Source organism: Danio rerio, chromosome 8 (genome assembly GCF_049306965.1).
Source record: "Danio rerio strain Tuebingen ecotype United States chromosome 8, GRCz12tu, whole genome shotgun sequence".
In the NCBI taxonomy this organism is placed as follows: domain Eukaryota; kingdom Metazoa; phylum Chordata; class Actinopteri; order Cypriniformes; family Danionidae; genus Danio; species Danio rerio.
The window spans coordinates 1,213,734-1,357,912 of record NC_133183.1 but is presented as its reverse complement, the minus strand read 5'-3'; the positions used below and the strand labels follow the sequence as shown (position 1 = coordinate 1,357,912).

Genomic DNA, 144,179 nt, shown 5'->3' with positions numbered 1-144,179 from the left:
TGTTTAACACAGCGGATGCCCTTCCAGCTGCAACCCAGTACTCTTAATCCCACATGCACAATACGGCCAATTTAGCTTACCCACTTCCCCTATAGCGCATGTGTTTGGACTGTGGAGGAAACCAGAGGAAACTCACGCGAACACAGGGAGAACATGCAAACTCCACACAAAAACGCTGATCCAGCCGAGGCTCGAACCAGCGACCTTCTTGCTGTGAGGCGATTGTGCTGCTCTTGAAATGTATGAATTATTAATATATTAATATTAAAATAATGAAATTCACAGGAGGGTAATAACTTCTTCACTTGTGTTTCAGTGCAAAAGTCTTGTTTCTAGTCCAAATATCTAAACATTCTTAAACCAAGACACATTTTCTGGATGCATGAAAAGATTGAATATATTAATTTTCAGAAATAGTCAAAATTAAGTGAGTTTCCTTAAAACAAGGCAGATTATGTGCTTGTTTTAAAGGAAAAACTCACTTAATTTATTTGTTTCTGCTATACTTTGTTACTTTGTCAAGAAAATGCTTCTCGATTTAAGATCTTTTAAATACTTATAGCTAGAAATGAGACAAGAAAAGCATTTTTGCAGTGTCATGCCATGTATTTATGTCATGATTTCCAATGCAAATGTCCAAAAAAAGAGACGTTTGCATGATATTTTACAGCAAATGTGCATTCAAATAAAATCTTTCAAGCCATTCCATAGGGTTTGCATTGCAGATTCTTAGATGTGAATCCACACGCTTATTAAAATCAAGTTATCATCACCTATCTTCTCAACCTTAGGCATTGATGAAAATTGAAGTCATTACTAAAATGCCATTTCCATGCATCTGATTCGCCCGTAGCTCTTCTATTTTGGCTTTACTTATGATTCCTGTTGAAAAAATAAATGCTGTGGGTCTCACCGACGGCCTTCATGAACTCCACGAAGCCCTCTTGACTCTCCAGCTGATATTTCCCAGTGAACGACATGATGAGAGCTGAATACAGAGTGACCCTGAGGGTCCGACAGACGCTTTAATACACTCACAATCACTGATTAATAATTATTAACCACCGCACCGCAGGCTCCTGATTGGTGGATGCAGCCGAAATCTCATCAGGTGAAGTGTCATCTGGGGTGAAGCATGTGATCAGATAATGGCCCTAACCTTTGACCTCTGCACTAATGATATGACATCATCATCATCACACACACTGATGGACCTTTGATTTCTGAGGAGCTGCAATGGTCGATAGATATAATAAAAGTCTCGCTGGGGAGCACAAACACTGGAGGATCTTCAGGGTTTCTCAGCCTTTCTGCTCATCAAACAAGCAAATTCAGCACCGCCTGCAGGATTATACAAAACCATATACACTCACCGGCCACTTTATTAGGTACACCTTACTACAGGGGTGTCCAAACCCATTTCCAACCCCAATTTAACACACCTGAACCAGTTTATCAAGCTGTTTGGGTATTCTAGAAACTTCCAGACAGGTATGTTGAAGGAAGTCTGAGCTAAACTATGCAGGTCACTGGCCCTCCAGGACTGAGGTACCTCTGCCTTACAAGTACCGGGTTGGACTCCTTTTTGCCCTCAGAACTGCCTTAATCCTTGGTGGCAGAGATTCAGCAAGCTACTGGAAATATTCCTCAGAGATTTTGCTCCATGTTGTCATGATAGCATCACACAGTTGCTGCAGATGTGTCGGCGGCACATCCATGATGCCAATCTCCCATTCCACCATATCCCAAAGCTGCTCTATTGGATTGAGCTCTGGTGACTGTGGAGGCCATTTGAGTACAGTGAACTCATCGTCATGTTCAAGACACCAGTCTGAGATGATTGAGCTTTATGACATGCTGCGTTATCCTGCTGGAAGTAGCCATCAGAAGATGGAGACACTGTGCTCATAAAGGGATGGACATGGTCAGCAGCAATACTCAGGTAGGCTGTGGCGTTGATGCTCAATTGGTACTAATGGAGCCAAAGAAAATCTCCCCCACACCATTACACCACCACCACCAGCCTGAACCGCTGATACAAGGCAGGATGATCCATGCTTTCATGTTGTTGAGGCCAAATTCTGACCCGACCATCTGAATGTGTGAGCAGAAATGTAGACTCATCAGAGCAGGCAGCGTTTCTCCAATCTTCTATTGTCCAGTTTTGGTGAGTCTGTGTGAATTGTAGCCTCAGTTTCCTGTTCTTAGCTGACAGGAGCGGCACCCGGTGTGCTCTTCTGCTGCTGTAGCCCATCCGCCTCAAGGTTGAACGTGTTGTGTGTTCAGAGATGCTCTTCTGCAGAGCTCGGTTGTAACGAGTGCTTATTTGAGTTACTGTTGCCTTTCTATCAGCTGGAACCAGTCTGGCCATTCTCCTCTGACCTCTGGCCTCATCAACAAGGCATTTGCGCCCACAGAACTGCCGCTCACTGCAGATTTCCTCTTTGTCGGAGCATTCTCTGTAAACCCTAGAGATGGTTGTGCGTGAAAATCCCTGCAGATCAGCAGTTTCTGAAATACTCAGAGCAGCCCGTCTGGCAGCAACAACCATGCCACGATCAAAGTCACTTAAATCCCCTTTCTTCTCCATTCTGATGCTCACTTTAAGCTGCAGCAGATCGTCTTGACCATGTCTACATGCATAAATGCATTGAGCTTCTGCCATGTGATTGGCTGATTTGGAATTTGTGTTGGACAGGTGTACCTAATAAAGTGGCCGGTGGGTGTATACCGTGTGTATGCATATACATTTTCATATATAATTAAAGATTAGTCCTCCAAAAACTTTTTAAAACAAACATGCAAAACTTTATTAATCTGGGTTCGCCACAGCGGAATGAACCGCCAACTTATCCAGCACAGGTTTTACCCAGTGTATGCCCTTCCACCCATCTCTGGAAAACATCCTTACTTGCTCATTCACACACATACACTACGGACATTTTAGCCTACCCAATTCACCTATACCGCTTGTGTTTGGACTCGAACCAGCGACCTTTTTCATGTGAGGCGACAGTACTACCTACTGTGCCACTTCGTGGCCCAGGATAAAGGTTATGTCAGGACGTAAATAGCACACACATTCAATCATATTTATAGCCAAGCTCTGATTTGAATGTCATGCACTTCAAACAGCCGGGATGAATCATCCTGCATGAGGTTTTGCTGTGCTGATTGATTTATATCTACTTGCTTATATCTGCACGCTGTCTTCAAATTATGAATCAGTCATGAGATGATGTAAATACATCCGTTTTCTGTGTGTCATTTTCATGAGCCGCATCATCTGAGCATGTCCAAGCAGAAAAGAGGCCTTCAGAGAGCCACAGAAGCCTCGGAAAAAGCGACATGTGTGACTAATCATGTAAGACCAGTGGAAAAAACCACACATCTGAGAAATACTATAATACTTAAGTATCTACATCTTAATGAAGGCTCCAGCTTATACTGTAGTATTAACTACCATGATAAGCTGTGTTTACTACAGTAAACTGTGGTGTATATACACCCTATAGTTGGAAAAAACTTCATTCATTTGTTTATATTACTATAGTTGTCGTGTTACCATAGCAACAGTAGAATCACCGCAACAGATCGATTACTATAGTTGTCGTGTTACCATAGCAACTGTAGAATCACCACAACAGATCCATAACTCTAGTTGTCGTGTTACCATAGCAACTGTAGAATCACCACAATAGATCCATTACTACAGTTGATGTGTTACCATAGCAACTGTAGAGTCAATTCAATTCAATTCAATTCAATTCAGCTTTATTTGTATAGCGCTTTTACAATGTAGATTGTGTCAAAGCAGCTTCACATAAATGGTCATAGTAACTGGATCAGTGTGGTTCAGGTTTTAGTGTTTAAGTTCAGTTCAGTTCAGTTTAGCTCAGTTCAGTGTGATTTAATCATTACTGAGAGTTCAAACACTGAAGAGCAAATTCATCGATGCGTAGCTCTACCAATCCTGAACCATGCGAGGCAGTGGCGACAGCGGAGAGAGAAAAAAAACTTCACCTGATGGGAGTGAAGAAAAAAAACCTTGAGAGAACCAGACTCAGTTGGGCGCGACCATTTTAATTTCTCCGCTGGCCAAAAGTCTTGTGCAGAACTTCATTCGCCGTGGTTTATGCTGGAAGATGGCCTCAATGAAGACTCGTCTGTCCCTGGAGCGTCGCTGGAATCAGACTCATGTTCTCCACTCCCCACGACCATCAGCGCAGCAGCAGCTCAGGATATGGCCTGGTCCCGGATATGGAATCCTTGGGATCATCACGTCGCTGGTCTTGGATCCAATCAGTGACTCCGCCTAATCTGAGGACCTCGGGATGAGTATCCCCAGGTGAAAATAGAGAATAAAGAGAATAATTAGCGTAGCTGCTGTTCATAGTGTATATAAGCAAGATGCAGAAGCCAGTGTGGAACCTGCTAGGTGATGCACTGAGTGTATGCTTTACTAAACAGATAGGTCTTTAATCTAGTTTTTGTGAGTCACCACAACACATTATTTACTGTAGTTGTCGTGTTACCATAGCAACTGTAGAATCACCACAATAGATCCATTACTATAGTAGTTATGCTACCATAGCAACTGTAGAATCACCACAACAAATTATTTACTATAGTTGTTGTGTTACTATAGCAACTGTAGACTTGCCACAACACATCATTTACTATAGTTGTCGTGTTACCATAGCAACTGTAGAATCACCACAATAGATCAATTACTATAGTTGACGTGTTACCATAGCAACTGTAGAATCACCACAACAGATTATTTACTATAGTTGTTGTGTTGCCATGGCAACTGTAGAATCACCACAGTAGATTAATTCAAGTAGTCTGGTAAATTGCTGTAGTGAATACTGTAATAAATACAATGGTATTCTTCAGTTTTTAGTAAAAGTAAACGGTGGTTTATGGTAGTATAATATACCATATTGTTGTAAATAACTACATTTATTTCTTTATATTATTGCTATGCTATTGTTATCAACATCTTTTAATTCAAGTACTTTACTATAGTGTGTTTCAAAAACACTGTGGTGGTTTTTGAACCCTACTATGGAGAAGGGGAATGTGTCGTAACAGTGCAAAGCATTCAGGATGTTCCCTCTGATCTCTATTGATTTATTGTATCATATATACACTCAAAAAAAAATTGTTAAATGAACATGATTTAATCGTGGCACCCTTTATGCATCTAATCCAATCAAGAAAACCAGAACTGCTTTGAACATGTTGTATGAACACAAAGCACATTTGTAGATAAAACATGGTTTCAATATGTCAGTCTAACTTCTTTGCAACTAACTGACTCAAAATGTTTGTATTGTGTTATTCTAATTAAAATGATTCTAATTTACTCAATGTAACACTAAAGCTTTACTTTAACAAAATTATGTCTTGTTAAATCAGCAATATTGTTGTTTAAATTCATTCATTCATTTTCTTGTCGGCTTAGTCCCTTTATTAATCCGGGGTCACCACAGCGGAGTGAACAGCTAACTTATCCAGCAAGTTTTTTTATGCAGCGGATGCCCTTCCAGCCGCAACCCATCTGGGAAACATTCACACACACACTCATACACTACGGACAATTTAGCTTACCCAATTCACCTGTACCGCATGTGTTTGGAATGTGTGGGAAACCGGAGCACCCGGAGGAAACCCACGCGAAGGCAGGGAGAACATGCAAACTCCACACAGAAACGCCAACTGAGCCAAGGTTCAAACCAGCAACCCAGTGACCTTCTTGCTGTGAGGCGAACGTGCTACCCACTGCGCCACTCTGTTGTTTAAATTACATTTTTAAAATTACAATACTATGAAGCAAGATTTAAAATTAAGTAATTCAACACAAAAAGGACAGAAAACATGTTTTATATATATATATATATATATATATATATATATATATATATATATATATATATATTTCTTTTATTATAGCCTTTAGCAGGCACCAATCACATTTAAACAAATTTCTTCTTTAATATTCTGATACAAAATGTTATATAATATCCAAAATTGTAATATGTAATATAAAATGTATAAGAAACATTTAGCCAACAACATAACATGCATAACATTCAAGCTCTTGGGAAAACCAATTCCCAAAACTGTGCCGAAAACACGCGGTGATACTTCTTCTTGTTGTTTTCGTATGGTGTCATCCAAACGCACTACCGCCACCTACTGATATGCGCGAAGTGACTCTCCAGAGTGAGAGTTGTCGACTTGAAGCGTCTCAGTCTCATTGAATCAACATGTTCTGATCAAATTCATTTGATTATTTCTTGATTCAGTTTCAAATAACATGAATTAATCATTTAACATACGTAAACTTGATTTGTTCTTTTCAATCTGACAAATTTTTATTTTGTAAATCCAATACATGCCAAGTTGATTTTTTTGAGTGCACACTCATCAGCAATAAACTGTGAGTGCTCACACTACACATACTGAGAGAACATCATGTCGTATCACGTATCATGATGACAGTGGATCATCATAGTTAATACTACATTATATGCTGCAGCATTCAATAACAAAGAGTTGTAGATACTATAATATAAACACTACAGTATAGTAGCCTTTACTATAGTATAGTTCTAAACCACTATAGTACTCGCTGTAAAATTAGCCCCTGTGATAGTAAAGCATCAGCATTAGTGCTGGACTCTGCACCGCGTCTGTCAGACGGCATTGATTATCAGTGTTTTATCAGAACAGAGCAGCAGATAACCGCAGCAGCGCACAATAAAACTATACAACACACACTGAGCTTATCTACACACTGCGACACTGCAGCTTTCCAGTGTTTGCTTTGTTTTACAAAATAAGTGCTGTTGGTGATTTGAAGTGATGATAACAATGCTGCTCAGAGTGCAGCGTGACATCCAGACACAGTGACCCTTGACCTGGTGACATCAGGAAATCTGCCGTCTGCAGGAATACAGCGTTCTGAAGGAAAAGACAGAATAGTGTGATGTGTGCTTAGCAGTTAATGCATTACGTTTATTTTACACATCGCAAAAGATGCTTTTCTTACCCATCATACACCCGGCTCAATATGGAGCAAGACGTGTTTGGCGTGATTTGTTGCTATTTTCAGACCAGCGCAACTGTAATTTTTACGTTTTGCGTCACGTTGTTTAAATAGTAAATCTATTTGCACCACTTTGTGGACTCTTGGGTGCTGGTCTACAAAGGAGGTCTGTTAAAGGGCCATGAACCCCCCGTTTCAGCAGGGTGTTTTCACACCTCATTCATTCATTTTCTTGTCAGCTTAGTCCCTTTGTTAATCTGGGGTCGCCACAGCAGAATGAACCGCCAACGTCCAGCCCTTTTCAACCGCAACCCATCTCTGGGAAACATCCACACAAAAAATTCACACACACACTCATACACTACGGACAATTTAGCCTTCCCAATTCACCTGTACTGCATGTGTTTGGACTGTGGAGGGAAACCGGAGCACCCGGAGGAAACCCACGCGAAGGCAGGGAGAACATGCAAACTCCACACAGAATCGCCAACTAATCCAGTCGAGGCTCGAATTAGCGACTTCTTGCTGTGAGGCGACAGCACTACCTACTGCGCCATTTTCTCCGGCGTTTTCACACCTCTAGTTTGGAAAAAGTCAGGAAAGTGGGTGTGTCTAGTTCTGTTTGGGTGGGAGTGTCGGGGGAGGGAAAAGGGGAAGGATTTGAATTAAAATGGGAGTTCCCATTTGAGCAAAAACAAACACACACCAGGGGACAAAGACAGTGTGTTTAATGACGGTGGAATGTTTGATACCGCATGTCGTACAAGAGAAAAAAAGCCTCTGCATTTCTCGGTAACTCAGATGCACTCTGTAGGTCAGAAATCCGTGTGTGTGTCGACAATCCTGTCACAAAATGTGGCGAAAATTAAACACGATGGTCAGCAGTAGTTTGCTTACAGTGTTCATGATGTGTTAACACACAGAGAGCAGCATTTACAGCAGATCTTTCTGTGTGTGTGTATATATATATATATATATATATATATATATATATATATATATATATATATATATATATATATATATATAACAAAATAATTTTCCCCTTTGAAAACAATATATTAAATTTTTTGAAAGATTAATATATTTTGGAGCAGTAACTATTTATTCATTCATTCTTTCATTTTTTTTCGGCTTTCCTTTATTAATCTGGGCTCACCATGGCGGGATGAATCGCCAACTTATCCAGCAAATGTTTTTTGCAGCTAGGGGGTGTTGTTGTTGTTGTCGTCGTCGCCGTCGTCGTCGTCACTGTCGCGCACGTACTGAAGAGCGGTGTTGTAGCACGCGTTCTGTAAAGCGGGCGGTGGGGGGTGAGGAGCGCGCATACTCAAGGGCAGTGGGGGGGATCGGGGTGTCGCGGGGGCACTTTTGATCATTTTGGAAGGGCACTTTCTATCCAAGACTAAAAAGGGCATGTGCACTGCACAGGTTGAGCCCTATGTGTGCACGTGCCTGACCCCTAGTAAACATGTCAGGCTAAATTATTAAAATGAATCATTGACTTCTGCTGTCTTCATTATTTCAAAAAACACTGATTATTTTACAATTTAAGATGGCATCTTTGGATGGAAATACTGTTGTCCTAAAAAAAATAATAATAATGTAAAGAAGAAAGTTTTACACACACCTTGTTTCAAAACCCTGAATTTTCCAAACTGCAGTACCTTGAAAACGGTTATCATCCCATGCCTTGTGTATGATAGGGCCCTTAGACTTTACGCCTAGATCATTCAAGTAAAGCCCCAAGTGGTTTGCTTGTCTAGAAAATGCTTCTTGATTTATAGATATTTGGACTAGAAATGAGACAATAAGATTAAAAAGAGCATTTTTGCAGTTTATATATATGTATATATATATATATATATATATATATATATATATATATATATATATATATATATATATATATATATATATATATATATATATATACAGTTCAGATTAACTTAAAGGTTTTGTAGTTGTGATGTGTGTGTGTGTGTGTGTGTGTGTGTGTGTGTGTGTGTGTGTGTGTGTGCGTGTGCGTGTGTGTGTGTGTGTGTGTGTGTGTGTGTGTGTGTAAATCTATACACTGCAACAAAAATACACTTTTTTTCTTAAAGTTTTTGTCTTGTTTTCAACTACACTGAAAAAAAATTATTCAGAGATGATTTCTTGGATTTACTCAATTTGTTTACGTATAGTGGTTGTAAACAATTTATTTGTGATGAGTTTAAACAAACAAATTAAGTTGAACATTATTAAACTTAATTTATTTGTTTAAATTGAACACAATTAATTTGTTTGCAACAGTTCCTGCATGCAACACTTTTTTCAGTGCATCTAAAAATTTAATAAATCAAGAAGCATTTAAACAAGTAAAAAATGTATCATTTTCAGAAATAAGTCAAAATTAATAAGATAAATCTAAAAGTAAATCTGCTGTGGTCAATATTATTAGCCCCCTTAACATTTTTTTGGATTGTCCACAGAACAAACTCCAATTATTATGAGATTATGTGGCATTTAGGAAAGTAGGTTGTTCTCTCTCTACACACACATCAGCATAGTTGAGTACACCCTCTTTTGGAAATGAATATTTTTATCCATTTCTCAGTGAATATAGATGATTTTTTTGGTGCATTTAATTGAAACAGTTTTATGAACAGTGATATCCATTAAAATAAGAGTTCAGTCACTAAACATCTTTAGGAATACTAAAATAAAATGTAGTTCATCAGTTCCCCTATATAGCGCATGTGGAGTAAACCCTCGCCAACACGGGAAGAGCATGCACAGAAACACTAACTGACCCAGCTGGGACTCGAACCAGCGACCTTCTTGCTGGGAGGCCACAGTGCGACACCACTGAGCCACCGTGCCGCTCCAATATCAATAATAATAGTCATTTTAACAAATAAAATAGTAAAATAATGATGTTTTCAGTTTAATCTTATAAGAATAATTGAATGTCAGAAATAAAGGTACATGAGTTGTCACTGATGTTGTGCCTTTTCAAAAAGTACAAATTTGTACATTAACGGCCCATATTAATACCTCAAGTGTACACATTAATGTCTAAAAAAGTACAAAAGTGTTCCTCTTAAAAATTGTAGGTATTGATATATACTTTTAAGGTACCAATATACCCTTTAAATACAAATGTGTACCTTTTAAAAAGCTACCACCCCAGTGACAGCTCACGCACCTTTATTCCTGAGAGTGTTTAAACACACATCAGCATAATTGAGTGCACCCTCTTTGGAAACTGGATATTTTTGTCCATTTCTCAGTGAATATAGATGATATATTTTGGTGCACTTAAATGAAGTGAAGTTTATTTATAAACTCATTTCGACAGGAGCACGCGCTTATGATTGATAGCACCTGGTCCACATTAGCTAACACTGATCTACCAATCAGACGGCTCCTTAACCACTATAAATAATTAGAGTATCTTACTTCAGCCATCTTCATCTTGAAGAATCCCCCCTTCCACCCCTACTCCTCCCATTTCCTTGTCAGGGCAGCATGGAGGCCTAGTGGTTAGCATCATTGCCACGCAGCAAGAATGTCACCGGTTCTGACACTTTCTGGCCAGGTCGGCATTTCTGTGTGGAGTTTGCATGTTCTTCTCGTGTTTGCGTGGGTTTTCACCGGGCTCTCCGGTTTCCTCCCACAGACCAAAAACATGTAACATACACTCTCAGAAAAAAAGGTACAAAATTGTACCTTTTAGGGTACAAATGGCCCGTCACTGGGGTGGTACCCTAAAGGGTACAATTTTGTACCTCTGTTTAGAGGTACAAAATTGTACCTTCTACATTTGTACCATTTAAGGGACAATTTTGTACCCCCAAGGAAGGTACGAAAATGTACCTTCTTATATTATATAGCATTTTCAGGGTACTGACCCAGGCATTTTGATCCTTTGGTGACTACATGCACAAATAAATAAATTATTTTGGTTCGCAATGTCCATTTTTATTTAGAAATGTAATAATATTTTATTACAATTCACAACTGAATGTGTCAAGCAATAAAATTACACAGCAAGTATAAAGCAGACATGTAAAACAGTAAAAAAAAACTATTTAGATAACAAATAAAAATTGTTCACTCACTGTACAGTATATAATCTACCCTTAATACAAAGACCACAAGAATACTGTTTAAGATTTATAAACACATTACACAGGCTACATCAAGTACTGCACTTTATAAAGTCCATAGTATTTGTCTTTAGTCAGAATACTCAGTCATAATAAATAATTTGCCATCAACATTTTCTCTGTATTCCAGAATGAAGGCAATGTTTCTTCTATAAATTGCATCAACAGTGCAGAAAACCAAAAACATTAGTAGCCTCTTCTTCAACATCAGTAGATTCTTCCTCAACTTCCTCAAGAAGAGTTGTAATTTGTTGTAACAATATGTTTATACTTTTGGTAAACATGACATGTAAGGCACTCATAACTGGAAAATGTTCTTTGATAGTCATTAGGACCACAAGTTATTTAAAAATTTGCTTTATGCATGAATGAGAGCAGTGTGCTGGATTAACTTGATGGTTGTGATTATTATCCAAGAGCATTTAGAGAAACAAAAAACAAGGTTGATCCCTCTGGTAGCTGGAGTGGGTCGAGGCTTGTCACCGTCCACCGTTCATTCAAAACATTCCACTGCAGAAACATCAAGGTGTTCTTCTAATGAGATAGATAAAAATGTATATTCGTCCACACCATTAACCCGGCCAATCACAATGCCATCAACTCTGAAGACTGCCGTGACTTGTTTTGTTGTCCAGTTGGTGGTGTCCTCCTGTACTTGAACTGTTGGATGTGGTGAAGATGATTCACTGTAAATAACAAAGCAATAATTTCATTAATATCATTGATGAAGAGAAAGTCAACATGCATAGAATGTGAAATAATTAATATTCACTGATTTTTAAAAAAAAGTATAACAGATAAAATGATTAATATAAAGTTCACTCATTAACTTTTTTGGCTTAGTCCCTTTATTAATCTGGGGTCGCCACAGTGAAATGAACTGCCCACTTATCCAGCATTTTACGCAGCAGATGCCCTTCCAGCCACAACCCAGTAATACAAACATTCATACACACTCATTCATACACACATTTATACACTACAGACAAATTAGCTTACCCAATTCACCTATAGCACATGTCTTTGGTCTTGTGGGGAAACCGTAGGACTTGGAAGGAACCCACACGAACACGGGAAGAACAAGCAAACTCCACACAGAAATGCTAACTGACCCAGCCGAGGCTCGAACCAGCGACCTTTTTGCTGTAAGGTGACTACCCACTTTGCAATCCTAATATAAAGAATATCAAGAATTATAAAATGCATTTATCACAGCATATACTAAACAGAAAACAACTTACGCACCTGAGTACAGCAAAATGTTGAAGTTTCTCGCTGAACAAGGCTGGCAACATGATAAGTGCTGCTGTAAAATCAATTCCTGGAACATAAGATGTGGCATACAAACAAATATGAAGGAATCCATACAAAGCTAGAATTTAATAATATTAATCAAGTAGAGAAAATTTAGAAAGAGTACCTTAGAGTCAGGTCCATAGCATTCTTCAGTTGATCTCTCATCTTTCGATGAATACCTAGAAAATAATTTTAAACATATATGTGTACATTTATTGTTGTTTGTAAGTAAAAACCTACAAATTTAAAATAGTATGTAAGCCATTAAAACCATGGTATACAGATAATGAGAAATACTTGCATCTTGTACTGAGCCATGCTTTCATATGAAATGCCTTCACTGGTCTGATGCTGTCAGGTTGCATTCTGTTGTTCCAACTGTCCTGAAGGTCAAATGGAAACTTTAAAAACTTCTGGAAAGCAATAAGAGAAAATAATAACTATATGTTTATTTTTAGATATTTATAAAATAGCTAAAATACTGTAAGGTATTACATTAAATATTACATTAAAGAACGAAGCATTACTTAAAACGTCGATTCATACAATGTGGTACTTCATAATTATACATTAACATAAGCATAAACAAGAGTGAAGCACCAACAATTCTGGACATGAGAGTTTGTGGACACTCCTCAACGTTAATGTAGACACTAAAACGAAGATGTGTACAGGAATACACACACCACGTTTGTAATTAGCCACGGTTACATAATCGCTCGCTTTGCTCACGGGCCGATTCCGGCTCGGATGCGGCAGCCTCGGCTCGCTTACTGCTGCCCGATTGAAGCAGTCCGAATAGAGCAGTGAGTCCATAGGCATCCGGTCCGAGTACAGCAAATGGAGCCGGGCCGAGGGGTAAGTCTCCGGCAGGCGAGAAACTAGCCGGAACTGGCCCGAGTGTTTTGCTATCTGGGTTGCGATTATAATCCGCAGTGGCAACACTTATTAATAAAGCAGTAACGTAAGATATGAGGCGCGAATACGTAGGCGATAAAGTGTGTTTTTACACCGAGAAAACTAATAGCATATAGTTAACTTACTCACCTTCTATAACGTTATGTCCCGCGGTGACTTCAATATCATATTGTATTAACTTCTTTAATAAGCTGCAGACCTCTTAGCCAACTCCATCCTGCAGCCAAACGTACACCAAGCAGTCCGGAGAATTTTTCGCGGTCTTTAAGCGGGGGAAAGCCGAGGCACGAGAGTCAGACAAAAGCAGTAGAACATGGCGTCACATGTAAAAATGAAACTGAAAATATGTCATAAATATATATTTACCTGAAAAGTGTGGACTCCAAAATAGACTTTTCTTTGAAAATCGTGCGAAGTTCTGTGTAAACAGCCAGCATGAGCAAACTCGACCGCCTCAGTAAACACTGCCAACAAGCCGCATTCTTAAAGAGACAGCAACATCTTCACCTGAATGAAGATACTGTCACTCTGCATGATCCTTATTCTAAATCCCATTTAGGGTCTTAAACAGTAAGCAAAGTTTTTAATTATTAAAATTACATTCAATTCTACATTAAATTGTAAATATTTTTTGAGAAAAAATTACATTTGAATACATTAAAAAATAATTATTAAAGTATTTTATTCAATCAATTTATTAATTTTATATTTTTAAATTATGTATTTTAGTATTAATGTTTAGTATTAATTAATTAAAAATTAGTGTTATATGGTGTCTTGATCTTATAAGCTGAGGGTACAATTTTGTTCCTATAGGGAAACAAAATATATAATTGTACCTTTAAAGGTGCCAAAATGGTCCTTTACAGTACAATTATGTACCCAAATGTGCTATAAAAGGTACAAAAGTGTACCTTTCAAACCTAAATCTGGACGTTTGTACCTTTTTGGCCCATTTGAGTACAAAATTGTGCCCTAAGGACCAATTTGGGACCTTTAAAGGTACAATTATATATTTTGTTCCCTCTAGGAGCAAAATTGTACCCTCATTGTACCTTTTTTTCTGAGAGTGTAAGCAAATTGATGTATCTAAATTGACAGCATAGACACTTCATAGCATCAATCTACTAACATTATCAAGCAGGGGAGTTCTTGACACCTACCTGAACTCGGACTCCCCTCTCGCCCTGCAACGGGAGGGAGCCCCGGGCTCGAGGATCTCACGAGTTCAGCCAAAACAAGCTTGCCAAACAAGCTTTATAATCAATCATCAGCTAAGGGTGAACTCTTGAAACAGTTAAATCCATTATGCATTAGGTGCATTTAAATGAACAGTTCCAGATCCATTAAAATAAGAGTTGAGTCACCAAACATCTTTAGGAATACTAAAATAATGCAATTAAATTCAAACTGTTATTTCAAAAAAATAAAATAAAATAATCCAAACTACAAAATTTCAACTAAATGTTTTATATTTTTTCTTGTTTTTCTATTAAATTTGTATTTAATATTTTCCACAAAATTGATTTGTGTGTGTGTGTAATCTTTTGTTAGATTAGTTGATCAGTTTTGTCTTTGGTACTGACTAATCTAATTTATCGGCATACATATATATTACTGTAAAACATCCTGTAGAATATATTTCTGTAGAAGAGAGATATGTGATGAGTGAACTCATTTATGCTGAGCACTGTATATAGACCTTTTTCTTGGAACACAAAATTACCCATGATGCTTTGCGTGTATGCGCAAGGAGAATGCGAAGAACTTCCGGTCGGCAGCTGATGCGTGTAAACAGTCAGATTTGGACAGCTTTGAAACGATAGTTTTACTCTATTTTACCTGCTTTTATCCTCTTTGAGCTAACACTGTTGTCCATCAGCAGCATCTCCTGGACTGATCATTTACAGAAATGTGATCTAATAGGATGGAAAACAGCTGCTGTGAGGCGTTTTCCCCTCGCTGTCAGACGGCATCTTCTGCAGTTTAAATGAAGCCTCGTCATCGCTAAAGTCAACATTTTCTCTTTATTTCAAATATATAACCAGCCCAAACTAATGTAGTTCAGCAAAATGTTTGACACACACACGCAGCCTGTACTGTGCCACTGACACACTGATTTAATAACTGTGACAAAGTGAGAATATAGGCTGGTGTCATTTCAAAATGACAGAAAAACACAAACCGTGGTGAAAACAACACACGAAATAAAACACAAACAGCTCGAGATCAGAATAAACAGCAGATCAGCAACAGAGGATCAATAACAGACATAATGTCAATAACATTTTATTGCTCATATTTGTAAATTGCACGACTTTCATACCTGTTAAGTTTCATGCCAGTACTCTGGTTTGCTCTCTCTCTCTCTCTCTCTCTCTCTCTCTCTCTCTCTCTCTCTCTCTCTCTCTCTCTCTCTCTCTCTGTGTGTGTGTGTGTGTGTGTGTGTGTGTGTGTGTGTGTGTGTGTGTGTGTGTGTGATTGTGTGTGTGTGTTAAAGAGCCGCTGAGCTAACAGCTGACAGGCCGGGAACACACACACACACTGTTATTTCTGACGGCAGACACGTGAACTATATACTGTATTTCTGACGGGCTTGAACCACATGTGACAGATTATAACGGCTTTAACAGACACATTTCTAAGTTGTGTCACAAAAACACTCTGTTATCCATTAAAAACGTCATTGAAACCCATTTTCGGAGAGCAAATTACCAGTTGTACACTCTGTGAACGGAAGTTTTCAGCATTCTACCGGAAGACGCTGGTCGCGATGGCGCCCTCCATGCAGCAGCCATGAAAAAGCTCTATATTTAGCACTCATGAACGCCGATGATTTATACAAAGCATTCGGAGCTCATTTGCATAGAGGCGGCGCTGTGCTGAATCTGCTGGTCTGATTGGTTGGCTCTCAGCTGCTTCATCATTGGCTCTTTGCTAATAATCAGATGTGGAGAGTGTGAAACTGCACAATCACATTACAGCACTGATGTGTGAAATACTTGCGTTACTCAATCGCCGTCTGATGATTTATTGTTATCTGAGATGCTGTAAAACCACACGGTTATCTCTCCGTGAACTCCTGAAGAGGTTCATCTGGGCCTCCACGCTCCGCAGGATGTCCTAAAGGAGGCCTAAAATACAGCCAGAAACACACACAGATTCAGTTGAAGTCAGAATTATTCGCCCTGCTGTTTCCTTTTTAAATATTTCCTAAATGATGTTGAACAGATTCAGGAGTTGTTCACAGTATTTCTTCTAATATTTGTTCTTCTGGAGAAAGTCTTATTTGTTTTATTTCGGCTAGAATAAAAGCAGTTCTTAATTGTATTAAACCCATTTTAAGGTCAATGTTATTATATTTGTCTTGCATTGTAAAGTTAGAGTAATCAAATCAAAGCACTTTTATTGTCACATCATCAGCAGCATGTTAGTTGTAGAAGTTCCGATGCTGCGGAACCGTCTGCCTGAGGGTAGCAGAGAGAAAAGTCTGTGGCTGCAGTCGCTGATGATTCTCTTGGCTTTTCTCATGCACCGCCTAGTGTAGATGTCCTGGAGGGAGGGAAGCTCACCTCATACTACGCATTTAGCTGTCCGCACAATCCAGTGTAGGCCTTTGCGATTGCTGCTAGTGCTGTTCCCATACCAGGTGGTGATGCAGCCAGACGGGATGCTCTCCACAGTGCAGGTGTAGAACGAGCGGAGGATGTGGGGGCTCATTCCAAACCTCCTGAGACGCCTGAGGAAGAAGAGACGTGGTTGTGCCTTCCTCAGCACTGCGTCTGTGTGAGCCGTCCATGTCAGATCCTCAGCGATGTGGACTCCAAGAAACTTGAAATTAGGCAAGTCATTGTATAACAGTGGTTTGTTCTGGAGACAATCCAACACTAATATTGCTGAAGGGGGCTAATAATATTGACCTTAAAATGGCTTTAAAACAATTAAGAACTGCTTTTATTCTAGCCGAAATAAAACAAATCAGACTTTCTCCAGAAGAACAAATATTAGAGGAAATACTGTGAACAACTCCTGAATCTGTTCAACATCATTTGGGAAATATTAGATGAAACAATTCACAAGAGGATAAATCATTTTGAGTTCAACTGTATGTACAGTATAGCTTTAGTAATGAAAATAGAGAGATACATAAAGTTTTAGTCTTGTTTCTAGAGCAAATATCTAAAAATTCTTAAATCAATAAGCATTTATTTAAGTAAAAATAAATTATACACACACATATATATATATATATATATATATATATATATATATATATATATATATATATATATATATATATATATATATATATATATATATATATATATATATATAATTTTTTTTTTTAATAATAAGTAAAATATGTTTCCCAGAGATGAGTTGCGGCTGGAAGGGCATCCGCTGCTTAAAAACTTGCTGGATAAGTTGGCAGTTCATTCCACTGTGGCGACCATGTATTAATAAAGGGACTAAGCCGACAAGAAAATGAATGATTGAAAAGTAAAATATGTGAGGTTTTTCATTTTTTAAGTGCCTAAGCAAAATAATCTTATCACAAATTGAAAAACAAGATTATTTTGCTTACCCTATTGGCGGATTACTAAACTTGTTTTAAGGAAGAACTCACTTCATTTAGACTAAATATTTCTGAAAACAAGACTATATTTTGGTGGCTCAGTGGTGTCGCATTGTGGCCTCACAGCAAGAAGGTCACTGGTTTGAGTCTCAGCTGGGTCAGTTGGCGTTTCTGTGTGGAGTTTGCATGTTCTCCCTTTGGAGAGAAACAGAGTAATAAACATGTTAACACACACGGCACTAGTAATGCAATACACACACTGCAAAAAATGCTTTTCTTACTTACATTTTTTGTCTTGTTTCTAGTCCAAATATCTAAAAGAAGCATTTCTAGACAAGCAAAACATTTTGTCTTGTTTTAAGAAATAATCTGCCAGAATGAAGTGAGTTTTTCCTTTATTCAAGCTGAATAATCTGCCAATGGAGTAAGCAAAATATTCTGATTTAAGCTTGATTAAAGGAAAAACTCTCTTCATTTTGGCAGATTATTTCTTAAAACAAGACAATATGTTTAGCCTGTCCAGAAATGCTTCTTGATTTAAGAATTTGTAGATATTTGGACTAGAAACAAGACAAAAATCTAGGTAAGAAAAGCATTTTTTGCAGTGTATTATTTATCAGCAGTAAATGCAACATTCACAGCAAAAAACGTGTTTCTAGTCCAAATGTCTACTAATTCTTAAATCAAGATGCATTTTCTAGACGAGCAAAACATATAATCTTCAGCCATTTTCCTTTGGCTTAGTCTTTTTATTCATTAGGGGTCGCCACAGCAGAATGAACCGCCAACTATTCCAGCATGTGTTACTAACTAAATTGGCAGTAGTAGATGTGTGCGAGTATGTATGGGTGTTTCTCGGTGCTGGGTTGTGGCTGGAAGGGCATTCGCTGTCTAAAACATGCTGTAATAGTTGGTGGTTCATTCTGCTGTGGCGACCCCTGATAAATAAACAGACTAAAGCCAAAGGAAAATGAAGGAAGATTATATATTTTTCTTGTCTAGAAAATGCTTCCTGATTTAAGAATTAGTAGATATTTGGACTAGAAACACGTTTTTTGCAGTGTAATGTTGCATTGACTGCTGATAAATAATGTGTATTGCATAAAACAGGGTTATTAGAGACTTTAAAGCATTGAACAGCTGCTGATAAAATGACACCAACAACTGTTAATAAACCTGCCAGAGCCATATACATCAACCTAAAGCAAAAATCACAAAGCAAAAATAAAGAGTACGGCAGAATAATTAATTCAGTAATTCACCAATGTTAGACAAAATGCCCTTAAAAGCCCCTCTTTCTGTTCAAGTCTACCTTAAAAATAAATAAATAAAAAATCTTAAATAAACTGCAATAAAGCCAGCGGGAAATGCAGCTATCATCACATTTTATACATTTCAGTGGCAGTTTGTCCTGAAGTCTGTACCTTAGTGAACACTGTGTACCTTGATGACCTTAGACCTCGCAGCCCATAATTATGCATGATGACATTGTTTATTTACTATCAGTTAGAGCAGATGTGCAACATGTGTGAGATTAACTTTAGCATACTCTTTCTTTCTTTTTACATTTTCATTGAGTGATTTTCACACTGCAAAAAAGGCTTTTCTTGCATATTCAGTGTATATATATATATATACACACACACACACACAAACTCAACTCATCGGCCACTTTATTAGGTACACCTTTACTAATACTAGGTTGGAGACCCTTTTGCCTTCAGATCTGCCTTAATCCTTGGTGTCGTAGATTCAACAAGCTACTGGAAATATTCCTCAGAGTTTTTGCTCCATGTTGTCATGATAGCATCAAACAGTTGCTGCAGATTTGTCGGCTGCACATCCATGATGCCAATCTCCCGTTCCACCACATCCCAAAGCTGCTCTATTGGATTGAGCTCTGGTGACTGTGGAGGCCATTTGAGTACAGTGAACTCATCGTCATGTTCAGCAGTCTGAGATGATTGAGCTTTATGACATGCTGCGTTATCCTGCTGGAAGTAGCCATCAGAAGATGGAGACACTGTGCTCATAAAGGGATGGACATGGTCAGCAGCAATACTCAGGTAGGCTGTGGCGTTGATGCTCAATTGGTACTAATGGACCCAAAGAAAATCTCCCCCACACCATTACACCACCACCACCAGCCTGAACCGCTGATACAAGGCAGGATGATCCATGCTTTCATGTTGTTGAGGCCAAATTGTGAGCCGAGCATCCGAATGTGTCAGCAGAAATGGAGACTCATCAGAGCAGCAACGTTTCTCCAATCTTCTATTGTCCAGTTTTGGTGAGTCTGTGTGAATTGTAGCCTCAGTTTCCTGTTCTTAGCTGACAGGAGCGGCACCCGGTGTGCTCTTCTGCTGCTGTAGCCCATCCGCCTCAAGGTTGGACGTGTTGTGTGTTCAGAGATGATCTTCTGCAGAGCTCGGTTGTAACGATTGCTTATTTGAGCTACTGTTGCCTTTCTATCAGCTGGAACCAGTCTGGCCATTCTCCTCTGACCTCTGGCATCAAAAAGGCATTTGCGCCCACAGAACTGCCGCTCACTGCAGATTTCCTCTTTGTCGGAGCATTCTCTGTAAACCCTAGAGATGGTTGTGCGTGAAAATCCCAGTAGATCAGCAGTTTCTGAAATACTCAGAGCAGCCCGTCTGGCAGCAACAACCTTGCCATGTTTTTGGACATTTATTTTTTACATCAATTTTTAAAAGATGCCATGTCACATTAAAACCACCAAATTGACCTGCAACTTGAAAATATAACTTGGTCTTCAGTGACCTTGTAGGACAGAGTGTGTATGAGGCATTGTCTGCCCTCTGCAGGGACAGCTGGAGCACCACTCACAGACACACACACACACACACACACTCTCTCTATCTCACACACACTTCATGTACACACAAAAAAAACACATGCACACACAGACACACACACACAGGGGTCAGTTCAGTTGAGCTAATAAACCAAACCATATATAAGTATTCATTTTCAGTTACAAACACATATATGGTTTTGTATAATCCTGCAGGCGGTGCTGAATTTGCTTGTTTGATGAGCAGAAAGGCTGAGAAACCCTGAAGATCCTCCAGTGTTTGTGCTCCCCAGCGAGACTTTTATTATATCTATCAACTATTGCAGCTCCTCAGAAATCAAAGGTCCATCAGCGTGTGTGTGATGATGATGATGTCATATCATTAGTGCAGAGGTCAAAGGTTAAGCCCATTATCTGATCACACGCTTCACCCATATCTTTAGTGCAAAAAACATCTTTAGGAGGTTAATAATAGTAATGACCTAGCAGTTTTCTACAGAGAGTTCCCAGTATTTCTCTGTTGCAATCAGGAAATTACGATAGCTAACCCCGAAAAAGCCAAAGCAAAGCAAACACTGGCAGATTGCTATGGTGTAAATGCAGCACTACAAAATACAAAAGACAGAGATCGCTGTTACCTGTTTTATAATTATATGATCCGCTGTAGTTACAAGCTTTTCCTCCCCTAAAGACGTATTATGCAGTCTTTGTCGCCATCTTGTGGTAGAATGCCAACCGTCTTTGCTCTGCTTAGTATGCAGTGGTGTAAAGTAACTAATTACAAATACTCCAGTTACTGTAATTGAGTAGTTTTTTCTCAGAAACTGTACTTTACTAAGTAGTTTTAAAAATGTGTACTTTTACTTGTCCCTGAGTACATGTTTACTGCAGTATTGGTACTTTTACTCCACTACTGTCCTTCATCCTGCAGTCACTACATTATTTCTTTCTTGTCTATGGTGATTGGCTAAAGTAGAAAAATCAGTCCTGTGATTCCTGTCCAATCAAATCGCACATAGAAAGTAAATCACATGATACTGAACAACATCAACACATGGGCGCTTTAAAAATGCAGCAAACCTTTTAGAAGCATTAAAAATGCCCAAAAAGATGTTCAAAATATTTACACACATTGACACACAGACTTTTAATAGATGTCACTGATGAGAAAATAGATGTCGACTGTAAAAAAAAAAAAAGGATGTCGACTGTATGATGACTGAAATCACCAAACAGCCTCCTTAAACAATCACTAAATGGAACAAATAAAAAATAAAAGGAAGGACTGAACTAATGAAGGAAGGAAGGACCAATTGAATAAAGGAAGGATTCAAGGAAGGACTGAACAAACTAAAGAAGGAACGAACGAACAAAGGGCCTAATGAGGGAAGAAACAAAACTATGAATGAATGAACGAATGAAGGAAGGACCAAACGAATGAAGGAAGGAATGAACAAGGGTCCTTATTAAGAAAGAAACAAAAATAAAAACGAACGAACAAACAAAAGACAAAATGAATGAAGTAAGGGTTCAAGGAAGAACTGAACAAACTAAGAAAGGAATGAACAAAGGACCCTAATGAAGGGAGGAACAAAAATAAGAATGAGCGAACAAATGAAGGGAGGAACGAATGAATGAAAGAATGAACAAATTAAAGAATGAAGGAAGGACAGAACAAACAAACAATGGAAGAAAGTTGGAAGGAACAAGATTACTAAATGCACTACAGAATGTTTTGTTTACACATCACTGCACAAACTGCATGTAAATGATAAACGACTTTTTATGGCGTAATACTCACTACTCACTACTCCTGAGTACTTTTAAAATGCCTACTTGTTACTCATACTTTGAGTAATTTTTACGACAGATACTTTTACTCTACTTGCACTGCATTTTTGTGCAAGTAATTGTACTTTTACTTGAGTATGATTTTTCAGTACTCTTTCCACCACAGGCTGATAGATGAGCTGAATGCTCTATCCTCATAAATAAACTGCATAGTTGCAGTCTAAACAACTACATTCTCACCTAAAAAAGCCTGAACAGTACATGATGTTGTCAAACAGCTGCAATATTTGTCACACTGTAATGAGTTTGATGATCTGCTGTCACTCTATGTGGGCGTAGTAAATCACAAGGGTGAAGAGGCAGTACGAGTGCTGTTATTGTAGAATACTGCACGGCTATCAGCCAATCAGAGTCAAGAACCAGACAGAGCTGTTCTATACATACATATATGGCTGTATATTGGCACTGGTGGGAGGCGTGCGTTGTGTCCCAACCAGTCCCAACCCTTAGTGCCCCAACCAGTGTCGATATGCAGCCATATCGCTCTGCTACGAGTGTGATATTGCGTTTATACAACAGTTTGACGGCATATTTGTGTTTATAAAAACTAAATCAAACATGGAGAGTCTCAAAAACCCTTTTGTATGAGGAACTACTTTCTTCCGCATTGGATTCAAATCATAAGCTGACAGGTAAACAGTTGAGCAAGCATCTTTTACACTGTAGATCTGTGGTGTCTGCTTTTTGCTGGCTGTATGTGGGCGGAGTAATACACAAAGGGTAAAGAGGCTGTACAGGTGCTGATATAACTTAAATATATTATGGCTATCAGCCAATCAGATTCGAGAACCTCATAGAACTGTTGTATATATATATATATATATATATATATATATATATATATATATATATATATATATATATATATATATATATATATATATATATATATTAGTGCTGTCAATCGATTAAAAAATTAACTAATTAATCGCACCTTTAAAAAAAAAATGAATCGCGATTAATCACATTTAAAATACTGAAATTTGTAATTTTGGCTATTTTAATGTAAAACTAATATAAACGCAAGACAAAAACTATTTAAATTCAAAATATAATTGTTTATTAGAATTTTGTTTAACTTGTAACACAGATTTCTTCATGTAAACAACAAACCCACAATAAACCATCAAGATCCTGGCTTGACAGCCATATTTATTACAGAAATTAAAACACAGGCATGTTAATGACATTTAAATTTCAAAACAATCAATGCCAATAAAGAAAACATTGATTTCCATGTTGGATTCTAAGTGGACTGCAAAAAATGCCAAAATACAGGAATAGCAGATATAGAAAATGAAAAATTATAATAATAAACTATAGAATACAAACTGTTGCACTCATTGTAAAGTTTTATTGCTGTGAGTTGAGAACATTAGTTATAGAGTAGAAACAATTTTGCTTAATCCTCCTTTACATTCATCCAGTTGCTAAGACTAGGAGTATCCCTCAAGTGCACAGAGACTCCCAAATGCCCACAAATGAAGGATAATCTCCCGCAAACCGGGGTAAAGTCTAGATCGGATATGCGGCTGGCCGGAAGTGCAATGTGCACATTATTAAAGCAGCATTTTTTTTTTGACACTGTATAACAATAATAATATTTTTACAGTGCTGTGAGGGTTGGGTTTAGGGTTGGGGTGGGGGTAGGCGTTAAAAAAATTATTTTATTGGGTAACTTAATAGATAACATAACTAATACTCGGTACAACTACAGTTTTTACATTACTGTGACGGTTGGGTTTAGGGTTGGGGTGGGGGTATACGTTAATAAAATACAACAAATGAGAAATTTAATAAATAATAGAAATAATTTGCGTTAACTTCCGGCCGCAAACGTATCCGCTCTAGCAACAACCGCAAACCGGTCGTTATATACATTGCCCATCCCTCTCCCCCCCATCCCTCCTAGCTCTTCAGCTGTCACGCGCAACTCACCCCCACCTTCCTTCAGGTACGTCTCTCGTGCACACGCCCCTACTCAGATACGCCGCTCACTCCACCCCTGACACCCCTCAACGAGCCTGACACACACACACAGACACACACACAACGCGCTGGAGCGACTCCCTTCAGACTCAACACGCATGATCACGTTCATCAAATTTGCTTAAACTAAGCGTCCTTAAGTATTACTGTATTTCACAAGGATTCTGACACAACATCGCGACGCATACGCTTTCATTGCGTCTAATGAGGAAACACGCAAAACTTGGAGGGCTCATGCTGAAAGGCAGAGTAATGCCCTGTCTTTGACAGCTCGCGACTTCACCAGAGACTTTCTGAGTACATTCACATACGACACCAATACTCCGATTTTAATATGATTAAGATTATACTCTTATGAAAATTCTACCGTGTAGCCTAAGCAGGGCCGGCGCATCCATAGAGGCGACCTAGGCGGCCGCCTAGAGCGGCAGTATAGAGAGGGCGGCATCCGCGACACCTCCCTTACCACCTGCGTCCTCAGTTATGTCCGCGACACCTCCCCCCTCAGATATATTCGCGCATAGACGACAGAATAGAGAAGCCGGCGTAAGCGACACCTCCATCAGCACCTGCATGTCCTCATTTATATCCGCGCATAGGGCGGCAGAATTGAGAGCGCAGTGTCTGCGACACCTCCCTCACTCCCTCCCTCAGCACCCGCGCGTCCTCAGTTATATCTGTGCATAGTGCGCTGGAATAGAGGGCCGCGACACCTCACTTCATTTTCATTACCGGTCACTTTCGTTTTCACATTGGGGTTGAGGGCGGCGTGATCGTCCTCTGCCTAGAGCGGCAGTTCAGCTTGCTCCGGCCCTGAGCCTAAGCAGCGATTTTATTTCCTTAAAGAAACACCGAGTCACGAAATGCGGTGGATTTTCTTTCTGTCGCCAAGTCGAAAGTTAAAAATGAAACACCCGAAATTGCATGAAACTCTGGATAACCTGTGATGCAACTAATTGTTTTATACTGGAACTTGCCTTCAAAAAGTGCTTCCTTGGTCTTATCCACATTTCTTGCATGTTAAACTCACGTCCACCACAACAGGAAGTAAAAAAAAAACCCTGGAACTGCGTTAAAGGCGTAAATTTTTTTAACACGTTAATTATTTAAAATTAATTGCACTAATTTTGACAGCGCTAATATATACACATATTGTTTAGAAAAACTCACTTAATTTTGACTCTTTATTTCTGAAAACAAGGCAATATTTTTTACTTGTCCAGAAAATGCCTCTTGATTTAAGAATTTGTTGATATTTTGAACTAGATAAAACACAAGAAAACAATTTAGTCCACGTCTGTAATTATTTACACACATTTTCATAAGTAAATAAACAGATTTAGAGTTGATTTCAGATTTCTGCACGCGCTCAGATTCCATCTGGGCCTAGTTATGAGTAAAGGTCAAAGGTCATCATCAGAAATCATACGTTCAGTGTCTGATCTGGTCTCTCCAGCGTCAGCTTCAGTGTTTCGAAGAGGAATGGAGATGTGTATCTAGTGTTTCCTTATTTTGGGTCAGGAAAGCACAGGCTTGTTGACTTCCTCTCCCTCCCTTCCTTCCTTCTCTGCGAAGGTACTCATCTGAAAAATGAGAACAAAGTGATTGTTCCTGTTCTCTTTCTTAAGTCACTTCAAATGCGGAGTGTGAAGCTGGAGGCGCGTAGAGAGAGGAGAGACGAGCAGGAGACGACAGGTAAGACACACACACACACACACACACATGCACACTGCAATTACCAATGCACACATGCAAATCTGCATATGATCTGCTCAGAGCATTACATATCACATGCAAAGACAGTTATATGACTTCAAAATGTGAACAGTTCTCATATGAAATTTGAATTCTTTTAAAAAATGTTGTATATAAATATATTTAAAATAAATTGATTGGAGATAAATTTAATTTAATGGTTGTTTGATGGAGAGATTTTGCCAACATATGGATTACTAATTGATTTCTTACTAATTTCTTTTGTTTTCATCATGATGACAGCACAATATTTGACTAGATATTCTTCAAGATTCTAGTATTAAGATTTAAAGAGACATTTAAAGGCTTAACTAGGTTAATTATGTTCATTAGGGTAGTTATTGTGCAACAGTGGTTTGTTCTGCAGACAAGCAAAGTATATATTACTAAAGAGGGTTACAATTATTTCCCTAAAATTATATTAAAATCATCTAACTGCTTTTATTTCAGCCGAACTAAAAGAAAGCACACTTTCTCCAGAGGAAAACACTATATTATAGGAAATATTGTGAACATTTGCTTGGTCTGTTAACCCTTTGACTGCCTCTCTACCAAGCAGCTGAGCGTGTTCTGGCTGTTTTAATTAATTTCAGTAATGGCTGTTTTAAATAATGACACACACAGCATTGTTGGTTTACACACAAAAAAATCAAACAAACATAGTCCTGTTGCACCACTACACTCGATTTTGGTTTTATTGTGAAAGAAGAAGCAAGAAAACATGTTCATTGAGAATCTGAAATATTTTATGGCATACTTTAAGAGGATTTAGTACTCACAAATGTTTTATTTTGAACATTATATCATATTGCACTTTATATTTTATGATTTTTCATATATATTAAGTACTATAAACTGGCATATCTACCATTAGGTAGAGGCTGATATTTTAGAAATTATGGGATGTGCATTGAGTGTGTTAACTACAACATTAGGAGTTAAGAAATGCAATCCAAACATTTTTTTTATTTCAAACATCATTTAAACTGAATAACAATCTTACAGGAGGGCGAATAATTCTGCCTTCAGCTGTTCATGCATCCAAACATTGCTTGGCTTTACATGAAATCTGCATCTTTTATCAATGCAAACATGACGTGATGTGCAAACCGCATAGTGATTTACGAGCATGTGAATTACCTGTTCAATGCTGGTGTTTCTGTCAGATGAGTTAGTTTTCTCTGTTCCAAACTGGAATTTTTTTTATGGCCATAATATATATACAGTGGAGGGCAAAAGGATTTTTCTCAAGCGATATTTACCAGGGCGTCACGGTGGCGCAGTGGGTAGCACAATCGCCTCACAGCAAGAAGGTCGCTGGTTCGAGCCTCGGCTGGGTCAGTTGGTGTTTCTGTGTGGAGTTTGCATGTTCTGCCTGTGTTGGTGTGGGTTTCCTCCGGGTGCTCCGGATTTCACCACATGCGCTATAGGGGAATTGATGAGCTAAATTGGCCATAGTGTATAAGTGTGAATGAGTGTGTATGGGTGTTTCCCAGTGTTGGGTTGCGGCTGGAAGGGCATCCACTGCGTAAAACACATGCTGGATAAGTTGGCGGTTTATGGGACTAAGCCGAAAAGAAAATGAATTAATGATATTAACTGGATTAAGGAAATTTTCGTAGTATTATTTGTTTCGTCTCTTTGGTAAACAGCAGTTTTAAGGACTTTTTAAAGCGCCGTTAATTATAATATCAAGCACCTCTGTAACTCATACCCCAGCATACGCAGTGCCATGAAGGTCCTTACTAGTAATTTAGACTCTTCTTAGTCATTTTTAAACACTGTGCCAATTTAAAGTCATGTTGAAAGAACTTTAATAAAACATGTAGTATTCAATGCGGTTTCTGAAATATTTATCAAATGCGCATTATTTGTTAGTGTTGTTGTACAAGATTTAAATGTATAATGTAACATTTAAATGTTGCCTTACAACAAGAAGGTCGCTGGTTTGATTTCCGGCTGGGTCAGTTGGTGTTTCTGTGTGGAGTTTGCATGTTCTCCCCGTGTTGTTGTGGGTTTCCTCCGGGTGCTCCAGTTTCCCCCACAGTCCAAACACATGCGCTATAGGGGAATTGGGTGAACTAAATTGGCCGTAGTGTGTGTGTGTGTGTGTGAAATAGTGTGTATGGGTGTGTCCCATTGATGGGTTGCAGCTGGAAGGACATTCACTGTGTAAAACATATGCTGGATAAGTTGGTGGTTCATTCTGCAGTGGCAATACCTGATTAGTAAAGTGACTACGCCGAAAAGAAAATAAATGAATGCTAATTAATTAACCTTTAAATGAAATTATTAATGATTAATTTTACTTTTTTTAATTCTGTTTTTGACAGCAGCACAGTATAATTGTTCAAATAACACCAAAAACCTATTTTATTTCAATTGTAATTCTGCCAAATTAAAAAACCTGTGTTTGTTTTTGCGTTTGTTACATGCCTTGAATCCGTACATTTGGAATTCAAGTACATTCAAAAAGTGTGGGGACCCTGATTTTTAAAAAGCATTTTATGGTCAATATTATTAACCCCCTTCAGCAATATTAGTGTTGGATTGTCTCCAGAACAAACCACTGTTATACAATGACTTGCCTAATTACCCTAACTTTACCCTAATTACCCTAGTGAAGCCTTTACATGCCACTTTAAGCTGTATAGAAGTGTCTTGAAGAATATCCAGTCTAACATTATTTGCTGTCATCATGACAAAGAGAAAATAAATCAGTTATTAGAGATGAGTTATTAACACTAGCATGATTAGAAATGTGTCCCTGCGTTAATTAAAAATTAAGTTATTTAAAAAATTAAACAGGATGGCTAATAATTCTTACTTTAACTATATATACATTTTTTGTGTATATTATGGCCAGAAAAAAACTCATCCAGCTCAGAGCAAAGAAAACTAACTCAACAATCAGCTGCTGCTTTACATCTGACAGAAACACCAGCATTCAACAGGTAATTCACATGCTCGTAAATCACTATGCGATTTGCACATCACGTCATGTTTGCATTGATAAAAGATGCAGATTTCATGTAAAGCCAAGCAATATTTGGATGCATGAACAGCTGAAGGCAAAATTATTCACCCTCCTGTGAAATTTTTATTCTTTTCTTTATGTTTAACAGACCCAGGAAACTATACAATACACAGTATTTCCTTTAAAAAAATTTTGATGCTGGGTAAAGTCTCATCTTTTAGAATAGCTGTAATAAAAGCAGGTTATATATATATATATATATATATATATATATATATATATATATATATATATATATATATATATATATATATATATATATATATATATATATATATATATATATATATATTACCCATTTTAAGGTCAATATTATTAGCCCCCTTCAGCAATATTAGTGTTGGATTGTCTCCAGAACAAACCACTGTTATACAATGACTTGCCTAATTACCCAAACTTCACCCTAATTTACCCTAGATAAGCCTTTAAATGTCACTTTAAGCTAAATACTAATTTATCTAGTCTAACAAAGATCTGGAAACTGTGACCCATGCTTTAATCTCCTCTCAGTTGGACTACTGCAACTCCTTGTACATTGGTCTACCTCAGTCAACACTCTCTCGGCTTCAGTTGGTCCAGAATGCAGCCGCCAGATTGATAACAGGAACTAAGAAAAGAGATCATATCCCCCTTGTCCTCGCCTCCTTACACTGGCTTCCTATAAAATTCAGAGTTGATTTTAAAATCCTTCTTTTTGCATATAAAGCTTTGCACAATTCTGCCCCGGTTTATGTCAGCGAGCTTGTTAGGCCATATACAGCTTGTAGACCAGGGCTGCTCAATCCTGTTCCTGGAGATCTACCTTCCTGCAGATTTCAGCTGCTACCCGTATCAAACACACCTGAACCAATTAATTAGGACCTGAACACCATGTGATAATTACAGGCAGGTGTGTTTGATATGGTTAGCAACTGAAATCTGCAGGAAGGTGGCTCTCCAGGAACAGGATTGAGCAGCCCTGTTGTAGACCATTAAAGTTCCATGATCAGTTTCTTTTGTTGATCCCTCGGTCTCGCTGCAAATCAAAAGGAGATCGAGCTTTCTGTGTTGCGGCCCCAAGTCTCTGAAACAGTCTACCGATAAACATCAGGATTTCTCCATCCTTGGATACTTTTACATCTAACTTAAAGACATATTTTACTGCCTTGCCTTTGAGTGACTCATACATGTAATTTCTCCATCTGTATTTTATTATTACATATACACATACATATATTCTTTTCTTACACTTTTTAATACAAGTTTTATTTATTTTATTTTATTAAATGTTTTATCTCATTGTGCTCTATAAATAAAGTTTGCCTTGCCTAATATTATGTGCTGTCATCATGGCAAATATCTTAAAAAATCAGCTATTAGAAATGAGTAAATTAGTTATTTTTAGTTGTGAAATCCAACCTTGAACTGTATATTAAATATGTGATTTGCAAACTCTGCCATAAATCAGACTGCATTGTGTTTAAATGATGCCTTGTAATAACAAAAAGAGAAGTTCTGATCTGAATGCTGTGAAAAGCAAGCACAGAGGAACAGCAGAGAGGAAGAATTACTGATGGATCCGTCTGTGAAACGAGAAAACACAATAAAACCTGCAAATCTGAAATCTGGAGGAACCTGAAATCATCCCTAAAGGAGGGGCAGTGCACTCAAAAATCTGAATTTTCTCATCATTTACTCACTGAAGTAGTGGTAAACTTATATGGTTTCCTTTCTTCTGTTGAAAAACAACCAATATATTCTGAAGAATGCTGGAAAGGTTGTTGGTTCGAGACCCGGCTGGGTCAGTTGGCGTTTCTGTGTGGAGTTTGCATGTTCTCCCAGTGTTGGTGTAAGTTTCCTCCATGTCCAGACACATGCGCTATAGGGGAACTGATGAACTAAACTGGCCGTAGTGTATGAGTGTGTGTGTGTGTGAATGAGTGTGTATGGGTGTTTCCCAGTGCTGGGTTTTGGCTGGATGGGCATCCGCTGGAATAGTAGGCAGTTCATTCCGCTGTGGCGACCTCTGATAAATAAGGGACTAAGCTTAAGGAAAATAAATGAAAGAGAGATATCCATAGTAGAAATAAAAATACTTTGGAAGTCAATGGCAGCATCCTTCAGTACATGGGTGTCACTAGGCCTATTTTAGGGGGGCTGTATTCGTGACTGTATACACAGTCTTTCACAGAAAGGATTAAACACACTTAGAGAATGTACTTGTTTAATCTGTCACTCTGTCACTGACAGAGACAGAAACATTGTGTTGTCTAGTATTAAAAAAATACACGTTTATTATTATCTTTCAGATTGTGAAATGTGTGAATTAGCCTGTAAGTTTAAATAAATATTTATATGTCATTTAGTTAGAAAAGTGACAGTTTATTTATTTAATACATGGAAACAAAAAATGCACTAGAATATAGAAAGTGGTTTTTACTACAGTAAACAGGTGGGTCGAGCCTGTTTGGCTTTTTCAGAACTCAATTAGCTGTGCCTGTCTATATACTACAGTGGAACACTACTATACAACCCATATTAAACAAACATTTGTAGTACAAACAAACAAGTGTATTACTATTAAATTACTACGTATAAATGTAATATTAGGCTATATAAGAAAAAGGATTAAGAAAAAGGGACTAAGCTGACAAGAAAACTAATGAATGAATATATATATATATATATATATATATATATATATATATATAWTTTTTTTTTTTTTTTAACTTTATAAGGAGTTGAGCCCCCCCCAGTATATCTTCATTTGTGTCCAACAGAAAAAATAAAATAAAAAATAAACTGAAAGCAGTTTGGAACATGTTGTGTGAGTAAATCATGACAGAAATTACCAACCCGGGCTCATTGTGGAAACGTAGTCCAGCGGACGTTTCTGGAGACCACAGAATACGTCCCGGCGGGTACATACGGCTGCAGTTTTTGTTTTTGCAAATCCGCTAGAGGCCGCTGTTGTGCGCTTTTTCGCACCTCAGACGCCTCTCGCGAGTGCGGTTCGCGCTGGCGCTGTTCTCGCGTAAACCTAACGGAGGCCGCTGTCCGACTGACCGGATGATTGACTGCGCGACCGGCCAATCGACCCGCCCTCCTCCTTCCCTGAACTCAACCAGTTTTACCGATCGACCCGCCCGCCCGCTCACTTCCCTAAACCCGAGCAACAGTTCACAAAAGTTGTCCAAAATAATAAAAGCCCCAATTTTTTTTTTTCTACCTTGTTTTTGGATTTCGCCGCGTTCTCACCCTGTTATGAAACTCGTTCACTTAATTTTTGGGATTCTGTTTTTGTCTTACCTGATTGCTGGAACTGCTCTTCCCCGGACTCGAAACCGGTTGTCGTGGTCAACTCCTCTCTGCATCTCGAGCCTGCCGACGTACACAGTGAGCTGAGTGGACAAACGGGTTGCAGCGGGGAAGCCCTGCACAAGGAGGTAAGGCAAGCGCGAAAGGGAACAGCGTCACACCGCCCCGCAGCATTCGCTTGAAAAAAATAAACACAGCCATACGTACCCCCCGGGACGTATTCCGCCGTCTCCAGAAACGTCCGTGGGACTACAATTCAGAATGAGCTTGGGTTGGAAATTACATTTTAGTGGAAACTTTGCCTTATAATAGAGTCGTTAAATATGTCATCAAACGATTCTTGACTGACAGGAGTTTTAAACAGTGATTATTTATTAATATTTCCCTATTTCAACACTTTGCATCTTGATTTAAGAATGCTTAAAAAGAAAACAATCTCTTTTTATATCATCTTTCATTCATTTTCCTTAGTCCCTTTATTAAACTGGGGTCGCTACAGCGGAATGAACCGCCAACTTATCCAGCATATGTTTTACACAGCGGATGCCCTTTTAGCTGCACACACACTGTCATACACTATAGCCAGTTTAGTTTATTTAATTCCTCTATAGCGCATGTGTTTGGACCGGTGGGGGAAACCGGAGCACCCGGAGGAAACCCACACCAACACGGGAGAACATGCAAACTCCACACAGAAACACCAACTGACCCAGCCGGGACTCGAAGCAGCAACTTTCTTGCTGTGAGGCAACAGAGCTAACCACTGAGCCAATGTTTCGCCTTTAAATAATCTCATCAAAACAAAATAAAAGCATTTTTGCAGTGTAAGAATATTTGTTTTCTTTCCGACTTAATATCAACAGAAAAAACAGTTTTACAATGACTTGCTTAATTAACCTTCTGTAACTTTCCTAACACTTCAAAAGTTGCGTAGTGTCATACAATGAACATTTTATTATAAACATTTTATAATTTTCTCTCCAACTTTAAATGCAAAGTAATGTGCACGTGCCCATTTCAGTAACCTGCTCTCCATGTTGTTCTCCTCCACAGCTGATGGAGATGATAGTCTGATGATCCAGAAATCGTGATCATGGACTCGTCGGAGAGCAAGCGTTCAGAAGACGCGAGCAGCAGAAGTGTAGATCTGGCTCTTCTTCCTCCTCATCATCCTGTATTTCCTCATCCTCACCGATTCACGCCAGAAATGATCGACCTCAGCCGGCTGCGTCTGCACCGTGTGCTGCACACTGTCAAAAATGGACGGGATTTCAATGGTAAAAAAAACTGACGAAATGCTACAGTAAAATGTTTACTACTGTAAGCTGGTTAACAGTACATGTATACAATGAATAACTGTAAATGGACCCGGAATTCCAACGCGATCTCACGGCAATTCGTAAGTTTTTGATTTAGTGGCTAATTCGTATGAATTTGTACAATTTAATTTGTACAATTTAGTACGATTTGCTCATACCCTAATGACGGTTGGGTTTAGGGGCGGGGTTAGGTGCCACGCCTCCTTTTTAAAATCGTACAATTTCGTACGACTGAACTCATATGAATTTGTACGAATTAGCCACTAAACTGACAAAACGTAAAATACTTACGTTTTCTCGTGAGATCAAACTGGGAATTCCCTGCACTTTACACTGCAAAATAAATTGGTTGTGTTTTTTTGTAACAAACAACCCAGTTTTATCATGTGCCCAGGGCTAAATTTTTAGAGAACTGAGAAATATGGACTACCCTGGACTACATTTTCTTGCAGTTTTTGTATTCATAAATCCGCTAGAGGGCGCCGTGTACATTTCTGACACTCTTTCATACAGAATTGTCTCATAAGTGCCATTTCTTGTAAATCTTTCTGGTGTGCATATGTGAGAGAAACATAATGGGCCCTATCATACACCCGGCGCAGTGTGGCGCAAGACGCGGCGCAATAGTCTTTGGTAGTTTCAGCTTGGCGCAAGAGTGGTTTTGAGGCGTTGCGCAATGCTGTTTAAATAGCAAATGCATTAGCGCTCATTTGTGCACTCATAGCCGTTCTGGTCTAAAAAGGAAGGCGTTCTGAGGCAGACCGCTGGCGCGTTGCTATTTTGAGAAACTATAATAGATTTTTCATTAGACCAAAACTAACCCGGTCTAAACTCCAGCGCAGAGTTGCGCCTCGCTTACACACTGCTTAATACACACAAGAGAGCAATAGGCAAATATCTTTACATATGAAAAAATGTAAATATTAAGGATATATATAGGACATAATAAGAATAGATATAGGATATAAATATAAAGATTAAAATATTACAAAACAAATTATTTTCTAGCCTACATAAATATGAAAAATCACTGCTTTTATGTCTTCTTCACCTCGGGAGGCTTTTTCAGTTCATTCATAACAATCTGCTTTTGTATAATGTTATTATTATTAGCAGTATTATTTATTATATCCATATTTATATTTGTTTTATTAAAAACAAGCTTAGATTTGTCCACCTGTCAGGTTTTAGACCATATGGGGCACAGCATGTGTTTTAGGATATAACTCAGGTGTTTGAGCACTTTTGTTATTATTGTTTATTTATTCGTTTGCTGGAAACTGAACTGAATTTAGAAATAGTTTTGAAACAAATATTTGAGCTTAACAAACAAAATTAATTATTTATAGGCTAATTGATGTCTGTGCGTAAAGGTTTCCCTATCCAAGAGCGAAAGCGAAAGTAGATCCATTATCTCTCATTCTCACGCAGTAGATGCTCTGTTTAACAGTTTTCTGTTAAAAAACTGTGAACTGTTTGCTTGTGAAATGCTCAGTTTTTCCACTTAGACTTACTTTGCGTCCTGTAAATAGCGAATGCGCTTATGGTACGACACAGCTGGCTCTTAAAGGGAATGGGAGATGAGACTCTGATTGGTTTATTCTCTAAACACACCTATAACTCATTAAGAGAATAAACTAAACCCTTTTAGACCACGCGCCACGACGCAAAGCAGGTTTTCCTGTCCTTAAATTAGCAGAAACGCGTCCTGACACGCCCTGAAAGCGTTTGCTCCCTGCGTTTTGCGCTCTGCGCATGGACCGTCAAAATAGAGCCCAATATATCAGCTTGTTATGGACTGACCCACATCCCCTTCCCTAAGCACAATCCATAGTTTTTCAAAAGCAAAGTAAAAGAAAAACCATCGCAGTTGCATGCTTTAACCACAACGTTACAATGCTGTTTTGGGGTTGTTTTATTGTTCTTGCCTGAACGCTCCATTCCGAATCTCTCCCCGAACCTGAGTGGAGATCACTCCCGCCTCTCAAATCTAGCGCCGTTTGCGGTGAACTACTAAGCAAACCAGTCATGCCAGAAAAGCCGTTTCATACAGAGGTAAGCGGTATCTGCCCGTATCATTCATTTTACACACAAAATGCAACCACATGTATCCGCAAGCACATATGTCTAAGTTCTCAAAAAATGTAGCCCTGGGCACATTTTCCCAAAGATAACGGTAACAAAGAAATTATGTGTAGATGTTAATACTTACTTATTTGTGTATGATAGTTTTTCTGGATTGCTTTGATGCGGTTCTAGTTGATGCACAGGTAAAACACTGGCAAACACAGCTGCTGTTGGTTTACAGTAAAGTTTACGTTTTTATACAGTGCAGGTGAAGCAGGAGCTGCCGCTGTGGCCTCCATCTCCACTCCTCCTCCGCTCTCCAGCTCCATACTTCCCTCCATTCCACCCCAGCCTCGTCCCGTTCCCGTTCCTGCTTCCCGGCTCCGTCCCAAATCTCTCCCCGAACCCTTTCTACCCCAGCGAGCCTTTCCATGTGCACCGCAGGCCTCCGGACGGGCCTGAGAAGCTGAACGTGCATGTAGACGACAGCTACTATGTGGATGTGGGAGGAGATCAGAAACGCTGGAAGTGTCGGATGTGCGAGAAATCCTACACCTCTAAATACAACCTGATCACGCATATATTGGGCCACAGCGGGATCAAACCGCACGCCTGCAGTCTGTGCGGGAAACTCTTCAAGCAGCTGAGCCACCTGCACACGCACATGCTCACACACCAGGGAACCAGACCGCATAAGTGCCAGGTCAGTATGGAGTGACTGTGATTATACTGTACTGTTCTGATTGGCTGATGAGCATTTTTATTTATGAGAGCTTAATATTTTGTAAGAATTTACTTGGAGAGAGTCAGTTATCCTTTATTTGAACTACAAGTCTGTCGAATGCTTGATTCTGATTGGCTGATTGACATTCCAAGGTGTGCTGTTATTTTCAGTTAAACACACAGACAAAGTAGTTCCGGCAGGTTTTGAGTGCATTACAGCCCCATATCACTATCATTATTTCACTTTACACTTATTTTTTTTTTAAATATTGATCCGAATGAAACACAAAATAACCAGAAAAAACTAATCTGGTAGAAAAAGTATTCATTATTAACATTTATACTACAGGCCTGTTGAATGCTGGATTCTGATTGGCTGATGATCGTTCTAAGGTGTTTGTTTTTTTGTGAGATTGTCACAGCAAAGTAGTTCCGGCAGGTATTAAGCGCACTATGTAGGCCAGGGGTCTCAAACTCAATTTACCTGGGGGCCGCAGGAGGCAAAGTCTGGGTGAGGCTGGGCCGCATAAGGGATTTCACAAAAAAAGTTCTCAAATGTCATTATTAACAGTTTTAATTATTTCTTCTGAACATGAAGTGTCCTGAACATTAACAGAACATTGAGTGAAGATTATGAACAGTTCTTCTGAACATGGCATCTTTTGCCTACTCCTTGCTGCCAGAGACTTGCAGCGCTTCTTCTCACAAATCTGAACCACATTTGGCTTTAGAGCGGAAGCAGTTGAGACCCTCAGTATGGCTTGAAGATGATCATCATTAAGTCTAGACCTGTACTTTTTATTGAAGTCCTAGGGAAAAAAGTGGGGGAACTCACTCAAAACTTCCATTCCCTCACCAAAAAAAAGGCGTATATATGTATAAATTAAACACCCCCACCCCACTCCAGTCTCATCAGTCTGTACCAGTCTGTATCTACCTATAATATCAACACAATCTCACGGCAATTCTTAACTTTTTCATTTAGTGGCTAATTCGTATGAATTCGTACGATCTAATTCGTACAATTTAGTACGATTTGCTTATCCCCTAATGACGGTTGGGGTTAGGGGTGGGGTCAGGTGCCACGCCTCCTTTTAAAAATCGTACCATTCGTACGAATTAGCCACTAAACTGGCAAAACGTAAAATACTTACGTTTTCTCGTGAGATCAGGCTGATAATATATATAAGATGCAGGGCAGGCACGTGCACACATAGGGCTCAACCTGTGCAGAGCACATGCCCTTTTTAGTCTTGCATAGAAAGTGCCCTTCCAAAATGATCAAAAGTGCCCCTGCGACGCGACACACCCTCGGTCCCGCCCTTCAGTAGGCGCGCGATAACACCGCTCTAGAGTACGCGCGCGACAACACAGCTGATCAGAACGCGCGCGACAACGCGCATTGAGTGACAAGCGCGCTGTGTACAGATAGAATCAGCGCTCTCTCTCCCCGCTCCGCTGATTCTGTCAGAGTACAGCGGTCGGCGCGGGCCACAAAATATTGCACTGAGGGCCGCAAATGGCCTGCGGGCCGCGAGTTTGAGACCCCTGATGTAGGCTAATGATTAGAGTTATTTAACAGTTAAAAATCACATCAGAACACAACAGAAAGAGGAGGAGATGTGGAAGAAACAGACTGTAAAACTGTTTTGGACTATAAACAAGACAAAAACTTAAATCTGACAAGCTATTTTCTGCAGTGCTTGAATTGAATTGCTCAAACTTATCGTAAGACAGGCATTTTCACAGTGTACCTGCACCTTTGCTGTGTCTCAGGTGTGCCACAAGGCCTTCACGCAGACCAGTCACCTGAAGAGGCACATGATGCAGCACAGCGATGTGAAGCCGTACAGCTGCAGTGTGTGTGGACGGGGTTTTGCGTATCCCAGCGAGCTGCGAGCGCACGAGCTCAAACACGAGCGCGGACAGGAGAACGTGTGTGTGGAGTGCGGACTGGACTTCCCCACGCTGGCACAGCTGAAGCGGCATCTGACGGCGCACCGCGGGCCCGTGCAGTACGCCTGCAGCGAGTGCGGGAAGAGCTTCCAGTACCCGAGTCAGCTGCAGAACCACATGATGAAGCACAAGGACATCCGGCCGTTCATCTGCAGCGAGTGCGGGATGGAGTTTGTGCAGTCGCACCATCTCAAACAACACACACTGACGCACAAGGTGAGAACACACACTCAGTGGTTATCATCAAAAAATGAGTGCAAGTAGAGTAAAGATCAAAGTAAGAGTAGAAAGTAGCCCTTTTAAAAGTACTCAAGAGTAGTGAGTGCTACACTGTGGAAGGCTGATGCAGTTTGTGCAGGGATGTGTAAACGTAACATTCTGTAGTGCATTTAGTTTATTTAAGGTCATTTGGAGATTTCAGTCATCAAACTGGCTCATCATCTTCTCATCAGTGTCTAAAACAGGGCTTCTCAAAGTACAGACGGCGGTCTGGATCCGGGCCGCGAGGTATTCAATCCAGACCTGACTCTATTTCGTATTGCAAGACCAGGGGCCTCATGTACGAAGACTTGCATGGAAATCTTACTAAAACATTTCGTACGCACAAAGCTGTAAATGTGCGTACGCAGAAAAAAATTCAGATGTATGAAACACTGCGTACGCCGAATCTCACGCATATTCTTTTGTACATCTGAATAAACGTGAAACTGAGCGCAACATGCACGAGCACAAAACCCCTCCCTGCCTCCTCCCCCGTATGAATATGCTAATGACTCTACTTTGGCAAAACCCAACGAAAAAGCAACGGCAAAAGCAAGCAAGAAGAGAAACTTTGAACAGAATGTGGATTGGAGGTGCTGCTTTCAGAGGTAGACCAGAGGAAAGCTGTGTTATTTGCAAGTTTGTTCTCCGGAATTAACAACAAAAGAAAAAATAGAGTGGGAGAGTTTAGCTGATGCGGTTAACACAGTTGGTCTGAACATCGCACTAAGTGGATTAAAAAAAGAAATAGTGTGGTTTATAGGTGTAAAATGTTGCAAAATCTTTTGTAGTCTCAGTGGCGCACCTCATAAGACGCATGTCAACATGTTTGGACACATTCAAGCATGAACTCGGTTCGAATCCAGCGTCTGATGAACTCTTTCTTCTTTTTTTCCCCGCTACATATCAGATTTTGCCAACTATTTATCACGAGAAAGACAAGTAGGAATCATCAATAAGTTTGTGCATCATATTTTATTTGCACATTTATTGAATGGAAATGTTTCTGATTCACGCATGCAAATTCATCTTCAGATAGTGTCTTTATAGCGATGTGCATGCGTTAGATCGCTCAGATTACATTGGGAAAACAGGCGACCGCTGCAAATTGTGCTTTAATGTTTAGCTGGTCAACTGTATGGTATGGAAACCTTATATACCTGCTAGATGAACCCGTCTCATACAGCTGCCATTGCAAGGCTCAGACACTTAGTAGAGAGGAATTTAACACATCTGCCTCTAGGAGTCGCCAATGGAAATAAAACAGACACGCACAAAAAATGTGCGTACGCCAGACATGAAGCTGCGCACATTCCCACGTTCAGTTCATCGTTAGTAAATCCAAACGTGAGCGATTCTGAGCGTGAAACCTGGCGTACGCACAAAAACTTGAGGGTTAATACATGAGGCCCCTGGTCTGAATTTGTGCCGGAACATACCGGATCCAGCACCTCTAAAATCTGATCTCATTTTACTGATCCCCCTCCTCAATCGCCCTCCTCCCCTGTTCGCTGTTACTTTTACTTTCTTCCGCGACTTCTCTACCTTCTTCACTCTTGTCCATGACAACCCCCCGCTCTTCACTTTCGTGCTTCATCCGTGACACCCCTCCGCCATCCAATGCACCCCCCGGCTCTGACTAGGATTTTACTGACTCGGATCTTTGAGTCTCGTTAATCAAGATGAACGAATCTTTTTTCAAGTCATTTCGTTCGTTTGGTTCAATTTGCCAAAATATTACTAAAATGTTACGAATTGCTTCCAAACACATCTACAAATAGCCCAAAAGGTTGATCACAGGACAAATAAGTCATAAATACAATACTATAAGAAGGAGAACATAATAATTCAATGTTGACCTGCTCTTTTGTCTAGGAAGGTATTGTTGTCTGTTTGCTCAGCTCACCTCTTCACCTCTTCAGTGGTTCGTTCATGTTACACTGACAGTCACATATAATCTTAATCAATGTGCACAGTCTGAGCCAAAAGGAGCCATGATTAGTTTACCTTTCGAGTCTTCTGGTTCTTGAGTCGTTCGTTCTTCACGTCACAGAATGTAAAGAGAAATGACTCAAACCCGAGGACTCAATTAAATCAACAGATTAAATCTCTTTCCGGCTCTAAATGCATACAATTGGCTTCTGTCTTTATAATTTTATATACTTTATAAAAATAAAAACAACGAAAAACCTTTTTGAGATCATTGATATATTTTTTTTTCCCGACCAATCAATCAATCAATCAATCAATCAATCAATCAATCAATCAATCAATCAATCAATCAATCAATCAATCAATCAATCAATCAATCAATCAATCAACCAACCAATCAATCAAAAAATCAATCAATCAACCATTCAATCGATCAATCGATTGTTCAATCAATCAATCAATCAATCAGTCAACCAACCAACCAACCAACCAACCAGTCAGTCAGTCAGTCAGTCAGTCAATTAATCAATTAATCAATTAATCGATCAGTCAGTAAGTTAGTTATTTAATCAATCAATCAATCAACCAACCAACCAACCAACCAATCAATCAATCAATCAATCAATCAATCAATCAATCAATCAATCAATCAATCAATCAATCAATCAATCAATCAATCAATCAATCAATCAATCAATCAATCAGTCTGTAAATTAATCAACCAGTCAATAAATTAGTCAGTCATTCAATCTATTAATCAATCAGTCAGTAAATGAATCAACCAGTCAATTAATCAATCAGTCAATCAATTTAATTGATTAGTCAACCAATCAATTAATCAATCAGCCAATCAATCGATTAATAGATCAGTCAACCAATTAATTAATCAATCAGCCAATCAATTTAATCGATCAGTCACCAAATCAATCAATGAATCGATCAGTCAATCAATCAATTAGCCAATCAATCAATTAATCAATCAGTTAGTCAATTAATCAATCTGTCAGTAAATTAATCGATCAGTCAATTCATTGATCTGTCAATCAATTAATTAATCAATCAATCAGTAAATTAATCAATTATTCAATCAGTAGGTCAATTAATCATCAGTCTGCAAATTAATCAATCAGTCAATTAATTGATCTGTCAATCAATCAATTATTCGACCAGTCTTAAGAAAGTTCAGATATTCCTACTAGAGAACGAGACAGAAATGCAGTGTAGACTTACCAGACGTACGGAGAAAACACTTTCGGTTTGTTGTGTCGTGGAGGTCAAAGGTCAGGCAGCAGTATGGTGGATGTCTAGTCAAAACACACAGAGGACACATGAGGTTGTGTGATGCTTCATCTTGAAGACAAATCAGCAGATGCAAAACAACATCAGCCAGACATTACATATGATGTCTATTTCTCATGTGTGTGTGTTTGTGTTTCTCATGTGTGTGTTTCTCATTTATGTCTGCGTTTCTTTCTTGTGTGTGTGTGTGTGTGTGTGTGTGTTTCATATCTGTGTGTCTTGTGTTTGTTTCTGGGTCTGTGTGTTTCACATGTGTGTTTGTCTGTTTTTTATGTGTGTTTGTGTTTCTCGTGTGTGTGTTTCTAATGTCTGTGTTTGTTTCTTGTGTGTGTGTGTGTTTGTAATGTGTGTGTGTCTTTCTTGAGTGTGTGTGTTTCTCATGTCTGTATGTTTATTGTTTGTGTGTCTGTCTGTGTGTTTCTTGTGTGTGTGTCTGTTTCTCATGTATGTGTGTGTGTGTGTGTTTCATATGTCTGTGTGTTTTCATTGTTTGTGTGTCTGTCTGTGTGTGTTTCTTGTGTGTGTGCGCGTCTGTTTCTCGTGTGTGTGTGTGTATTTCTTATATGTGTGTGTGTGTCTGTTTCACGAGTGTGTGTGTGTGTGTGTGTATTTCTTATGTGTGTGTGTGTCTGTTTCACGAGTGTGTGTGTGTGTGTTTCTCATGTCTGTGTATTTATTGTTTGTGTGTCTGACTGTGTGTGTTTCTTGTGTGTGCATTTCTTATGTGTGTGTGTTTCTGTTTCACGAGTGAGTGTGTGTGTTTCTCATGTCTGTGTGTTTATTGTTTGTGTGTCTGTCTGTGTGTTTCTTGTGTGTGTGTCTGTTTCTCATGTGTGTGTGTGTGTGTTTATTATGTCTGTGTGTTTATTGTTTGTGTGTCTGTCTGTGTGTGTTTCTTGTGTGTGTGTGTGTGTGTGTATTTCTTATGTGTGTGTGTGTCTGTTTCACGAGTGTGTGTGTGTGTGCTTCTCATGTCTGTATGTTTATTGTTTGTGTGTCTGTCTGTGTGTGTTTCTTGTGTGTGTGTGTGTGTGTGTCTGTTTCTCGTGTGTGTGTGTGTATTTCTTATGTGTGTGTGTGTCTGTTTCACGAGTGTGTGTGTGTATTTCTTATGTGTGTGTGTGTGTGTCTGTTTCTCGTGTGTGTGTGTGTATTTCTTATGTGTGTGTGTGCCTGTTTCACGAGTGTGTGTGTGTGTGTGTATTTCTTATATGTGTGTGTGTGCGTCTGTTTCTCGTGTGTGTGTGTGTGTGTATTTCTTATATATGTGTGTGTGTGTGTCTGTTTCTTGTGTGTGTGTGTGTATTTCTTATGTGTGTGTGTGCCTGTTTCACGAGTGTGTGTGTGTATTTCTTATGTGTGTGTGTGTGTGTGTCTGTTCCTCGTGTGTGTTTGTGTATTTCTTATGTGTGTGTGTGTCTGTTTCACGAGTGTGTGTGTGTATTTCTTATGTGTGTGTGTGCCTGTTTCACGAGTGTGTGTGTGTGTATTTCTTATGTGTGTGTGTGCCTGTTTCTCGTGTGTGTGTGTGTGTATTTCTTATGTGTTTGTGTGCGTCTGTTTCTCGTGTGTGTGTGTGTGTGTGTGTGTGTATTTCTTATGTGTGTGTGTGTCTGTTTCACGAGTGTGTGTGTGTGTTTCTCATGTCTGTGTGTTTATTGTTTGTGTGTCTGTCTGTGTGTGTTTCTTGTGTGTGTGTGTGTCTGTTTCTTGTGTGTGTGTGTGTCTGTTTCTTGTGTGTGTGTGTGTCTGTTTCTTGTGTGTGTGTGTGTATTTCTTATGTGTGTGTGTCTGTTTCACGAGTGTGTGTGTGTGTGTTTCTCATGTCTGTGTGTTTATTGTTTGTGTGTCTGTCTGTGTGTGTGTGTCCGTTTCTCGTGTGTGTGTGTGTGTGTGTATTTCTTATGTGTGTGTGTGTCTGTTTCACGAGTGTGTGTGTGTGTGTGTTTATTGTTTGTGTGTCTGTCTGTGTGTGTTTCTTGTGGTTGTGTGTGAGTCTGTCTGTCTGTCCTTTTGTGTTTCTCATATGTGTGTGTGTGTGTGTGTATGTGTGTCTGTGTGTCTCATGTTTGTTTTCTTGCGTACGTGTGTGTGTGTGTGTGTTTCTTATATGTATGTATTTTGTGTGGGTTTCTCATGTCTCTCTCTCTCTATGTGTGTGTGTGTGTGTGTGTGTGTGTGTTAGGGAGTGAAGGAGCACAAGTGTCGCATCTGTGGCCGTGAGTTCACACTGCTGGCCAACATGAAGCGCCACGTTCTGATCCACACCAACATCCGCGCGTATCAGTGTGAGCTGTGCTACAAGAGCTTCGTGCAGAAACAGACGCTCAAGGCTCACATGATCGTCCACTCCGACATCAAACCCTACAAATGCAAGGTGCGTCACTGCAGTATCACACACTACAACAGCTGTAATTACATCCACATACCGCTGAAGTCAGGATTGTTAGCTCTCCTAAATGTTTCTAACACATTTCTAATCATAATAGTTTTAATAACTCATCTCTAATAACTGATTTATTTTCTCTTTGTCATGATGACAGCACATAATATTAGACTAGATATTCTTCAAGACACTAGTGTTCAGCTTAAAGTGACATGTAAAGGCTTCACTAGGGTAATTAGGGTAAAGTTAGGGTAATTAGGCAAGTCATTGGCTGCGTCCGAAACCGCCTACTACTCAGTAGGTACTACATTTGAAATTAAACGTACTACTCGACCGTTAGAAAAGTACGTTCTATACAGTATGAATGTAAAAAGTATGAATGGACTTCGGACGTACCATAGATATACACACTAGATGTCGCCTGGCCTATTGTTGTCTATTGGACGGAATGCGTCAATAGCGCCGCCATCTTGCTACAGGGTAGCGCTCCTTTGAAATGAATGCGGGACCAAGGTACAGTGGAGGACTGTGGCCATCCAAAGCCAGAGATATACACATATACACATATATATATATGATCGGGAGTTTTCCTGGATGTTTGTATGTAATTTTTTTTTCTAATTATGAAAATTATAATTTTACATCACTTTTCTACATTGATGGATCAGTGACCACACGGGCATTCCTGACAAAAAGCTTGTGTTTATGTGTACAGAAATGTACTATTCACCCTCCCTGTTAAATTTGATCTAATCATGTCCTGAAACACAGCTCCTCACCTGCTTTCACTGCTCATACTGACGGAGGGAGCGATTCGTTTGTGAATGAATCCCCCGAACGACTCTTTCACTAACGTTAGCCGACAATAATACAAGTTTCTGGCAGCGCAGCATCTCGTTGTCATATTTCTTTTGCATTGTTTGCTGATTTTATTCAACAAAACTAGCATAAGCCGAGTGTTTAGTGTGTGTTGGAGCTGCTTTGCCGTATGGTGAATGCAGTGTGTCTGTTATCATCAATAACGTGACCTGATTAGCACAAAAGTTCAGAACATACAAAAACAGAAAAAAACTGAATATTACCTATTAAATGTTCTGCCTTTGTGCTTTGTTTTCTTTGTTTGCTCGTTACTACACCCGTAGACAGCGCTAAAGTCCCACATCTTCACGTAATAACACTGTCTTGACTAGTGCGGTTGAATGACATTTGTCCTGGGAGCACTGTACCAATGTGGCGGCGCTATTGACGCATGCTCAGGTTCCCTATGTGATATCTAGTGTATATATCTATGCGGACGTACTACATCCGCCATTTTGTCATGGTCACATGACCTACCTGCGTCAGTTGCGTCGCTTTACTTCCATTCATGAATTCGCTCGCGGGGCATCATGGGATAGCGCAGCATGCATGGGATGCGCACTCTGGGATCTCGCCGGAAGTAGTAAGTCATCCGGGTACTTCTCGCCTACTGATTTTCGAATTCTATGAATTCGGACATACTACTCGGCTCGCATACTGAATTTAGCGTACTATATAGTATTGAAGTATGCGGTTTTGGATGCAGCCACAGTCAAGTGTAATCACTCGTATTAAACAAAAACTCACTTAATATTGAATCATTAACCGGGCCAGACGGAATCTGCGGATGTATTTTGCTATTTCTGCTGGGAATTTTGGTAAAAATCTGCGGATTTCTGCGAAATTATTTTGGGAGTATCATAACTAAAACCCTAATATATGAAATAAAAAGTAATAAAATACTGAATAAAAACTGAATAAATTCAGATTTACACATTTACTCAAGTAAATAAACAGAATTAATAATGGCTTAAAAATCTGCAGAAATCTGCGCTTGCAGATTCCGTGTGGGCCTAATCATTATTTCTCAAAAAAATCAAACAACTAATAAATAACTTAATAAAATAAGAATAAAAACTTTTTTATTGCCTATTAAATCAAATATTAATCACTACGCTGAGAAGTTTTTCTTTTCTCCTGTCGTTCATTTATTCAATTATTGCGTCCGCACTCGACATTCCTTACCGCTTGTTTTTGTCTCTATAAAATGCGTCTTGGTTTTCAGATATTTAGACTAGAAACAGGACGAAAACTCTCAGCATGAAGAGCATTGCTTGATGATGAACTGATGTGATTGAGCTCAATTGAATGTATAGTTGGTGTTCTGGGTTGTTTCGGTATGCGTGTGACCTTGGGCTGGTCCGAACGATGACCAGATACGTTTTTTGGCAGTTGAGTGTCTCCTCGTCTATAGGAAGGATATCGCTGCACAAACTCGCTGTGTAACAATGGCTCCGTCTTCCCCAGAGAAAAAGCCCTGTAAATAGATTTCATCTCGCTTTCTCTTGCGCTCAGGAGCACTTCCTGTTTTCTCACGGTCCGTTCGGACAGTTTACAGTCCCTCTATCCTCCTGAAGGAAAGGAAAGAACCACCCTAATAAAAAAAGCATGCAGAGGAAGGACAGAAACGCTCCTCAGACTCCTTCATACTCCTCAGAGAAAACACAGATTTTACATTGCTTTATGGTGTATTGTGGCAAGCAATAATGAGATATTTTGACAAAGAAACTGTAAACAAAATATCCTGACATAAATAGTGAGAAATTCACGCAACTTAATCACTGCAAAACTGCTGTTCCTACTTAGAGATTTTGTCTTGTTTCTAGCCTAAATATTCATTCATTCATTTTAATTCAGCTTAGTCCCTTATTTTATCAGGGCTCACCACAGTGGAATGAACTATTCCGGCATATGTTTTACACAGCAGATGCCCTTCCAGCCACAACCCAGTACTGGGAAACACCCATACACTCTCACATTCACACACACACTCATACACTAGGGCCAATTTAGTTGATCAGTTCCCCTATAGCGCATGTGTTTGGACTGTGGGGGAAACCCACGCCAACACGGGGAGAACATGCAAACTCCACACAGAAACACCAACTGACCCATCGGGTACTCGAACCAGCGACCTTCTTGCTGTGAGGCAACAGTGCTAACACTGAGCCACCATGCCACCTAGTCTAAATATTTAAAATTCAGTTCCAGTTGATTTGTATAGCACTTTTTACAATAATTATAGTTTCAAAGCAGCTTTACACAGGTGCACATTGTTGCATTACAATCAAATTAGGTTAAAATTACATCAAATATACACGTTACTATATATAAATATAGTTAACCTGCAGTTTTATAGCCTTTTTTTTGACTCTTTATTTCTGAAAACAAGACAATGATTTATACTTGTCTAGAAAATGCTTCTTGATTTTAGAATTTTTTGATATTTGGACTAGAAACAAGACAAAAACTGCAGTTTTGCAGCAAAATATACTACTTGAAATATATATACTAGGTTTTTAAGTTAGTCTAAAGCAGTGTTTCTCAACCACGTTCCTGGAGGACCACCAACGCTGCATGTTTTGGATGTCTCCTTTGTCCGTCACACCCATGACATGTCCTTCAGTCTCTGCTAATAAGCTGATCATCTAAATCAGGTGTGTTTGATTAAGGAGACCTGGAAAATATGCAGAGCTGGTGGTCCTCCAGGAATGTGGTTGAGAAACACTGGTCTAGATTAAACCACTGCAGTTCAGTTGTCTAGACTCTGCAGGCCCATAGTCAGCTTGGTGAAAGGGGTGATTCTATTTTCTCAAAAATTGGATCTTTAAACGCCCCATTCTCTATTCAATTATGAGATTGAAATACTGCATTTAAGTGACAATTTGCTGGCTTAGCTAGTTGGATGAAAAAAAAATTAAAATATAATAATAATAAAATAATAATAATAATAATAATAATAAATTATAATAGTAGTGTTGAGCTTCACAATTTTTCTAGCCTCTTATGTAAAAAAAACAAAAACAAAGTAAATTTGTTAATTCACGCATAACAACTATAGCCAAAATAGCATTCAAATTCATTTAATGTGGGTCACTTGTGGTGCTTCACACCTTTTTATTGGTCCATTTTGTTTCAAGAATAAGGTCCAAGATTTAGAATAAAAGTTACTCGTCAAATGTTTTCTCTATTTAAAAACAATAAGTGAAAGAAGACTTCATTTACGTCAGATTATTAAATATTTGTTAGCTTTGGCCAAAACTGATTAGCTAAAGTCATGCCAAAGCGACAGCCAACACAGGATTCCGCTTGGTCTTAAAGCCTTTTTCAATGGGTTATTTTCACTATTTATGATGGTGTAGCAGTCCAAATAGGACAAATGAGCTTATGTACTGTATGAGACAAATTCTGGACCTTTGTCAGTGAGGGGTGGGTCTTCCGAACCACCCGAACACCCCTGGTTACGGGTCTGCTCTGTAGGTTGATAATTATCCAGCCCAAATTTCAATTTTTAGCATTTGTAATTGTATAACAGGGTTGTTTACGCTGCAAAAAAAAATCCTAGTTAGACTTCCTGTCTTGTTTCTAGTCCAAATATCTAAATAACTTGTTTTGTTTTCAGAAATAATGAGTCAAAATTAAAACTAAAATTTAAAAAATTAAGAGTTTTTCCAAAATAGACTTATATCAGCGTGAAAACAAGCCTTTGCAGAAATGTAAAACCTCTCAGATTCATAATAGGATTAAAATTTCTCATTCATTTTCAATGTGGGGAACCTAAACAAGGAACCTAAGGAACCTGATTTTTTTAAACACCTTTAAAACAAACGAATGAAGTCCATTTTTTGTTGGAGTGTTTCATAGCCCTGAGATGAAGGGAACATGTATAAAAAGTGAAAATATCCATTGAGGTCATTAAGGGGTGAATTATAACCATCAGCAGGAATGAAGAGCATGTCCAAATATCTAAACATTCTTAAATCAGGAAACATTTTCTAGACCAGTAAAAATATCAGATAACACTTTATTTTAAGTAACAATTCACACCATTCATTTACTTCTGGTTTATATCCTGCCTGACATTAAGATATTAACCATTTATTAAGCCTGATCTCACAAGAAAACATAAGTATTTTACGTTTTGCCAGTTTAGTGGCTAATTCGTACGAGTTTAGTCATACAAAATTGTACAATTTTAAAAAGGAGGCGTGGCACCTAACCCCACCCCTAAACCCAACCGTCATTGGGGGCTGAGCAAATCGTACTAAATTGTACAAACTAGATCGTACAAATTCATACGAATTAGCCACTAAATGAAATAGTTGCCGTGAGATTGTGTTGGTTTATTAGCACTTATAACGTATGATCATGGTTTCCGCTACATTCATTCTTCATTCTTCCCTCCACGGCTACATTACAGCTTCTCAATCAAAACATTCAGTCTTTGTTGTTGTTGTTTTTAATAGCTGATTATTAATGCACCAAAATCAAAAGGTAAGTGAATTATAACAGCGCAAACCTTTCTGTAACCGTACTAGTGCTGTGCGCTATTTGTTTAACCCTTTGAGGTTACGTGCTGACTTAATGAGACACTGAAGTATATGTAAGTGACGTCAAAAATTAATTTGGTCGGAAGTGACAAACTGCAAACTTTAGATGGTTATATCAAGTTTAAATCTTCCTAACGCAAAATATGTAATTGTTTTCTTTTTTTCCGTATTCGCGTTCAGTCATATGAAAATGTACGATTTAAAAAAGGAGGCGTGGCACCAAACTCCTCCCCTAAACCAAACCGTCATTGGGGATAAGCAAATCATACTAAACTGTATGAATGAAATCATACGAATTAGCCAATAAATCAAAAAGTTACGAATTGCCATGAGACTGAGTTGGTTTTGGAGCACACTAGATTATAGACATCCGTAAGACTAACATACCATCAGCAGGAATGAAGAGCATGTTTCTGAGTGCATCGTGTCTGCGTATGAAGCTAAGCACTTGATCAGATCACAGACATCTGAATAGTTACTCTCTTTACAGCTGTGTGGAAAGGAGTTTAACAGAATGCATAATCTGATGGGCCACATGCACTTGCATTCTGACAGCAAACCCTTCAAATGCCTTTACTGCGCCAGCAAGTTCACGCTGAAGGGGAACCTGACGCGCCACATGAAGATCAAACACGGCATCATGGACCAGGGCCTGGATGCTCGCGGTGAGATACACTTAATAATACATTACTGACTCATTTTACATTCGGAATATCTATATATCAAGATGTGTTTATTTGAGAAGCTAAAATTATTGATGTCAAAAGGGGGCCTATTATGCAAAAATCCCGTTTATGAAGGGTTTAAACCCAGTTGTGTGTCAGCAGTGTGTGAATATCTCCAGCCTCTAATAGTAAACATGAAATAATTCTATTTTTTTATAATCAGACTTGATAAAGAAAACACATCAGATTATTGAGCATGTTTTAAGGACAAACTTGCTTCATTTTGACTCATTTTTTCTGAAAATAAAACAACTATTGTTTACTTGGCCACGAAATGCTTCTTCATTTTATAATTATTAGATATTTGGACTAGAATCAAGACAAAACTCAGAGTAATACAAGCATTTTTTGCAGTGTGTGATGTTGTTTTTGTGTGTGGATCCTCTCAGTGTGCAGACGCCGGGGTCGGTTGTGTCTCTCGGGCCCCCTGCGGATCCTGTCCCGCATCGGTCAGGACGAACCCTTCGATCTGTCCCAGAAAAACCCACTGCGTCTTTCTCAATCTGACGGCGAGAGCGTCCGCGGCGGCAGCTCCAGTCGAGAGGAGGACGAGGACAGCGTCTACAGAATGAGCCAATACAGTCCTGACAGAGAAAACCCTGCGGAGGCCCGAGACCAGGAGGACGAAAAGAAGACATCACACCTCGCACAGATACACAGCGACAAGGAGGAGGATTTCTGAGCAGGACGACTTTGAGTTGTTGTCTTGTTTCTACTCCAGATATCTAAAAATTCTTATATCAGGAAGCATTTTCTAGATATATATCAGATAACACTTTATTTGAAGTAACAATTTACACCATTCATTTACTTCTGATTTATATCCTGCCTAATATTAAGATATTAACCATTTATTAGCACTTATAAAGTATGATCTTATTCTAAATCCTTAATACTACACTGTAAAACGTAAAGAGTTAAGGTAACTCAAACCATTCAAGTTCAAAAACTAATCCTAATGAGTACTGTGAACTTAATCCATTTGAGTAAATGAAGCAATTTGAGCACAGTAAAACCCAATGAGGCGAGGCAGTGGCGCAGTAGGTAGTGCTGCCGCCTCACAGCAAGAAGGTCGCTGGGTCGCTGGTTCAAACCTCGGCTCAGTTGGCGTTTCTGTGTGGAGTTTGCATGTTCTCCCTGCCTTCGCGTGGGTTTTCTCCGGGTGCTCCGGTTTCCCCCACAAGTCCAAAGACAGTACAGGTAGGCTAAATTGTCCGTAGTGTATGAGTGTGTGTGTGTGTGTGTGTGGATGTTTCCCAGAGATGGGTTGCGGCTGGAAGGGCATCCACTGCGTAAAAACTTGCTGGAAAAGTTGGCGGTTCATTCCGCTGTGGCGACCCCGGATTAATAAAGGGACTAAGCCGACAAGAAAATGAATGAATGAATAAAGCTCAATGAATGAAGAGAACTCAAACCAACCAAGAACTGTAAAACCCAATCAGTTAAGGCAACTCAAACTGTTTGAGGAAACCATTTGAGTTAAACTAATCTGAGTACTGTGAACTTACTCCATTTATGTTGAAGTAATGAGGTATTTAATTAACTCCTTACCTTCAACACTAAATGCAAAACTCTTTTCAAATGAGTAGAATTAACTATCAGTCAATTTTGAGTTAACTGCACTCATTTTATTTGATAAATTTGACTGTTGGGTTTTACAGCGTACACAATGCCAAGTGGCAAACTGCAAACTTTAGATGGTTATATCAAGTTTATATATTCCTAACACGAAATATGTCATTGTTTTTCCGTATTTGTACAAATTCATGAGTTCAGTCATATGAAAATGTATGATTTTAAAAAGGAGGCGTGGCTCCCAACTCCTCCCCTAAACCCAACTGTCATTGGAGGTAAGCAAATTGTACTAAATTATATGAATGAGCTCGTACGAATTAGCCACTAAATCAAAAAGTTATGAATTGACTGTGTTGGTTTTGGAGCACACTAGATTATAGACATCCTTTAGACCAGGGGTGTCAAACTCAATTCCTGGAGGGCCGAAGCCCTGCACAGTTTAGTTCCAACCCTGCTCCAACACACTTACCTGTAGATTTTAAACAAGCCTGAAAGACTCAATTAGTTTGATCAGGTGTGTTTAATTAGGGTTGGAACTAAACTGTGCAGAGCTGCAGCCCTTTTGGAACTGAGTTTGACACCTGTGCTTTAGACTAAAATTACTAAACATAGACTAAACATACTAAAATTAACATCTAAAAAACATTTTTTGTTATTTCATGGGACATTTAACCATCTGGCAGTGAATGGATTAGCTTGACAACAAAACTTCAAAATAAAAGTCACTATCCAAAACCCCTATTAAATTTAAAACAACTATAACTGAGTTCGTCAATGAGAATGGCTTGAGGGTGAGTAAATTATGACGTCATTAAAAATCCTTTTGGATTTTACTTTATTATTTCTGAAAAGAATAAAAATGATTAGATTTTTTTTTATTTGACAACAATCTAGAAAATGCTTCTTGGTTTAAAAATGTTTTGATATTGGACTATAAAAACAAGACAAAAACTAAGCCTGAAAACTGTTTTTATTTTATTTTTTGTGGTAAAACAGACTGTGAAAAACATTTACAGAATTTTTCAGCAATATCTTCTTGATTTTCAGAAGTGTAGCAGGTTATTATTTCGTAGTGTTTAATGAGATTAATATAATTAAACTGATATGTTTCTGACTGCTCATGCTAATTGCCTTCAGTGGAGGTTTAATCGCTCTAAATTGTTCTGACTTTGATAAATTAATGATTATACAGTACTGACAGCTTCGTGATTTTATATTTTTGCTTTGTGTAAACAGATTATTTGTATATATAAATTTAATGATTATTTAGATGTGAATCAAATGCTGTTTGAGTGCTGATTAATATTTTTGTACAATAAATTTCTTGACAGATTATTCTGTATTGGTTTTTAAATAGATTGAGCGTAGAGATACAATGCATTATAATGTATTAAGCAATCAATACACTTTATTTTTTTTCTAGATTCTAGTATAAATATATATTAAGTCTTAAATGAAACAATTTCTAGACAAAAAAAAAATGATTTAATAATTGTTAGATATTTGAACTAGAAACAAGACAAAAACTCTCAGTTAGAAAAGCATTTTTTGCACGCTATGTTAAATAAACTGCATGGTTGCTCTTTATTAATATAAACACTCCACTGCCAAAAAAAATAGTTTTCAGTACAAGAACAAATATGTGAAAATGTGTTCAGAAATCCTTAAGTTATGTATTATATTTATTGTTATGAGCAAATAATGGCAAATATTTTTTAAGTATGAATACATAATGTTTTTTCAATAAACAATTAAATTTGCATCTCAGTTAATGTATTTTGATTTATGCATGTTTAGACAACAAGATAGAAATGTTCTAAAATGTACATATAATATGTGTATAGACTATTTATAATATTAGACCAGCCAGCCAAACATATTTATTTATTTATTTTACACATAAACTGGAGCTGAAATTGAATTTTAAATATTTAGACTAGGCGGCATGGTTGCTCAGTGGTTAACACTGTTGCCTTACAGCAAGAGGTCGCTGGTTCAAACCTCGGCTGGGTCAGTTGGCATTTCTTTGTGCACGTTCTCCCTGTGTTCACAAACACATGCGCTATAGGAGAATTGGGTATGCTGGATAAGTTGGTGGTTCATTCCGCTGTGGCAACCCCAAATTAATAAAGGGACTAAGCTGAAAAAAAATTAATAAATGATCTTCACATATGTGTGTGGCATAACAGCAAGAAGTTCACTGGTTTGAGTCCCGGCTGGGTCAGTTGGTGTTTCTGAGTGTAGTTTGCATGTTCTCCCCATGTTGGCATGGGTTTCATCAGCATACTCCGGTTACGACCACAGTCCAAACACATGCGCTATAGGGGAATTGATGAACTATAACCGTAGTGTATGAGTGTGTGTGAATGTGAGAGTGTATGGGTGTTTCCCAGTACTGGGTTGCAGCTGGAAGGGTATCGACTGTGTAAAACATAGGAACGGTTGACGGTTCATTCTGCTGTAGCATCCTTTGATAAATTAGGGACTAAGCTGAAGGAGAATGAAAGGAAAATTCCTATAATATTATTTCATTCTGGATAAAGTTTTATTTCTTTGAGTTAAGTATGAAATATTTTTTTGTAAAAAATATTATACATATATTTTTTTAGATACCACTTGCCTAATTTACCTAATTACCCTAGTGAAGCCTTTAAATGTCACTTTAAGCTGAATACTAGTGTCTTGAAGAATATCTAGTCTAATATTATGTGCTGTCATCATGGGTAAGAGAAAAGAAATCAGTTATTAAAACTACTATGTTTATAAATGTGTTGAAAACATCTCTTAAACAGCACTTGGGAAATATGTGACAATAAATACAAATTTCACTGTAGCTCTAATAATCTTCAACTGTACGTGCAATATTATATTGTGTATTCATCAGAATAACCAGCCAGACAAATCTGTTCTGAAGTCTATTTTTACTCTACAACCTTTTGGACAGGTTTTCTTCCTTAAAAAGAGAAACACACTTCCTCAGCAGAGAAAGGGAAGTATTGGAGAATAGCTGCGATCAAACACACTGCGGGAGCCTGAACCCTTTACATGAGATTGCACACTTCTCATTGTTGATGCCTATTGTTTCCCAGAAAAAAGAACAAAACACTAATCTGATTTTTGCAACAGAAAATTGCCGTTGCACAAATAGTTTACCAGCAGCTACGTACAGTTATAGATTAAATGATTAGCCCTCTTGTATTTTTTTTTTATTCTTTATGAAATATTTCCCAAGTGCTGTTTAACAGATTTATTTTTAACACATTTGTAAACATAATAGTTTTAAAAATATTCAACTAGATATTCTTTAAGATACTAGTATACGGCTTATAGTAATATTTAAAGGCTTAATTGGACAACAGTGGTTTGTTCTGTAAACAAATTTTAAAAAACAATTTCTTTAAAAAGTCTTTCTATTCTAATTCCTTAATAATATTGACCTTAACAATTTTTACTTTTTTGTTGTTTATTCCAGCCAAAAATAAATAAATAAATAAAATGATAATAAATAAAACTTTTTTGTTTTGTTTTTTAGGACTTATAAAGTATGATCTTATTCTACATCCCTAATACTACCTAATGCCTAAACTACTACCATAATAACTATTAATAAGCAGCTAATTAGTAGTTTATTGAGCTTAAATTTCTGAAATCTGAAATAATATTTAAATTGAATAAATAAATAAATTTTATAAAAAAAAAAAATATATATATATATATTTCTATTTAAGGCGTTATGGTGGGCATGATTCAGTGATGGTTGCAGCTGGAAGGCCATCCGCTGCGTAAAACATATGCTGGATAAGTTGGTGGTTCATTACCAAATGGATTAATAATGGGGCTAAGCCTAAAAAAAATGAATGAATGAATGAATGAATGAATGAATGAATAAATAAATAAATAAATTGATATAATATATATATATCTCTTTTTAGGGCGTCATGGTGGCGCAGTGGGTAGCACAATCGCCTCAGAGCAAGAAGGTCGCTGGTTCGAGCCTCAGCTGGGTCAGTTGGCATTTCTATGTGGAGTTTGCATCTTCTTCTGGTGTTGGCTTGTGTTTTCTCCGGGTGCTCCTGTTTTCCCCACAGTCCAAAGATGTAGTACAAGTGAATTGGGTAGGCTAAATTGACCATAGTGTAGGTCTGTGAATGAGTGTGTATGGATGTTTCCCAGTGATGGGTTGCAGCTGGAAGGGCATCCGCTGCGTAAATCATATGCTGGATAAGTTGGAGGTTCATTCCACTGTAACGACCCCAAATTAATAGAGGAAAATAAAATAAATGAATTAATATACATTGCTATTTATTTATTTATTTAATAATTTTTGTGTTTTTATTATTTATTTATTTTTATTTTAGTTATTACGGTAGTTAGTAGTTGGGTTTAGTTGTTGGATAAGAATGTAAAATAAATAATATTTTATAAATTTAAAGTTAAAGTTAAGCACTTTATAACCACTAATAAACAGTTAATATCTTAATAATAAATTGATATTGTCTGCTGGTTTGTTTTAATGCATTTGTTATTAATAGTTAAAATGTTTTTAAAATAGTTGAATTCATAATTATTCGCCTTCTATTAAATTTGATTTGTTTTACATTTTTTTCCTCAGTTTCTGTGTAATGGAAAGAAGATTTTTTTCAGCGCATTCATTCATGCATGCAATTATTCATTCATTCATTCATTCATTCATTTTTTTTTCGGCTTAGTCCCTTTATTAATCTGGGGTCACCGCAGCGGAATGAACCGCCAACTTATCCAGCATATGTTTTACGCAGTGGATGCCCTTCCAGCTGCAACCCATCTCTGGGAAACACCCATACACACTCATTCACACACATGCACTAAGGACAATTTAGCTTACACAATTCACCTGTACCGCATGTGTTTGGACTTGTGGGGAGCACCCGGAGGAAACCTACACCAACATGGTGAAAACATGCAAACTAAACACAGAAAGGCCCAGCCAAGACTCGAACCAGCGACCTTTTTGCTGTGAGGCGATCGTGCTACTCACTGCGCCACCATGACACCTTTTTCATCACATTTTTAAATATAATAATTTTAATAACTGACTTCTTTCATCTTTGGCATGATGACAGCACATAATATTAGACTGGATATTCTTCAAGACACTAGTATTCAGCTTAAAGTGACATGTAAAGGCTTCACTAGGGTAATTAGGGTAAAGTTAGGGTAATTAGGTAAGTCATTGTATAACAGTGGTTTGTTCTGGAGACAATCCAACACTAATATTGCTGAAGGGGGCTAATAATATTGACCTTAAAATGGGTTTAAAACAATTAAAACCTGCTTTAATTCTAGCCTAAATAAAACAAATAAGACTTTCTCCAGAAGAACAAATATTAGAGGAAACACTGTGAACAACTCTTGAATCTGTTCAACAATATATGAAAAAGAAATATATATATATCTGTGATGAAAGTCTGAATTTCCAGCATCACTACTCCAGTCTTCAGTGAAACATGATGCTTCAGAAATTATTAATACGCTAATTTGTGTTGTTTTTGCCTTCAGATATGCATTTCAGATCCCTGCACAAGAATATTGAACTCTCAGGCTGTTTAATGCGGCACACCTTCTGGGTATTTGTCCTGATGAAACTCTGAGAGTAAAGAGGAAGCGCTCAGATCCTCTTCCTGTCTTCCAATCACCTCAGCGTTTCGCTGCAGAGCCTGTGAAAACACACAGAATCAGGTACTGTGAAACGCAAGTGCTGAAGTGAAAGTCCTGGATGAATCAGGACAAAGAGGCTTCTGTAAAAGTGGAGAAAACTGTACCACTGTGAAAAACACAAACCCACGTTAGCATCCCTTCAGTTCCGCTTCTGTGTGGGCAAAGCTGAGCGGTTAACGACCTGTGTGAACACTGAAGAAAAATTCGTTTCTTACTGGGAAATTTTGTCTTGTTTCTAATCCAAATATCTAAAACCTCTTAAATTAAGAAGCATTTTCTAGACATGTAAAATGATTGTTGTGTTTTCAGAAATAAGGAGTCAAAAATAAGAGAGTTTTTCCTTAAAACAAGCAATATAATCTTACGTATATAAATATAGTTGGTCACACTTTATTTTAAGATAAAATTCAGAGACTATTAGTTCAATTGACTACTTATTAGCTGATTATAAACAGTACACTGCAAAAATCTATTTTCTTTATTGTTTTTTAATGTTTAATCTCTAAAAATCATGAAGCATTTAAACACAAAATAAATATAGTCTTGTTTTCAGAAATAATGAGTCAGTATTAAGTGAGTTTTTCCTGAAAACAAGCAAACTAATCTGCAAATGGAGAAGCAAAATAATCTTATTTTAAAGCGAAAACCAAATTACTTTGCTCACCCCAATAGCAGATTATTTTACTTGTATTAAGGAAAAACTCTCTTCATTTTGCCTCATTATTTCTGAAAACAATACAAGAAGTAAAAATGTTGTTTTATTTTAAGAAAGTCAAAATTAGGTGAGTTTTTCCTGAAAGCAAGCAAAATAATTTGCAAATGGAGAAGCAAAATAATCTTATTTCAAAGCGAAAGCAAAATTACTTTGCTCACCCCAATAGTAGATTATTTCACTTGTTTTAAGGGAAAAGCCACTTCATTTTTACTGATTATTTCTGAAAACAAGACTATACTTTTTTGCCTATCCAGAAAATGCTTCTTGATTTAAAAACTTTTATATATTTGGACTAAACAAGACAGAAACTAAGAAAAGCTTTGTTTTGCAATGTGATTTCAGATTTTTTAGTATTACTTTAAATGAATAAAACCATTTACAAATATAAATATCCCCTCAGTATTTTATTTTCTGTGAAAAAAAAACAAGTGAAAATAAAATCTTGCATTTTTCTTATAATTTTTTAATAGTCCAAATATCTTATTCTTAAATTAAGAAGCATTTTCTAGACAAGTAAAAATGTTGTTTTATTTTACGAAAGTCTAAATTACGTCAGTTTTTTCCTTAAAACATGCAAAGTAATTTATTTCAAACCAAAAAGTTTACTCACACTGTAAAAAAATATTCTGGTTGCAGGGTTCAACGTTAAGGACATTTTCTTTTGGCCCGACTGGACCAGCTGTTCAGATTTTTACTTGCCCTGCCAAAATTTTCACTGGCCCCACCACAATAAATAAATAAATAAATAAATAGCTATTTTTTAGCCACATCTTTTAAATGCATCAAAAATAATGAATTTAAATATTTTTAAAATGTTAAAATATTTAGCAGTAATATACAGCAGTATGAAAAATGTCCAGGTATTTTATTGCAAAACAAAAGGTGGCTGACTTAAAAGTGATGGAAACTATATGCAAAACATAATTTTTTTTGTCGTGTTGTACCCATGTAAATATCTGTTTCCACAATGTTAGAAACAGACGTTTTCTTTTAGCCTCATAATTTGATGATGCCGTCTCTTCACTGTACTGGTTTTTACCAGATTGTGGAAAAAATAACTTGCTCACAACATCCAATCAGATAAAAGGAACCAAAAAGCAATATGGTGTTTACGACTTCACAGAAAAGCATACATTCGAAGACTTAAAAGCACAAATTGTTATTCGATTCCAAGACTGTATTTGCATGCAATTGACAAATAGTCGCAGGTAAATAAAGATTTTGTGACAAGGCAGCACTGGCCTGATCGGGCCAGTCACGATTCTCTCTACTGTCCCGAACATCTCTCACGCTGGCCCCGGGCCATTAGGCAGTCCTTATTGTTGAGCTCTGGGTTGACTTAAATATTTAAGCTAAATCAAATTAACCTTATATGAGTGCATTGAACTTATGTTAAACTGAGTTAAAACAGCTTGTGTAACTTATAAAGTTAAATAAGAACATGATTAACCTCGTTTAATAAGTTGCAATGAACTAAAAACATAGTCATGACTAATTGATCATATATTTTTTACAGTGCACTCACTCATTAGCAGATTATTTTGCTTGTTTTAAGGAAACAATTCTTAAATCAAGAAACATTTTCTAGACAGGCAGAAAATACAGTTTTGTTTTCAAAGATTTTTCCTTAAAACAAGCAATATAATCTTATTTATACAAGATGAATATAGTTGGTCACACTTTATTTTATTATAAAATTCAGAGACTATTAGTTCAATAAACTACTTATTAGCTGATTATAATGCTTTTCTCATTGTTTCATCTCTAAAAATTATGAAACATTTTTAGACACAAAAAATATTGTCTTAATTTTAGAAATAAAGAATCAATAAAAAGTGAGTTTTTCCTTAAAACAAGCAAAATAATCTTATTTCAAAGCGAAAACTAAATTTCTTTGCTCACTTCATTGGCGGATTATTTCAGAAAATGCTTCTTGATTTAAGAACTTTAAAATATTTGGACAAGAAACAGGACTAAGAAAATCATTTATTTGCTGTGTAATTTCAGATTTCTTAGTATTATTTTTAAATGAATATAACCATGTACAAATATAAATTTCCCCTCAGTATTTTGTGAAAAAACAAGTGAAAATAAAATATAGCTTTTTTCCCTAATTATTTCTGTCTTTTTGTCTCGTCCAAATAACTTAGAAGCATTTTCTAGACATAAAATTATTGTTTTGTTTTTGGAAAACAGTAAATCAAAATTAATTTTTAGTTTTTTTCTTAAAACAAGCTAATTAAACTCATTTTAAACCAAAAAGAAAATTACGCACTTACCTCACTGGCAGATTATTTTTTGCTTGTTTTAAGGAAAAACTAGCTTAATTTTCACTCATTATTTCTTAAAATAAAATAATACTGTTTTGGATTTTTTTGGAACAACACAAAAATTATAGTGTAAATGCAAAAAACACAAAAAAATCCAGCCTGATCTCACGAGGAAACGTAAGTATTTTATGTTTTGCCAATTTAGTGGCGAATTCGTACGAGTTCAGTCGTACGAAATTGTACAATTTAAAAATGAGGCGTGGCACCTAACCCCACCCCTATTGGGGGATGAGCAAATCGTACTAAATTATACAAATTAGATCGTACGAATTCATACGAATTAGCCACTAAATCAAAAAGTTACGAATTGCCGTGAGATTGTGATGAAAAAATCAGATTTCAGCTTTTTTACTATTAAACCAGTATAACCCTTTACCAATACAAATATCCAGTCAAGTGTCTTTATTTAATTTTTTCAGCCTGCTTCTTGGTTCATATGTAATGAAAAAGTAATAAAATTGTGTTCTGATGCATTATTACTTAAAAAGTATACTATATAGCGCTGAGCAAAGATTAATCGATATTAATCGCATGCAAAATAAAAGTTTGTTTTGATATGTGCGTGTATTATATATAAATATTATGTATACGTGATACAAACACAAACATAAAAACAAAACTATTTTGTTACACAGATATCTAAATTAATATAGAATTTGTAGCATATACATATATTTTATATCTAAATATAAATAAACATTTTCTCAAATATAAGCATGCTGTTATTTTCTATTCACTTCCTCACTTATTTTCTATTTAATTATGAGATTTAAATACTGAATTTAGGTTACATTTTAAGCACTGTTTAGCTAAATTAGCTTTATTAATCTGGGGTCGCCACAGCGGCATGAACCGCCAACTTATCCAGCATAATTATTAGCCCCACAGAATTTTTCGATTTATTTTTTCCCCAATTTCAATGGAGAGCAGATTTCTTCAACACATTTGTAATCATAATAGTTTTAATAAATAATTTCTAATCACTTATTTATTTTTCTGTGCCATGATGACAGCAAATATTAGACTAGATATTTTTCAAGACACTTCAATACAGCTTAAGTGAATTTAAAGGCTTAACTAGGGTAATTAGGCAAGTTATTGTATAACGATGGTTTGTTCTGTTGACTATCGAAAAAAATATAGCTTAAAGGGGCTAATAATATTGACCTTAAAATGGTTTTTTAAAAAAATTAAAAGTGCTTGCTTAAATAAAACAAGACTTTCTCCAGAAGAAAAATATTATGAGACATACAGTGAACATTTCCTTGCTCCGCAAAACATAATTTGGAAAATATTTAAAAAAGAAAAAAATCAAAGGGGGGGCGAATAACTCTGACTTCAACTGTATTTGTTTAAATGTATAAGCTATTAATGTGTGTGTGGTGTGGTGTGTGTGGTGTGTGTGTGTGTGTGTGTTCATTTATGGTCATACAGTATCAGATTTCCATATTGAAATGGTGATTTCTGCAATATGGAGTTTTCTGAATGTTTTTGAATGTCTGGAGATTGTCGTTGTCTCTGTGAAGGGAAGTGATGAGTTTGGGCTGTAATAAACAGTTCATTTGGTCTTTATTTTAATACACACACTCTTCCGTCCGCTCGGTGAATATAAACTGTGATTCCGTCAGTCAGATCCTCTCAGGATGTTCACTTTAAACATTTATGGAATATTTACTCCAGCACGAGACTATTTTTTCCTCATATTTATCAGCAATTCTGTGCATAATATTATCTGTGTCGGTTATTTACTCACCTGAAGGACTTTTTATATTTCGCATTTATATATATCGTTTGTTTCTTGTTCAGTGTCGGTTTTATGAGCGGAGAGCGCCATCTGTCGGATTTATGTTCACTCGGAGAATAATACTCCTCTTTCCTGAAGATTTCCAGCTAAATTAATCACATTTAATCCATTGAATATTAATATTACAAACTATTTTCTAAAACGCCGCGGTTAAAATACAAATTCGCGCGCAAGCTTAACGTTAGACTGTACTATTCCACAGGCACGGAGTGTATTTGTTAGTCATTTTCTTACATACGAAACATTTTCCTATCTGATGTTCTGTAAATAAGCGAATATCAATATTTTTCACAATTTTATGCATCGGCAAAGATGACCCCAGACGTCAGTGTTCTCGGTGATGCTGATTCCCCCCATGAAGTCCTACTGAATGGTTCAGTCCCAAGATGGCGACCTCCATCATGCAGCGCTGTCTGTTTCCAGGACGGAGGTTTATCCAATGTATTGATTACAAATCAGTCGGTGAGTTTGTGTTTAATGGTTGATTGATATGTTATCTTCGTGTTGAAGTCATATTAAGATTAATATACAGGTGTAGGGCTGTACTCTTTAATACAGACGCCTAGAGAGGTGAATGCGAGGAGACTCCGATGACACATGATTCGTTTATTATTATTAAAACAAATAATTGTTTAATTATTCAGTGGTGATGAAGCTGAATTCTAACATTGCTTTAGATAAAATAAATACAAACAATTAATGCTGTCATTTTTAAATGCTGTAAGTTTTAAAAACACCCTCTTGTTCTGGAGATCTGGAGGCTTTAGTTTCATAACCTTCAAGTTTTTACACTGTTGTGACACGATTATGATGTTTATTAGGACTTATTATTTACATTTAATTTATTATAGGGTTTTAATACCAAGAATTAATTAGCATGACCACAGTTAAATTCAGCTGCGTTTTATTTATAATAAAAAATGTATAGAAACATTAAAATTGCAATATATATTACTAAACAAAGGCATTTTTTCATGGCGGATTTGTTTAGACATATGCATTAAGTATAAAAACAACACTAACAAAATAAACTTACACTAAAGACGTAATACGAACAGTATTCATTAAAATAAAGCTGAACAATATTGGAAAAATGTAACATTGCCATATGTTTTATTCTGCAAAATATATTGCGATAAGATTACAATTCCACCTTTAATATTGATTTGGAAATAATTTATTATTTGAGATCGATTGGGATGATTCTGTAAGGCAGTGCATGTGCATACAATTTATTCAACAATCTACAAGCATAGAAAAATTCAATAAAAACGAATAAACAAAGTAAATAAACAGCGTTTTTTTTCGAGAAGTCTTGATTTATTCAGCTATACAGTAATTGAAAAATCTAATGTAAAATAATACTGCATAGTCTTCGTTGTATAAACAAGTCATAAAATGTATTGCATTTAATGTTTAAAACAGCACAATTTATAATCACTGAATGCTTTTAAAATCCTCATACAGTCACAGGACTCAAACATTTGCAAAATGATCAGTTATAATCATAGACTGTAAAATATAGGTTATAATAGAGACTCAACATTGCAGATCCTGCAAAGATCACTATTGTGAATGACCACATGCTGATATCAATGCTGAAATTATACATTATGCAGCCCTACATTAAAAGGATTTTCTCTAAAATTAGGACTATTATTATTATAATTAAATTATTAATAAGAGCAATAATAGTTCTGTAATAATAATTAATAATAATAATAATAATTATTATTATTAGTAGTAGTAGTAGTAATAGTAGTAGTAGTATTAAATTATTCCTATTATTAATAACAACAACAGCAATAATAATAATTTAATAATAATAGTAATAATAATAATAATAATAATAATAATTCATTTATTGTTATAATGATTCTCTTAAATATTTTTTTCTAGGTGACCCCCAATTATCAATATTTTTATTATTAATTGGCTTTTCATATGTATTAACATTTATTTTATTTATTTATTTTTGTCTTTTGGCTGTTTATGGCTTTCTATTTTCTTTATTGTGTTTTATAAATATTTTTGCACAGCTCTTTTTTGATCAGTGTAAGACTGTATAAAATGCAATATCAATAAAAAAATATGTACAAAATAAATAAACAGCGATTTATTGTTTTCCGAGAAGTCTAACTGTATTCAGCTACACAATAATTGAATAATCAAATGTAAAATAATACTGCATAGTTAATCAAATGTATTGAAATTAAAGTTAAAAACGGCACTATCTAATCCCTGAATCCTTTAAAATCCTCATACAGTCACAGGACTCAAAAAACACTTGAAAAATGATCAGTTATAATACAGACTCAACATTGCAGATCCTGCGATGTGACTATTGCGAGTGATCACATGCTGATATCGATGCTTAAACGATATATTGTGCAGCCCTACAATAAAATGATTTTCTCTAAAAGTAGGACTACTACTATTATAATTAAATATTATCAAATCAATAAAAATTGTTATGTAATAATAATAATGATTAATTATTATAAGTAGTAGTAGTGGTATTAAATTACTCCTATTATTAATTGCAACAACAGCAATAGTAATAATAATAATAATAATAATAATAATAATAATAATAATAATAATAATAATAATAATTCATTTATTGTTATAATGATTCTCTAAAATATTTTTCTAGGTGACCCACATTATCAGTATTTGTATTATTAATTGGCCTTTCATATGTATTAACATTTATTTTATTTATTTATTTTTGTCTTTTCTCTGTTTATGGGTTTGTATTCCCTTTATTGTCTTTTATATATATTTTTGCACAGCTCTTTGATCAGTGTAAGACTGTATAAAATGTAATTTCAATAGTCTTTTTATTTCCCTGTGGTAAATATCACGTTATAGTTTACATGCTCTTTTATATAACTTAAGACTGACATTTTGTTTGAGATCAAAAGTAACAAATCTGATTATTTGATCACAGGAGCTATACAGTATCTAAATAATGTTCACATTTATTCACGCATCAATTCATCAGTTTCATTTGTGTTCTTTCAGCCAGAAGATGTTTGCTGTCGTCCGCATACACTGATGCCACAATATGGGAGCAGAGACAAAAAGAGCCACACAGCCTGGGTGAGACTCACACTGCAGCTTTTAGATGAACAGAGTGAATCAAGTGAACCAATTTCAATTCAATTCAATTCAGCTGTATTTGTATAGCGCTTTTACAATGTAGATTGTGTCAAAGCAGCTTCACATAAATGGTCATAGTAACTGGATCAGGGTGGTTCAGTTTTTAGTGTTTAAGTTCAGTTCAGTTTAGCTCAGTTCAGTGTGGTTTAATGTCATTACTGAGAGTCCAAACACTGAAGAGCAAATTCATCGATGAGTAGCTTTTCATATCCTGAACCATGCGAGCCAGTGGCGACAGCGGAGAGGGAAAAAAAAAATTCACCGATAGGAGAGTGAAGAAAAAAAACCTTGAGAGAACCAGACTCAGTTGGGCACGACCATTTTAATTTTTCCACTGGCCAAAAGTCTTGTGCAGAGCTGCAGTCTCAGCGGTGGAGGCTGGAAGATGGCCTCAGCAAAGACTCGTCTGTCCCTGGAGCGTCACTGGAATCAGTCTCATACTCTCCACTCCTCCATGACCGGCGCAGCAGCAGCTTAGGATGCGGCCTGGTCCTGGATATGGAAACCTTGGGATCATCTTGTCGCTGGTTTTGGGTCCGATCAGTTACTCTGCATAATCTGAGGACCTCGGGATGAGTATCCCCAGGTGAAAATGGAGAATAAAGAGAATAATTAGCGTAGCTGCTGTTCATAGTGTATATAAGCAAGATGCAGAAACTTGTGTGGAAACCCACTAAGTGATGCACTGAGTGTGTGCTTTACTACACAGACAGGTCTTTAATCTAGTGTTGAACTGAGAGAGTGCGTCTGAGCCTCGGACGTTATCAGGAAGGCTATTCCAGAGTTTAGGAGCCATAAAGGAGAAGGCTCTACCTCCCTTACTCGACTTTGCTATTCTAGGTACTAGCAGAAGCCCTGAGTTTTGAGATCTTAAAGAGCGAGTTGGATTGTAGTGAGACAGAAGGTTGGTTAGATAAACAGGAGCTCGATTATTTAGAGCTTTATAGGTGAGAAGCAATATTTTAAATTCAATACGAAACTTAACAGGCAGCCAGTGTAAGGAGGATAACATTGGGGTGATATGATCATATGTTCCGAGGGAAATCCTCCAGCGGACACCGACAACAGTTCGTCAAACTGGTCTGGGCTAAGTCAGAAGCACCGCTGTAAGCCTCCGTCATCCAGGTTCAGTTTCTGGAGGAGTTTATGAGCTCACAGAGCTGGATGCACCTCTGAAAGGATGTAGTGGACTCATAAACGACCCTAAACGTATCGACGCTGTTTTTCAGTCTTCATAAAGCACATTAACACTGTTATTTTCTTCATAAAATCCATGTTAGCCATTTAGCTATAAAGCTAGACTCTTCGGGCAGACAGAAGCCCTGCCCATTACGCGAATCCGCGTCAGTTCTAAAGTGAATTTGACACGCGAATGAAGCGAGTAAACTCAAATGTTCACGCGGCTATTTACGCGCGAATAGCGTGATTTATCCGCGCGTTCCGCGTCTGGTGTGAACACAGCATAATGGCTAATGGACAGACGGCTGCTTCTCACTCAGGGCTGCTGTTTATGCTAATAAGGGAGAGATGGGCACTAGTGGGCGGGGCTTTACCCATCTGATGACACGTACAAAGAGAGAATGTCAATCAAAGAGTTTCATTCATCAAGTCTGATTAGAACCAACACAATTAAATCATGTTGCAGGCTGGAGATATTCACACACTGCTGACAGACACACAACTGTAACTGTACCCCTTATAAAAGTCATTTTTGCATAATAGGTCCCTAACCAATATTTTGCTCATAATTATGTGTACATGAAGAGAAATCTGAACTGTTTATGTGGCTTTTCTGAAGGATTTATTCGTCCCCATTTTAAATAAATCATCAATGCTTTATTTAATCTTCCTCCGATTATAGATTTAATCTGTGTTTTAAATGTCTGTATGTTTATTTCTGTCTATCTGCAGGTCAGTTAGCTGCTCTGATGGACCGAACGTATGAGAGAAAGCTGCCCGTCAGCTCCTTGGCCATCGGCAGGGTGAGAAATATATATACTGTGTTTAAAATGACCTGTATTACGATAATAGTGATGCAGTGCAAAAAAAGTTAGAGTTTTTGTCTTGTTTCTGGTCTAAATATCTAAAAATTCTTAAATCAAGAAACATTTTCTAGACAAGCAAAAAATATAGTCTTGTTTTCAGAAATAATGAGTCAACATGAAGTGAGTTTTTACTTAATACTTTTTATGATTTAATATTAATATTCTTGTTGTTCTGAGAGTGCCAGTTTAGGTTCAGTTTAATACACACTTCAGATGTTTTTATTATAATGTGTTAAAGAGTGTCATGTTGTGGGCGTGTACACAGCTCGCAGTTTTAGGGGCGTGTTGCTTCACATGAAAATTAGTTTCGACTTCCCGCCCAATGTAACAAGGGGGCGGAGCCAAGAGCTCCCCCACTCTGTGTTTGGCAACAGACAGGCAGACAGAGAGAAGCAGCATGAGTGAGAGGATCAGCATTCAGCCGTACATGTACGACTCGGACACAGACCAAGCAGAGAGTACACAATCATTTGTGTCTCTGTATAGTTTTACAGCCAACCGTGTGCTAGTTTCATGTGCCGAGCTTGTACACCGAGACTAATAACCACGCACACTGATTTAACTTTGACTAAGGCACCGCATGTGCCGCTCAGAGCCGCGACACAGAAATATGAAGTGTCTTGAATCGTGGCTAGGCGCCGCGGACAGCCACCAACTCGAAGCGCTGTTGTGTGTACTCTGATAGAAACCTATGTTTAGAATTCTAGAATGCATAACGCTGTGTGGCGCGATGCTGAGCTTCTATGGTTGAGAGGAGAACCTTACAGAAGGACAACCATCTGTGCAGCAATCCACCAATCAGGCATCTGTATGGTAGAGCGGGCAGACGGAAGACACTCCCCACCTGGAGTTTACCATCTGCAGGACTCTCAGACCCTCAGAAACTAAACTCTCCGCTCTGATGAGACTCAAACTGAACTGTTTGGAGTGAACGCCAGGCGTTACGTTTGGAGAACAGCAGGCGGCGCTCATCAGCAGGCTAACAGCATCCCTACAGTGAAGCATGGTGGTGTTGGCATCATGCTGTGGGGATGTGTTTCAGCAGCAGGAACTGGAAGACTAGTCAGGATAGAGGGAAAGATGAATGCAGCGATGTACAGAGACATCCTGAATAAAGACCTGCACAAGAGTGCTCTCCACCTCAGACTGGGGCGACGCTTCATCTTCCAGCAGGACAATGAGCCAAAGCACACCGCCAACATATCAATGGAGCGGCACAACAACAACTCGGTGAATGTCCTTGAGTGGCCCACCCAGAGCCCAGACCTAAATCCTATTGAGCATCTCTGGAGAGATCTGAAAATGGCTGCACACTGTCACTTCCCATCCAACCTGATGGAGCTTGAGAGGTGCTGCAAAGAGGAACGGCCAGAAATTCCCAAAGACAGCTGTGCAGAGCTTGTGCATCATATTCATAAAGACTTGAGGCTGTAATCACTGCCAGAAGTGCATCAACAAAAACTCTTTTTTTCACATTGTCATCATGGGGTATTGTGCGTAGAATGTTGAGGAAATCATTTAATTGAATCCATTTTGGAATAAGGCTGTAACATAAACAAATATGAAAAAAGTAAAGCGCTATTATTACTTTCTGGATGCACTATATGTCACTTCAGGATTTATTTATTGATAGATTTTTGCATTTTTTCTTAAAACTTCTGGCATTATTTGTTTAATTTTTTGTGTTTTGCTGTGAAAATACACAAAAATCATGGAATTATACATTTTTTCTTGTTTCTTTTTAGACTATTGTTCTAGTATCATGCAGCCCTAATTTTAATTATTTTATACTATATAATGAAATTAGAATGCCTCTGCTGTTTTCCTCAGTATTTGTGTTGAACGTACATATGCACACATTTATGTTCAGTTCATAGATAATATATCATCCAGAGATGAAGTGGATCAAGCAGAATATTACCTGTATAAGTGAGTATCTTGGCTTTATTTTAATGTTTTGTTCAGGTGTTGGTTTGTTTGTGCTGTGAGTGTGTTTGTCTGTTCAGGTTTCGTCACAGTCCAAACTGCTGGTTTCTCCGGGATTGGACCGTTCACAGCTGGATTCGACAGTGTCTTAAATACGGAGCCAGAGATAAAGCTCTTTACACGCTGAAGAACAAGGTCTGAATTTTATTTTAACATGAAATTTTAATTGTTATTTATTTTATGTTATTATTATTATTATTATTATTATTATTATTATTATTTCTTCTTCTTCTTATTATTATTATTATTTATTCTATGTTTAATTTTTAATTGTATTTATTATTTTTATTATTATTATTACTCTATTTTTTGTTTGTTATTTTATTATTATTTTATTCTATTTATTTTTTTAAAAAATTATTGTTGTTTTATTATTATTATTATTTTATTTTTGTATTATTATTATTTATTATTATTTATTCTGTTTTTGAAATTAATTTATTATTTTTTTATTTAATATTATTATTACTCTATTTTTTGTTATGTTTTATGTTCATTTATTATTATTTTGTTTTGCATATTTTTTATTTAATATGTTGTTGTTTTATTATTATTGTTATTTTATTTCGGTATTTTTATTTTTATTATTATTATTATTATTATGAATTAATTATTATTTATTTTTTTATTTTCTTATTGTATTTATTTGTTATTTTCTTATTATTTTCTTATTTTTTTATTTATGTTTGTTATTTTATAATTATTTATTATTTTATTTTTTATTTATTTAAAATGTAATTTTATTTTATTTTATTTAATAAACTGTACAAAATAACCAGTACCTTGAAGTAAACTTTTAAGGATAAAAACATATAAACAATAAAGCATATGGCTTACTTCCATTGCAGCCCTCATGGTTAATTCCAGGTATGTCTACAAAGTAGAGAGTTAATATACAGTGCTCATCATAAATGTTTCCATGCTGTCTTGTAGGTTCAGTTCGGCATATTTCCTGATGACTTCACCTTTAATATTCTGATTGACTCCTTTATAAAAGACAAAGACTTTAAAGGTTTGTGAAGTTTTTCATCTTTCAGTGTCTGACTATAAATTGCGATTAATTGATGATGGGTTATTTAATTATTAGAAAATAAAGCACACTTTTTATGGAGTGGCCATTACACTTTAGCCGTTCATTATTAAAAAAAAATTGACCATTCTGGAGGTTATTATTGTGCTTTTCTGATCTCCAGCACAGCTGCTGAATCCACTGTTCAGATGTTGTGTTTGAGAGTGTATTAGTCAGGTGTTTGTCCTCCTCAAACTACTCCTGTGTGCAGCACTAGTTTCTTCCACATCTTCTCCAAAGCCTCCGGTTGTTCGCTAAACATTCAAGCTTAACTGTTCACAACATGTGCTGTGCGATTTTGCCTAAAATCAAAATCTCGATTAATTAAATATTGTAACTCGATTGCGATTAATGAATGATTACTTTATTTTTAGTAATAAATAGCAGAAGTTAGAATTATTCGCCCCTCTTTGTTTTTTTTTTTTTGTTTTTTTTTTAATTTCCCCAAATTATGTTTAACAGAGCAAGGAAGTGTTCACAGTATGTCTGATAATATTTGTTCTTCTGGAGAAAGTCTTATTTGTTTTATTTCGGCTAGAATAAAAGCAGTTTTTAATTTTTTAAACACCATTTTAAGGATAATATTATTAGCCCCTTTAAGCTATATTTTTTCTGTGAGTCTACAGAACAAACCATAGTTATACAGTAACTTGCCTAATTTTCCTAACCCCTGCCTAATTAACCTAGTGAAATGTGACTTTAAGCTGTATAGAAGTGTCTTGAAGAATATCTAGTCTAATATTATGTGCTGTCATCATGGCAAAGAGAAAATAAATCAGTCATTGGAGATGAGTTATTAAAACTATTATGATTAGAAATGTGTTGGTGAAATCTGCTCTCCGTTAAACAGAAATTGAGAGAAAAAAATAAACAAGGGGCTAATAATTCTGACTTCAACTATATTTATATATGTGTATATATTGCCTTTTATAGTTCACTGACAATGTTGAACTCATGTTGAATCTAGGAGCGTGTTCAGTTGTGGAGGAAGTGATGCTTCAGGAGTCGTTTGAGCAAATCTCCACACAGATTCTGTCTCTTCATGCTCTCAGCAAATATCTGGCAACCCAACCTGAGCTCAGCGTGAGTATCTGAGCACTGCACTGCAGACAAATGCTTTTCTTACTCAGAGTTTTCGTGATGTTTCTAGTTCGTATATCTAAATATTATTAATTCAAAAAGCTTTTTCTAGACAAGCAAAAAAAAAAAGAGTTTTTTTTAAAGCAATTAAAAATCAGAAAAAAAACATATTGTTTTTCATTTTGACATAAGTCTATTTTACTCATCCCATTGTTAGATTGTTTGGCTTGTTTTAAGGAAAAACTCACTTAATTTTTAACTCACATCATTTCTGAAAACAAGACCTTTTTTTGCTTGTTTAGTTTGTTGTTTGTTTGTTTGTTCTGAGCTTTATTACTGAGACATGACCTGCAGATTGTGTGTGTGTGTGTGTGTGTGTGTGTGTGTGTGTGTGTGTGTGTGTGTGTGTGTGTGTGTGTGTGTGTGTGTGTGTGTGTGTGTGTGTGTGTGTGTGTGTGTGTGTGTGTGTGTTCAGTGGCAGGAGGAGAGGAGCATTGGAGCATCGCTGCTGCTGGCGGGACTGAAGCAGGAGAACTCTATTGGTTTCAGTGCGCGGCTAATGGGACTCGCTCTTATTGGTGGGTACCTTCATATATAACACAACTGCTGTAACCACTTCCGCCTTGTAGTGCTATCGCAGAGAGGCTATTAATCTCTTTCCAGAACCTTTTCATTCACCGTTCCTCACTGGTGGAATGATCGTCTTATTCCCGCGTGGACTGCAGATTCATCGGTAGCCTTCAAAGCACAACTGAAAACTCACCTTTTCCAAGATCAAGACCCCCACACGCCAACCCCAAAACAAAGACTTAACTGTACACATAAGACAGGCTATACAAGTACTTTTACATGAGACTGAGCAATGTTGTGCAGGATATTGTGCAAAAGAGGTATTTAAGGTTTAACATTGTGCACGAGTTATTTAAGGTGTAGCAAGCAGTGCAATTTGAATGTGGTACATTTATATTACATAAACATCGCTTTCCTTATTGAGTCCTTGTAAGATGGAGTTTAGATAAAGTGTCAGGTGCATAAGAGAGCAGAGTGTTTCTACAGGTGGTTTGTCAAGCCCACTCACCTGAATACAGCACTTTTCTAGTGATTTTTAGATACTTTAATTAAAAAAATGGTACATATCGTGCCTTCAATCTCAATGCTGTGGATGCATGTGTGTGTGCGCAGGTAAAGTGGAGTTCTCCAGAGGGATCCACGCTGTGTTTCATGAGATGCCGCTGATCTGGAGCTCTGGTTATCTGCGCCGCGCTGTCGCCGTCCTGCAGGCCGTGAGTTCAGACTTCACAGACGTGCAGATCTCTGAGGACGCGGTGAGTGTGTGTTCATCAGGATAGATGACCATAATGAGCCCTAAACATCTATCAGAGTTATCAGAGAGTCCACTTCAATGATGCTTCTGTAGTTTAAGATCACAGGACAGAAATACGGTTTCCAGAGAATTATGATTTAACAGATGAGAAACTTCTGTGAACGCCTCAAAATAACACACTGCTGATGCGAATGGGATTTAATAATAATAATAATAATAATCGAATAATGAGGATGATAATAGAGTGGAGGAACTATGACGTCACTTTGTAGGCTAATCGGCTGCTAGCATAAAACTGGTTCCCTCGTGAAAATCCCTATAGGATTTTCCCATAGGCTTTTCGAAGATTGTGAATAATAAGCTCTGTGTTTAAACACAGTTCATTACACTTACACGTTTAGTCCAGTCGGATAATCCTCACATGAAAATACAACTTTGAGCACTTTTGGATCTTAAATGCAAACGCAAGAGTTGAAAAGCTAACATTAGGCTATTAACAGACTACAGAGCCCTCGGGGCGCTCGTCATGACGTCAGCCCCACCCTGCTACAGACGACTTATCAAGCTTATTTTTAGAAATATTGTCCATGACAAAGAGTTAATCTCTCCATTTATTATATTATAATCCATGCTACATATTATAAACTAATAAATACGCTAAAACACATAGAGCTATGTGCCTTTTGGATTGTTTTTACGTGGGAAATACATCTGTTTTGCTTTGCGGTTGTTTTAAAAGTTTTAAAAATGTGTATAAATGTGCCTATATAGTATTATTATGAGATATTTAAATAAGTGTATCGCTCGCATGCACACAGCCCGCTTACCTTAAACAGACAACAGAAATGGGGCGTGAGGAGGAACAAGTCTATCAAATGCCTGCAAGTTCCATCATCATGGACACAGAGCAACATTCAATATTCCTTTTGTGTCACGAAGTACAGCGAAAAGCAGCACATACAGTCACATCTGCTTTACATTTTATGGAGGAGTGTAAATATTGCAGTTAAATGTGTTCAGATGAAGAAAAAAAGACGAGAAATCACTTGATCACGTTAATGATAGTTAACATGCACGTATTTTTACACATTTATTCACACGTTTGCATTACTGGGAGCAGGAAAGAAACAGGCTGCACTGGTGAGCAGTATCTTCATAATATCGTTTAATTAAAATAAATGATCAACAAATTAGTCTATCGACAGCCTTTACAACTGAAACAATTATCTACACACAATCTGAATTCCCAATTAGAATAATACAACAAACTATAAAATACTATTCATGAGAATACTTAAATCACAGACAAATCCAAATGCCCAACGCAAGCGAGCTGCGCTCCAGACCAGATCAGCTCGATGACGTATAATGTCCCCGACGCCGCCTGTAGTCCCATTTAGCAACTTGATAGCAACCGTCTTTTTAAAGAAGCATAATCGATTTAAAAATTCAAGAGTGTGCTGTAACTGATGTGTTTTATGTCGTAGAACAAAACGTGAAAATATCTTGAGTTGGTGTTCGCCACGGACCTTATTTAAGCGATTTTACTGAAACCCCATTCAAAAAAACCCATTGACTTTGGGACGAGGGAACCGGAAGTGCTAAAATGCTAACTCGCTTCCGGGTTTTTGCATACAAATTGACGTCAGAGTTCCTCCACTCTATAATAGTAATAATAATAATTATAATAATAATGGTGATAATAATAGTGATAATGATGATATCAATAACAATAACAGTAATAATAACAGTGAAAGTAATAATAATAATAAATAGTAATAATAAATAGGAGCTGAGCCGAAAGGCAAAGCTCTTGATTTACTGGTCAATCTATGTTCCCATTCTCACCTATGGTCATGAGCTTTGGGTCATGACTGAAAGGACAAGATCTCGGATAAAAGTGGCTGAAATTAGTGTCCTTCTCAGGGTGGCAGGGTGCACACTTATAGATGAGGGGCTCTGTCACCCGGGAGGAGCTCGGAGTAGAGTCGCTGCTCTTCCACATCGAGAGAAGTCAGCTGAGGTGGCTCGGGCATCTGTTGCCTGTTGGACGCCTACCTAGGGAGGTGATCCAGGCATGTCTGTACGGGAGGAGGCCTTGGGGAAGACCCAGGACACACTGGAGGGACTATGTCTCTCAGGCCTCGTTTACACTAGTGCGTTTTAGTTTGAAAATGCATGAGTTTGGCTACGGTTACGCCATCAGTCAACACTACGGCAGAGTTTTCGAGCTCCGAAAACGGAGCGTTTTGGAAACGCTGGAGAGGCTGTTTTCATTCTGAAGCGCTGCTGCTCAGTCTCAGTGTGGATGAGGGAAAAAGGAGACATCTGAAAACGGCTGCTGAGATTCACTACCTGATTGGGGCTTTTGTGTCATTGCGTGTCCTTCCCTAATTCGTCAAGCCTCTATCACATGACTATGACACATTGCTTTAATGCTACCGGGAGACAGCAGACCAGCCTTCACTGTAAACAACAACATGGGCACAGAAATGGGAGCGTTGTTTGCACTATTGTCTGTTTTAGGTGCCATTGTGCAGTTATTCATTTTTTACGTTTAATAACAACTCGACCTCATCGTCTGTCCACAAAAATACCTCTCTTGCTTTCTTTGCCATCGCGTTCACTGTTTAACTGGCGTTTGTTGACTTAAAATAACCAAATACCGAGCGAGACGCATGCTTTCTGTTTATACTAGAGTGCCCAGAGTGTGTGAATGGTCACGTGATATACTGCATCCAAAATGGTGAGAAGCCTTGGAGTAACGATTGTTGACCAACTAAACTTCTCTGACCACATCTCTAGAACTGCTCGATCGTGCAGATTCACACTCTATAACATCAGAAAGATCCGACCCTTCTTATCTAAACATGCAGCTCAACTCCTTGTTCAAGCTCTTGTTCTCTCCAAACTGGATTACTGCAACTCTCTACTAGCCGGGCTTCCAGCTAACTCTATCAAGCCTCTTCAACTGCTCCAGAACGCAGCAGCACGAGTGGTCTTTAATGAACCTAAAAGAGCACATGTCACTCCGCTGCTCATCCGTTTGCACTGGCTGCCAGTTGCTGCTCGCATCAAATTCAAAGCTCTGATGTTTGCTTACAAAGCGACTTCTGGCTTTGCTCCTTCTTATCTGCTCTCACTTCTGCAGATGTATGTGCCCTCCAGAAACTTGCGTTCTGTGAATGAACGTCGCCTCGTGGTTCCATCCCAAAGAGGGAAGAAATCACTTTCCCGAACTCTCGCATTCAATCTGCCCAGTTGGTGGAATGAACTCCCTAACTGCATCAGAACGGCAGAGTCACTCGCTGTCTTCAAGAAACCACTAAAAACTCAACTATTTAGTCTCCACTTCCCTTCCTAATCTGCAATTGCCTCTTTGGATATCAAACTAACTGTACCCAAAAAAAAAAAAAAAAGTACTAATACTTTCTTTCTTAGACTTTACACTCCTGAAACTTGCCTATAGCACTTATTCATTGTTGCTCTTATAGTTGTGTAAATTGCTTCCTTGTCCTCATTTGTAAGTCGCTTTGGATAAAAGCGTCCGCTAAATGACTAAATGTAAATGTAAATGTTTTTGGTGGTGTAGTGTGGACGGAGATATGTTCAGAAACGCTAGGTGAATTGCTAGTGTGGACGCGGATCGTTTTTTATCTAAAACGCTGTTTTAAAACTAAAACACACTAGTGTTTTGAAGCCCTGCACAAGACTTTTGGCCAGCGGAGAAATTAAAATGGTCGTGCCCAACTGAGTCTGGTTCTCTCAAGGTTTTTTTTCTTCACTCCCATCAGGTGAAGTTTTTTTCCCTCTCCGCTGTCGCCACTGGCTCGATGGTTCAGGATTGGTAGAGCTACGCATCGATGAATTTGCTCTTCAGAGTTTGAACTCTCAGTAATGATTAAATCACACTGAACTGAGCTAAACTGAACTGAACTGAACTTAAACACTAAAAAACTGAACTACACTGATCCAGTTACTATGACCATTTATGTGAAGCTGCTTTGACACAATCTAAATTGTAAAAGCGCTATACAAATAAAGCTGAATTGAATTGAATTGAATTGAATAGTGTAAACGGGGCCTCAGCTGGCCTGGGAACGCTTCGGGATCCACCTGGAGGAGCTGAAGGAAGTCTCTCCCGAGACTGCTGCCCTCGCGACCTCGACCCAGATAAGCAGAAGAAAATTAATGAATAATAATGATTATAATAATAATGGTGAGATTAATTGTAATAATAATAACGATGACAATAATAGTATTAAAAATATTAATAATGAGGAGAATAATAATAGTAATTATAATAATAACAACAACACTTTTCTTAGTTTATACTGGAGATTTTACCTTTTAAAACAAAAGAATCTAGTTTACATTATTATCAGAGATAAATATTTCCCAAAATGAAATATTAAATAGATTAACATACAATCACACTTAAATAACCAAACACACCTACTACTAAAACATTGTAACTCCAATTTATTCTGTGGGGTTTTATACAAACAGAGGCAGCTTCACAATAATAAAGAGTCAAATAAACTCTGTTTAATGATGTATGTTTTGTTTGTATGAGTAGTTTGAATTAGTTTTTAATGTTTTCTTTTTTGTGATTTAAGGTTTTAGTAATGTAAAGCTTACTTAATTTTCACTTATTTTTTTTAACTTTTCCTGAAAATGCTTTTTGATTTAACGGGCTTTAGATATTTGGACTGGAAACAAGACGATAACTCCAAGTGAGGAAAGCATTTTTTGCATTGCATGAAAGAACTTCATACTGAAATACTGCTTTGAAAAACAAATCAAAATACTCATCTAATGTACTGAAATGAGCAAAATCATAATTCACTGGAAATCATTTTAATATAAAACATTTGAACAATTGCATTTCTTACTTTTACACTCATTTTTGCCTTGTTTCTAGTGCAAATCTCCAAAAATTCTTAGATCAAGAAGCAAGTAAAAGACAAGTAATAAATATTGTCTTTTAAGAAATAATGTCAAAATGAAAAGTGTTTTCTTTAAAACAAGCTAAATAATCTCGTTTTTCATTTTGACGTGAGACTTATTTACTCCTCTGGCAGATTATTTAGCTTATTTATTTTTTAAGGACAAATTCACTCAATTTTAACTTGTTACTGAAAACAAAACAACATTTTTAGTTGTCTGGAAAGATGATTTAAGAATTTAACATCTGCAAGATAGTGATGATGAAGTTATTGAGTGTGGAAGTGTCTCTCTGTGGGTTTCAGTTGAATTTTATGGAGAAAATCCTGCAAGATCTGTCAGCGATCTCTGATGGAGCAAACACACAGAATGACAGCGAGATGCATCTGGATGAAGAAGACCAGCTGGAGAGACTCAAACTCCCACAATACATCAGCAGCTTCAGGGTGAGTGGGTTAATATTTAAATTTACATACATGATTTTACACTAATGCTGATTTCATTCATACTGCTTACACTGATGATGACTACATTCATGCGTTTACACTCATGCTGTTCACATTCATACATTTACACTCATGCTGTTCACATTCATACATTTACACTCATGCTGTTCACATTCATGCATTTACACTCATGCTGTTCACATTCATCATTTACACTCATGCTGTTCACATTCATCATTTACACTCATGCTGTTCACATTCATGCATTTACACTCATGCTGTTCACATTCATACATTTACACTCATGCTGTTCACATTCATCATTTACACTCATGCTGTTCACATTCATACATTTACACTCATGCTGTTCACATTCATCATTTACACTCATGCTGTTCACATTCATCATTTACACTCATGCTGTTCACATTCATGCATTTACACTCATGCTGTTCACATTCATGCATTTACACTCATGCTGTTCACATTCATACATTTACACTCATGCTGTTCACATTCATACATTTACACTCATGCTGTTCACATTCATGCATTTACACTCATGCTGTTCACATTCATACATTTACACTCATGCTGTTCACATTCATGCATTTACACTCATACTGTTCACATTCATACATTTACACTCATGCTGTTCACATTCATACATTTACACTCATGCTGTTCACATTCATACATTTACACTCATGCTGTTCACATTCATGCATTTACACTCATGCTGTTCACATTCATACATTTACACTCATGCTGTTCACATTCATGCATTTACACTCATGCTGTTCACATTCATGCATTTACACTCATGCTGTTCACATTCATGCATTTACACTCATGCTGTTCACATTCATACATTTACACTCATGCTGTTCACATTCATACATTTACACTCATGCTGTTCACATTCATGCATTTACACTCATGCTGTTCACATTCATACATTTACACTCATGCTGTTCACATTCATGCATTTACACTCATGCTGTTCACATTCATACATTTACACTCATGCTGTTCACATTCATACATTTACACTCATGCTGTTCACATTCATACATTTACACTCATGCTGTTCACATTCATCATTTACACTCATGCTGTTCACATTCATACATTTACACTCATGCTGTTCACATTCATCATTTACACTCATGCTGTTCACATTCATACATTTACACTCATGCTGTTCACATTCATCATTTACACTCATACTGTTCACATTCATACATTTACACTCATGCTGTTCACATTCATGCATTTACACTCATGCTGTTCACATTCATGCATTTACACTCATGCTGTTCACATTCATCATTTACACTCATGCTGTTCACATTCATACATTTACACTCATGCTGTTCACATTCATACATTTACACTCATGCTGTTCACATTCATCATTTACACTCATGCTGTTCACATTCATCATTTACACTCATGCTGTTCACATTCATACATTTACACTCATGCTGTTCACATTCATCATTTACACTCATGCTGTTCACATTCATGCATTTACACTCATGCTGTTCACATTCATACATTTACACTCATGCTGTTCACATTCATCATTTACACTCATGCTGTTCACATTCATACATTTACACTCATGCTGTTCACATTCATACATTTACACTCATGCTGTTCACATTCATACATTTACACTCATGCTGTTCACATTCATGCATTTACACTCATGCTGTTCACATTCATACATTTACACTCATACTGTTCACATTCATACATTTACACTCATGCTGTTCACATTCATACATTTACACTCATGCTGTTCACATTCATCATTTACACTCATGCTGTTCACATTCATACATTTACACTCATGCTGTTCACATTCATCATTTACACTCATACTGTTCACATTCATACATTTACACTCATGCTGTTCACATTCATCATTTACACTCATGCTGTTCACATTCATCATTTACACTCATGCTGTTCACATTCAACCATTTACACACACACACACACACACACACACACACGCACACACACACACACACATTCAGACTTCATCCCAGACCTCAGTGTTCTGGTGAATTTCAGAGGAACAGTGATAACGAATCTAAACTAGTTATTTAAGAAAAGGAAGCTGCTGTTTCTAATTTGATATGCAAAAATCTGGAGCCTCTAGAGAATAAACATGATGCTGAAAAACCTGTTTCATGCGACCTGTGTTTTTTATCGTTAGTTTGCCTTTAAAGGGACGGTTCGCCCAAAAACTCAGGGATCAAATGTATGCAGTGTTTATTTTATAAGCATTCATCAGCCTCTTCAGTGTTTAATAATGTGTTTTATTTGCTCAGTCAGCGACAGATGTAAAACAGCAGTGTGTGTGTCGTCAGTGCTGGTCAGGTGTGCATGTGTGCTTCAGTGTGAGTGTGTGCTTCATGCTTCTGTCAGTCTATGTCGCTCATGTCGCTGTTCATCTAAAACTCCACATCTATAATCCTCTTAGTCTATGCTGACATCATCTTCAGCAGCTCAAACACTCTAATGGCTAATGGACAGACGGCTACTTCTCACTCAGGGCTGCTGTTTATGCTAATATGATGAAAAGGGGGCGGGGCTTTCCCCCTCTGGTGACACATACAAAGGCAGAATGCCAATCAAAGTGTTTCATTCATCAAGTCTGATTAGAACAAACACAATTAATTCATGTTGACCATTAGAGGCTGGAGATACTCACACGCTGCTGACACACAACTGGGGTTAAACCCCGCATAAAAGTGATTTCTGCATAATAGGTGCACTTTAACTGCTGGTGTTTTTGCAGGAGCTGAAGGAGCGTCTGCAGACTCAGGATAAAATCGTCTCAAGGAGTCTGGAGTCTCTGCTGGAGCTCCTGCCGATCAGTGAAGAGTCGGATTTATCTGCGTATCGGCAGCGGATGCAGGACTGGGGAGACGAGCAGCAGAAACTCATCCAGAGAGAAGCAGAGAGCAGAGAAAAGAGCAAACGGGACGCGCACACACTCAGAGCCGCGCAATGAAGAGATTGAGAGTGTGTGTGTGCGCACTGCAAAAACTGCTTTGCTTACTGTGAGTTTTTGTCTTGTTTCTAGTCCAAATATCTAAATATTCTTGAATCAAGAAGCATTTTCTAGACAAGCAAAATAATGAAATAATGAGTCAAAATGAAGTGAGTTTTTCCTTAAAACAAGCACAATAATCTGCCAATGGGGTGAGTAAAATAATAATGTTTTCAGTTTGACTGAAGATTAATGAACTGACTCCCTTGGCAGATTATTTTGCTTGTTTTAATGAAAAACTCTCTTCATTTTGACTCATTTCTGAAAATAAGACTAAATTGTTTTTTCTCTAGCAAATGCTTCTTGGTTTAAGATTTTTTGAGATATTTAGATTAGAAACAAGAAGCAAACTCTAAATAAGAAAAGTCTTGTTCAGTGTGTTATCATCGTCATGTAGGTTTGTGTGTTGATATTATCTGGTGTCTTTATATCAGTAATCTGTAAATCTAAACAGCAGAAATAAACAATCAGAATACTTTTATATTTAGTCTCTGTCGTTTTATACTGCGCTACAAGGCTAACGTTGTTTTTTTTTAACAAAAAACTATTTAAATTACTTGTATTTTTCACCAAGGACGCATTTTTTGATGGGGGAAGCTGTAAATATTAGGACATATAGTATTTCTACAGCAATACGGTTCCTCACAGCAAGAAGGTTGCTGGTTTGAGTCTCAGCTGGGTCAGTTGGCGTTTCTATATAAAGTTTGCATGTTCTCCCTGTGTTGGTGTGGGTTTCCTCTGGGTGCTCCGGTTTCCCCCACAGTCCAAACACATGCGCTATAGGGGAATTGATCAACTACATTAGCTGTAGTGTATGAGTGTGCATGGATGTTTCCCAGTGATGGGTTGCAGCTGGAAGGGCATACGTTGCGTAAAGCATATACAGGATAAGTTGGGGGGTCGTGGAGACCCCTGATTAATAAAGGGACTAAGCCGAAAAGAAAATCATGAATGAATGAATGAATGAATGAGTAGCTTATTTTAGTAAAGCACTAAGACTAAATAAAAGAGATTAATCATTTCTTGGCCACAAGCTGAAATAAAATTAAACTATGCTATATATATATATATATATATATATATATATATATATATATATATATATATATATATATATATATATATAGCACACGGTCGCCAATGTGTGTGTGTGTGTGTGTGCAGTGCGCACACACATAAGCACGCGGTCAGCATTCAGTCTCATACGGTCAGCATTCTAAAGTCATCTTAATGTGAGCGCTTTAATGGTCAAATAGGTGTCAAAACGCGGTGTTTAGTGATTATTTACAGTATATTAACCCTCATTTGTGTAATGAACATACGAATTGAGAATCAAAAGACGTGAAAGAGAATCCATTAAAGTGAAAGCGCGCGTTGTTCCTGCATATATATAAACTTTTTTTTTACTGAGTTTATTTTATTTTAGCTAGTTTGTAAATCTTTTTAGTAGTTTTTCAAATTATTATTATGATTATTTATAAAACTTGTCAAACATTTAAAAGAAGATTTTTTCAACTCATCTCTAAACATTCATTAGTTTTCTTTTCAGCTTAGTCCCTTTATTCATCAGACGTCAACACAGTGGAACGACCCGCCATCTTATCCAGCACATGTTTTACACAGTGGATGCCCTTGCAGCCTCAACCCAACACTGGGAAACAGCCATAGGGCCCTATCACACACCCGACGCAATGTGGTGCAAGGTGTGACGCAATTGTTGTTTGCTATTTTCAGCTTGGCGCAAGAGTCGTTTTGACGTTTTGTTTAAATAGCAAATGCGTTTGCGCTCATATGTGCACCCAAAGGCGTTCTGGTCTCAAAAAGCAGGCGTGTTAAGGCACGTTGCTATTTTAAAAAAAACTATAATAGTCTGTTCTTTGGACCAGAACAAAGCCGGTCTAAAGTCCAGCGCAGAGCGTGTTAGTTGTGCGCCTCGCTTACACACCGCTTAATACACACAAGATGTAGAACAATGCGCAAATATCTTTACAAATGAAAAAGAATTAAAATATTAAGGATATATATAGGATATAATAATAAAGAATTAAAATATTACAAAACATATTATTTTCTAGCCTACATAAATATAAACCACTGCTGTTATGTCTTCTTCATCTCGGGAGGCTTTTTCAATTCATTCAATTTGCTTTTGTATAATGTTATTATTATTAGCAGTATTATTTATTATATCCATATTTATATTTGTTTTATTAAAAACAAGCTTAGATTTGTCCACCTGTCAGGTTTTAGACCATATGGGGCGCAGCATGTGTTTTAGGATATAACTCAGGTTTTTGAGCACACTTCATTATTATTATTCATTTATTCGTTTGCTGGAAATTAGAACTGAATTTAGAAATAGTTTTGACACAAATCTTCGCGCTTAACAAACTAAATGAATTATTTATAGGCTAATTGATGTCTGTGCGTAAAGGTTTCCCTATCCAAGAGCGAAAGTGAAAGTAAAGAGTGAGGAGGCTCATCTCTCATTCTGGCACTGCAGATGCTCTGTTTAACTGTTTTCTCTCTAGTGAAGTGCTCGGGTTTTACACTTTCAAAGTCACCATGTAAATAGCAAATGCACCATGTAGTGACATAACTGGCTATTAAAGGGAATGAGAGATGAGACTCTGATTGGTTTATTCTCAAAACACACCTATAACTCATTAAGAGAATAAACTCAACCCTTTGATGCACCACGGCGCAAAGCGGATTTTTCCGTCCTTAAAATAGCAAAAGTGGATTCTGACACCCCCTGAAAGCGTTTGCACCCTGCGCTTTACACTGCGCATGGACCGTCAAAATAGAGCCTATAATCTCTTGCATTTACATTCGTACAGTACTGCCAATTTAGTTGATCAATTCCCCTATAGCGCATGTGTTTGGACTGTGGGGGAAACCGGGGCACCCGGAGGAAACCCACGCCAACACAGGGAGAACATGCAAACTCCACACAGAAACACTAACTGACCCAGCCGAGACTCGAACAAGCGACCTTGCTGTGAGGTCACAGTGCTAACCACTGTGCCACCGTGCCGCCCATTTTTAATCATAATAGTTTTAATAACTCATCTCTAATAACTGATTTCTTTTCTCTTTGTCATGCTTTAAAACAATTAAAAACTGCTTTTATTCTAGCCGAAATAAAACAAATAAGACTTTCTCCAGAAGAACAAATATTATCAGACACACTGTGAACATTTCCTGAATCTGTTCAACATCATTTGGGAAATATTTAAAAACAATAAAAATTTCACAGGCAGGTGAATGATTGTGACTTTATTACATATAATGATTACTCCCCAGCTCTGTGCACACACACACACACACACACTCACAATGAATGTAAACGCAGTGTTGTTGTGTGTTTCTCCATTTCCTCAGTTTTGTGTCTGTTTTGTCTCCGTATTGCTCCACATGTTATGGATCTTCTTCCAACTCAAACAGAGCGTCTGTAATGATGCTGCTTTGTGTTTAGTGTTTCTGCTTTCACACACTTTGACACACACCCATCTGAGACACACACACCCATCTGAGACACACACAACCCCCCAGGACAAAGCACATTGAGTAGCGCTGCTTATCTGCAGATTCTGACAAAAGCAGGACTGGGAGTCGGGCAGTGGAACTGGTTTACGTTGATTGTTACTGTGATCTTCTGCACTGATTCTGTGCTCCTGCTGTTCTGCCATCAAAACAACACACAGCATATATCCGTCCACACTAGTATACTGAGATCAGTGCCTGCTTTTATTTATGTTAAGTATGTTTTTTCTATTTTATTTCAATCTTTTTTTTCTTTATTATATTTTTTATTAGTATATACACTAACCGGCCACTTTATTAGGTACACCTTACTAGCACCAGGTTGGACCTCCTTTTATTATTATTATAACCTTTATTTTACCACGCAAAAACAATTGAGATTAAAAATGCCTTCAGAACTGCTATAATCCTTTAGAGATTCAGCAAGCTACTGGAAATATTCCTCAGAGATTTTGCTCCATATTGACATGATAGCATCACACAGTTGCTGCAGATTTGTCTGCTGCACACCCATGATGCCAATCTCCCGTTCCACCACATCCCAAATGCCTTGTTGATGAGGCCAGAGGTCAGAGGAGAATGGCCAGACTGGTTCCAGCTGATAGAAAGGCAACAGTAACTCAAATAAGCACTCGATACAACCGAGCTCTGCAGAAGAGCATCTCTGAACACACAACACATCCAACCTTGAGGCGGATGGGCTACAGCAGCAGAAGAGCACACCGGGTGCCGCTCCTGTCAGCTAAGAACAGGAAACTGAGGCTACAATTCACACAGACTCACCAAAACTGGACAATAGAAGATTGGAGAAACGTTGCTGCTCTGATGAGTCTCCATTTCTGCTGACACATTCGGATGCTCGGCTCACAATTTGGCCTCAACAACATGAAAGCATGGATCATCCTGCCTTGTATCAGTGGTTCAGGCTGGTGGTGGTGGTGTAATGGTGTGGGGGAGATTGTCTTTGGGTCCATTAGTACCAATTGAGCATCAACGCCACAGCCTACCTGAGTATTGCTGCTGACCATGTCCATCCCTTTATGAGCACAGTGTCTCCATCTTCTGATGGCTACTTCCAGCAGGATAACGCAGCATGTCATAAAGCTCAATCATCTCAGACTGGTTTCTTGAACATGACGATGAGTTCACTGTACTCAAATGGCCTCCACAGTCACCAGAGCTCAATCCAATAGAGCAGCTTTGGGATGTGGTGGAACGGGAGATTGGCATCATGGATGTGCAGCCGACAAATCTGCAGCAACTGTGTGATGCTATCATTTCAATATGGAGCAAAATCTCTGAGGAATATTTCCAGTAGCTTGTTGAATCTACAACATGAAGGATTAAGGCAGTTCTGAAGGCAAAAGTGGTGCAACTTGGTACTAGTATGGTGTACCTAATAAAGTGGCCAGTGAGTGTACATAATAAAAACACAGTACACACACACACACACACACACACATATATATATATATATATATATATATATATATATATATATAGTGTCAAAACAAACTTTTAAATTTGATGAATCGTGATTAATTTTTGCCCACCACTAATATTTGTGTTTTGTATGTGTGTTTTTAGGTTTTCCCTTACATTCTAGTCTGCTTCACAGTATAAATATGAATGCAGGTCGTCAGTCATGTTGTCTGTCTGCAGTGGACGTTAATCCACAGATTTGATTTGTGAGTTGTGACGTGTCAGATATGCATGATAACACACACACACACACACACACACACACACACACACACACACACACACAGGTTTCATGTGTCATGTGATGATAAACGAGCGTCTGTCATAAATGAATCAGAGGTATTCTGGGCCTCTTCATGCAATAATGCAGTTAAAATCAGACCCAGAGTGAGTTTTAATTATATTTCAGCTCTCTCTATCATATGGATGCTTCCTCTGTGTGTGTGTGTGAGTGTGTGTTCAGGTTTTCATCATAAAGATTTGTTTCTGTTCCGGCATGAAACCCAAAACTCAAATGAATCTAATGATGTCAAACCTGCTTTAAACATTTGTGGCTCGTCTCGTTATCCATCTGGGCTTTTAATAAGATGCATTACTGCGTTTGCCTGTCAGAAGCGATTCAATTAAGAGCTTTTAAATTCTCCATTACAGTTTTATTTTGCTTTAAAACAGATGGAGGTAAATATTGCAGAATATATCTAAAGCATAATCCGTGTAGGAATGGCATAGAAAAGTTTACATAATAAAACGCTGCATTTATTTGTTCAATGTAAAGAAATATAAAAACAATTATCTTTACAAAAGAAATAAAATCCCTCTGGATACTTGGGACAAAAAACATCTGCTAAAAAAAAATTATATTATTATAAATAAGAAGATGAATGGCGGCATGGTGGCTCAGTGGTGTTGCACTGTGGCCCTTACAGCAAGACGGTCGCTGGTTTTAGCCCTGGCCGGGGCAGTTTCAGTTTATGTGTGGAGTTTGCATGTTCTCCCCGTGTTGGCGTGGGTTTCCTCCGGGTGCTCCGGTTTCCCCACAGTCTAAACACATGCGCTATAGGAGAACTGATCAACTAAACTGACTGTAGTGCAGGGGTGCTCAACCCTGTTCCTGGAGATCTACCTTCCTACAGAGCTCACCTGCATCCTTGATCAAACACACCTGTCTTTAATTACCAAGTCCTCCTTCAGATCCTATTTAGTTGTGTTTGATCAGGGTTGAAGCTTAACTCTGCAGGAAGGTAGATCTCCAGGAACAAAGATGAGCACCCTTGCTGTAGTGTATAAGTGTGTTTGTGTGCATGTGTGGGTGTTTCCCTGTACTGGGTTGCAGCTGGAAGGGCAACCGCTGTGTTAAACATATGCTGGAATAGTTGGCGGTTCATTCCGCTAATGAATACGGGACTAAATGAATAGGTGAATGAAAATATTACATAATATCTAAAGCAGGGGTGTCCAAACTCAGTTCTGGAGGGCCGGTGTCCTCCAAAGTTTAGTTCCAACCCCAAATCAAACACACCTGTACTGGATAATCAAGCTCTTACTAGGCTTTCTAGAAACATCCTTGAGGGTGTATTGAGGCAAGTTGGAGCTAAAATCTGCAGGACACTGGACCTCCAGCATAAACGTTGATAGTATGACCAAAGCAATCTCTAGACAATTCGTAACTTTTTGATTTAGCGTCTATTTTGTATGAATTCATGCAATCTAATTCATACAATTTAGTTTAATCTTTATTAACCAGGGGTCTCCACAGCGGAATGAACCGCCAACTCGTCCAGCATATGTTTTATGCAGTGGATGCCCTACACACTCTTTCACACACATACACTACAGCCAGTGTAGTTGATCAATTCCCCTATAGCACATGTGTTTGAACTGTTGGGGAAACCGGAGCACCCGGAGGAAACCCACGCCAACACGGGAGAACATGCAAACTCCACACAGAAACAACAACTGACCCAGCCGGGACTCGAACCAGCAACTTTCTTGCTGTGAGGTGACAATGCTACCCACTGTGCCACCACACTGCCCCACAATAAATGGTAATGTATTTAACTAATAACGAACAATATTTATACAGCATTTATTTGTTCAATAAATAAACAATTAAACAAATAAATAAACAAAATCACTTGGGATAAAGCATCTGCTAAATTAATAAATGTAAAATACAACAAAATATTACAGTTTTAAATAGCTATTTTATATGTAAATTCATAGTACAAATTAATAAGTTAATCTTTATTAGGCATTTGGTCTTGTTTTTTCCAGTTCAAATACGGGTATTTATATCATTGCATGCTTTATAATTAATGTATTGAACTATTAATGAACAATCTTACAGCACTTATTCATCGCATTTTCATTTTTACTAATGTATTATCAAAATCCAAAGGTAAATAGCCTTATTTTAATACACTAACATTAACATAGATAAATAAACACTGTAATCAATGTATTGTTTAGTGTGTATTGTTAATATACTCATAGTATAAGTACATTACTTAATAAAACAGTATTGTAAAATTTGACAAAATATCTAAACATTAATTTACATATGCTAATTCTAATGTTTTTAATGAAATAAAATAAAATAAAGTGAGTTTATTTGCTTAAAACAACACCAAATATGTTGCTGTTTTAACTTTTAATCAGTTATTGTTTTCATAAATCAAATCTAATCTCAAGTAATGATCCTTCTGCAGATTTCTGAGTTCTTATCAGTGTTTTAATGGAAAGCGAGAGGGTTTTCTCCACTGTGTCTTAAGCAGTTTTGTATTGTCTTTAGTTTTTCCTTGAGATATGGAGTCAGACATCAGCGGCTGCCAATCTAAACAGTTTACTTCTGATCCAGACAATACTGAGATCTCTTTTGTTTAAGGAGCATCATATTTAAGAGATCTTATCAAGCAAACATGCTCAAATCCTGTCCGCCGTCACAAATAACGAATCAAAAACGAGCATAACGGAGCTCAGCGCATTAATGCTACATACGGAATCATTAAAGATATGAGGGCTGCAACTTATAATCGTATTATTACATTTAATTGATTATATAAGATGTTTAAATTTTACAAAGATATTATTAACGATTAAATTTGTGGTAATCTGCTCTTGGTTAAAAAATAAATCACTTTCTGTCTGTATAAAATTGATTTGATTTGCTCGTTATATTTATTTTAATTAAGCAACATGCAGCTTGTTTTGATTTTATCCTGTAATTATATCATTCATTCATTTTCTTGTCGGCTTAGTCCCTTTATTAATTCGGGGTCGCCACAGCGGAATGAACCGCTAACTTATCCAGCAAGTTTTTACACAGCGGATGCCCTTCCAGCCGCAACCCATCTCTGGGAAACATCCATACACACATTCACTCTCATACACTACGGACAATTTAGCCTACCCAATTCACCTGCACCCCTTTTATTTGGACTGAGGGGGAAACCGGAGTTTGGAGTTTGCATGTTCTCCCTTTGTTGGTGTGGGTTTTTTCTGGGTGCTCCATTTTCCCCCACAGTCCAAACACATGTGCTGTTGAGGTTTTTGGGGGTTACTTTCAGAGTCTTGGGTCGTTTCAACCCAGCTTTTTGGGTCAGATCAACTCACAGCGGGGGCTGACTAGGATACCACATATTATGTGCTAATTTGCTTAAATGCAATGAAAATAGTGTAGCATAAACACAGATTCCTTGCGTTTTCAGATGATTAAAATGAGATTTATGCTCATAGCAGCCATTAGTCAGACCTTTCAAGCACCTTTTGTACACCTGTAATCAAAGCTGCACACCCCCACCGTACTTCAGTGACCCCGAGTCAAAACAACACAATTGCTGGGTCATCTTTCACAAGCATTTTTGGATCAAATGAACCTATTATTAAAGTAAAAATTGGGCAGAAAAACAAACCATTTATGGGGTTAAAACTAATAACCCAATTACTTGGGTTAATTTAACCCCTGATGTGTTCGGCCCCATATTTACCCAGCAGGGTTAAAAACAACCCAATTTGGGAAGTTTTTAACCCTGTGTTTTTTGGAGTGTGGGTAAACTAAATTGTATGAGTGCTTGTGTGTTTGTGTTTGTGTGTGTGTGTGTGTGTGTGTGTGTGTGTGTGTGAGAGAGTGTGTATGAATGTTTCCCAGTACTGGGTTGCGGCTGGAAGGGCATCCGCTGCATAAATGCATAAAACATATGCTGGAATAGTTGGCGGTTCATCCCGTAGCGACCTCTGATAAATAAGGGACTAAGCCAGGGATGTCAAACTCAATTCCTGGAGGGCCGCAGCTAGTCAATTAGGGCTTACCCACACTATGCTATCCGTACTGTGCCCAGGCCCGTTTCCCGGATCGTTTGAGAAGTGTCTGTGCGGTGATTTGGACTCAGGCACGGTTTACTTGGCCGGCCCTGGCCCGGTTGGAAGAGGTGGGCCTGAGCGCGGTTCACTTGGGCTTTGGCGCGGTACGTTTGTTGTGAGAGTGCAAAATGCGCCTGAGCCCGAAGCTTAAAGCGAGACATGACTTTTAAGGGACTGTTTCATATGGATTTATTAATCATTCTCACTGTTCAGTGAACGCAAACTGCCGTAGTTTATTAAAGACACAAACTCCTTACAGCACGACAGCTGCACCTTCAGCAGACCTCCTCATTCCTGCAGCATGAGAGCTTCATGATTGTTTATAAGCGCCAAATGTGGCGGATCTGTTCGGCAAAATATCTGACTGCATGTCACTGCATAGCAACTGACTGACACAATATAACTAGAGTAATCTCCACTGTGCTGCTGAGTGAGAGCGCTCACTGAACAGCGCAGCATCGATGACGTAAGTGTGGCCAGGTCCGATTGTAGTGTGAGTGCGGGCCGTCGGGAGAGACGAGACAAGAAAAGCTATCCCACACTGAACTAAAACTACAGAGATAATCTTTATTCATTCATTTTCCTCCAACCTTTTGTTTATCAGGGGTCACCACAGCGGAATGAACCACCAACTATTCCAGCATATTTTTTACGCAGGGGATGCCCTTCCAACTGCAACCCAGTACTAGGAAACACCCATACACACTCATTCACACACACATTCATACACACACTCAGGCCGTACTCACACTAGGTACAGTTGCCTCGAACTGGGCCAAAGCACACTTGTCCCCCCTCCCATCTCCCCCGACGGCCCGCACTCACACCACAATCAGGCCTGGGCACGCTTACGTCATCGATGCTGCGCTCTCGCTCAACACAGTGGAGATTTCTCTAGTCATATCATTCCAGTCGTTTAATATGCAGTGACATGCAGTCAAATATTTCGCCAAACAGTCCTTAGGGATGCGGTGACACGCAGTCAGATATTTCGCCGAACAGATCCGCCACTTTTGGCGCTCATAAACAATCATAAAGCCTTCGTGCTGCAGGAATGAGGAGGTCTGCTGAAGGTGCAGCTGTCGTGCAGTGAGGGGTTTGCGTCTTTAGTAAACTACGGCAGTTTGCACTCACTGAACAGTAAGAATGATTAATAAATCCATATGAAACAGTCCCTTAAAAGTCACGTCTCGCTTTCAGTTTCGAGCTTTGGCGCGGTTTGCACTCACATACAAAACGTACCGCGCTCAAGTGAACTGCGCTCAGGAACACCTCTTCCAACCGGGCCAGGGCCGGACAAGTGAACCGTGCTTGAGCCCGATTCAGTGCTCTCACACTTCTCAAACGATCCGGGAAACGGGCCTGGGCACGGTACGGATGGCATATAGTGTAAGTAGGCCAACTGAGTATATCAATTCCCCTGAAGCGCATGTGTTTAGACTGTAGGGGAAACCGGAGCACCCAGAGGAAACCTACGCCAACCTGGGGAGAACATGCAAACTCCAAACATAAATACCAGCTGACTCACCAGGACTCGAACCAGCGATTATCTTGCTGTGAGGCCACAGTGCTAACCACTGAGCCACCATGTCACTCAGAGATAATCTTTGTTACTTGAAGTAAATGTTGACTGGGGAACAGATACATTATTTAATTCATGTTGTCAAATTAAACTGAAGTGATTTTTTTAGGAAGGAATCTGTTTTATTTTTAAAGCAATAGCATGCGCGCGCTCGCGTTTACGTCATCAAGTTGCCGGAAACTCTCGTTCGCGACACTCAGCGCATCGAGAACTGTTTGTTCAGGCTGTGGATTAAAGCTGATCATATTGTAAATAATGTTCAATTTCTTACACAAACTGGTGGTTTCGCTTTATAAGAGCCCAATGTATCATCGGGAGCCACTGGGGTGATTTGTACTTGCTTTTAGGCCTGTGTTTATTTTGAAACGGTTGACCAACAGTTGACGCGCATGACACGAGTCTCCAAGGAGCACCGATTCAGCTAAACATCTTCTTTAATGTTGTTCTGGAGAAAAAGGTCTGATACATCTTTCATGACGCCAGGGTGAGTAAATTGACAAGATTTTAATTTCAGCCCGAACTGTCCCTGCAGTTCATGATGATTTCCCAGTGGGCGCGTTGGATGAAAGCACGCACAATGAAAGTAAAGCAGCAAGCAGCCTCTACTTTAAAAGTAAAAACAGATGAGGAGAATTTCTCAAACACTGCACAAAAATGCTTTAAACGTTTTACTTTATACTTTAAACGTTTATTTAAGTGCATTTATAAAGCTACTACAAATTATAGAAGAATAATAAACACTACAATAATACATATAAAATACAATGCATAAAACACTTTTGACAGAACACAGAAAGCAAGTATAATTGAGCTGGTCTGGTAATGCATAAATAAAAGTAATTGTAAAGTAACATAGTCCTTATATTACCAGAATAATGCATTATTATCACCATAGTTTTATCGTTAAATAATAGTTTGGGCACATTGTTAAAATTCACTATAGATTATGTGAATATCAATTACATTTAATCTTTAATTATGTTATGGTCACTGGTTATGCTGGCAATTCATTAATGTGTTCTAATGTTTGTCCCCATGTTTTATCAAGTATATCACTATTGATAAACCTCAACCTTTCAAAAGCAGGCATGTTCAGAGGTTTTGTCTGGTTTCTAGTTCAAGTAACTACACATTTTAAAATCAAGAAGCATTTTCTAGACAAGCAAAAATATTGTGTTGCTTTCAGAAATATTGTGTGACAATAAGTGAGTTTCTTTTTTCTTAAAACAAGCAAAATAAACCTACTTCAAAGAAGAAAAAACAACAACAATATTATTGTTTAGCTTTAATTAATTGTTTACCTAATTTTAAATCAATATTTCTGAAAACAAATCCGTTACTTTATTTATTTTTTTTAATTTTTTTTCGGTCTAGAAAATGTTTCTTGATTTACATTTTTTATTTATTTATTTATTTATTTATTTATTTATTAGATATTTGGACTAGAAACAGGACGAAAACGCCAAATACGTAAACATGCTTGCTTTGGAGAGGTTGAGATGTGTTTGACCTCCGTGAAGTTGGCACCCCATAAAAACCAATAATCCCCAAAACTATGCCATTCGTTTGTGCTACGTTTGTGCTGATTTGTGCCGCAAAAACGAACGTTTGTGCTGGTTTGGGATCTGAGATATTAAGCATTATTTTTTTAACCGTGTGACGTCACTCTCCACCCCATGTTGCGCAATTGACTTCAAAACAGCACAGGTCGTTTGTGTTCGGTTTGTGCTGGTTTGTGCCGTTAAAACGAACACGGTATCTGTTTTCCTCTTTTAGATATAAGCAAAATATTTCGGGAGCCGTGACGTCACTCTCCACCCCATTTCCTCCAAATCGCACAAAACTGGTATCATTCGTTTGTGCTGGGTTTGTGCTGGTTTGTGCCGTTAAAATAAACACTTCATCTATTTTCGTTGTTTAGATATAATCAAAATATTTCGGGAGCCGTGACGTCATTCTCCACCCCATGTTGTCTAAATCACACCAAACTGGTCTCATTCGTTTGTGCTCGGTTTGTGCTGGTTTGTGCCGTTAAAATAAACACTTTATCTATTTTTATTGTTTAGATATTGCCTTATCAAAACATTTCGGGAGCCGTGACGTCACTCTCCACCCCAGGTTGTCTAAATTGCACAAAACAGGTGTCATATGTTAGTGCTGGAGTTGTGCTGGTTTGTGCCGTTAAAACAAACACTTTATCTATGTTTATTGATTAGATATTGCCTAATCAAAACATTTCGGGAGCCGCGATGTCATTCAGCGCTCCATTATTTCCTCTAAATTGCACAAAACAGGTGTCATATGTTAGTGCTGGATTTGTGCTGGTTTGTGCCATAACAATTAACACTTTATCTATGTTTATTGATTAGATATTGACTAATTAAAACATTTCGGGAGCCGCGACGTCACTCAGCGCCCCATTATTTCCTCTAAAATGCACAAAACAGATGACATTCTTTCTGGATTTGTGCTAGTTTATGCCATTAAAATAAACACTTTATCTGTTTGTATTGTTTAGATATTGCCTAATCAAAACACTTTGGGAGCCGCGACGTAACTCTATTGCACAAAACAGGTGTCATTCAGTTGTGCTGGTTGTGCCGTTAATAAACACTTTATCTGTTTTCCTTGTTTGGATTTAACCAAAATATTTGGTTAGATTTGTGCTGGTTTGTGCCATGAAAATGAACAACAGATATTTGTATTTGTGCACAAATATGTTACTTTCGTTTGCTCACAAATTGTGCTCGTTTGTGCTGCAAAAATATTATTTGTAAAAAAATAATATCAGATCATTAAGAGGTCTCTCCACCCCAGTTGCTACATATTTACTAAAATAGTCTCGTTATGTGCCTTTCATTTGTGCTGATTGTACCTGAAAGTTTCGTTAGTGTTGCTTCTTTTATTAAAATATTGAATGAAAGATAATGATATCAGATACCCGCATATTTTAAAATATTTAAATTTGTTTGGGCTGATAGAAATTTTGTTTAAGATGCTTTATTTTTTTAGATAGCCTAGGCCAAGGTTATTCTGAGATCTTTTTATTATTAGAAAAAGCATGAAGGATGCGAACATCATTTTGACAGATTTAATCCAAGTAAAAGGGCTTGGCCAATATAAAGATAATTGGCTACAACCCTGCTTTACTTATCTACTTTGTTTTAGTCTCATATGAGTAGCCAGCATGCTTAACAATAGGGGGAAAAAATAATAAAAAAAAAAATATATATATATATATATATATATATTTATTAATTTTATAAAAAATGTATTAATATACATTTTTTTACCTGTTTAACCATGCAGCGATTTTTCTCTTAAATACTTTTATCATCTGGTCGTCCATATTAGGCTGCTTTCGTATTTAAACTAGCAGCCTAAACTTTTCTGTTGTGGTAGGTAGGCCTACCACTTATGATTAAGTAAAGCAGCTTTAGTGGACTTATTTAGTCAATATTTATTTTATGGGGAAAAATAGATTATAACACACGCAAACACATAGGCTATGCGTTTTCTACAGATAAGTTTTGGTTTTCGTGATTGTGTTGTTTGTCATTAAAAGAACAATGTCCAAATGGCAATAAAATAACAATAAATAATTGATTAATTAATTACAATTAATAATAATAATAACAATAACAACAATCATATAAAATATTTACATTCACTTAATTGGTAAACACTGTGCGTTTTTATCACGGGCTGTAGGATGTTATTTTGACCATTTTGATTTGGTTTAATAAAAGATAAACATGTAATATTTTGTTATATTTTAGTTATCCTTAGTTATCTTCTTATTATTGTCATTATTATTAATATTATTATATATTTTTTATATTTAATAACTTGTAGACTCTTTAAACAATGAGGAAATAACTAAACTTTTTTTAATTCAAGGCCCAGACAGCTTTTTGTAATTTAATGCCGGCTATAGGCTACCACCTGAAGGACGGTTATACGGCGTGTTGTGATGTCGGCCGTCACCGGAGAAAATTAATTTAAACTTTAAAACTTTAATTTTTTGGACTTTTGTTTGAAAGCTTTAGTGGCACTGTTGCTGTCCAAGGTACTGTTGTATAATTTAATTATAGCCTATATATGCACCAATAATTAAGTCGAATGAATGAATGAATGAATGAATGAATAACATAAATATAGATTCTTAAATGTTGATATTGTTTTTGCTAATAAAAATAACAAATGTTTAATAAAAATAAAATGAGCAATTTTCAATATTTATACAATTCAGTTAAATATAAGCTGGACATTTTTGAAGACATGTAATTTCTCTGTGATCTTTAATATATACTGGGTAGCTATATTTTCTAAAATCTCAACCAGGAATTGCTTTAATATGAATATGCTTTACATCCTGATATGCTGTTGTTTCATTTTTATTGTTATTTCACTTGAAAAAATCGGTACTTAATGTTTGAATACTAAAATAAATAACAGCCATTGTTTAAATGGTTATTTTACCAACATAATGTATATTTTATATTTTTATCAACTTTTGATATAAAACCTCTGTGTAATTTATTGATTGTTAAAAATGAAATAATTTAAGTGCTAGGCTATATTTTTATTAGTGAAAGTGCCCGCTTACTTTGCCCAAGGCCTCTCAAAAAATATATTTCTACCACTATAATACAAATGCACTATTATTGTTTTATTATTATTGTTTATTTTTCTTTAATGTATGAAATTTTTGATAAATTTATTTCCCCTCCAATCATTTTCATTCATCACGTTAAATTTTGGTAATTTTCCCTCCAAATAAAATTGATTTGCTGTCTTGCCTGGTTTAGCACGGAATGTGAGCCTAACAGTTCAGCATAAAAAAAGGGTCCGAACGATTGGAAAAGCGGCTTTTAAAGAGACAAATATACGAAACTTGTTTCAAAAAGATATTTTTTTCCAAGAAAAATATACGAATTATATTTTAGTTTGAGGCCAACTGTGCGGGTGCATGATTTTCAGTCAGTGGAAAGTAGGCCTATGCATTTAATATGCCTCATATTTTATCACAATCTTCTGTCATATATTTGCAATTTTTTTAATATGTCATAACACAAATGAGACTATTTTAGTAAATATGTAGCAACTGGGGTGGAGAGACCTCTTAATGATCTGATATTATTTTTTTACAAATAATATTTTTGCAGCACAAACGAGCACAATTTGTGAGCAAACGAAAGTAACATATTTGTAACATATTATAAATATCTGTTCATTTTCATGACACAAACCAGCACAAATTTAACCAAATATTTTGGTTAAATCCAAACAAGGAAAACAGATAAAGTGTTTATAAATGGCAAAACCAGCACAATTGAATGACACCTGTTTTGTGCAATATAGTTACGTCGCGGCTCCCAAAGTGTTTTGATTAGGCAATATCTAAACAATACAAACAGATAAAGTGTTTATTTTAATGGCATAAACCAGCACAAATCCAGCACTAAAGAATGTCACCTGTTTTGTGCATTTTAGAGGAAATAATGGGGCGCTGAGTGACGTCGCGGCTCCCGAAATGTTTTAATTAGTCAATATCTAATCAATAAACATAGATAAAGTGTTAATTGTTATGGCACAAGCCAGCACAAATCCAGCACTAACATATGACACCTGTTTTGTGCAATTTAGAGGAAATAATGGAGCGCTGAATGACATCGCGGCTCCCGAAATGTTTTGATTAGGCAATATCTAATCAATAAACATAGATAAAGTGTTTGTTTTAACGGCACAAACCAGCACAACTCCAGCACTAACATATGACACCTGTTTTGTGCAATTTAGACAACCTGGGGTGGAGAGTGACGTCACGGCTCCCGAAATGTTTTGATAAGGCAATATCTAAACAATAAAAATAGATAAAGTGTTTATTTTAACGGCACAAACCAGCACAAACCGAGCACAAACGAATGAGACCAGTTTGGTGTGATTTAGACAACATGGGGTGGAGAATGACGTCACGGCTCCCGAAATATTTTGATTATATCTAAACAACGAAAATAGATGAAGTGTTTATTTTAACGGCACAAACCAGCACAAACCCAGCACAAACGAATGATACCAGTTTTGTGCGATTTGGAGGAAATGGGGTGGAGAGTGACGTCACGGCTCCCGAAATATTTTGCTTATATCTAAAAGAGGAAAACAGATACCGTGTTCGTTTTAACGGCACAAACCAGCACAAACCGAGCACAAACGACCTGTGCTGTTTTGAAGTCAATTGCGCAACATGGGGTGGAGAGTGACGTCACACGGTTAAAAAAATAATGCTTAATATCTCAGATCCCAAACCAGCACAAACGTTCGTTTTTGCGGCACAAATCAGCACAAACGTAGCACAAACGAATGGCATAGTTTTGGGGATTATTGGTTTTTATGGGGTGCCAACTTCACGGAGGTGATGTGTTTATGTAATTGGAGGTTTTGTCTTGTTTAGTCCAAATATCTAAAAAAAAATGTAATCAAGAAACATTGTCTAGACCAAAAAAAAGTATATATGGATTTGCTTTCAGAAATATTAATTAAAAAATAAGTAAAATTTTAATTAAAGCTAAATATAGCCTAATATTGTTTTTTTTTTCTTTGAAATGCTTTTATTTTGCTTGCATTTTGGCTGATTATTTGCTTGTTTTAAGGAAAAGCTCACTTAATTGTCACATATTATTTCTAAAAACAACACAATATTTTTGCTTACGTCTTGATTTAAAAATTTGTAGATATTTAGACTAGAAACAAGACAAAAAAATCCAAGTAACCAAAGCATATTTTGCCGTAAAGTTTGCTGGCTGCAGTGCGGGACGCGTCGGACCCCGTGGTGATGCGCACGAGGGGCGTCCCGTGTGTGTGGTTTGTATTTGTGTGTGATATGAAATGTGCCTCAGGCGGGGCGCTTTACTCCCTCATCCACAACTTTCTTCCCTCCACAACTCCAGCAAAAATGCCTGCTTAGCGCGATCTCCAGACCTCCAGCGCGTCCAGCAGCAGCATGGAGCCCACCGTGCCCACCATCCCCGCCATCATGTTCATCTTCGGGGTCATCAGTAACCTGATCGCCATCGTGGTGCTCTGCAAGTCCCGCAGAGAGCAGAAGGAGACCACCTTTTATACCCTGGTGTGCGGGCTGGCGGTCACGGATCTCCTGGGCACCGTGTTGGCCAGCCCGGTCACCATCGCCACCTATGTGAAGGGCGCGTGGCCGGACGGGGACCCGCTGTGCCAATACTTCGGCTTCGTGCTGCTGTTTTTTTCGCTCGCAGGATTGAGCATCATCTGCGCCATGTCCATCGAAAGATACATCGCAATCAACCACGCGTATTTCTACAATGATTACGTGGATAAGCGGCTCGCGGGGGTCACCCTACTCGCCATTTACGCATCGAATATACTGTTCTGCGCGCTTCCAAGTGTCGGCTTCGGCGAGGTGAAAATGCAGTATCCTCAAACCTGGTGCTTTATTGACTGGCGGACCAATGTGAGCGCGCACGCGGCGTTCTCTTACATGTACGCGGGCTGCAGTTCTCTGCTCATCCTGGTCACGGTGGTCTGCAATGTGCTGGTGTGCGGCGCGCTCATCCGCATGCACCGCCGCTTCGTCCGGCGGACGTCTCTAGGCACTGACCCACAGAGAGCCGCCGATCCCGGCAGGAGCCGCAGCTTCAGCCGCCTGGCGGGCGCGGAGATCCAGATGGTCATCCTGTTGATCGCCACCTCCGCAGTCGTGCTCATCTGCTCAATCCCGCTTGTTGTAAGTTCCAGGACTCTCATTTATAAATCTAATTTATAAATATAAATAGAAACTTTTATAAAAGTGAACGTGCACCAGTTTAAATTGTAATTTATTGTTCATATTCATCAATGATTATGGATTATACGATGAGTTAAAGTAGGTGCACTCTAAAAAACGTTATTTATTCAACCCAATGCTTGAGTTAAACATATTTGGTACTTTGTTGGGTTATTAACCTTTATTAGGTTATTTATTAATAACTAAACCAGTTGGGTTAAATATTTGGTGCAACAATATTGCTGTTATTTTTTTTTTAATCAAATGACCTCTCCGTATCCTGTTTTTTATATCTATTTCACCAGCACTCTTACTTATTGATGACACAAATGCGCACTCATTGTTGTCATAGTTGATCTACTCTGTTAAAATAGTTCGGTCAAAAATACCCCAACATATAACCCAACTAGGTTATTATAGCACCTTCCCAATATGGGTTATTTTTTATGTTGTTGTTTTCTCCATTCTGGTATTACTGTTGTTAGTACTACTATTAATTTCATAATTATGGCTGTGTAAATAAATAACAAACTTTTTTTTTTTAAATATGTAAAATGCTTTATTTCCATTACATTTTAGTTCCAGAAACCTTTGTTAAAATAAATTAGGAATCACAAACAGAACAAAGTAGACGGTTTTAAACTGTGCAAGCAGAAAATCGTGTGTTGATGGAGCAGAATATGGAGCTCTGTGTGCTGTAGAGGCTGTCCTGCAGCTGCAGCAGTGTCCACAATGTACAATACATTTAAGCCACATCCAAACGCTTCTAAAAGATGGTCTTGGATGGTGAAACGGATGTAAAAAAAACACGACACAGAGGTTATTGGATAAAAAAAAAATAACACCATAATTGAGTTATAGCTTAAATGAACTTTACAACGAAAAACAACATTACGCATGCACATTAATACAGTTCTGTGTCAGTTAAATCAGTTGACTGTTGAAATTCAAAATTTTAACCCAACTGGTTGAGTTATTAATAAATAACCAAATAAAGGTTATAAATAACCCAACAAAGCACCAAATCTTTAACTTAGCTAGTTGAGTTATTAATAAATAATCTAATAAAGGTTAAAAATAACCCAACAAAGCATCAAGTATGTTTAACTCAACCATTGGGTTAAATAAATAACTGACTGTTTTAGAGTGTATATTAAATGGATAAAACACTTTCTCTTCCTCCCATGTTCATCTTTTTTTGGAGGAAATGATCCACATATTTGGGATATCCGGCTGTCCTTCTCACCTTTAGAACCTAGCGGAGACATTGATTTATTTTCACAGCCATAATTATCAAATTAATTGTAGTACTAGACTAGTTATAGTAATACCAGAATGGAAAAAATAACATTTGATCAAAATAACCCAATGCATTGGGTTATATAACCCATAGTGGGAAAGGTGTAATAACCAATAGCTGGGCTATTTATAACTCACTTATTTTAACAGAGTGTGCACATTTTCCCGGCAAATTAATTTTTTTTAAGATCACAACTTTTGCATGGGAATTATCGTGTGCAGGTTTTCATTCTTGTTGTTATGACCCTATAGGTCAGGGGTCACCAAACTTGTTCCTGGATGGCCGGTGTCCTGCAGATTTGAACTCCAACCCTAATCAAACACACCTGAACAAGCTAATCAAGGTCTTACTACTTGAAACATCCAGGCAGGTGTGTCAAGGCAAGTTGGAGCTAAACCCTGCAGGGACACCGGCCCACCGGACCGAGATTGGTGACCCCTGGTATAGGTTATTGTGGCTGCTTTATTTAAGAATCTTGTATAGGCTTGTATAGTGGTGTACTCTGTTAAAATAATTGGGTTATAGATACCCCAACATATAACACAAGGTTATTATAACACCTTTCCCACTATGGGTTATTTTAACCCAATGCATTGGGTTATTTTAATCAAATGTTTTTTTGTCTATTCTGCTATTTCTAGTACTACAATTAATTTAATAATTATGGCTGTGCAAATAAATAAATATCTCCACTAGGTCCTAAAGGTGAGCATGACAGCCGGATATCCCAAATATGTGGATCATTTCCTCCAAAAAAGATGAACACGGGAGGTAGAGAAAGCATTTATTTAATATAGATCTACTATAAAGTGCGCATTTGTGTCATCAATAATTAAGAGTGCTGGTGAAATGGATATAAAAAACACGACACCGAAAACAACAACAAAAAAAACAATATTATTGCGTTAGAGCTTTAATAAACTTTACAAAGCAAAAACAACATTACGCATGCATATTAATCAGTTGACTTGTTGAAATTCTACATTTTAACCCAAGTAGTTGAGTTATTAAGTAACCTAATAAATGTGAAAAATAACCCAACAAAGCACCAAATATGTTTAACTCAACTATTGGATTAAATAATTCAGCGTTTTTTAGATTAATATATATATGTATGGTAAGGGTGAAGCTGTGGCGCAGTAGTTAGTACTGTCGCCTTACAGCAAGAAGGTCGCTGGTTCGAATCTCGGCTCAGTTGGCGTTTCTGTGTGGAGTTTGCATGTTCTCTCTGTGTTCGCGTGGGTTTCCTCCTGGTGCTGCGGTTTCCCTCACAGTCTAAACACATGCAGTACAGGTGAGTTGGGTAGGCTAAATAGTCCGTTGTGTGTGTGTGTGTGTGTGTGTGTGTGTGTGTGTGTGTGTGTGTGTGTGTGTGTGTGTGTGTGTGTGTGTGTGGATGTTTCCGTTGTGGCTGGAAGGTCATCAACTGTGTAAAAACGTGCTGGATAAGTTGGCGGTTCATTCCGCTGTGGCGACCCCGGATTAATAAAGGGACTAAGCCGACAAGAAAATGAATGAATGAATATTTATAGTAACTAAAACTTTAATACATTACATTAAAAATGCTTCTGTAAACGTTTATTTAAGGGTTCACTGTGCAAATCTAATTACAATCATTCCTTTAGTAAATAACGTCAGTCTTCCATATAATTTATCTACCAAAATACAGAATATATTACTTTGAAACTTGTATTGTACGTGAACATTTGCATATTATTTAACTTTATTACTCAAGCTAATATAAAAACCGCATTTAAGAGATGAAAATTCCATCACTTTCAAAACTTTGAGTTTGAACACAAAAGAAGATATTTTGAAGAATGTTGGAAACCATCCCTGCTGAAAAATCAAGCTTAAACCAGCCTAGGATGGTTGGCTGGTTGACCAGGCTAGTTTTAGAGGTTTTTTTCCACTTCCAGGCTGGTTTCCAGCCATTTCCAGCCTGGTCTTAGCTGGTCATGCTGGGAAGTGACCAGCTAAAACTATCTTAAACCAGCTTGACCATCCTGGTTTAAGCTGGACATTGCTGGTTTTGGCTGGGCTCTCAGCCTGGCTAGGCTGGTCAAGCTTGTTTAAGCTGGTCATCTCCCAGCCTGACCAGCTAAAACCAGGGTGGAAATGGCCAAAACCCCTCTAAAACCAGGCTGGTCAACCAGCTAAGACCACCCAACCATCCTAGGCTGGTTTAAGCTGCATTTTTCAGTAGGGTAACCTATTTGTTTTTTCTACTATGAAAGTCAATGGTTACCGCTTTCCAACATTCTTCAAAATCTCTTCTTTTGTGTTGAACAGCAGAAAGAAACTCAGGGAGAGTGAAAAGGAAGTACTCAGTTTTGAGTGAGCTTTCCCTTTAATGTGAATATACACACACGTTTAAATACATAAACAAACAGACTCAATGGTGCGTTATATAACGTGTGGATTTCTGCAGGCGCAGAGTCTGTGTGGGTCTAAATAACTGTGTATTCTTGTGTCTCAGATATGAGCGCCGGAGTCTCTTATCTGCAGCTTTCTCACAGTGCTCTACAATGTGCTGCAGAAAAGGACAAATGCAGATTATCATGACGATGAAGATGATAAAGTCTTCTGTTTAGAGGGATAAACATGCCAAAATGCTCGCAGTAAACTCTTCAAAATAGAGCTGCCACAGAAGAGCCATGTTAATATACTAGTTCACACAAGATGTAAATTAACTTTTTTACTCGGCTTTTTCCAACTCTTGTTACTTCTGTTGAACACAAAGCAAGATATTCTGAAGAATGCTGGAAAAAAAATAACAGCCATTGACTTCCATAGTGTTTCTGTTCTTACTATTGATGTCAATGGCTGTTTTTCCAGCATTCCTCAGAATATCTTCCTTTGTGTGTTCAACAGAAGAAAAGAAACTCACACAGTTTACAATCACTTGAGCCAGTAAATGATTTTATTTTCATGGCTGAACTGTCCATTTAATAGCACTATTTTGTCTTATTGAGAAGAACATTTGAATGATGTGCTTTTTTTTTGGGCACTTTTTACAGAATTAAAAGTTTCTAGATGTGCTGAAAAAGAGCCTTTATATTTAAGAGTGGATTGCTGTTGTAAAAGTAGGGGAGAGCTGGGAGGAAAGTACAATTTCTCATTCATTCATTCATTCATTCATTCTCTTTTCGGCTAATAAGGGGTCGCCACAGGACCGCTCTCCTACGTAAAGTTGCGGTCGGTCTGAAAACCGCTCCAATTGGTCCACCGTTTTTATGTTGTTAAATTGAAAAAAAGGACTGTGTGTGTTTATATTAACCCAATCTGACGGTCCATACACTATACCTATACACATGTCTGTCCAAACAGCTTGATAAGCAGATTTTTTCACCATAGGTGCCCTTTAATAAAATAAAAAGCTAAAATACATAAATATACATTTAAATAAATAAATAACAAAATTATAAATAAAACAAAACTTAATTTAAGAATTAAAGAAAATTTAAATTTAAGAAACTCTAAACAGAATAAACAGCTAACATAAATAAATAAATAAATAAATAAATCTAATAGTGAAACAGCAAACTAAAAAGCTAAAATAAATAAATATAAATGTAAATAAATAAATAAACAAATAAATAAAAATCTAAATAAAATAAAACAAATAAATGAATAAATAAAAAGCTAAATATAAATAAATAAAATGCTAAAATAAATAAATATAAATGTAAATGTAAATAAATAAATAAAAGTAAATAAAAGTCTAAATAAAACAAAATGCTAAAACAAATGTAAATGTAAATAAATAAATAAAAGTAAAATCTAGACAAAATAAAATGCTAAAATAAATGTAAATGTAAACCGCCAACTTATCCAGCACATGTTTTATGCAGTGGATGCCCTTTCAGCCGCAATCCAACACTGATAAACACCCATTCACACTCATACACTACGGCCAATGTAGTTGATCAATTCCCCTATACCGCATGTGTTTGGACTTGTGGGGTGAACCGGAGCACCTGAAGGAAACCCACGCCAACACGGGGAGAACATGCAAACTCCACACAGAAATGCTAAAATGGCCTAGCTGGGACTCGAATCAGCACTGTGCACTGCACTGCCACAATTTTTTCATAAAAGCCTAATTTTAAAAGATAATGTTTGCACAGAAATACATTTTGGCTGTTGTTATTAACTCATAAGTGTGCTCTATCAATATCAGATGCTATTTTGAACAAATGTTGAACAACTTTATTGTCGTTTCACTGTAAACATAAACTGCATATTGTTACTCTTGACCAGTGTGTGAATTATACATTGACGATTGAAAGGGAGGGGGGGGGGGGGGGGTAGTAGTTCTTTTGGTAGTACTTTGGTAATGCATGCTTCAGTGAATCAAATTTATGAATGTATTTAAATGTCTTCTATTTATTAATAAAATATGTATGTTTTCAGTGTTTTGAGGAAATATTGAGTGACTATTTTGGAGGTTAATGAAAGTCAAACTTTATTAACAATAATTTTTTTTAGGCTACATGCCGATATAAACACCTATTTTACAAGAAACGTGCTCTAGAACTGCTGTTTCAGACTGTTGAATGATATTATTTCTACCATTGATTGATGAGATTGAATGCATTACAGTGGTATGAACCGTTATGGGGAGTGATCAAATATCTATTCATATTATGCAATTTTAAAATTTTAATATTTAAGAAAGCTAATATTGAAGAAAGCTATTTCTTACTGTTAAAGGGCTGACCACCCCCCCCCCCCCCCCCCCCCCCCCCGCAACACACATCTTGTTTTGATGTCCTTCAGGGGGTGATCAAGCGCTAATTAGGGGAGTCATTCCCCCCTTATAATTTGCACCCTGCTTCAGCAGGGACAGAATAACGCATGGGTGGGTCCAAAGTAACAACAATATTTGCTAGATCTTGCTTATTTACAATATATCTGACTGTGACCTTGTTAATGTTCACTGCAACAGGGCTCAACAATAAGGACTGCCCGATGGCCCGGGGTCAGCATGCGAGGCGCTCTGGACCGTAGACAGAATTGTTACTGGCCTGATTCGTAGTGCCTTGTCACAAAAGTTCAATTTGTCTGCGACTATTTGTCAATTGCATATGAATACAGTCTTAGAATCGAGAAACAGTTTGTGCTTTTAAGCCTTTAAATGCTACCTTCTCAGTGATGTTGTAAACAGCATGCTTTTCGGTTCCTTCTATCTGATTGGATGTTGTGAGCATGTTGTTTTTTTTGTAACCTGGTAAAAACCAGTACAGCGAAATGAATTTATGAGGCTAAAAGAATGTCTTGGAAGCAAACATTTACGTGGGTACAATGCGACGATTTGCTCATTATACATTTATTAACATTATAAAAATATAAAAAAAATTCCAGATTCAAACACATTTTTGACACAATATTAAAAACATGTGGCTAAGAAGTAGTTATTAACTTAACTTTTTTTTTTTTTTGGTGGGGCCAGTGAAAATATTGACAGGGCAAGTAAAAATCTGAACCGCTGGTCCAATCGGGCCAATATAAAAAATCTTTAGCGTTGAACCCTGCTGCAAACTTCATTTGTCCTTTACTTTTGCAAACAATATTAAACTACATTTTCAATTTACATTTCAGCTCCATCAAATGTTTCGAAAGCAACCAACAGTGCAAAATGCTAACGTTTTCTGCAATTGTTGAATATTTTTAATTATTATTGGACATATGCATTATTTCTTCCCAGGCTATAGCAGCACATTCAGCATCAGCCCTTGATGGAGCTGCCAAATATCAGCTGATTTCAGGAGTGTGTCCTGCGGTTAGCTCTGAATATCAGTGTTTAAGTGCAGAAAGTAAATTGTTGTGGTGATTCTTTTTTTCTTTATTACAATTTGTGTTTCTCTCTTCATGCATCACAGTGATGATCAGTCTACATGTCAATAATCTACAGGTTTCAAAAGCAGTCCAACATGGCAAAATGTTAACATTTTCATCAATTGTTAAATATTTTTCATCATCATTGGCAGTATGCATTAATTTTATCAAACATCTGAATCAAAACACTGCAAACTCTAATGTGGAAGCGATAAATAAGGTCTGTCTATTAGCTGTGGGGCACAAATAACGTCCTCACAGGAACTCTTGCCAGATTTACTCTTAAACTGAAAAGCCTAGAGACTGCAAACGTAAGCATGTGTTAATTCACTGAATAACCTGTAGATTGATCATTACTGTGATGATGCATGAAGAGAGAAACACAACTTATAATAAAGAAAAAAGAACTGCAACGATAATTTACTTTCTGCACTTAAGAACTGAACTTCAGAGCTAATCGCAGGACACGCTCCTGAAATCAGCTGATATTTGCAACCCAGGCTCATTGTGGAAACGTAGCTCCACGGATGTTTCTGGAGACCGCGAAATACCTCCCGGGAGGTGCGTATTCGAGCAGTTTTTGTTTTCGCGAATCCGCGAGAGGCCGCTGTGCGCGCTTTTTCGCATCTTGAACGCCTCTCGGGAGCGCGCGCCGTTTGCGCCCGTGCTGTTCTCACGTGAAAAGCCGCCGGAGGCTGCTATAGAGCGATCGTCTGTCCGACTGACTGGCTGAATGACTGAACGATCGACTGGGCGGCCGTCTAATCGGCTGACCCCGCCCTCCTCCTTCCCTAAACCCAAGCGACGATTCGCAAAAGCCGTCCACAAAAGAAAAGCAAAAGCCCTTGCCCGATTTTGACCGCGTTTTAGGATTTCACCGCATTCTCGCCCCGTCACGAAGTCGTTCGTTTTTATTTTTTGGATTCTGTTTTTCATCTTACCTGATTTCTGGAACCGCTCTTTCCCGGACTCGATCCCGATCGTCGCCGTGGCCGGCTCCTCCTCCTCCGGGCCTCTGCTCCGCCGTTGTAACACTGCGAGCTAAGCGGACAAACTGGTTGCAGCGTGAAAGCCCTCCACACGGAGGTAAGCCGTCAGCCGGAGAGCGCGAAAAAGAGGAGTGACGTCACACCGCCCCGCAGCAGTCGCTCGATAAAACACAAAATGCAGCCATACGGACCTCCGGCCACGTAAATCGCGGTCTCTAGAAACGTCCGCAGGGCTACATTTCCAGAATGAGCCTGGGTTGGATTTTTGGCAGCTCCAGCAAGGGCTCATGCTAAATGTGCCAAATGTTGTCAGGGCTTGCAGAAAACTGCTTTGTTATTAACCAAAAATAGCGTTATTTGTGTCCCACTGCTAATATTCAGACCTTATTTTTCACTTCCACATTAGAGTTTGCAGCGTTTGTATTCAAGGGTTTTCTAACATTTATGCATATTGCCAATAATCATCAAAAAATTATATTGTAGAAAATAAAAATTGATTTTGCATTGTTTGGTTGATTTCCAAACATTTGATAGAGCTGAAATTTAATATTGTTTGCAAAAATATAGGAAAATGCATTTGAAAGCAGTTTACATTCACTGTATAAAAGGCACATAACCATTTAAAATAAAGTCAGATGTTAATGTGACTAAGACCCAGTTTCACAAACAGGGTTTAGATTAAGCCAGGACTAGGCCTTAGTTAAATTAGGCTATTTAAGCCACATTTATAAAAATGGCCTTAGAAAAATATATTTACTGGTGTGCATCTGGTGATAAAATAATAAAATTGACAAATTTTAAGACATCTCACTGCAAGTTATTTTGAGTTCATACAGCTCAGACATGCAATTAAATCTAGACTAGCCTTAAACCTTGTCTGTGAAACCGGGTGTAAATGTTTTCTTTTTTAGGTAAGTTAGGATCATCATGTGTTTCTGTTCTGCTTAATAGCAGAATAATGGGAGAGATTTGTTGAGAAATGGTTCTAACTCTTCTTGAAAGACAAGTTTACACACAATCAGATGATTCTGCCTCTGGAAAAGCTCAGATGATGATGTCAGGGTTTTGGAAGTTTCTGATTGGCTAACTGACAACATTTTAGTTAATGTGAGCACAACTGTAGAATAGTGTTGAAGGAAAAGCTCAAACACACTGCTTCCCTGTGTGACAACATGGGAAAATCAACAAGCCAGAATCAACAACAAAGCCAGATTACCATTAGCTGAATGACACTGGGGAAAGACTAATGTTTGGAGACATGTTCTGTGCTCTGATGGAGCTAAGATTGAACTGTTTGGCCATAATGAGCAGTGTTACATCTGGAGGACAAAGAGGAAAGCGCACAAGCCTAGAACACCATCCCAACTGTGCAGTAAGGGGGCGGCAGCATCATGTTGTGGAGCTGTTCTGCTGCAGGAGGGACTGGTCCACTTCACAGCATAGATGGCATCATGAAGACAGAACATCATGGAGAAACACTGAAGCAACATCTCAACACATCAGCCAGAACATTACAACTTGGCCACAAATGGCTCTTCCAAACAGACCACGAGACTAAACACACTGCCAAATTAGTTCAAATGTGCTTTAAGGACAACAGAGTGAATGTTTTGGTGTGGCCATCACAAAGCCCTGAACTCAATCCTATAAAACATTTGTGGGCAAAGTTGAAAAAGCTTGTGCGAGCAAGACAGCCTACAAATCTGACTCAGTTACAGCAATTTTGTCAGGAGGAATGGACCAAAACTCCTGCAGACTATTTTGAGAACATCTGACCAAAGTTGCACAGTTTAAAAGCAAAGCTAAAAACATACCAAGGAAATGTGTGGAAACTTTTGACTGTCTAGAAATTAATAAAACATTCTCAAACATTGTTACATTTAGAGGACAAAGGGGAAAGCGCACAAGCCTAGAACACCATCCCAACTGTGCAGTATGGGGGCGGCAGCATCATGTTGTGGGGCTGTTTTGCTGCAGGAGCGACTGGTCCACTTCACAGCATAGATGGCATCATGAAGACAGAACATTATGGAGAAATACTGAAGCAACATCTCAACACATCAGCCAGGAAATTAAAACTTGGCCACAAATGACTCTTCCAAACAGACCATGAGCCTAAGCATACTGCCAAACTAGTGAAAATGTGCTTTAAGGACAGCAGAGTGAATGTTTTGAACCATCTAAAACATTATCTTTTAAAAATAGGGTTTCAAGAGAAATGCTAACTTCATATTCTCTCTCCCTCTACTGTATGTGACCGACAGTCACTGAGACATGGATAAAAATATTCACTTTCAAAATGGGGTGTAGTCATTTATGCTGAGCACTGTACATCATATATATATATATATATATATATATATATATATATATATATATATATATATATATATATATATATATATATATATATATATATATATATATATATATATATATATATATATATATCTCTGTCTATGTGTATAATACATGTACAGTGACGTGCATTTGTGTGTTTTTTCTGGCAGGTCCAGGTGTTTCTCAACCAGCTTTATAAGACTCCAGTGGAGAAGCGTCTGGATAAAAACCCAGATCTTCTGGCCATCCGCTTCGCCTCCACCAACCCCATCCTGGACCCGTGGATCTACATCTTACTGCGTAAAGCGGTCCTGTCCAAAGTGGTGGAGAACATCAAGTGTTTGTTCTGCAGGAGCGACTCCCGCGGCCAGCAAACCCAAAACAGCCTGCTGTGTATAAACGGCCAGCAGTTTTCCTCCAGAGACTCTCCGTCTGGTGTGTCCCGCGAGCTCCAGGACGTCAGCAGCACCTCTCAGACTTCATTAAATCTGGCGAAAGCTCCTGACGGCGGGCAGAACTCCAGCAGTGAATCCTGTAGATGCAGCAGCCATGATGGTCAATGCAAAAAGCAGAGCTTACAGATGAGCATCACTAACGACAGCGTCCAGGAGAAGAGCATCTGAGAGTAGCTTATATCATCTTATTTATTGGAGAAAATCACACTGTAAATGAGCATTGCTTTTGAGGAATTAAACTAACTACACTCCAGAAATGATTGTTAGAACTACTTATTTAAAATGAGTTGAAACAGCACAATTTAATAGTTTTTTCAACCGACCTAAATTTGTGGAAAAAAATATCAATCAAACTTAAGTTCAAACTACTTTCAGGATTTAAAATGAGTTGAAACAACAATTTTTGTGGTTTTGTTTGAGACAACTTAATAGTTTTATGTTCAATCTACTTAAATTTGTGAAAATGATTAAGTAAACTTTAAGTGATTTGTGTTGGGACAATATGAAGGGATTGTTTGTAACCCAGCATTTGTTACAAACAAAAATGGCCTTTGTGCTTGTTCAAACTACTTAGTGTTTAAAATGAGTTGAAACAACACCATTCTTAGGGGGATTTTGGGGTCAAGTTAATAGTTTTAAGTTAAATCCACTTACAGGGGTGATAGCGTTCCGGCACCACGCCGGATTTCCGGCGTACTGTGGCTGCGGGGAAAAAAAAAATCAGGTTCACGGATATTGATCTGTCATTTCTCTAGATTCACAGAATTCACTCACTGCTGAAAGCGCCGGATTGGTTTTATTAAGTGCCATTTTGTGTGCTCGTGAATCATCTTTTGAGTGTAGACGCCATGTAAATAGATTAATTGTGTAATTTAGAGAGCTTTATAAATTATAACGGATCTTTGTGAGATCTCTATGAACTAAGATTAGTGACGCTTTTTAGTGATAATAAGAGGAGCGTGCTTTGCACTTTCCAGGCTATAATCCATTCAGAATTTGTATGAAACTTTCGTTTTCGGCACATATACGCTGATATGTTTTGGGAATGACATCTGCATATTTACGCTGGGTTTATTCTCGAAATAACGGTGAAGCAATAGACGGGACAAAAATATATTTCCCCCTTCTCCTTAAACAACTTAGTGTTTCAGCTATGAAATAGTTCAGTTTTGTATGTAGCCTAATGTCAAAGTGTTTATATTTAGTTTCGTTTTTATTCAGCTTATTTAGAAAAACGTTTGGAGCATTTTAAAAATAAGTTGTTTTTTTTTAACGAACAGCACCCAGCGGAAGACAATCATTGTCTGTTTGATCAGTTTGCCTTCTCAGATCATCACGACTTGCCTAAAATAAAAGATATAAAACAGTTCAAGTATAAAACAATGGTAGCTTAAAGGTTAAAGAATGTGTGCTATTAGGCGCATAGTTTGCTTATAAAAAGCTTGCAGGACATCGAGGCGCCAGAGCAATCACTTGCATTTTTTCAGTGGGAGCAATTTAAAGTTATCCGTCATTTTTGCTCACAAAGTACGAGTAATACATCAAAAAACGTTACAGCGTTTTTATAAAATAAAGAAAACCAAAATTATGCGCTTTCTGTCGTCTGGTTTTTGAACAGGAGCGCTTAACAAAATGAAGCTAAATGTATATGCCTCACAGACATAATAAATATATTTATAGAAAGCTTTAAATTATTACTTAACGAAATAAAACAAATCGAAAACAAAAAAACTCCTTCATGTAATCCGTAAAGATGAATTTCTAAAGGCGAGTCCAAGAGGAGATTGCCAGTCAGGATCTTTGCGACACTGACTCAGAATAAGTTTATTAATAAATAATTAAGATATGTCCTTACTCTTTCCTCGACACATTCATTGTTATTTGTTTTTGCCGGTGCTTGGGGCGAGTTTTAGCTTATTGTGTGCGCTTGAACGCGGATTCACAGTAGCAGTTTTAACATGGAGTGACACGACATCTGACGTACAGATGACACTGGCACATGCCACTGAGTGTAGTGACACTTCCGGTGGCACGTCCGGTTTTCCACTGTCATGTGTCACTCGCTAGTGGCATGTGTAGTGACCTGTGTCACTCAGAGTGTCGCGCTGCATGTCACTGCAGTGACATCGACACCCGGCAAAGCTTATGACATTAATTAACACGAGCAAAACCATATTTAATCATTACGCGACTTTTAACCTAATTTATCGCGTCGCAAGTTAGTTTATTTGCTGAGCTACGATGTTTTAATTTAAACGCATTTATTTCATGTATTCGTAGTCATACTTCCGTACGTAATATAGTCATTTGACAGTACATGTCAGTCAAATTTATTGTGGCATGCTTATTTACGGGAGGGGTTACACTTATCTGTTGTACTGTATATTATTGCATCCTGGCAGTTCCTTTGTTCCCTACAATATGGACTTCTCTATGTTTTTAATTCATTCATTTATTTTATTATTTAACTTTTTTTCATTTTAAGGTATTTTAAATAATATCCTTTAAAAAGTTTTAATAAAATGCATGTTGAAAACTCATAACATATATGCATGTAAGATAACAGGTGTCATTTGCTTAATGATTTTTAAATATTACAGCAAAGAGACTTATAAGATTAATGTGCTTATAACGTGCTTATACTGACACCTACTGGCACATGTCACAAGATCACTGACACTGGCATGTGTCACTGACATTACTGGCATGTGTCTAAAAAGAGCCGCTTGACAATAATGATGATCAGGGTTACACATAGGCTGTTAATATATTTGGGCCCAGGGGCCCACAAGTTATGTGTTAAAAGTGCGTTGCATACATAGTACCCCCACCCCTACTCACCTCAGGGGCAAGGAAAAAAAGTTCAGGCTCAGGAATTTTTTCCACTATCAGCCCTGCACTTATTCATTCATTCATTTTCTTGTCGGCTTAGTCCCTTTATTAATCCGGGGTCACCACAGCGGAATGAACCGCCAACTTATCCAGCAAGATTTTACGCAGCTGATGCCCTTCCAGCCGCAACCCATCTCTGGGAAACATCCACACACACATTCACACACACTCATACACTATACGGACAAATTAGCCTACCCAATTCACCTGTACTGCATGTGTTTGGACTGCGGGGGAAACCGAAGCACCCGGAAGAAACCCATGTGAACGCAGGGAGAACATGCAAACTCCACACAGAAACGCCAACTGAGCCGAGGCTCGAACCAGCGACCTTCTTGCTGTGAGGCGACAGCACTACCTACTGCGCCACTGCTTCGCCCTTAATCCACTTAAATTTATATAATCATTTTCTTATTACAAATTTAAGGTCAAACTACTTACATTAATTAAAATGAGTTGAAACGACACAATTTTTGTGGTTTTGTTTGGGGCAACTTAATGGTATAATGTTCAGTCCGCTTAACTTTGTGAAAATCTTTAAGTAAACTTAATGGATTTGTTTTGGGGCGACATGAAGAAAAATCCAGCATTCTTACAGTGTCAAAAATTAACTTGTTGCTTGTTCAGACGGCTTAGATTTTTTTTTTTGGGACAATTTAATAGTTTTATGTTCAATCTAATTAAATTGATAAATTATAATAATAATTTGAACTCAGTTCAAACTACATACAGTATTTAAGATGTGTTGAAAACAATTGTTGTGGTTTTGTTTGGGACAACTTAATAGTCTAATCTACTTATATTTGTGAAAATGATTAAGTACACTTAAGCGATTTGTGATGGGACAATATGAAGGGATTGTGTGGATCATCAGCAATTTTTGACAGTGTACACTCAAAATAGCTTTTTGCAGCTTGTTCAAACTCCCAATTTTAAAAATGAGTTGAAACAACACAATTCTTATGATTTTTTGGGTCAGGTTAATAGTTTTTTGTTCAATCTACTTGAATTTGTAAAAACAATCATTATGTAAAGTTCAAACTACTTACAGTATTTAAAATGAGTTGAAACAACACAAATATTGTGGGTTTGTTGTGGGACAGCTGAATACTTTTATGTTCAATCCATTTATAAAATAATGATTAAGTGCACTTAACATGAAGGGATTGTGTGTAACCCAGCATTCTTCACAGCGTACACTCAAAAAATGGCTTTTGCTACTTGTTTAGACTACTTATTTTAAAATGAGTTAAAACAACACTATTATTACCCTTTTTTAGGACAGCTTAATAGTTTTATGTTCAATTTACTTAAATAAAAAAAGGAAATAAACTTAAGCGGTTTGTGTTGGGACAACATGAAGGAATTGTGTGGAACCCAGCATTTTTTTCTAAATGATGGTCTATGCCAAAAGCACATTTTACATGTGAGCATCACTAATGAAACCCTCCTGGAGAATCTGAGAATATCATATATCAGTGGTTCTCAAACTATGGTATGCGTACCACTAGTGGTACACGGGCTTACTTCTAGTGGCTACGTGGAGAAATCACTGAGCAATGAAAGACAAAATGTATACAAACTTAATCATTTGATGCATTTGATAACGCTGATGTGATCAGCATTGGCTGTTCTCTAAAGCAGTGGTTCTCAAACTTTTTTCGCCAAGTACCACCTCAGAAAAAAATTGTCTCTCCAAGTACCACCAAAACGACCAGTATTAAAATACAGTAGTGTAGTAGGCCTAATGAAGCAGCTAAACCTCTGGACAGTTCAAAAATGAGGCAGATTAATTTCTATTATTATGAATATTTATTATTGTCAGCAACTTTAAACATAATAAATAGCTTCAACATTAACACTGCCCTGTGCTTACAGGTAAAAAAATAATGTTTAAATTAAAATGTGCTTCTAAAAGTTCATTAGAAATGGTCTTAAAAAGAAAAAAGAAAATTGCTGTACTTAAATGTAAAGTATTAACATATAGAAGCCTTGGACCTCCTAAATATAGGCTATTTGTGATCTTACTCATATATAAAATGATTTTGAAAAGTTTTGTAATAGATGTTGCACATATTTAAAACGTATTTGTATGTATTTGAAATCTAAACATTAACTTTAAATGTATGATTTGGATTTACATATTTAATTTAGAAATTAGATCTGCTTACTGCAAGTTTAGGCTTTTGTGTGTCAAGTGATTAAACTATACCTGTCAACATTGGGAAATAAAAATACAAGATAAGCCCCCAACAACTGTTACAAATAAATGCAGGAGATTAGCTTCAAATGATGGAATACATAACAAACATTAGAAAATTGAAAATAAAATAAAAGTTTTCTCCTATTAAAATCAATTTACTGATCACATTGGTGCTGTAAGTGTCAAAGGGTTAAAAGTGTGTTCATTTTATTTACTTAAATTATTCAGCAATTCCTCCGAGTACCACTAGAAGGAAGCCTGCGTACCACTAGTGGTACACGTACCACAGTTTGAGAACCACTGATCTAAAGCCTACGATCAAATCGCTGTGCTTAGAATGTTTACTTTAGTGTATTGCGTCATCAGCTGCTAAAAATCTACTCAATTGACGGAGAACTAGAGAAAGAGGTTTGTGGTGCTTGCATAGCCGGATACTGTACGAGCTAGAGCAGTGGTCCCTAACCCTCAGGCCACAGACCAGCACCGATCAATTGGTACCGGGCTGCACAAAAAAAAAATCATGAATTATTTCAGTTTTATTCATAATCTGAGTCTGAATGATCATTTATTTTGAAAAATTACCATATTCTATTGTTACATCTCGGTCACTTGAGTGCCAAAATTTAACCCACAGGCTAGCAAAATGAGTAAGAACTGCAGCACGACGCGCTTGCTTATTCCAGGCGTACTCAGTTGAAAACATCTTAACTTTTCAGAATGCCGCACCGCGAGTCACATGAAAACAACGACTGATCAGCTTCATATTTCGTTGATTGAATAGGACTCTGCCTCGTCTTCGAACTGTGCACAGCTGTATCTGCTTAATTAGGCCTACTGCACTACTTTATTTCAATACTGGTTATTATGGTGGTAACTGGAGAGACTATTTTTTTTCTGAGGTGGTACTTGGTGAAAAAAGTTTGAGAACCACTGTCTTCTATCATCTTATTTATTGGAGAAAATCACACTGTAATCACACATTGCTTTTGAGAAATGAAACTTCAAAAAAAAAAAATTGTTCAGAAATTTTTTTAAAATGAGTTGAAACAACACAGCTAAATAGAAAAATGTTAAAAAAATTAAGTAATCTTATCCAGTTACCGGATCCGTGACATCATCGACTTTCGCTTTCAGATTTAAAGGGCTAGCATTGTATTAGACCCCCGTTAGTGGTTTTGTTTGAAAGTGTAGAATCTATATTTTATGCATATATGCATCACTTTGGTTTTTATTCTACTGTACAAAAGTTATTTACACTTAAATACACAGTATTTTGGAGACCCGAGCTGGGTATTGAACATTGGTTCATTTTCATTTTTCATTTGACACATGTACAAGTTATAGCTCAAATGAAAGCTCTTGCCGGTGCTCATACGGTTCTAGCATTCTTTATACTGAATTATATTCACATATCAAACAGTTGCCGATCGCAGAAGTGAAAACAATACATTCATGATCAATAAGCAGCCCCAGATAGCACAGACAGCTGTCATCTCTTACCTTATGCTGTGCCCTTCAGGGCCATTTCTCATCTGTTTTTGAGCTGATGTGCATAAGTAATCCTTTTATATGTCTGACGTGCTCCAAACACAGTGAATTATGTTTGATCAAACAAAAGAATAGTGAAATATGAAAACAATGATCGCTCCTGTGGCTTGTACATCACCTCTCATCAGTTGGAATGCAAAAACTTTTGCATAGATTATGGTGGAGACATTTTTCTTTTTTCCTATGATTACAGACATGTGCAGGAACCACCAACATTAATTACAGCACGCTCGACCACACACAACCTAACAGAGACACTTTCAAATTTGAGTTTATAAAAAAAATACAAAAAGCGCCTCTTTTTTAGGTGTTTATTATAACACAGACAACATATACAGATATTTAAAACACTTTCAATAGTGTTTTATGAAAATTTAAAGGGTTTCCTTTAAAATGAGACCACATTTTTGCATTTACACCTCTGCATGTGGATTTGGGAAGCTTTTAAATTTGTGTAGGCAAAATCCAGGCGGAAATCCCCACGTACTGTAGCAGCAGACTTTATTCAAACTACTTAGTGTTATTTAAAATGAGGTAAAACAACACAATTCTTGCATTTTTTTTTATTTTATTTTGTGGGTCAGCTGAATACTTCTTGATGTTCAATCCGCTTAAATTGGAAAATTTAACCCAGCATTTGTATAGTAGAGTTTGCTGGAGGCATCGCTGTTGTTTGACACTGCTAGTTTAACCCCAGTGCCTATAGAAAATCCTCATATGTGAAAATCTATACGTTTACTTGCATTACACCCTGCTTTCAAAAGAGTTAGAAAGGTTATGAAAAGAGAAGGCTACAAACACATTTTAAAGGCTGGAATAGTTATTTTGGAGTGGGATTTGATTTCAGGCTGTATGACCAATAAAGTAGGTTAATTACCTTTAAAGAGGGATATGATGATTTTCTATAGACACTGTAGATGTGAAAATGACATGTTCAGCTTAAATGATTGTCAATCTTCAGCGCTATGGTGTACAAATTAAATTAACTTGGTCTCATTTACAAGAAGACGCTTGTCAGATAGTAAAAAGTTGAAGACAACAAAAGTTACGCGATGTTGTTTACGAAAATGATAAATAAATGTACATTATTTTATGTTGAATAAAATGTGTATTCTAAAAACTCTGTTTTAGCTCCTAAAATTAACAAATCTAAGCTACATATTTGAGCAAATTACATTCTAAATTGGAAGTTAATATCAAAAAATGTAAAGCAAGATTCATTTGGCCGCAGTATCACACATAACCACCAGGTGACATATAGTTTACACTGCTGACCATATGGGGGCACTCCTCAGTTCTGTGAATGCTTTAAGGAATATGAACCATATTTTATTTTAAAGTATGGGAAGTATTCAGAAATCTTTGATCTTTCCAATGATATATAGTTTGTCATGATTAGATTGTGATTTAATTGCAACAAAAAAGTGCTGTTAAGAATACTAGTGGCATGACGGTGACAGCCAAGGGCATGCCCGTAGCCAGGGGGGAGGTTGGGTGGTTTGAATGAACCAACCCCCACAGCCACAAGGTCCAGAATTTCTTTCATTCATTCATTTTCTTGTCGGCTTAGTCCCTTTATTTATCTGGGGTCGCCACAGCGGAATGAACCACCAACTTATCCAGCAAGTTTTACGCAGCGGATGCCCTTCCAACCGCAACCCATCACTGGGAAACATCCATACACACACACACTCATACACTATGGACAATTTAGCCCAATTCACCTGTACCGCATGTCTTTGGACTGTGGGGGAAACCAGAGCACCCGGAGGAAACCCACGCGAACGCAGGGAGGACATGCAAACTCCACACAGAAACGCCAACTGAGCCGAGGATCGAACCAGCGACCCAGCTGAACCCACCCCTCACTGACCAAGGTCATGCTGGGTCCATGCTGTTTCATATCTAAAGTTTGCTGAAAGGCTACCTTTTACTCATATTTTAAGTAATATTTACAACCAGTGCTTTTACTACTTGCTCTACACTTTTCGGCATGTAATGGTTCTTTTACTCTAGTATGATTTTTCAGTATTCCACCACTGCTTATAAGTTTTTTTTTCCTTAAAGCAAGCAAAATATTAATGTTTTTCAGTTGAAATGATTATTTTGCTTGTTTTAAGGAAAAACTCTTTTAATGTTGATTGATTATTTTCTGACTATTTTTACTTGTCTAGAAAATGCTTCTTGATTTTAGTATATTGAGATAATTGGACTAGAAACAAGACAAAAATAATCTGAAGCTGCATCCCAAATGGCACACTATGCACTCATGCACTATGTAGTTATGCACTTACACACTCAACAGCACAGTATATGTATGTAGTGTCGTCCCAAATGGAACACTAATGTTTTTTTACTAAGCGGAAATTCAAACCTGTTTTCCTGATGACGGTTGCCAAATCAGTGAAATAAATGACCAGACTACCAAATAATACCTGTCGCGAGTATAACCGCAATCACCATCGGGAGGCGCTATAATCACTCTTGTAGGAGAATTTTGCTTTCACCATCCACAATAAATAAAGTTATCCAACATTTGCACACGATAGCTCCGCCTCTTCCGCTACGTAAGCAAACCTGAGGTCGTTAGCTGCGTCCCAAATGGCACACTATACACTATGCACTCATGCACTATGTACTGTACTTATGCACTTACACACTTTACAGCACAGTATATGTATGTAGTGTCGTCCCAAATGGCACACTAATGTTTTTTTACTAAGCGGAAATTCAAACCGTTTTCCTGATGACGTTTGACGGTTGCCAAATCAGTGAAATAAATGACCAGACTACCAAATAATACCTGTCGTGAGTATAACCGCAATCACCATCGGGAGGCGCTATAATCACTCTTGTAGGAGAGTTTTGCTTTCACCATCCACAACAAATAAAGTTATCCAACATGTGCGCCTGATAGCTCCGCCCCTTCCGCTACGTGAGCAAACCTGCGGTCGTTGAGTGCGTGAAGTGTCCATCATTACACACTTCATTTTAGCGGCTGAATGAGTGCATCATCCGGGTAATTAAAGTGCACTTATTATTTTTAGAGTTTTCAGTGTGAACGCACTACTTACACTAGTACCACTACAAAATGGCGTAGAATAGTGCATAAGTGCGATTTGGGACGCAGCTATACTCTTAGTAAGAAGCTCCTTTTTTTGCAGTGTGTGTGTAAAGAGTTTCTGTGGTTTGATTTCCACGTTTTTGAGTTGCTCCTGAAGTGTGTGTGGACGTTTCTGATTTGTGTGTGTGTGTGTGTGTGTGTCCACTGTACAGCACACTTGTGTGTTTGTTTTTCCAGAAGAGTTCACATCAGTCACATCAAGATCAACAAAACAAGCCATGCAGGAAATAACCTAGTTCAGATGTTTTCATGAAAACTCTTCCAGTTTCTGCTTCCCAAACTGCAGATAAATAAACTCTGCCTGCGCTTTGGCTCTCAGACACCACAGCAGCATAACGAGAGAGAAGAATGCTCCATACCTGACCAGATCAACACACATGTGCTTCTCGAACACACTGCAAAACATGCTCTTCTTGTTTCTAGTCCGAAAATCTACAAATTCTTACTTCGAGAAGCTTTTTCTGGACAAGTAAAACCATGTTATTTTATTTTCAGAAATGTATTCATTACTGGGAAAACCATCACTGGGAAACACCCATACAGTCTTGCTTTCACACTCGTACTCTACAGCCAATGTAGTTCATCAATTCCCCTATAGCGCGTGTGTTTGGACTGTGTGTGAAACCGGAGCAACCAGTGGAAACACATGCCAACATGGGGAGAACATGCAAACTCCACACAGAGACACCAACTGACCCAGCCAGGACTCGAACCTGCGACCTTCTTGCCATCGTGTTGCCTTTTCAGGAATTATATGTCAAATATATTTAGCAAACAAACCCTAATTTCTTAAGTAATTTAGTTTCTGTAATAAACTGATCTTGATTTCGGACATTTCATTTCAGTTCAGATTGTTACAGCTTTACACAAACATAATAAATTATATAAACTTAATGAAATAGGATGCAAATACCAAGTAAATCAGGAAGCAAGTAAAAATGATTGTTTTCAGAAATAAGTCACATTTTTACGTTAAAACAAGCAAAACTATCTTGTTTTCAGTTTACTTTGCTGACCTGATTGTCATATTATTTTACTTGCTTTAAGGAAAAACTCACCTAATCTTGATTTTATTACTTCTGTAAATAAAACAATGTTTTTTTTAAACAACGCTTGTCGAGACACTGCTCGCTGCAGAGCCATTTGGGCAGAGATGAGCTCCAGCGAGGGGCAGCATGAGCTCTCGCTCCTCCTTCTATAAGCTGTTTTAATGCGTACACCAACCCCTCCCCTAACCCTACCCCCAGTGACATCACTCGTAGAAGAAATGCAAGAAAGGAGGAGCGAGAGCTGAAGCTCCCCCTCACTGGAGCTCAGCTCTGCCCAAATGGTTCTGCAGTGAGCACCACTTGGGAAAATGCCTCTTGATTTAATCATTTGTAGATATTTGGACTAAAAATTAGACAAAAACACATTAAGAAAAGCTTTTTTTTTCTCAGCGCAGCAGTGATTTGTGTTCAGGATTCCATTCCTAACATTGTCAAATCAAGAGACGTTTACTGCAGGAGCTAAATACTAAATAAAGATAAGAAATACCTCAAATAAAGCTAGTTTTATTTACAGTGATGATAATAATAATATTTTAAAAATAATCTTCAGCAAACTAAATTTATTTCCTACGACCTGTAGCACACTGCAAACTGTTTTATTTTCTTAATTTAGTCTTGTTTCTGGTCCAAATGTCTACAAACTCTTAAATCAAAAAGCATTTTGATTTACAAAAAATATTGTTTTGTTTTTTTAGAAATGATAAGTCAAAATTAAGTGAGTTTTTACTTTAAAATAATAATCTGCCAGTGGAATAAGTTAAAAACAATCTTGTTTTTTAGTTTGAAATAAGTTTATTTACATTTACATTTAGTCATTTAGCAGACGCTTTTATCCAAAGCGACTTACAAATGAGGACAAGGAAGCAATTTACACAACTATAAGAGCAACAATGAAGAAGTGCCATAGGCAAGTTCCAGGTGTGTAAAGTGTAAGACGGAAAACATTAGTAATGTAAGTTTAGTGGTGGATCCAGAGAGGCAATTGCAGATGAGGAAGGGAAGTGGAGACTAAATAGTTGAGTTGTTAGTGGTTTCTTGAAGACAGCGAGTGACTCTGCCGTTCTGATGCAGTTAGGGAGTTCATTCCACCAACTGGGCAGATTGAACGCGAGAGTTCGCGAAAGTGATTTTTTCCCTCTTTGGGATGGAACCACGAGGCGACGTTCATTCACAGAACACAAGTTTCTGGAGGACACATACATCTGCAGAAGTGAGAGCAGATAAGAAGGAGCAAAGCCAGAAGTCTCTTTGTAGGCAAACATCAGAGCTTTGAATTTGATGCGAGCAGCAACTGGCAGCCAGTGCAAACGGATGAGCAGCGGAGTGACATGTGCTCTTTTAGCTTCATTAAAGACCACACGTGCTGCTGCGTTCTGAAGCAGTTGAAGAGGTTTGATAGAGTTAGCTGGAAGCCCGGCTAGTAGAGAGTTGCAATAGTCCAGTCTGGAGAGAACAAGAGCTTGAACAAGGAGTTGAGCTGCATGTTCAGATAGGAAGGGTCGGACCTTTCTGATAGAGTGTGAATCTGCAAGATCGAGCAGTTCTAGAGATGTGGTCAGAGAAGGTTAGCTGGTCATCAATCGTTACTCCAAGGCTTTTCACCATTTTGGATGCAGTAATGATTGCCCCGTCCATCTGGATTGAAAAGTTATGATGTAGAGTCGAGTTGGCAGAAACAACAAGCATTTCCGTTTTTAGCTTGTTGTACTAAAAAACAGACTTAATTTTTAACTTAAATTATTATTAAGTATTATAAGATACTTTCTTAAGTAGTTTTGATTCTGAAAGAAATTAATTGAGAATGTTTACTTTTTTTTAGTACAGAAGGTTTTTAACTTCAGTTTCAAATCAAAAGAATTAAGTTTACAATCTTGATGAAATATGAGACAAATTCCGCCCTAAAACACTGCATAAAAAGAAAAGAAAAAAAGTGTTGCTTAAAAAAAGCATTTTCTAGAAAAGTAAATACTATTTTGTTTTCAGAGATAATACTTTTTTCCTTAAAACAACAATATTATTTCACTCACCCCACTGGCAGAGTGCTTATTTGCTTTTCCAGAAAATGCTTCTTGATTTAGGATTTTGTTTTTAGAAATTTAAACAAGAAAGAAGACTTTTTTTTTAACGCAACACTGTCATTAATTCACATTAGTTTTGCTTTAGTTCAGATCAATGTCTTTCATCATGTCCACTTTCACACATATAATAAAAACAAAAAATTGGTGGAAGTCACAGAATGATCCTTGCATGCAGGCATTTCCTCTACATGTAGGCACAAAGTTTGGATTTCTGCTGTGATTTGTTGTTTTTGCTCATAATGTTGCTTTAATATCTGAGTTTATTACAAATACAGGCATTTTTCCACTCATTCCTGTCGTTGTTTTAGGCTCAGACTGAGAGAACAGAATCAGATGTGATTGTGCTTAATGTGAGAACCAGCAGACACACACACACACACACACACACACACACACAGATGATTAAACCGCTGCTCGAGGCGAGGAATCTCCGTGTCCTTCTGATGCTTTAATAAACAGTCTTTACACTCAGGATGCAGATGCGTTTACAGGCTTCATAACCCCATCAGATGAAGCTCTTCCCATGAAAATCCTCACTAATTACTCTTGATCTTTGTTTACAATCAAAGACCAAAGCAAATATGACCAATGCTCTTTCAGACACAGTAAATGCACTACTGATTATACAGGCAAGGTTAGCTGCCAAAGCTTTAGGAGTGTTTACATCACAGAAATAATAATGCCTTTATTTATTTTTAGTTAGTTCATTAACTTGTACACTTATAAACATTGCTCAATATTGGAAGTATTAGTAGTTGCAGCGTTTACAAAATAACCAAGAAACCTCAGCAAAAACCTGATCGAAATTTGAAAACAGCAGTGATTGTATGTTGTTGCTTTAAATTACTTGAGCACATCTGATTTATATTAGTCTCTCTTAGGATATTACTAGTGTCTCACAGGATTATAAATAATCTCTCAAAGGATATAACTAGTCTTCTACAGGGCATAACTAGTCTCATTAGTCTCTCAGAGGACAAAATTGGTCTCTCGCAGGGCATAACTATTCCCTTGCAAGACATAATTACTCTAACTAGTCTCTCACAGGACATAACTAGTCTCTTACAGGATTATAAATAATCTCACAAGACATAACTAGTCTTACTAGTCTCAGAGGAAATAATTTGTCTCTCATGGGACATAACTAGTCTAACTAGTCTCTCACAGGGTATAACTAGTCTTTTACATGATTATAAATAATCTCTCACAGGATATTACTAATCTCTCACAGGACATAACTAGTCTAACTAGTCTCTCACAGGACATAACTAGTCTCACTAGTCTCTTGCAGGACATAACTAGTCTCATGCGAGATATAACTAGTCTAACTATTCTCTTACAGGGTATAACTAGTCTCTTACATGATTATAAATAATCTCTCACAGGATATTACTAGTCTCTCACAGGACATAACTAGTCTCTTACAGAATTATAAATAACTTATCACAGAATATAACTAGTCTCTCACAGGACATAACTGGTCTTGCTAGTCTCAGAGAAAAAAAATAGTCTCCCACAGGACTTAACTAGTCTCTCACAAGACATAACTAGTCTCACTAGTCTTCCACATAATAATAACCTTTATTTAACCAAGTGAGTCAATTAAGAACTAGCTCTCATTTACAATGACGGCATTACAATGACAGTAAAAGCAGATATAAAGCAGCAGGGACCCAATTTGACATGTTCCACATGACATAACTAGTCTCTCACTGAGCATATGATTGGTGTGTGTGTGTGTGTGTGTGTGTGTTTTCTGCACTTGTTTATTATCCAGTAGTCTTGGTGCTGAGGAAAGAAGCGTTCAGTGCAGATGTACAGTGTATATATGATATCAGGATGCAGCATTAATGATGTGCTCTGCTTTTCCGAAGTCCTCCTGCTGTTAAAGACTCTCCATCATTTCTCTGTAATGATTCTGATGCCGAGTGTTTGTTTTTTAGACTCTGTTCATCATCAGTAATGCTTATATTATGTCTTGATGGATTAATACAGTAAATAATCACGAGTGTCGATGGAAAATCCCATCAGCCGAAGCGTTTGAAGATGCTTCTGTTTATCAGCACATCTGATGTTCTGATTTGACCAGCAGTAAACTGACATCAGCAGTTTAACCCTCACCTGGATCAGTGTCTCCCTCTTCTGGCTGCAGATCAGTACTGCAGGAGCTCACTCACTCGTGTAAAGGGACAGTTCACACAACAAATGAACATTCACTCACTCTTTACTCTCCCTCAAGTGGTTTCAAACCTTTATGAGTTCCTTTATGCTGTAGAATGTAATGTAATGTGTATTTATATAGCGCATTAATTGTGTATGGTCATACACCTAAAGCGCTTCACAATCATGAGGGGGGGTCTCTCCACTAGTGTGCAGCTCCACTTGGATGATGCGACGGCTGCCACAGGGCAACGGCACCAGTGCTTCACCACACACCAGCTATTGGTGGAGTGGAGAGACAGTGATAGAGCCAATTCGGTGGATGGGGATGATTGGGAGTCCATGATTGTAAGACCGATAGAGGGGCTTTGGCCAGGACACCGGGGTTAAACCCCTGCTCTTTCACGAGAAGTGCCATGGGATTATTAACGGCCACAGAGAGTCAGGACCTCGGTTTAACGTCTCATCTGAAAGACTGTGCTCACTGACAGTATAGTGTCCCCTTCACTTTTACTGGGGCATTAGTACTCACACAGACCACAGGTTGAGCGCCCCCTGCTGGCCTCACTAACACCACTTCCAACAGCAACCTAGTGTTCCCTAGTGGTCTCTCATCCAGGTACTGACCAGGCTCAGCCCTGCTTAGCTTCAGTGAGTAACCGGTCTTGGGCTGCAGGGTGATATAGCTGTTCATGGCTTGAACATTGAAGAAGATGTTTTGAAGAATGCTGGAAACCTGTAACCATTCACTTCCATTGAAAGAAAAGCAAATACTGTTAAGTTAATGGTTACAGGTTTCTAACATTTCTCAAAATATCTTGATTTGTGTTGAACAGAAGAGAGAAACTCTTACTGTTTAAGTGTTTAATTGGAGTGTGTGTGTGCATGTGTGAAGTGTTTGATCTGTGTGTGTGTGTGTGTGTGTCAGCTCCTGTTTCCTCAGCTGTCAGTCACATGATGGATTATGTCTGTGTGTGTGCGTGTGATGTGTGGAGGATTTGATCTTTGTGTGTTCAGTGTGTGTGTGTGCATGTTAAATGTGTCAAATTCTTGTGTGTAAGGAGTATGTTAAACGGGTTCACTGTGTGTGTGTGTGTGTGTGTGTGTGTGTGTGTGTGTGTGTGTGTGTGTGTGTGTGTGTGTGTGTGTGTGGTTGTGTGATGAGCGTTTGATAGATTTTAAAATGTTTATTGTATGTTTGGGGTGTGTGTGCGTATAGGTGTTTAATGTGTGTGTGTGTGTGCGTGTGTGTGGAGGGTTTGATCTTTGTGTGTGTTTTCATTTAGTGTTTGTTTAGTGTCTGTGTGTGTGTTTAATGTGTGAGCTGAGATTGTGTTGCCCTCTCAGCTCACATTATTTAAAAGAAAAGGTCCACATTGTCCCCTGATAATGTCAACAGACTGGACTGTCTTGGCAACTGGCTGAATGTAAAGGAGGACTGAGCAAAATAGTTTCTACTTTATAATTAATGTTCTCAACTCACAACAATACAACTTTACAATGAGCACAATTGTTTATATATACTTTATTATTATTATTATAATTTTCCATATCTGTAATTCCTGTATTTTGACATTTTTGCAGTCCACTTAGAATCCAACATGAAAATCAATGTTTTCTTTATTGGCATTGATTGTTTTGAAATTTAAATGTCATTAACATGCCTGTGTCTTCATTTCTGTAATAAATATGGCTGTCAAGCAGGATCTTGATGGTTTATTGTGGGTTTGTTGTTTACATGAAGAAATCTGTGTTACAAAATAAACAAAAATTCTAATAAACAATTATATTTTGAATTTAAATAGTTTTTTTTCGTGTGTTTACATTTATTTTACATTTGAATAATAAAAATGACAAGTTTCAGTCTTTTAAATGTGAGTAATTGCGATTAATTAAAAAAGTGTGATTAATTAGTTCATTTTTTTAAATCGATTGACAGCACTAACATATTTATATATATATATATATATATATATATGTATATATATGTATATATGTATGTATATATGTATATTTATTTATATTATATATATATATATATATATATATATATATATATATATATATATATGATTTTATATATATATATATGATTTTATATATATATATATATATATATATATATATATATATATATATATATATATACATATATATATATATATATATACATATATATATATATATATATATATATATATATATATATATATATATATATATATATATATATGTATATATGTATATTTATTAATATATATATATATATATATATATATATAAATATATATATATATATATATATATATATATATACATATATATATATATATATATATATATATATTTATATATATGTATGTGTGTATATATATATATATATATATATATATATATATATATATATATATATATATATATATCAGTCAGTATATGAACCTCTTGAGCATGAGCATCTAGGTGTGTGTATGAGTCCATGTGTGTGTGTGTGAGAGAGGGAAGTCCTCTGGCAGCTCCTCTCCTCATCACAGGTCAGGCTTCGTCCTCTTTTACAGTCAACAGTTAAAGTTACAGACACACACACACACACACACACAGCGTACACCGCACACCGTAGTAAATAAATTAAAGATGTAGAGAAAAAACACACGACAGGCTTCAGGAAACCCAAGAGCGACACCGTGACGGAAATCAAAGTCCAGGAGGAAAGGTAAGAGTCAGCGCACAGACACAGACACACACACACACACACACACACATCCACAACTCGAGGACGAGAAGGAAGACATACATTTACAAGAAGAAGAGGAAGAACAGAAGGACTTTTACATTTTACAAGAAGGAAAAAGAGAAGAAGAAAAACATTTACAAGAGAGAAGGACATTTACATTTATATTTACATTTTACAAGACGAAGAATAAGGAGAAAGAGGAGGAATACATTTACAAGAAGAACAACAACAGAAGGGCTTTTACATTTTACAAGGAGAAAGAGAAGAAGAAAAACATTTAACATTCGCAAGATGTACAGAAGGACATTTAACATTTATGTCGGTTTACAAGAAAAAGAATAAGGAGAAAGAGAAGAAAAACAGAAGGACATTTACATCTGACTTTACAAGGAGAAAGAGGAGGAGGAGAAAAGGGGAAAACATTTACAGTTTACAAGAAGACGAAGAAGAGCTGAAGGACTTTTAACTATTTACATTTTACAAGAAAGAGAAGAAGAAGAACGAGAAGCGGAAAAACAAGCAGGAGATCTTAATCGTACCTTTATGATCTATTTCAATGGTGTTTCATGTGACGCTTATTACAGATGAGTTCCCCTCTGGGATTAATGACGTGAAGAAGAAGAGCAAGAACATTTACAGAAGAAGAATAGAAAAGAAATTAAAAAGAAGAAGAATATCTTAAATTTTACAAGACGAACAAAATCAACATTAAAAGAAGAAACAAAAGAGAACAGAAGCAGATAATACAAGAAGGGTAGAAGAAACAGAAGAAGAATAACATTTACATTTTATAAGAAGGAGAGGAAGAATAAGGAGAGGAGCAGCATAAGAAGAGGAAGAAACAAGACGAAAAACAGAAAAAAGAGAAGAAGAAGAAGATTTAACGTTTACATTTTACAACAGGAACGAGAAGAGGAAGGAGAAGAAGAAAAAGAAATGTTTACATTTTACAAGTAGAACAAAGAAAAGAAGAGAAGAAAGAGAAGAATAACAATTAACGTTGTTAGAAAGAGAGAGAAGTAGAAAGAGAAGAAAAAGGAAAAAGAGAAGACGAAAAAGAAAAGACAAATTTAACATTTACATTTACAATTTACAAGTAGAACGAGAAGAAGAAGAGAAGAAAGAGAAAGAAGAATAAACAGAAGAGGAAGGAGAAGAAATAGAAAAGGAAAAGGAGAAGAGAAGACGTGTACATTTACAAGTAGAACGAGAAGAAAAAGAACTAGAACAAAAAGGAGAAGAATATCAACATTTAACGTTTACGATTTACAAAAAGAAAAAGAGAGAAAGAGAAGAGGAAGGAGAAGAGAAGTGGAAAAAGGAGAAGAGAAAACGTTGACATTTTACAAGTAGAGCGAGAAAAAGAACAAGAAAAGAAAAAGAAGACAGAGAAGAATAACAACATTTAACGTTTACAAGAAGAACGAGAAGAAAAAGAAAAACAGAGAAGAAGAAAGGGAGAAAGAAGAAACGGAAGAAGAAAGAGAAGAAGGCGAAGAAAGAGAATAAGAGAAGAAACAGAGAGGAAGGAGAAGAAAGAGAAGAAAAAGGAGAAAGAGAAGACAAAAAAGAAGAGGAGAAAAACATTTTACATTTACATTTTACAAGAACAAGAAAAGAAGAAAGAGAAGAGAAAAAAGAAGAAGAAAGAGAAGAAAGAGAAGAATTACAACATTTAACACGATTTAAGAAAACATTTAAGAAAGAAATTTATTACAACATTTAAGAAAAAGAAAGAGAAGAGGAAGAAAAAGAGAAGAGAAGAATAACAACGCATTTAAAGTTCACATTTTACAAGAAGAACGAGAAGAAAAAAACAAGGAGAAGAAGAAAGAGAAAAAAGCAGAAGAATAACATTTAACATTTATATTTTACAAGAAGAAAAAAACAGAAGAAGGTTAAAATTTACATTTCACAAGAAGAACAAACAGAAGAAGAAGAAGAAACATCAGTGGAAGAATAACCAGTGGTAGAAGAAGATGAGACCCGCAGTCCTGCGCTCCTGCTGACCGAACACTCTCCATCATGGGCTCCAAAGACAAGAAATCCAAAGACGAGGGCAAGAAGAAGAAGAAAGCGGAGAAGGAGGACTCTGAGCCAGAGGAGGATGATGAAGACTCGCGGAAGAAGAAGAAGAAGAAGAGCAAGAAGGGAAACGCAGACAGTGACGACGACGGCAAGAAGAGCAAAGACAAGAAGAAGAAAAAGAAGAAGAGCAAGACGGAGGATTATGTGGAGATTTATGAGAACGAGCTGAGGAACTACGAGCCCGAGAAGGTGGAGAACTATGAGGACGAGTACCACAAGAAGAAAGGTAAACCACACGACATGAGCTGGGGATTCTGGGATTTGCAGTATTTGAGAAGCTTATTTACATGTGCTGGAGATCTGTGTTTACAGTATAAATATTCTGTAATTGAGATTTTATTTAATGGAGAAGACAACTGATTGAGGAGAATTTCTTTGTTTGTTTGCTTTGTTTATAAAGAACATTTAAAACAACAGTTGTTGACCAAAGTGCTTTACAAAATCAACCAACACACAATCTATACTTGTCTATGTACTCAAAATAAAATAAATTACAATCAAATGCCATAGACACAGGAGGATTTTTAAAATGAGATTTAAAAGCACAGAGGGAAGAGCAGGACTTAATATATATATATTAGGGATGGGAAGATTAACCGATATGTATCGATACGCGGTCATGCGCGTGCACGATGTGAGTGCATCGGTTGAGCAGCAGAGGATGAATGAAATTTTGGAAGCAAATCGAGATGCATCGTTTTTTGCGAGATGCATCGGTTTTTCCGAGATACAGCTTATATTTTTAATATAGAATGTATTTTTTATTTATTAACAAGTGTTGTCAACCTGTTTTTGGCGCATTATTTAATCGACCTACATAAAGTAAGCCTTAGCAACGGATTTGCGGATGTGTACACTTACACTACAACTCAGTGTATCAGGTGTGCGGATGAAGCTAGTGGAGCGCCCTCAGAAAGCGCGAGAAGCAAAACAAACATTTTATTCCCCACTGAGTTTTAAATCTAAAGTATGGCAACATTATGGATTTAAGGATGGACGACATGACAGGACAGATGCAATTTGCAAAATGTGCCGCGCATCTGTAAAATACGCGGGCAGTACGACTAATCTGAAATCTCACTTGAAGCAGCGCTACGGTGTTGTTGTGGAAGCATCTTCCAGTGTTTCTGCATCCCCGGCTTTCGCACTGCTTCAACTGTAGCTACCAGCTCCAAAAGTGGTGAGAAAAGCATTGCAAGTTTTTTTTTCCGTGCGCAACAGTTCTGCTCGCTCTACGCCAATAACGAATGCCATTGCATTGTTCATCTGCAAAGATATTCAGCCTAGTGTCACGGAGAACGAAGGTTTTAAACACCTCCTCCTGTTAATTTTTATTTAATAATAATAATAATAATATTAATAATAATAATGATAAAAATAATGGGTGTCACGTGGCACAGTGGGTAGTTTGACCACCTCACAGCAAGAAGATTGCTGGTTTGTTATATTTTTATTAGCCTGTTGTTTACAGTGACAGTGATGTTTCAACGCAGCATAACACTGCTAGTTCACAACCTTAAGTTTTGAATAATCAGTGGCAAAATATCTTTGTAAAACTTGTTTTCATAGTTAAAGTTAAATCACAATTCTTGTTGTGCAATGCTAAACCTTTATGTTGAAAGAGTGCAAATATATACATATTTTTTAAATATATATTGCACTTATACATTCTGTTTATCTTGAAAATACTTAAATAATATGTGCTATATGTTCTAAAATGGCCCTCTACTGTAAACTGACACTCTGGCTCTGAGAGAAAAGCCAGTTTGTAAAAAAAAGTCTTGGTTTTGCTTTGTTAATAAATAATCAAACTCATTCAATGGCACAGCATCCTCTTTCACATCATCTCATAAACTTGATCTAATTAGTTAGTGCTGAAATATCGCATCGTATCGTGATATTGGTTTTGAATCGTATCGTGTTGCATCGCAATGTCACAAATGTATCGCTAATATATCGGATCGTATTCTTTGTATCGAGATGCGTATCGGATCGGCATTATAGCTTAGATGCCCAACCCTAATATATATATATATATATATATATATATGTATTCCCTATACGTCGTGTTTGCTGGCCTCACGCGTCACACACCTGTCAGTCAGCCAGTCAGTCATTTTTTTTATTGCATGTATATTTTATTGCATTTCATTTTTAATTAAATTTTTTTATTGTTTTATTGCATTTAATTCTATTTAAATTTGATCTATTGCCAATAGTTTATTTCATTGCTTTTCATTTATTTAATTAATTAATTATTTTTTATTTTATTGCATTTTATTTAATTAAATTTTACTTTTTACATTGCATTTTCATTTTAATTTAGTTTTTTTATTTATTGCATTTTTAACTATTATTTTATTGCATTTAATTTAATGAATTAAATTTATTTTATTGCATTTAATTTAATAAAATTTTACTTTTTTACATTGCTATTTTAATTTGATATAGTTATTTTTGATTTTTTGTATTTTAACTGTTTTTTGCATTTAATTAAATTAATTCAATTTATTGCATTTAATTTAATTTTATTTTATTTCACGTTGCATTTTTTATTTAATTTAGTTATATTTTATTTATAGTATTTTAACTGTTTTTATTGCATTAAATTTAACTAATTAAATTTATTTTATTGCATTTTTAATTTAATTTAGTTTGTTTGTATTTTTTTGTTTGTTTTTTTTTACTGCATTTCATATTTTATTTTATTTAAATGTATGTGTTTGTGCAGTGTTTGCTTGTGTGTGTTTAATGTGTATGTGTGTCTGTATGTGTGTGTTTGTTTGTTTAGTTTGTGTGTGCATGTTTGTTTAGTATTCGCTTAGTGTGTGTGAGTTTAATGTATGAGTGTCTGTGTGTTTGTTAAGTTTTTGTGTCTGCGTGTGTTTGTTTAATTTGTGTACATTGTTAAGTTTGTCCTTCTTTTTGTTTGCTTGATTAGTTTGTGTGTGTTTGTTTAGTGTGTGTGTGACTCACATTACTGATTCTGCATTACCCAACACTGCTGGTCATTGAGACTCAACAGTGTTTAGCAGTCGCTGCGGTCAGCTCAGGTCTCCAGAGCAGGGTTAAAGTCCAGCCGTTCTGTCAGATCTGAGAACAGTGTATGTATGTGCTCATCAGTAATGCTACAGCTACAAAACATCATATCACATGCAAAAGCTTACATCTTATTTCTATTCAAAATATGTAAAAATTGTTAAAACAAGAAGCATTTTCTAGACAAGTAAAAAAAAAGTGTTTGGAAATAATGAAAGAAAAAAAGTTCTTTCTTAAAGGGTCACTTTCGGTTCAGGTCTACCTCAGAATTTTTTCAAAAGATGCATCATAATGGGCGGAGCTTAGCGAGCAAAGGGCAGGAGTGGGCGTGGCCAGCAGGGGATAAACAACTGTTGTCAGTCGGCTCACGAAATGAGACACAAACCATAAGGAGACGCATGATTTTATAGATTACAAAGTTAAAATGCAAAGAAGTAAACAGTAGTTTAATGCCCTGCTACATTTGTTATTCATAATTTCATAAACAGATAACCACAATTTATATCGTTATAAAGATAATGGTGTTCATATAAACACTAAATGAGGACTTTTCCCTCAATCTCCGGGTCTGAATGCAGACTCAGTGCAGCAGGTCTCTTGCCCTGTCTATTTTAACCATTAGCCCTGCTGCTAATCTGGAGGATTTAGGCGAACACAGCACCACGGCCATGTGTCTAAATGTGAACGAACTCCTGATAAAAGACAGCGTCCGCCATTCTCCAATTCTCGTACTGCTCTCCTGACAAAAAGTGCTTTACAGCTTTGCTGAATCGGCCCTGACAGCATCGCAGGGAAAAACTTGTAACAAACCCCGTGGATCATGGAAACAAAGACACACGACCCTTCATGAACAGCTAAATACTGTGAGCCGTGGGTCTGTGTCTCACAGCTTGGCACTAGCAAGTCTGCCTTGCCTTCGGAAAGCATGTGCAGTCATGAATAATTAAGAAGCCGGCTCTTCTCATAGGATAAGAAAACTCCTCTTTGAATAATAATGAGAAACCCACGTGTCATCTTGCACTTGCAGTTCTGCACCACATCACCGATTTTGATCTGCCACAAAAACGATATACAGTTGAAGTCAGAATTATCAGCCTCCCTGAATTGTTAGCCTACTTGTTTATTTTTTCCTTATTTTCTTTTTAACGGAGAGAAGATTTCTCCAACACATTTCTAATCATAATAATTTTAATAACTCATCTCTAATAACTGATTTATTTTCTCTTTGCCATGATGACAGCACATAATATTAGACTGGATATTCTTCAAGACAGTAGTATTGCGCTTAAAAGGACATTTAAAGGCTTCACTAGGTTAACTAGGCAGGTTAGGGTAATTAGGCAAGTTATTGTATAAAGATGGCTTGCTCTGTAGACTATCAAAAATAAATATTGCTTAAAGGGGCTAATAATATTGACCTTAAAATGGCTTTTATTAAAAAATTAAAACCTGCTTTTATTCAAGCCAAAATAAAACAAATTAGACTTTCTCCAGAAGAAAAAATATTATACATACTGTGATAATTTCCTTGCTCTGTTAGACATAATTTGGTAAATGTTTAAAAAAGAAAAAAAAACTCGAAGGGTTGGGGTGTGGGGCTAATAATTCTGAATTCAACGGTATCTACTAGGCCAGACTCACTGCAGACTGTGTAAATGCACACTAAGAGAACTGAACTGACCCCGGGGAAGAATCCAGTTGGTAGAGGCGCACAAAAGTATGTGGAGTCAAGCAGCCTGCCACCATACAGACAGGACAGAGTCCGAAAGAGAGGCTTTAGAGTCTGCAACAACCCTAGAGGAATGAGCTCTGAGACCCCAGTTACACTATATGTTGTAGATTTAAAGAGCGAGTTTTAGAATGAAAACGATCCACGTCCTGAACAGCTCTCGGTCCACATTTCACCACTGTAAACATCACGTGACCACACACACACACACACACACACAAACACACACTCTGGCATGCACTGCAGTGTGCTTTGAGCATATCTAGCCAGATGACAGCAGTGCACGTTGGACTGTTGATCAAGGATCTGCCACTGGATTCAATCTCACTATATTTGTTAACCGTGATATTTGATTCACCTTGTCTTAATCTAACAACACATTCCCCGACTTTGGTCTTTTGAATCTATTAATTGTTCTCATGTGTTTTGGCTGAGCGCAAAGATAAGTTAAGCTAATATATGAAATAATATAGCCGCGTACACTGATTCTGCACATCTGACTGATCGCTTGCCTTTATTTCCTATAATGTATTATTGCACGTTATACTTTTATTATGGCCATTATTGATTATTAAAACTGATATTCAGTGAAAGAGAGGGTAAGTTTCATATTTTCCAATGAGAATGAAAGGAGGCAGTGATGTTATCGGCTCCGTTTTGGTATAATTATGCACACAGTAAAGATTATGTTCATATAAATATGCAGCTACACAACATTTTCAGTGTCTGTTAAGTTAATATCAAATTGAAAATAGGCAGTTCCTTATATCATGTTTTCATTTTGTTGTTTAGAAAGTAAAATGTTGTAGCCAGCATGATGTGAATGAGGTTATAAAGTACACTGTTCCTATTTAAGATTTACCCGACGTGTCCTCGGGAGTCTGTTTTCCATATCAAACTTATGTAGTTGTTAGTTTGTTAAGTGAGGAAGACTCCACGCACGGTCCTGTAATTGATTAATTTGCCAGCTGGTGTCAGGAGGCTTTCTTACAAGTGAATGTTCTTAAGACAAAAGAGATGACCATTGATTTTAATCGTAAGAGGAGACTGATTGAGCGTAAGCAAACTAGTATTAATGGAGCGGATGTTGAGAGTGTTGATCAGTATAGGTATCTGGGAACTGTTTTAGATAATACATTGTCCTTTTCTGCTAATACTAATATGTTGTGTAAAAAGGGGCAACAAAGAATATATCGTTTACAGAAATTGAGATCTTTTGTTATAGATAAATCACTCGTGTGCATGTTTTACAGTTCATACGTTCAGTCACTGTTATCCGTTTCTTTGCTTTGTTGGTTCAATTCTCTAAGTGTGAAAAATAAGAGTTGTTTGGAGAAAATTGTGAACCTAGGAGGAAAAATAACAGGGAAAAAACAGATGCCCATGGCTCAGTTATACCAGAGACAAGTTTTGAGTAAAGCGCAGAGTATTCTGTCAGATGAGTCCCATCCTACACTGAAAAAAACTATTCAGAGGTGATTCCTTGGATTTACTAATTTTTTTTTTAATGTTAAGTGGTTGTAAACAATTTATTTGTGTTAAATTTAAACAAACAAATTAAGTTGAACATTATTAAACCTAATTTGTTTGTTTAAATTCAACACAAATAAATTGTTTGCAACAGTTCTGCATGCAACAGTTTTTTCAGTTTATGCACCACGAGTTTTATCTTCTCCCTTCTGGTATTCGATACAGGACTCCTATTAGTAAAACAAATCGTTTTAAATTTTCATTCATCCCCTCAGCTGTAAAGCTTTTAAACTTAGGGTAGAATTTGTATTGTATGATGTACTTTGTGTATTATGTGTGACGTGCTTGTATGCTGCAACCAAATTGCCTTCGGGAAATGAATAAAGACTGACTGACTGACTGACTGACTGACTGACTGACTGACTTGCGAAGTCTGTACAAGGAGAGGATGAAGATTGAACTGTGTGTGTAGGCTACTTAATATTGAGGAAAAGCCCCAATCATAGAGGTGAATGTCTGCAGCCCCGACTCTGTTTTCAGATCCTTCCACCGTTTTTCCCCATCCACACTAACACGGAGCATCTTGCCAAAATGCTCCGTTTTCAGAGCTTGAAAACTCCGGCGTAGTGTGGATGGTTGGCGTAACCGTAGCAAAAACGTATGCATTTTAAAACAAAAACATATTAGTGTAAACAGGGGCTAGGGGAAAGAGGTGGTAAGTAATAGAGCAATGGTCTCAAACCCAATTCCTGAAGGGCCGCAGCTCTGCATAGATCAGCTCCATCCACCTCCAACTCACAGCTGCTTAATAATGTCTAGTAGTCTTGATCACCTTGATTAGTTGATCAGCTGTGTTTGATTAGGGTTGGAGCAAAACTGTGCAGAGCTGCGGCCCTCCAGGAATCAAGTTTGAGACCTGTGTAATAGAGTTACATTTTTCTTGCACTTGGTAAATATTTGAAAAAGTTAATAAAAAAAATATCAGCTGTATGTCTACATATATCTAACATCCAGTGTGTGTGTGTGTGTGTGTGTGTGTGTGTGTGTGTGTGTGTGTGTGTGTGTGTGTGTGTGTGTGTGTGTGTGTGTGTTTCTCCTCAGTGTATGAAGTGGTGACCATCACTGGAGATGTAAACGGAGCTGGAACAGATGCTAATGTGTTCGTGACGCTGTTCGGGGATTACGGCATCACTCCCAAACTACACCTGAGCAGCAAGTCAGACTTTCAGCATCACTGAGGCTTCACTCCACTGCACTTTTCACTGATCAATAATTTGTTTCATTTTATTCAGAATGTGCTGCATTATTTTACAGGAAACTGCAAAAAAAGATCAGTCAGTCAGTCAGTCAGTCAATTATTCGTTCTGTCAACCAATCTATCAGTCAATCATTCAATAAGTCAATTGACCATTCTGTCAGTCAAATCAGTAATTTTATCAGTCAGTCAGTCAGTCAGTCAGTTATTGAATTGTTCTGTCAATCAATCAATCAATCAATCAATCAATCAATCAATCAATCAATCAATCAATCAATCAATCAATCAATCAATCAATCAATCAATCAATAAATAAATAAACCAATCAATCAAGTAATTAGCAAGTCAGTAAGTCAATAAATAATTCTGTAAACCAATCAATCAATTAATCATTCCGTCTGTCAATTAATCATTCTTCAATAAAATCAATCAATCAATCAATTATTCAGTCAGTCAGTTAGTCAATGAATAATTCTGTAAACCAATCAATCAATCAATCAATCATTCCGTCAGTCAAATAACTATTCCTTTGATCGATCAATCAATCAATCAATCAATCAATCAATCAATCAATCAATCAATCAATCAATCAATCGAGTAATCGGTCATTCAGTTTGTCAATAAATAATTATGTAAACCAATCAATCAATCAATCATTCAGTCAGATAATTATTCCTTCAATCCAATCAATCAATCAACCAATCAATCAATCAATCAATCAATCAATCAATCAATCAATCAATCAATCAATCAATCAATCAATCAATCAATCAATCAATCAATCAGTTAGATAATTATTCCTTCAATCCAATCAATCAACCAACCAATCAATCAATCAATCAATCAATCAATCAATCAATCGAGTAATCAGTCATTCAGTTTGTCAATGAATAAGTCTGTAAACCAATCAATCAATCATTCAGTAAGACAATTATTCCTTCAATCCAATCAATCAGTCAGTCAATCAATCAATCAATCAATCAATCAGTCAGTCAGCTAGTCAATGACTGATTCTGTAAACAAATTGATCAAATTAATCATTCTGTCAATCAATCAATTTATCAAACAATCAGTCAGGCAGTCAGTCAGTTAATCAAGTGTTGAGTTGGTCAATCAATAATTTATTAAACTGATCAATCAATATATCATGTGCTCAATCAATCATTAGCTATTCATCAACTAAGGATTTTTCATGTTATTGGAAAAAAGATATATCTGTCTATATATGATTTACATTTCTCCATTTCATACTTTGACTGAATATCTAAATTAATATAGTTTTAAAATCAAAAACAACAAAATTATGATACCAAAAATAGAATAAAAATGATATTTACGTTTTTCATTTTCATATTTTGACAGAATATCCTAAATGAATAAATTAAGGTAGAAAACAACTAAATTATAAAGCAAAATAAAAATACTATTTCATTTTTCCAATGAAAGTTTGACTGATTCTATATTTCTACACTCTAAAGCATTTATTGCAGCTTGTTCAAGCTACTTAATTAAAATCAGCTGCAATAACAAGTCTTGAGATTTTGAAGGGGACAGCGTCATTGTTTTATGCTCAATCAGCTTAACTCAATTGATTTGAGTTTGGACAACACTAATGAGTTGTGTGGAACCCTGCATTTTTAAATATGTATATTTCTCTATAATGATTTGAATCGTTTACCAATGCTGGAAATAACCTGTAGTTCTGTCTTCTCCTGAATCCACAGCACAGATAAGAGGTATTTGAGTCTGTTCCTCTGAATGAAGGAAGTAGAAATGAATTCATGATTAATCACCACTGCTGTGTGCACATCCTATCCTAGAACCTTCCATCAAGGAGCAATATTTAGAGCAGAGGTGCCCAAACGTTTTCGTATGAAGGGCCAAAAACTAAATATCATTGATGCCATGGGTAATTTCTTAATTTGTTTAATAATGTTTCAAAATAAATAGAAAACTAGCTTTAAATCAAATTAACTAATGCAGTGTAACTTTTTAAAATGATAGCATAATGCAGTAAAATTATAATCACATTCATAACTCAATCCTGTTATAGTTCAATCCTGAATACATACACAGACTCTGCCTTTGACTTGACTTGCTCACTGAAGACTCTGCATTGTTGGGTTTATTTATTTTACAACACTTAATTTCACTCAGCTTCTTACAATAAGACATCCATCCGTCTCCATCATCCTCCCTCTCTTTTACAGATGGGATGGTGGGCCAAATCGAAGGTTTACATGGGCCAACTTTGGCCCAAGTTTGGGCACCACTGATTTAGAGTGTAAACAGGAATTATGCTAATAAATCTGGGTGTATTGCTCCTCATAATGAAAGGCTAGGATCTGCATGTGCTGTACATCGTGACGATGGACTGGTGTGAATAATGGAAACGAATAGAATTGTGCTGTAAACAAACACACAAGCAGCGCATTATTATTCTCTTTCCAGACACACATCATTCACAATTCAGATATGTGTGTTGATGAGACGATCTGTCAGCAAATACGTGATATATTCCCTGCTGGATATCATGCATTTTCTGAAGTCGCTTTATAATATTAGTGTGCATTTATTTGAGGAGTAGAGATGCAATACTAATCTGCATTTATTGCATTTCTTCTCCAAGGGTTTGTATTAAAGACTGTTATGCTTATAGATAATAAAGGTTTATAAATTTTAGATTTTAACACTTCATATTTGCACTTTATGTTAATGAAGCTGTTATTTTGTGCTGGTTTAAAAGGTTTGACTTTGTTTTGTGCATCACATTTTCTGTATTTACATGAATTAAGATGTTTGTTGTTTGTATTTCTTACAGAAATCGAACTTCCTTTGAGAAAAACAAAACTGATGTCTTCCGGGTAAAAACACACAATGTGGGCCCTCTGAAAAAAATCAGGTATGACCACTGATTTACTGTCATTTAGGGTTTACGATATAGATAATCAATACATTTTTTAAAATAATAAATAAACAAATAAATGATTGAATGAATAAATAAATGAATGAATGGATAAATTATAATACATACAATATTAATAATGAAATAAATAAATTAATAAATAAACATAAAATGTTTATGTATATTCAGATCAAAAATATATATAATGTTTATGATACAAATTAGATATAAATTAAAATATCTATGTAAAAAAGTTTGTATTATATGTATGTTTATGTGAGTGTTTGTATCATAAGACACACACACACACACACACACACACACACACACACACACACACACACACACACACACACACACACATATTGTCAAAACAAACTTTTATTTTGGATGCAATTAATCTCAATTAATATTTGCTAAAAATAATACTAAAATAAATACATAAATAATAATAAAAATATTAATAAAACATGACTGCAGTTATTTTTATGCTCACTCGCACTGTCAATGTGTTTGATTAGCAATGTACATTACTAAGAACTTAATTTGTTCAATTATAAAGGTGATTTATTTATTTTTATATTAATAGTTTTGCTTTTTGTTTTTATTCATATTAACATATTTATATATTTATATTTAGTTTAGCATTTTATTTCGATTTTTATTTACTTTAATTTATTTATTTACATTTACATTTATTTTAGCATTTTATTTTGTTTAGATTTTTTACTTTTATTTATTTATTTACATTTACATTTGTTTTAGCATTTTATTTTATTTTTACTTTTATTTACTTTTATTTATTTATTTACATTTATATTTATTTATTTTAGCATTTTATTTATTTATATTTAGCTTTTTATTTATTCATTTATTTATTTGTTTTATTTTATTTCGATTTTTATTTATTTGTTTATTTATTTACATTTATTTATATTTATTTATTTTAGCTTTTTAGTTTGCTGTTTCACTATTAGATTTATTTATTTATTTATTTATTTATTTATTTATTTATTTATTTATTTATTTATTTATTTATGTTAGCTGTTTATTTTGTTTAGAGTTTTATTTATCTTTGTTATTTATTTATTTAAATGTATATTTATGTATTTTAGCTTTTTATTTTATTAAAGGGCATCTATGGTGAAAAATCTACTTTTCAAGCTGTTTGAATAGACATGTGTAAGTATAGTGTATAGACCGTCATATTGGGCTGATATAAACACACACAGTCCTTTTTATTCAATTTGACAACATAAAAACGGTGGACCAATTGGAGCGGTTTTCAGACCGACCGCAACTTGACGTAGGAGCGCGATCCCCCCGCCCACCAATATTGATTGACAGGCTCGCGTCACGATCATATCCTCAGTTTGTTGTTTCACGTCCGCCATTTTCAGCGTATGAGTCAAAGCGATGTCACTAAAGAAACACCCTTGCTCTACTTTTAGATGAAAAGCTCATTGGGCTCAACACAAGATCAATCCTCTACACATTTTCGCTGTAATCTGAATTATTGCTTGTATCTATTGCGTGGCGCCGTGCATTTCGGAGTTTTGGGCGTGGGTTTTTGTCGGGGTGCATGCGGCGGAGCTTCGGGTTGCCGGCTCGGCGGCCGCGGTGCCGTTGTGTATGCCCTGGTGGAGGCCTGTGTTTGGAGATCTGGAATGCATGGTGCTGTGTGGCGCAACTATTCAGGACACTTCATGTTTCTGCGGCGCCACAGAGTGTCCGTTGTGCTGTGTCGCGGCACATTCGGTGCCTCAATCAAAGTTAATTCAGTGTGTGTGGTTATTAGTCTCGGTGTACAAGCTCGGCACTTGTACACTGAGACTATACAAACAAAGACACATGATTGTGTACTCTCTGCTTGGTCTGTGTCCGTGTCATACATGTACGGCTGAATGCTGATCCTAGCTTAGCTTAGCTTCTCTCTCTCTGTCTGTCAGCCTGTCTGTTGCAAACACAGAGTGGGGAAGCTCTTGGCCTCGCCCCCTTGTTACCATGGGCGGGAAGCGGAAACTGTGAAGCAACACGCCCCTAAAACAGCGAGCTGTGTACATACCCCCAACATCACACTTTTGAACACATTATAATAAAAACATCTGAACTCTGAGTTGAACTGAACTTAAACTGGCA

At 37.1% G+C, this 144,179-nt stretch overlaps 5 protein-coding genes and 1 long non-coding RNA gene across 18 annotated transcripts in view; 4 read left to right on the top strand and 2 right to left on the bottom strand.

Moving 5' to 3' along the window:
• The window catches only part of fabp1b.1 (fatty acid binding protein 1b, tandem duplicate 1), a 6,723-nt gene extending 5,722 nt beyond the window's left edge, over window positions 1-1,001 (bottom strand). The window contains 1 exon segment of the mRNA NM_001024651.2: window positions 914-1,001. Within this exon segment, the coding sequence (NP_001019822.1) occupies window positions 914-980 (67 nt within the window). The 5' untranslated portion in view covers window positions 981-1,001.
• Window positions 1,002-23,713: 22,712 nt separating this feature from the next.
• LOC137496321 (uncharacterized) lies at window positions 23,714-63,314 on the bottom strand. Of its 10 annotated transcripts, none has more exons than XR_012384006.1 (7): window positions 62,892-63,297; window positions 58,221-58,285; window positions 57,996-58,092; window positions 46,897-47,117; window positions 42,234-42,307; window positions 33,771-33,995; window positions 23,798-26,239 (listed from the first exon to the last, which is right to left on the bottom strand). It is a non-coding gene; the product is annotated as an uncharacterized lncRNA (long non-coding RNA). The 10 variants fall into 10 exon arrangements; XR_012384011.1 differs by having other exon boundaries at window positions 25,546-26,239; window positions 33,758-33,995; window positions 46,897-47,140; window positions 62,892-63,132; XR_012384009.1 differs by having other exon boundaries at window positions 25,546-26,239; window positions 33,758-33,995; window positions 62,892-63,132.
• Window positions 26,319-58,114, top strand: znf366 (zinc finger protein 366). 3 transcript variants are annotated; one of them, XM_009303695.5, is made up of 7 exons: window positions 26,319-26,351; window positions 33,799-34,022; window positions 36,395-36,834; window positions 38,631-39,026; window positions 44,488-44,679; window positions 50,652-50,761; window positions 51,211-53,729. In XM_009303695.5, the coding sequence occupies exons 2-7, from the start codon at window positions 33,839-33,841 to the stop codon at window positions 51,326-51,328; spliced, it is 1,440 nt and encodes a 479-aa protein (XP_009301970.2). In that variant the 5' UTR covers window positions 26,319-26,351; window positions 33,799-33,838; the 3' UTR covers window positions 51,329-53,729. The 3 variants fall into 3 exon arrangements, with proteins under 3 accessions (XP_009301970.2, XP_698186.4, XP_073766083.1); XM_693094.10 differs by having other exon boundaries at window positions 50,587-50,761; XM_073909982.1 differs by lacking the exons at window positions 50,652-50,761; window positions 51,211-53,729 and adding an exon at window positions 57,935-58,114.
• Window positions 63,315-63,318: 4 nt separating the features above from the next.
• Window positions 63,319-82,553, top strand: mrps27 (mitochondrial ribosomal protein S27). Its single transcript, NM_001003778.2, is given in 11 exon segments — window positions 63,319-63,404; window positions 65,970-66,047; window positions 68,019-68,089; window positions 70,023-70,081; window positions 70,159-70,273; window positions 71,072-71,150; window positions 72,175-72,290; window positions 72,763-72,865; window positions 73,470-73,612; window positions 78,864-79,004; window positions 81,820-82,553. Coding segments are annotated over 11 exon segments (1,197 nt in total). The 5' UTR covers window positions 63,319-63,328; the 3' UTR covers window positions 82,036-82,553.
• A 10,654-nt stretch (window positions 82,554-93,207) lies between these two features.
• On the top strand, window positions 93,208-112,026 carry ptger4a (prostaglandin E receptor 4 (subtype EP4) a). Of its 2 annotated transcripts, XM_068222984.2 has the most exons (3): window positions 93,208-93,527; window positions 99,994-100,805; window positions 111,485-112,026. In XM_068222984.2, the coding sequence occupies exons 2-3, from the start codon at window positions 100,047-100,049 to the stop codon at window positions 111,935-111,937; spliced, it is 1,212 nt and encodes a 403-aa protein (XP_068079085.2). In that variant the 5' UTR covers window positions 93,208-93,527; window positions 99,994-100,046; the 3' UTR covers window positions 111,938-112,026.
• Window positions 112,027-129,563: 17,537 nt separating this feature from the next.
• loxhd1b (lipoxygenase homology PLAT domains 1b) overlaps window positions 129,564-144,179 on the top strand; it is an 88,505-nt gene continuing 73,889 nt past the window's right edge. Inside the window, exons 1-3 of the mRNA XM_001920605.7 lie at window positions 129,564-131,868; window positions 138,982-139,096; window positions 141,957-142,037. Of these exons, the coding sequence (XP_001920640.4) occupies window positions 131,580-131,868; window positions 138,982-139,096; window positions 141,957-142,037 (485 nt within the window). The 5' untranslated portion in view covers window positions 129,564-131,579. The remainder of the gene's footprint in view (window positions 131,869-138,981; window positions 139,097-141,956; window positions 142,038-144,179) is intronic.

Excerpts from the sequence above, each read along its gene's own strand:
- znf366 (XM_693094.10), top strand. The coding sequence starts at position 33,839 with ATGGACTCGTCGGAGAGCAAGCGTTCAGAAGACGCGAGCAGCAGAAGT. Across the intron at positions 34,023-36,394 it reads AAATGGACGGGATTTCAATG|TGCAGGTGAAGCAGGAGCTG; the intron begins GTAAAAAAAACT and ends GTTTTTATACAG. Across the intron at positions 44,680-50,586 it reads TCAAACCCTACAAATGCAAG|CTGTGTGGAAAGGAGTTTAA; the intron begins GTGCGTCACTGC and ends CTCTCTTTACAG.
- ptger4a (XM_068222984.2), top strand. The coding sequence starts at position 100,047 with ATGGAGCCCACCGTGCCCACCATCCCCGCCATCATGTTCATCTTCGGG. Across the intron at positions 100,806-111,484 it reads TCTGCTCAATCCCGCTTGTT|GTCCAGGTGTTTCTCAACCA; the intron begins GTAAGTTCCAGG and ends TTTTTCTGGCAG.